The sequence below is a fragment of the Pholis gunnellus genome (genome assembly GCF_910591455.1).
Source record: "Pholis gunnellus genome assembly, chromosome: 6".
Taxonomy (NCBI): Eukaryota; Metazoa; Chordata; class Actinopteri; order Perciformes; family Pholidae; genus Pholis; species Pholis gunnellus.
The window spans coordinates 5,461,619-5,605,797 of NC_136532.1; the positions used below are offsets into that span (position 1 = coordinate 5,461,619).

Here is a 144,179-nt window from a genome sequence, read left to right on the forward strand (position 1 = left end):
CTTGATTATATTGTGTTATTATTTATTTATTCAGTTTAGTTGATGTTTTTTAGGTGTGTGGTCAGGGGGAAAAAAAAGACCCAGAGAGGAAAAACAGATTAGATCATGTAAACTGTAGGTGATCCTGATTCTCCCGTTGATTCGCTCAAAACCATCTCCGTCAGAGGACCGAGACTCTCCGTCTCCCCCTGCCCGTCTGCGAGTGAGACAACTCACACACATGTCGCATGTCCTCCCTTGCACCCTCGTTAAAACCACAGACTTGGCAGCAGTACCCGCTGCTTGTGTGCGCGCTAAAAGATATCCTTTACGCACAGAACATTGTGCTCTGTCCTCGACATGCGATCAGTTCTTTCACCTGAAGAACAGCCTCAGGATATAGAAAACCTTCCCTCGCTGTAAAAGGACTCGATGTGGGTTTGCAACCTATATGTTGTAACACTGGCAATAATGATAGCTACTGCCGGTGGAAGGATTCATGACTAAATGGTCGATACTTTGTTGCTGAATAGATAAATAAAGTGTGACTTTTTTGTTTGAAATATGACGCAGATCTTCCCTGGCCACATAACGTTCTTACTCACCCTCCACAGGTGGTAGACATGCAGATGGCTACTCGAATGTGACATCCGATAGACCACTTGCTTTTGGCCACTAACCAGTTCATAAGTTCTCTCGGTGTGGAGCACGTAGGTAGTTAAGTAATGCCTCGCATCACTTAATGCGAACCCTGCTCAACTTATGGAGTTCGGCACATGCTGAATCTTGCCTGCCCTCTTTGCATTTTTGATATATAGTGCATTTACGTGATCCAAAATGCAATTAGGGCTCCCTAACAATTGTTGGCACACGATCTGGCAGTTATGATCAAAAGAGGTCATTTATCCAAATTGAGGCCTTTAAGAGGATTTATCTCGAGTCTCGCACAATGACAGGCGGCATATTTGTCACGTTTTGGTAACCGTGGAATTGCATGAATTGTTCAACCTCGTTCAAGCTCTCTTATAAATCCATTAAAAGGGTTCGCTTAATTTAAAGCCTACTTTAATCCGCTAAGTTCACTTATCCATAAACAGTTAATAACACCGTCTTATAAGATGTCAGAGAAATGAATCCTTACAAATTGATCTGCTCTTTAAAGAGTTTGAAAGGGAAGAGTACAGTAAATACATATGTGTCTAACATTGGATTCCTCCTGTATTTATTTTGTGTCAGTCACTTGATATTGTGCAAAGATAACTTTTGATCAAACTGTGTTGGGAACAGTCCAAGACGGAAGCAGCGAGTCAACCACTGTCCTCTGTCACATTTTGCACACGGTGAACTTGCAGGTCTTGGCACACATTGGGTGGTGGCTGTGCCCAGTGACTCATGTGGCGCCCGGTGTCTGAAACTTTCGTCAAACGTCTGGCACATGGTGTGTGTGTGTGTGTGTGTGTGTGTCATTGTAGCCGGTGACGCTGGTGGCTCTAAATTCCCCAGTGGCTGCTGATTGGTTGTGCGGAAGATGAGGCACAGGTAAGGGCCAATCAATGGACCTTGAGAAGGAAACAGCACAGTGTGAGCAACTCCGTTACCAACTAACTTGTTAAGATCACCCTTACAATGCCTTGCACTTGCGTCATTGCTGAGTGGAAGTGTCTTATTATTGCCAGCTCATTTAGAATAATCAACAGGATGAAGGTTGGACGTCAGAAAATAAGAATGTTAAAGGTATATTTAGTTTTGGGAGTTTTTTAAGTATTTTTTGAAAAAAAAATTAAATTTAATCAGGGGATCTGATTGAGGTCTAGAAGAAATAAAGAGAGTTTAGAGACAACAAAACTCATCCACTCACACACAAGCAGCATCGAAAACAACAACAGGCATCAATTAAACGGTCCAATGTTAAAAGTTCTCATTTAAAGACCTGCTGCAGTAAAATGTTAGATCATTCACTTTAATTCAGCCATGGCTAAGTTTTGCCCCTTGAAGGCAGACTGGCCAATCATAGCGGAGCATCAGTGTCTGATAACTGTACGGCTCTGCTCCATAGACTGTCATGCAATCATGTCAGATCGTCCTCGTTTTCAGGCTGGTTTTGTATAAGTTTCTAAAACTAGATCAACATTAACTAGCGTTAGCACTGTGCTATGCTATGCTATGCTAGCTACTGAATGTATACTGAATGTATACACATGCTGCTTTACCTTTTTAATGATTGTAACAGTGAGTAAAGACCTATCTGGCTTGACAGGACCAGTGTTGTTTCTTAATCTTCTTCTGGGGGTTCACTGTTACATTGTGATCTGTAGCTTTAGCTTCTACCAAATCTTTTTAACCTGTTTTCCCCAAATCTGATTTATTTGTTGTAAATTCTTCTGTCTGCTTCTCTCTGAAATCCCTTTTTTGTATTTCAAAAAGAAAGTATTTACTCATGGAGTGCAGTTAGTGACAGTGTGGGCTCCACGGTAGCTCTGGGGGCGGGGCTTAGCGATAGGGTCAATTGCAGTAGAATCATGTCTTGATCACTTCGCATGTTCACATTAAATGTTCTCTATTAAAAGTGGAATCGGGTCTTTGCTGGTCATTTCTGAAAGGGGACCGGTCAAATAATGAGATAGAATGACTTGGTGTGAACAATGAGCAAAAAAGATAAATAAATTCAAAAAGATTGTCAGTGTCTCACCAGAATTGTTGTTTTCACACAACTCTGACAGCTACCTATGATAAGATATCAGCACAGCCCTTTTGAAAAGGAAAATTCTGATCCAGTCATGAGTGCGTCATGTCAGATGTCTGCCGATTGACCGTCTTCATCACGACAAGTCGTGACGGGTGTGTTCTGCCCCCCCCCCTCCCCCTCTTCCTTGTTTTTAATTGTCGCAGGCTGATTTCTTTTTTTAGGAGAGGAAGGACTGCTGAAGGCCCGGAGGGGGGCATGTTAGCCGGTCCAACACTGAACACTGATGCTCACGACAATAGTGATGCTCTGCCCAACGCTGCACAGCATGTCCCTGTTGCGTTGGCTTGCCCTTTCTTTGTTATTTTCACATACCTCATCGCCGGAAAAAGCTCCGGTCAGTGCTTAATCATCATCAGGACAGTCTGTGAGCTATAACCTCTCTTAGTCCTCTCATCTAGATTTAATCATCAGTAGTAAGCATCCAGACCATCGGTAAAGGCTTGCTGCAGCCCTGTCAAATGATTCAGCAGATGTCCGCATCCCTCATCGCTCCCTTTCGCCTTAAGAGAGTTAAGTAATGTTGCAAAAGTAGAAGTGAGCCAATATAATCTTTCTTCTTCTCTCTGCAGAATAATAATTAAGAGAGCCAGTCTTGTAAAGATGAGATCATTGTGCACTGTCAAATATATATATATATTTATATATTTTTTTGATTTTTCAGCTAGACTGCCAAAGATCGGGACTAATGAAAACTGCAAATTGAGTGCAGTCAGCATTTTAAAATGAACGTTCTCCTAATTTCCCATCGAAACCTTTTATTGGGGATGCCAAATGTGGATGAATGTGCTCCAAACTGTTGAGGTCCAGCTGCTGCATACATTTTTCTGGTGCAGAGTGTAGACACCGCACCAGCAGAGAGACCGCTGTAGGAAATGTCGATTCATAGATTTGATGATTGAATCTATTTTATGGGAGAGAGAGAGGGGGGGGGGGGACATTCAGGTGTTCATATGCAGCCGGGAGGATCTTTGTAACTATTTGTGCTGATGAAAAGGAGAAAAGGACCACGTAAAGGGAGAAATAGTTTAAAACAAAAAAAGAACATTTGTGTGATCACGGATCAGATTCTCTCTCCCCTCGTGTGCTGAGTGAGCAGGGCGAGACGGATGGAAGGTACCGAGGGGGAGGACGGGACCAACAGCAGGAAAGCAGACAGGCGGAGAGGGGGGGAGGGAGGGGGGGGGGGGGGGGGGGGGGTCAGGTGGCGTGACTTTTTACTCCGCGGCTCACTGACCTTGACAATGGAGCCACAGCCAGCGACTCGGATAGATCTCTCCGATAGCGTCTCTCCCTCTCTCTCTCCATCTCTCTCTCTGCTGGCTGTGGCAGCCGAAATGCACCACCACCACCACCACTCTCTCTCTGCTGCAGCTCCTCTCCCCCCCCCACCCCCACACACACCCTCTTACCTCACGTCTGCTCTTTTTCCAGACAAGCGGGTTTAAAAAGTCAACTGCGTATTGAGCCGTCTAGACTGAAGCCGGTCAGCAACCGGCCCTCCCCGACCCCCCCGACTCATGAATTGCCTACTACGGTGGAAAAAAAAGAAATTGATGAGGAGCAGGTGACCTTGCTGAGCTCGGTCCCTCCTTGTTTTTATCGTTTATATCATGAGTCCAAAAGCACTCATGATATAAACGCCATTGACAGTGTGAGCGAGTCATTTAATAGGAAATATTCACTGTTCACTGACATGTTTAGTGTTCATCTCTGATGTGTTGCGTTTAACGTTTTTAGGCACATGTAAAAAAAGAACTCTTATGAGTCTTCCTATGTAACAAAGATAAAGCAGTGCAGCGCCTCTTTTTTCTTTACAAGGTGTCAGCCGTCTATACGAGGAACAAACTCTCTCCAGATAAACGCCGATGCCCGCCTGTTATTCTTTTGATGTTCGCTTTTTAGGAGTACATTTTTTTAACTTCCTGCTTTGGACGCCAGCAGCGACTCACTGACCGACTCCACGCGAGCTCCTCACAACTGCAAACCGTGTGATCACACGGTGCATCATTCGATCGATTAGCATTCATTCATTCATTCGTGCTAGTGTATGATTTTCTAAGCTGTTTGTAGTGAAGAAGATTCTGTATTTCTATTACACCACACTAAATTAAGGATTATATCTTTTTGCATTGTTACTACGTCTGTAGAGTACTGGCGTGTGTGTGTGTGTGTGTGTGTGTGTGTGTGTGTGTGTGTGTGTGTGTGTGTGTGTGTGTGTGTGTGTGTGTGTGTGTACGCATGTAACGTCTATGATTTGTGTGTCAACAGTTGGGTTGAATTGTTTTGACATGTTTTTAATGTGGACTTTTGGAAGATTAGGCAATGAGCTAAAATAGATCCCACCATCCACAGAGATACTTCCCCAACACTTTACACAAACTGCAGACGATGCGATGTAGTCCTCGGAGCGCGTTTTCTCACCTCCCTCCTGTCAGCTGACGAGGTTTACTGTATGGTTGCCCCGACGTGTGACATTCCATGTAAAGCAGCGGCAGTGATACTTGTTTTTTTTAAGAGGTGTCTCCAGTCAGCCAGTGGCCCCGCCATGTGCAGCGAGATGATCCGATCTTCACAGCATTAACGGCTTCGTTTTCCAAACAGAACATTAAACTGTCGAAAGTTAAATTGAGCCGTCTTTAAATGCCAGTCTGCCTTTCAGTCTTGTGTTACTCTTCACCTTGTGATTGCTCTCCATCGTGGGATTTAATCGTTTGATAACGTAACCTAATGAGGAGACGTGGGAAACCCGCTTCATCCCGACACGTTTGCAGTTCCGGAATCATTTCTGTAACCTCGGGGTAATGCGCGCGGTGCCTTCTCGTATCACCAGTGCGGTATTTGTTGCTGGTGTGAAGGTAATAAGTAGGGTTAGTTCGAGCAGAGTCTGTGATCTCTGTGAAACGCGTTCTGTTTCTTAACAAGCAGGGCGACCAAAAGAAATGTCCCTCCGCGGTGGCTGGAAAGTGAGCAACACCTTTGCATTATGCATGTGGAACAAAGTGCCTGACTCCTGGGCGGGTTATGGTATCTTCTTACAGTCCGTGGAAGGAAATGAAGTCGCATGAGGGTTGTCACTTCTACTCGCTGTGACACGGAAAGTGCTCCGCTACTGTCGGTTGCCAATTATTACACTTGAAAACAGGAGTCAAAGTGCGGGGCGACATATCTGGCAGAGAAATCTCGAACTGCTGTCCCCCGCTTGGTGGCCTCACGTCAGACTGCACCGCTAAGAAAAGAGTTGTGAATCCAGATGTTTGGAGCTAGTAAATAGATCTGACGCTTTTGTAAATGGCAAGCCACTTTTGGAGCCTACCTGCATTATTACACGGACCCTCAGCGTCAAGAGAGATCTCACAGACTTGTCCCCGACGCTTCATCCGTCCCACCTTGGGAGGCAAGGGGTGGAAAACCAGTCAAGCGGCACATATTGATTACCCTCTGGAGAATGCGCGTTTGACCTTCGAAGCGCAATATGTGAAGCTACTTAGAGACTTCTCGTTTCTTTGATGGTTTATCTCCCTCACATCTTTGTCCATCCCGCCTGTGCGGGCCCTCCCGCCCACCTTCATCTCCCTGCTTTCTTTCTCTTTTCCCACCCATGCAGCCTTTCTCATCCTGTCATCCCCCGGGAGCCGGTGGTCCCGTCCCTTTGGGAGGTTAAGGGGCACCGTGGGTGAGAGGGCATTTCGGCAGGTTTCGTGGGCACCTTTTCCCACAAATGCTGCTGAACCCTGACCCCATCAGGTCCTCACCCTCAAAATTGGTGTGGAGTGTTATTCAGCCGGCCAGACCCTATTCAGGACTGGACTTTCCATTGGAGGAGAAAAGAGAATCCCCCCCCCCCCCCCCCCCCCCCATTCCAATTGTGGTCAGTGCTGTCCCTTTGTCCGCTGGTCAAGCAGGGTCGGGCGACCGGCCGCCACTAGCTGGGACAAGACTTCCGAAAAGCCTATTCAGCATGTAATTTGACCCCCAGGTTCCATTGCTGACTCACAGGGATCAAACGCTGGGAATCTCTCGGGGGTTCTCCTCCATGGAGGTTTTCATCCATTGAAACTCACCCTTTGGACAAAACTCGAAATGACTAATGATTTTTTTTGCATAGCAATGTTTTACAAATGCGGGACTCCCGGAAAAGTTTGATCCAGGACTCACTTTTTAAGTATCTCCCTCCTGATGGTCGTTATTGAGTTTAAGTAAAAATCAACTGGAAAAGAAGGAGCACATGGGACACCTTTCATCCTCTACTGTTGTGGTATGGAAATGTTTGCTGGTGCTGTGGCTGGGCCAAGTCATTGGCTGTGCACTCTTGATTTCCTGGAAGTGGTTAAAAAACAGCCAGAAGCAGTTCTGTCACAGAAGGAACTAATAGTGCATAAAAGTAAACACATTTCCTAAAGTACATCAAATCTCACTTTTGATGCTGACCTCGTGGGGGTTGCAACCATGCATTTACACAGATACACCACTGACGTGTGGATTCAACACATTTCAGTTGGGCGGGGTGATGTGCGCCATGATTAGTCAAAGTCAGAGACGGCTGCAAAGAAGGTGCTTTGGAATGCGAGTTGTGTGTGTTTTCAACAAATATGCCTTGGTTTGATTACACCCTTTGTTTTATGATTACTCTTCAGTCCCATCTTTCTGTACCCCAGAAACAATGTGATGATGTGGTCATGATTACAAAATAGGTATGCGAGGCTGAGAAGGTGAGAAAACCCAGGAACCTTGAATTTCAGATATGATGGCATATGACAGTGTTTGTCCCATGTGAGAGAGGGCGAATGTGTGTGCGTTTGTGTGTGTGTGTGTGCAGACTCCAACTTGACGCATGGTTTAAATCTTCTGCAGAAGGGGAGCACTTTGATTGTAATGCCGCGTGCTGTGTACTAAAGCGGGGGCCTGCAGCAGCTTTCAAGCTGGTCAACTGTCAGGACTGGAGCGTGAAAGGGGGGCCCCTGAGTGAAAGGGGTGGAGGGTCCCACTAGGGGGGTCCTGGAGGAGGAGGAGGAGGAGGAGGAGGAGGAGGAGGAGGAGGAGGAGGAGGAGGAGGAGGAGGAGGAGGGGTGGCTTGTAATGGACCTCCTGGGCTTTGAGGGCCCTCTGTGTGGGCCGCTACAGCGCGGCGGCGCTCTTCACAAGAAGAAGAAGAAAAGAGGGAGAGCGGGCTCCAGGGGAAGGTGCCGGTCCCTGCAGCAGGGAGCGTGGGCAGGACGCCAGCTCACCCGCCGAAGTCCCACATACCAGATGTTCCTTGTCAGGGAGCTCTTGGCCTTTAATAAATTGAGTTACTGTAAATCTGTAATAAAGCAAGGCAAACAAGGGTACCCCCCCCCCCCCCCGACAGACTTTTCCTAGTGTCCCACAGGTCAACCCCTGGTGAAGGGGCCGTGTCCCAGCTGCCGAACCTGCCAATTATTTCCCAGCCTACACAAGGGGACGGATGTTTTCCTTCCCCTTTACCCCCGACCCGCACTCTTTAACTATAGAACATGTCATTCATCCTTCTGGACTGTAACATCTCCAGGTTCCTAACCTTCAGTCCTTGATCTCCTTCAGGGGCCCGACCCAAAAGACTAAATGTATTTTAAGATGTTATGGTTTAACAGAAAACCGTGGCATTGGGTTTAATAACCCTGTTTGGGCAATCCGGGTTTGCCTCTTTTGATGTGACCAAAACTCTTATCACAGTACTGGTAATGTTTGCCAATTTCAATATATATATACAATCAAATAATCAAACTGATGTTCTAAGCAGTAAGCTGTGTTTTGCCTCATTAAAACAGAACTTTCCATGTCTGAAACAATAATATGTTGGGCTTGCTCTGACTTTTTTAGATGGAAACAAATATTATGTAGAAAGATAATATAATAGCAGTACGATGCTGCTGAAAGTAGATAATCATTATTGAATCATCACCCATCCCTTATCCCTTATGTTTAGGCATGTTTGAATGTGTGCTACTACGCAAACACACACCGCATCTGTTGTTGCCACTACTAGACCCGAGGCACGGGTCATTCACCCCGGTAACGGCAGCCAAGTGTTTGTGGAAGTCATCTGAGAAAACTAAAAAGAATAAATGCCACCGGGCTACTGAAAGGGTCGGGAAGAATGTCCTCTGTGCGGTCTCTCGCTTAGATTTACAGCCCCTCGGAGGACGTCTGTGATCTGGCAGTGGTCAGTCGGCTTTGAAGAGAAGTGCACCGCAAGTGAATCACTTTGAACCTGCACCGAGCCGAGCCTGAGGGAGGCCCGTGGTCCCACCTGAGTGGAGCAGGACGGTAAATCTAAAGGCAGCTTGGTTTTTCTTGTACTATGACATAGGGACTTGAGTCTTAATTTGTTGCCTGTCGAAAATCCCCAGGTCCAACAGTTCTACAACTGTGGCCTGGTTCCTGTGGCTTTTACGCGCTGGCTCGGCCTGGATCGTTTCCACAGCAAATGAAAATACTAAAGTGAAAGTCCACATCTTTCTGTCTTTCCTCCACTCCCTCTGTCCATGCTCAGGCTTGTGGTTTAAGGTCCTTGTATTCTATTTTTTTTGTCGTCGTTGGTTCTTGTAAACCTGTACATTCATTCCTTTTCTGAATATGCTCGTAAGCCCGGCTGCGAGGTTCTGCATTGGCACCCACAACCCACGGCAATTACACAATTGTGGCCAATACCGCAATTGCAAAATTTGAAACAACTGCTTTGCGACAACCATGCACCACTCCGCATTGAGGATTGGCTCATTGGTCAGAGGCGATTGATCCCTCTTCTGCCTTCCTCCAAAAACACACCGGCCACCAGATAGCCAGTGCATTTTTAAAGGCAAGAAGTGCGAGGAAGCAAGTAGAAAACAAGAACACATGCTGTAACGGCAACATGCAGCCATTGTGAGGCATCTCGGGCAGCTTTTGATGAGCGCAGGAGCAGCCTTCCTTTGTGCTTGCTGTAGATTTGTCTACAGAGCCCACTAAAGTTTCGGGAAAGCAAGGATCAGAGTGTGAGTATGCACATGAATTGTTGCGGTCTTGAGATCGGCCGGGGTTCGCCACGGGGACCATGCAATATCTTTTGCACTCATGTACTGCGCCACCTGTTAGCTGTCCCAACGAAATGGAAGTCCTTACTTCATGTAATGTGGAAACAAAGGTGGTAGTGTGATGTGCCCCACCCTACTTAATACTTTCACTCAAGCCATGACCAGGTCTTTATCTACCTTGGGTAAGATACAAAACCTTGGGTCCATTGCCTAAAGTGTTAAAGCCTTACTTGAATAGGCTTTAGGCTTTACTCCATTTGACACCTCCCACAGTTTGTGGTGCAATGTTTGTTTTTTTCACAGGCTTCCCAAAATGTTCCTCTCTTGGGGGACCTCTGGGATTTTGCATATCTTTAAGGCTCTTTAGCTAAGCCGGAAAAGCAAACAAAGGCATATCTATTGTATGGTAAGTGGATCTCACATTACCCACCCATTTCAGTGCAGTCGCCAGCACGGGCCACTTTCCAAGTGACTGATATTTTCACAGGGGCCAACATGTCAAGGGATGGTGTAATTGATTGTCTTGGATATTTGAGTATGCCACTTTCCCGAGTTCAGAGACCCCCCTAATGCTTCCTTCTCCAGTTATATGGCTTACCGTGTGGTGAGGCTTTGACACATGACAGTGAAGCAGGATAGACGTGTTGTCATGGTACACATTAGAACAAGGTCATCGGAGGCCATATGTTCTACTTTATGAGGCACATTTATTTTAAAGCTAATACTAAATTAATAATTCCCTTCTAAGAGGCGTCCCGTAGGTCACTTTATACACACATGCTCTTAAGCCTTTGAACAAAGCCCCTGCTGAAGTTTATCCAAATGAAAACCTCAAGCCTAAGATTGTTGGTTCGCCAATGGGTTTATTAAGTAAAGCTCTCTTGTTCCACAGAGTTTTGACAGATGCCTGCAGGACAGAAGTGTTTGAAGGATCACTTATCTGTTTGAGTTATTTGTCCTTTTTATCAGCTTCTCTTTCTGTTTTTGCTTTTCTTTTCTTTTTTTTTATATATATATGGCCGAAAGGCAAAATCTTCTCAAGTGAACGTTTCCTGTTCTTCCCTTTATGATCTTATTACTTAAACAGGAAGAGATTATTAGCATTATTTGATATTATTGAATTTAGTTTTGATATCTTTCTCAGACTTTTGGATCCTGAGGCAACTGCGAGAGCCAGACTCAACAAAAAGAAACTTGCCCGAGATGAGAAAATTGCGAGTTGACAGCGCAGGTCATTTTAACTTTCCTTTACGATACCGATCTGCTGTAGGAGTGTGTCCAACAAACCTGCGTCTGTCACATCTGGCTTTGCTGTCAACCTCTGCAAGAATGCTACAACTGACTTTAGATTTTCCCAAATCCGTGTACATAGCGCAGCACCATTGAACCACAGCAAGTCTTTCTATCAGAAAGATCCTGAACATGGCATGGAAACCGAGTGCAATCTGTTGCCTTGGACCTCTGCCATCGCACCCTTGAGAACAGCAGTTAACCTGAATTACTCGGCACAAGTGAGAACTCACAAACACGACAGAGGTGGTCCAGTTACTGGTATTTGTCAGCTGACTGTGTACTGTTGGTGTCTGTGACATTGTTTGCACAAAGGCAGTTTGGCACAAAGTTAGTTTCTCTTAAAAATGTTAGTGTATTTATTTGCTTTAAAGATATGTGTACACTGTTAGAATAGATTAGATGGTTGATAATGTTTTTTTTTTTTTTTTTCCCTATGCTCCCGTGATACTGGTGGTATGACATTCAACAGATTATATCTTAAACTTTACCATGAATCATTTTGACATTGTGTTCATCTAATAGCTGGATGGCTGGGCACCTTCTGGACTGCCTGAAGGTGTGAGTGGGAGTATGAGCTTGTTAGATTTGGTCTGAGCGTTGCTCTAACTATGCTTTTTATCCTCATACAACGGTTCATATAAAATAGTTACTACTCAGTTTTCATGCGTTTTCCTATGAAAGTCCTGCAACACATTTGTTATATGCATACAGTCTTTGCAGAAAACTACTTAGTTAGGTTTAGGAGAAGATTTTGGTTTGGGTTGAATTAACTATGGAAGTGGTGTTACTTAAGTACTGAAGTTACGGGACAAATAAATCAACATTGACTTTTCGTTTCACACGGTGGTATGAACAGCGGTCTTTTGGCTGAAAATCATGGTGTTTTTTTTCACCCATCCACCTGTGTCTTTATACTTCCTGGTTCATGATTACATACGACTTGATTAAGTGGGATTATGTACGAATTACAGCGTATTCATTTTCGTAGGTATAGCTACGAACGCTGCATGAGAACAGCCTGAACTATGAGTGTGTGTGGATAGAAGTGAAGTGGCAGTTAATTTTAGCTTGATTTGCTATTGTACTGATTTAAGAGAGATTTTTCTCTTTTTTTTTTCAGTGCATCCTATAATTTAAGAAGCGTTTGAGAACAATACCTCCTGCTTTCTAGTTTGAATGCTCAGTTTTATTTTCAAACCAAACACCACAGGGCTCTGCTGCCAGAGAGACAGCCGACCAAAGCTCTTTTTATTCTGTCAGGATCTCCTCTTGACATGACACGGTGCCAACAGTGACCAATCACATGCAGTAATCTTGGCAGGGCTCAGGGAGCAGCTGGATGCACGTGCCATCCATGCCCATCCGCTGCCTTAAGGAGCCTGAAGTAGGCTTACCAGGGTAGGAGCTTACGTTTAGCTGACGAGCCGTTCAGCCAACTTGTCCCTCACCTCTCCCTCATTCAGTGCTTAAAGCAGTTGCATACTTCAACACTGATTTTTCATCATCATCATCAATTTCTTATCCAATCGTACTTGCATATTTCTGAATGTAGTAAATGTTGAAAACAACCGTAGCCGTTATTTGTGAATTTGTCAGATGTTGGTGCAGCCGGACAGTGTTCATAAATATATATATTTTTTTAAATGCATAAACCTTTTCAAAAAGTTGGCCAATTTTAAGGCCTTTAAACATGATACAGTATGCTTTGTAGGAAAAATGTACCACTCTACCACCTTGCAAAAATTGGATACAAATGTCATGTTAATCTGTTATTCTTGATGCTGAATACAACTGAATGTATCATCAATCATGTCATGAGAATTAAAAATAAAATCCAGCCCAATGCGTTCTCAACTACAGGCTCAGAGGGCACTGTAACAATTCAGGCCTGTTGCCAAAGAGTTTCATAACAGAATACCCAGGTGGCTAACCCGGCTGCAGCAGGAATACAGTCGAAACAGACACAGGTGATTAAAGACACCCATTTATGACACCCTTATGCATGCATAAGCCGCTTTCTCCTGTGCACAAGGCGAGGCCCCCGCTCTGTATGACCTAGAAGAAGCTAGACTAGATGACCCAGTGGTCAACTTAGGAGCCATCTGGCAACCGGCGTCTTGTGTGGCTTACCCTTCCCAATGCCTCACGCAATTCCTTAAGCAAGCATAAGTGCGCTTAGGAGGACTTAATCTCAGGGAAACTGGTTTGGGCCACACTGTTTGACTGCCGGTGTGGGTGCGCCCGGCTGTAAGGTCACGGGGTTCCTTCAGCAGTGTAACACTGAGACAGTGTTTTGCCGACGCGTCACCCGTCCGCCTGTTGTGGGATTGAAATCTCCGGACCGTTCAAAGGTGTTCATACCAACTGGACAGGAGGATTCTTTCGGTATCTCAGACTACTCGTGTTTTTATGAAGGCGCAACTGTAAAGCTGCACTCAAAGCGCAAATGAGCCATCTGGTTAGATCAGTTGTCCGATCATACCGAGGATAGAAGGCATGTGTCGCGCTGCGAGATGCCCCCCGGGCGTGTTCCGTTGGCCTCCGAGGCAAGAAGGGGAAGTGAGAGAAGCTTGAGCCTGTCTGCACTTGCACAGAGGTCACTGCTGGCCCTTTGACAGTCTGCCAGTGCAGGGGCCAGAGTCTTCCAGAAGAGGGCCTTGGCTACAGGCGGACAAGTGAGCCAGCCAGCCAGACAGGCAGCCAGCCGCATCGTCTGCAGTCTAGGTCTGAGGCTAGGGCCCCGGACTAGGGCGGCTCAAGTTACCCAGACAGATTTGTTAACACTGTTTGGGTCCGCTCGGCTTTCTAGCCAGGCCTCCGAGCCAAACGCGGTTGAGGTGACTTAATCTGTCATTAAACTCACATTACACCCGGACAGAGACTCTGCTCAGGGGCAGGGACAGCGCTCCCTCTCCCACTCACTGGCATGGCTGGCTGGATTTGAGTAGACACAAAGAATACCCCCCTCCCCCTTCTCCCTCTCCTCCTCCTCCTCCTCCTCCTCCTCCCTATCCTCTTCATGCCACACACCATGGCACAGCTAGACAGCCCAGCACGGTCTAGACAAAAGCAATTTCACTTGAAGTTGAAAAGTAATTTGACTGTGTGACGGGCACCTGCATGGATTGGGTGCAGTCTGCAGGGTGCACAAGCGTATTTGTCTTCTGGTATTGGGGGGAAAAAAAGACCAATTGAGAACACTGAGGTTATCTTCAAGAAATGTTACGTTCAAGAAATTGATCAATAATCAATCTTTGTTTTTATATTTGCAGAAATATGTAGAAGTACTATCTGAGCACTCAACATATCGCGATTAAAGACATAATGGACATGTAATGTTTTAAATAGCTTCACAGAATAAATGTTATATGATTGATGAAGCCTGTGTGCTTGAATTATGTGAATACCAGATTACAATAATTAGTACAAGAAACCAACAGAAAGAGTCTACTTTATAGTATGTGTGTAGTCACGCTCTTCACATTTAACCAATTAAAGATAACTGGTGAAAAAGAACCCATACGACTTTAATGAAGTTCTGAATCCTTCATCCCTACACTGTGAGGGACAATGCGTGACTATTCCAGCGTTTGTTCATGTTGTAACTTGATCAGTGTGAGAGACGCATCTTTTAAACCTTTACAGACGAACAAAAAAACTGTCCAACTGAACATGAAACTGACCAAATAAGTAAACACGGGGGGAGATGTAGTTTCATCGCATCAGCGACATGTTTTTCTCCGAGCTGCAGACGGCACACATTTGTCTTTGTACTTCCTCCACTGGCGATCAGACAAACAGGAGGAGATGGCTGAACTTGGTTCTCATCGGGCAAACAAAATTGCTTCCATTACTCTAAGCTTGGAAATGTCAGAAACCCTAACAACCTGCAGTGTCTCGAGTGGAGGTCTAAGACATCGTTTCCCTCTGATGAGATTTGTTTTTACGTAGCAGCTGGTTCTGGTTCTCCCCCCCCCCTCCCCACACCCACCCACCCACCCACCCACCCACCCGCATTGTCATGAGCAGCCAAAAGCCAACATATGAACTTTATAACCAACGGTTCCAAAGAGCAGAGCCAAAGCCAACAAGCCACACATTTCCCAGAGAAGTGAAAACGTTTATTTCATTTAATTTCATGTTTGTTTTATTGTATTATAGTTTTTATTCCATTTATTTGTCAGCTTTGGTTGCATTGTGGACGCAGAGTCGTGTTCGGGCCGGTTTCATGGCTGCGTCTTCGCGTAGTTGTGAGCGATCGTGAGAAGAAAACACACACATGTGCATGGAAAACGATTTGAACTGTGGACAGGAATGACACAAAGAGCTCCCGCTGCTTTCCTTTTTAATGTTCTTGGCCGTTAATGCAACAGTGAAACCATGGCTCTTTTTAACACCTTGGTGGAAATGGAATGAAAAATAGAAATGATAACGCTGGTCCTCCCTTCCACACACCGGTCTAAAACAATCCCAGATCTTTACCGTGGAGGTTTTCAGACCCCACGAAAGCATCACATTGGCTACTTTCCTCCAACGTGTTTGAATGTGTTTGTTTGAAAGGACAACCTGCAGACTATTGACCTTCAGTGATGAATGGTTTCAGGCTAGTAGTAGCTGTTCATTCAAACATTTATAAAATGATCACAATTCATCTAAATTTGTATGGAGAATTGCTCAGATTTCAAAGAATTTTCTCGGTGATTATATGAATTAAACAGGACTACCACTGAATGTCTTGACTGACCACATTCTCCGCTTTTCCGCCGGCAGGTCAAGAAGTACTTTGAGCTGGAGCCGCTGGCCAGGGGGAAGCGCTGGATCCTGGAGGGAAGCACCACCGACAACCTGGAGGCCGTGAAGGAGAGCTTCGGTCAGTTCATTGGCCTGCTGGAGGACAAAGACACGGAGCCCGCGAGGATATGATGCTAGCACCGCCAAATGCTAAGAGACGTTAGCGGCCAACGCCGAAAGAAACATCCCGCCGGTGCCCATGCACACACAAGCTCTCATGCACGAACACAAAACATGCACACACGAGTAAAATCACGGCGGATGTCGGCCTTGCCCCCTGAGAAGTGTATTTCGTGTCATCCTCCCGTCACTACGCTCTCGTTTTTGTACAAATTGGAAGAGTGTGTGTGTGTGTGTGTGTGTGTGTGCGTGCGCACAGGTCAGCCACAGTTTTGTCAAGAAAAGTCATTGAACTTTGGCAGAAATTAAAATCTTGTCTACTACTGTCTGTGGCCTTGTGATTAAACCAATGGCATGTGGGACACAGTCATCTGTGACACTAATGCACACATCACTCACTCTGACACACACACACACACACGCACACACACACCAAGCGGAGCCCAGGTTGTCTGTAGATATGTTTAACATCTCCAGTGATTACTTTCCAGGATGTTTGGGTGGGGCTCGGCCATGTTCCCTCCTCTGAGAAGTGCTGTATGGGCTGTCCAGCTGTGCTTCTCCTCCTTTTTCACTCGGTAACATCCGACGTCGTCGTGCGATCGGAGTCAGTAGCCTAGTGTTATGTACGGTAGCTACATATCGGTGCACCGCACCGCGTCTGAATATCTAATCTGAGTAGCGTAGTCCGAGTATCTCATGGAGTATTGTGTACATGCAAACGAGCGTACTGCTGCGCAGCCATACGCAAGTACTGCTAATCACGTGACGAAGTGCTAGGTGACTCTACGGAGACCATTTAGAGGAAGGGGAAACAAGTCTGAATGCTTTTTTATAAATGTGAAACTTAGGGTATATTTTATAGCTCCGTATGTTAACCACGTAGAGCTACGTTCAGATTTTTTATATCTCATACCACACTTATGAATTCTTTCAAATCAAAGACCAAAAAACACAGAAAGATAACCACCACGATGATTGACGTGGGCTGAAGTAGCCACAAGATGGAGAAATGTGATAGTTTCTTTGCAGTGTTCAGCAAAATGTCATGTTTTGTCTTTCTCAAATTTTACTGTAAAGTTTTTTTTGTTGTTTTTTGTTGTAATTTGACATAAACCCTCTCAACACTGGCGAGCGACTCCGGTCTCCCATCGGGGTGGAATACAAACTCTATCAATCAGTCACAGCAACAGCTGCATCTGACAAGTCCCTGTCCGACACCCTAATGCCTTCCAACTGTCCACGAGGACCCCTCCCTGTCTGCTGGTTGTTTTTTTTTGTCCCAGACGCCATCGTTCAGTCCGGCTGCCCTCGTGTGGACTCCACACCTCTGAAATGAGTCTTAGTCGTTGTGCCACAGGTGTGTGCTCGTCCCAGAGAGGCGCTTCAGTAATGGATAACACTCACGCCTGCTCCCGTGCCTGCTTCATGTTTCTCTTGTTGTTTTGTTCAGTATTTGTCAGGTTTTAGAGAGAGATCCGATCACTTTTTGTACCTGACGCAAGGTAGTCTTTGTTTTAGTTTTTTACAATCTGGATGGATCGGTGCATTTGATTGCTTGAATGCAAAATAAATCATTGAACTTTGCATATCATCTGCCCACAAGTAGGTTTTTAAACACTCACTGCAGTCTTTTTTTTTTTTTTTGTATTTTTCTTCAATCATGTTTTGTCAAAAATGGCAATTAAAGTTTTAAAAATGTAATCATTGTCCTCGTTGTTATTAACATTTACATTACTTCTGTTTGTTGAAATATTGTAGAATTAATATATTTGATAATTTTCATCTGAGTGCCACACTGAATGCCGTAATGTCTCCATTTTTAATGTGTGATCTTATTATGGGAGCACGAATGACAGTTTCTCAGTTTGATGAACACTAAAAGATATTCTATAGAATAACTACTGAACTGTGTAGCTCATGTTTGTAGCGTTTTATCTGTTTGTGAAACACTCAGTTTGAATTCATAGACTGGATTCTTACTTTTAGTAGATATTACATACAATGTAACGTTCATACTTCATGTATGGGGAGGAAATGTGTGATGAGCTGTGCATCCGTTTTCTGGAAGCACTTTCTTCACCGTGTCTCTGATTTGTGATTTAAGGTGACCTGCGGAAACCCGAGACCCTGGAAGATAATCGGGGAAAACGCAGATGAGCCAGATGAGGTCGAGCCAAAGTAACAACCAAAAAAAGCACTCAAAGTCAAAGTGGAGCAGCTGAAGAAAGTTTTGAGTGGAAAGTTAACCGAGTGAGACAGGAGCTCCTAATAAATATACTGGACTCCGTGCTACCTCTGCCTCCCCTTTTCTTCTCCTCTTGCCCCCTCTCTTTCAAATTAACCGTGTGGCTTTAATACAATGTGTGTCATGCAGGTTGCCCCGGCGACTCTTTGATCCTGTTTTCCAGTCTCTGCCTCTGGGGCAGACGTGCTTCTCTTCAGTCTGCTGCACAGCAGCTCTGGAAGCTGCCGCAGCCCTGAGACAAACCATGGGCCGGTGCGCTCGTCTCCCCCCCCCCTTCCATTCTCTCTTCCTGTCGCTCTCACTTTCTCCCTGTCTTTCTGAGTCCTCTTTATCTCTCCTCACCGTTTTTTGTTTTCATTCAGGTTCTCTCCATCTCTCCGTCTCTCTCTTACTCGCTCTGCTTCCCTTTGGTCACGCCGAAGCAGCAGCCCCTCCCTCAGCACGGGCATCCAGGATGCCCGGGGGGAAGCGAGGAGGCCAGGACCTCAGCGAAGCAGCCCTCCCGGGAGAAACTCTCTCTCCTCCACCCCTCCACGCTCTCTCTTTCTGCCTGTCCAGATTTTATTCCCCCGGTGAAAAAGAGATGCAGCCGACGCTCTCCTCCACACTGAGCCTGTACCTGTTTAATTGCTGGCTGTTCTGATCAGAGAGTGCTCGTTGGCAGCAGACCCTCAGTGAGGCTTACGGATAACTTTCTGCAAAGTTCTGTTATTGTTTTAATCAATCTGTGCATCACCGAGCAAAACGTGATGTTTGCTGTGATGGATACAGTATCTCTTCCAGAGAAACAATTCAAGTCTCTGCAAGTTTCTTTCTTTTTTTTTTATGATTCCCTAAAATGAATGATAATTAATGGCTGCCTGGAAGGGAGGAAAAACACTTTGAGAAACCTAACAAACTATGGCAAGCCTAATTGTTGGCAGTAATTTAAAGTGAAGGTGTGATTTGTCACCAAAGGGCGAAAAACAGGCAGGGATGCCAGAGGGGAAGATTGTGCATGGAAAGAAGGAGACACCACACAAAAGGGAACTGAACTCACCACAAAACAATTCTCCTCCGACGTGCAAAGCCGCAGCCTCCAGCGCAGGTTATTCACCGTTTGTCTTCTCGGTTTTGATTTTCTCACATAAAGAGCGCCGCGTTGACGTCATTGCTAGTCTTTTTTGCATTAACAACCTGGTTACAGAGTGTGTACAGTACACACACACACACACACACACACACATCACAAGGAATCTTGTGTGGATTGGATTTGAACACCGGCTGAAAGTCAACAGAGGTGATCCGACAGTGACGGAAGTAGACCGACTGCAGGGTGAACGAAGCCATGCGGGGTTTTTAACAAAATATTATCCTCACACTTTAACCACCTTTTATCTTTTCCAGCACACACTCCTCAAACAGTGAAGTAGCTGCACGAGTGTTTTCACTGCTGCTCACTTTTCTTTACCCCAATAACAACAAATGTTTTTTTCCTTTTTAAATGGATAAAGCTTTGGATAAATCCATATCTGCCTATATGAACACGTTACACAGAGGTCCAATATCAACAAAAACAACTGTCAGCACTATCAAATTCAATATGTTATATGAAACATTTCTAAAGTAAATATTAGTGCATTCAAACTGCTGCAGTTTTACAAATGAGTGAAATATTCTACATTTGCCAATATTCTTTAATGTGTTTCCATTTTTTTTTTTCATCTGACAAAAGGTTGAATCTAACCTCGTGACAGAATCGGTGGTTATAGAAAGCAAAGTTATACACGTTTAAGGGACAGACTTTAAAATTGCATTTGCCCCTTTGGTTGGGACGCATTTGAAGGATTGGATTTTGAATATTTTTGGTACGTATACACTAGTATATAACTCTAAGGAGAAAAGTGTGCCACATGCAGTATAAAGACCCAACAGAAGGAACCCTGCGAGCTCTGTGAAATGCAAACCCGCGACCTGACAGGGAACCTAACTTTCGTTTACAAGACAAACATAATGCATGTTTTCTTAAACCCTGCAAAGAATGCCCTTTTCGCTCTCTCATCGGAGTGTGTGTGTGTGTGTGTCTGTGTGTGTGTGTGTGGCAAAGCATTTCTGCTGATAAGACCCTGCCAGGAGGTGGAACAGATGTTTGCCCTGACATCCATCTGGGCCTCGTACCCCTGCTCTGCCTCCCACAGCCGATGCTCCACCAGGGACACCCCCACATTCTCCCCCCCACACACACACACACACAGCGAGGGGGCTTCAGCGGTGACACAGCACAGACATCATGCCTCGGTGCTGCTTTCATTCACGGTACATGTGTGCGTGTCTGTTATCAGACAGGACCTCCGGGTTCAACGGAGGTGTTTCCTCCTTCGTTTCAACACTCTTCTGCCTTCACACACACACACACACACACACACACACACACACACACACACACACACACACACACACACACCCCTTTGAAAAACAAACACAAGTGACGGAAATCCTTCGATATGATGTAAGCTAGTGAGGAAATGTTCCCTGGACCGAATAATCATTTCCAGATTTGTGAGATGATTATTTCCAAAGAGTCTCTGCTTGATGTGCAGCACTTTGACATTCTGACTAGATTTTTTTTAATTTATGCTGAAGGTGTGAGAGCCAAGCTGTGCAGTTTGTGTCGACCTCGTATGTCAACTTTAGAAGCTGTGGATAAATAGCTGCATTTGTAGTGGCAACGGTGAAGGAGGACAACATGCCGAGGTTTCCTCCCAAACCAAAAGGATGACTTCTATTAATCTATTTTTGTAAACTCTTATTATTAGACAATAATACATAAAAACACTAACTCATAAAAGCTCATTACTCATATGGTGCTCTAGGTCAGCAGAACAAATCTAATAAAATAGCTGTGAAATGTATTGAAACCTGGCCTGATGTTGAAACGAACAGGTGTGTCTTTCTGTTTGAGCAGCTTTGTGTTGTCAGATGTGATATACCTGCAGGTCTGTGGTGGAGCTGTTAAATGAATGAGCGGTTTAAAGCTGACAGAATCTTAACGAGTTACACCCCCGCCAAGCAGCAACACGCCACAATCATTATCACGGCTAATTAATATTCAGCTGGATCCCCCCCCCCCCCCCCCTCCGTGGTGCTTTGTGAGTCATACTTTTTCAGTTTTTATTATATCTCCTGTAAAGATCACGATTAAATGAAATGACTTAAATACCTGCAGACTAATCAGAAGTGGATATTGGACAAAATGTCAAAGTCATTTGTTCCAAAGTTGTTCCTCTTTGGATGAGAAAGGCCTCGTTCTCTCTAGAGGACGACCGGTAGCTCAGACCTTCTCGTCCTCACACAAACCCTCACAGTGAGTCTACTTGTGGAGCAGATTTGACCTGCTGTGTCTCTGCCTTACCAAACTTCATCCGCACCATCTTCACGGATTCAGGTCTCCGGTCCACAGCAGGTGAACCTTGGTGGACGGGGAGTCTTTTTATGTTCTGCAGAACTTCTTTTTTTCCCGTCCTACATTTGAGCAATGAAAACGTGAAAACTATAAATTTAACGATAACGCATAGTTTTCCACATGCAAGTAATCACTGCTGTAAAACAAAGTATGCTGGGCTTGGATTGATTTATTTTGATCCCAGATTTCAACAGCGCTGGAAGAAGTACTAACTAAAGGTAGCAACACCTGAAGTTAAAATGACTCAACTACAAGTAAAAGTCATCAAAATCATGAGTACTAGTAGTAAATATGATTAGATTCTTTTTATTTTGGATGAACTAATGTGTGTGTGCTGTATTTGATGATGTAGCTGCTTTAAGTAGCTCATTTAAACTACTTGATGATCTGTTGGGTAGTTTAATCTATAACAATGCATCATATCATATATGTTGTATGTATAACATTTATCTTTAAATGAACTACTAACTATAGCTCTTAAATGAAATGAAGTGGACTAGTAGGTACAATAATTGCCTCTTAATTGCCGTGATATTTTTTGTCATAAAACAGAAATAAAACTTTTTGTTAGTATGAGATGAAATGAATATTCAAGCCTGTAGGTTTCCCGCATATGTTCGGCCATTAAAGGACTTCAACTTTTGTCCTCGAAAAGTTGAGGAAACCACGCTGGGCAATTCTACTCCGGGGCCTTTGTGGCCACCTAAACGCCTCTTGTTTTTCCTGCGTGTTTGAATGCCTCGTCTGTTGGGTGACTTCCGTGGGATTCCAGCGGGCTTGTCACTCAGATTGTTTGTCCTGAGGACGAGATCTGTGTGAGTCCTGTTTCTCTTCCCCTCTCCTCGGGCCCGGAGTGCTGATGGAGACCCCGCATCCCAGGTGGCCCACACATCAAAACAAGAGGGATCGCGGCTCTTGGTTTTCAGACAAACATCACTCACTTTCTTTGTTGTCTGAGGGACAGGGGGGCATGGCGGTTTATCTCCAGAGGATCTCCCCCTGCTATCGCCTTCCACCGGCCCACCGCCCCATCCCACAGGAGCCGCTAAAAGCAAATGTCAGTCAAGGAGAAGGCGTTGCATTCCTTCGAGAGGTCAATTAGTGGTGGCCACTGGGAGCATCTGTTGCATCTTTAAGAATTTGATGATTTTAGGATCAATTCTTCTTCTATGTTTTAAATCCCCTCAACACAAATGCACCTCTGTAGCCTTGTGTTTTGAAGATAGCGGCCCTGTTCTCCCAGCATTCCAACCCCTCACAGCCCGGGTCAGTCTGCTGTGAGTTATTTGACGCTTGAGCCTGATTCACGACGTGCCACATATGAAACCTCTTGCTCTCTCTGGCTGTGTGATGGGCTTCCAGCAGCAGCTCGCAGTGGAGCAGCTCCCCGACCCATCTGTGCAGGTGATTCCCTCTCCGGCTCGCCGTCCCCTCCAGGCCTGAAAGGAACGTGGTGTCTAGGGTCTTTTATGAGCGCGACCTTAACACGCCCGTCTCGAGCCGGTCTAGACTCAGCGCTCCGTTTACTAGAGTCCCGTCCCACTGGTGTCAATCACATTTTTCACATTTTCTTTTTGTTACCAGTGATTATGTCCTTTGTCGTTACTCTTTAAAGACCTCCACCGTTTTTTTTGTGCACTCTGTAGAATTTACTGTCCTGGCTGCGAAAAGCAGGGAATAACAAAAAGGGGGAGGACTCTGACATGCACTGCCTCGCTCTGTGTGAGTGAGATGAACATGTGCAGAGTACAGCTGTGCTTTGGCTGCACTCTGAGAAGGTGGCGAGGCGTTCAGGTAGCGCAGGCGCCAGCTTCAAATTCACATCAACGTCAAGCACGAGGAAAAGTTGTTGAAGGGAATGTTTTCTGTGAAATGAGCTGAGTGAAATTATATTTTACACAAACACAGCATTACTTTATTCACTGTCTTTAATCACAGTTTTTATGGGACTCGGCCTTTGATGACTCCCAAAACGACTACTTACGAAACGTAAGTAGCCACTGGTGATTATTCAGTCGCTAATATGTCGTATATACTTAATTGTCGCTCATAAATTCGGCCTTTTATACACTATGGTCTGTTATGGTGTGCTGCGTGGCACCGAGCCAAACACCGTAGGTGGATTAGGTCATTGAAATCCAAACAGTTTACGGGGAGAGCAGCTCCAGTGACGACACTATGTGGGCAGCTTGCAGCTCTCAAAATACAAACGTTCCGTGTGAAAGTGGAAAAAAAAGGAGAAAAAGTGAGTCTTTCACAGGAACAATCTAGTAAACACGGGGCGGTGCACAGAGAGCGAACACCTGTGTTTTACCAAAGTTTTTTGGCACGGAGCAGCTCGATCACTGCCGGGAGCCATATTTGGTCGAGTGCAATATTCAACGTCTTCCAGCGATGACAAAACTCACCCTGAGTCAGGCAGGAAACTGCAGAGTCAGTCACAAATGAGATCCGAGTGAACAACAGAAACAGGAGAAGGTGCACAGCGTGGGGCCGAGATGATTCAGCTCTGCTGGCCACAGACACAAACACTGGGTCACATAGTGGGAATAAGCTCAGAGCCGAAGCCAGGAATAGAGTTTAAGGTGTTGAGAATTAGGGTTAAATGTCAGAAAGGTCACGCAAGAGACCAGTTTAGATTGGCTTAGAGAGGTTATCTGTAAGGAGCTTTCTGAACAATTGGTCAACTGGCAGCTAGAGTTCTGAGACTTTCTATTCTTTCACAGTCACCAATGGTATACATGGTATACTTTTAGGACATGTACTTTTATACTTACCAATGACGAAACTGACCCCGGCCTTCAGTAAACGTTCTTGGACAAGTAGAGACAATTCATGAATCTGAAACAATATGATTTGACTCGGTCTAAAGAGAAATCCACACCAATAAAGTCCAAAGACTTATACTAAACATATTAGATATTTTAACAGCCACATAATAAGATGAAGTACAGGACAACATCAAGCCCAGGCTCAAAAGCAAAACATATAGTAATAACACTTTCCACATCAGTTCTTAAATGTTTTTTTGGGGCAATTTGAGAATGATGAAATGTCTCCGGATCAGTGTTTTGGGATCACATGACACAACTTCCACTCTGTTTACTTTTGTTCTGAGCATTGAGCCTAAACATCCTCTCATGGGATTAGCCAATAGGAGAGACCCAGAAGACGAAAATATACCGGCTCTCTTTACTCACTGACCAACAGCTATTATAGTTTAGCCCCAAATACTATTCACTTGTTTTTAAAGCATTGTTCACAATAAGATATCTTAATTTCATTTAATCGTTAATTCAATTTATTTTGTAAAGAATAATACATAGGTAAGTTAAATTTCAATCAATTTGATTTTACTTTAATTTAAAATGTAAGTAACCTTTTTTTAAATTGAAAAATTTGCTCTAATAATTACAAATGCCCCTGAGAAGCATTGTTAAACGTTACACTTAATGACCCAGGCGGTCAAATGCTCTGAACAGTTGGCTTTAAATCTTTCTTTAAAATTAAATATGCAATGGTACATATGCAAAGTAAATAAAACATCTTTAGGTTTTATTAAGAGTTTAACATCATCGGGGCTGTGTGTGTGGGGATTGATCAGGTTTGATCAGACAGTGACCACTGTCATCAGAATTAGATTTTAAGAATTGATTAATCTTAATTGCCTCACAGGCATTTGTGACAATTTTCCTTCTTTTAGTTCCGCCCACTTCAGACCAATGAAAAAAGGACAGACAGAAAAAAAGAAGACAAATCTCTCCTGTGAAATAACCATAAAAACTGTACTATTTATTTTACACTGTAAACCCAAATTTATTTCAAATTAAACTTTTGAGTGGTCATTACTTATACTTTCATGTTTTGTAAAACAACTGTATCATTACTAAATCTAATTAGTTGTTTGCACTAATCAGCTGAAATATTGAGCTGTAATGATCATGTTTAGCAGAGATAACTTAGTAGGTTACGTTTCTGTAAGGGGGGGGGGGGGCGTTTGAATTTCAATCGATTAAGCATTAGTGCCGTGTGCAGCGCAGTGACGAGTCCACAGGAGTCAGCTCGTCCTGCGTCCGACCGCGTGACCTGACCTGACTTTGACGGAGCTGCGGGATTTCGGAAACAACTTTACACCAGGTGGAATGGTGAGTGTGTAACTCTCACCATATTGTCTGTAACGTGAGATATCATTCTGGGAGCATTTATTTCAACAAGTAAGCTAAACGCTAACGTTAGCCAAGTGTTAGCATGCTGACGATTTTCTGTGGGGTCCAGTTTATAACTTTAACACGTGTGTTTGCATGTGCTGTGTTTTAAGCTAGCTGAGATAACGCTAAATTAGCTTTTCAAAATGGTGTTTGGTTAGGTTGCACAGGAGTCATTTATTGCATTTATAGCAGTAACTTAGCTAGCTTCTCAGGACACGAGGTCATTAGTTGGATATTAGCAAAGGCTGGGTAACGTTTTGCAGTGGAGTTCATGTTACTGGGACTGAAAGTTGAGCTAACAGTTTTCTTCTTCTTGTTTTTACAGGTTCTTGTGAAGATGCAGTGGAAGTGTACATATTGTGAGTTCATAACGGGGATAAGGTACATAATGTTTAGGTCTTATATGCAGAGACACCTCAACCGTGGGGTCTTGCTAGCTGCTAACCAAGCCTCGCGTGGTTTTAATCCCCTTTTGTCACCAGAGACTCTCAGGAAATGTTTAACTACTGAGGTACTTATTTTGAATTGTGTTAGAAGTTTATGTTGAATGAGAAGTAGGAATGTTCCACCACTTGTGTTTTACAGTGTATGCTCAGGACTGCATGTTTGTGTTCAGTTGTTTCGATATGTTTAACCCAGTTCCTCTGTCCTGATCCAGTCAAGCTGAAGTGTCTGTATGTGAATAGTCATTCACACGGCACAGTTACTGTGTAATGCTGCATTTCTTCTCTCGACAAGTTGGAATTTCTTTCAGTTTTAACAGATACAATGCAATGTTTTGAAAAAATAAAACACATCGGAACTTTAAAATGTATTGTTGAATTTCTTTCCTTCTGTATAATTTTTTTTAAACAATGCATTAAATCTCAAACTCAAATAGTAGAATTAATTGTATTAAAAGTAGACATTACTTAAATAAACTAATGATTTTAAGGAGCAATAAATAATGTTATATTAGTGATTTGTTTATATATACTTATGTATGTTGAACTTAAAATAGTTATTTCATTAAACTTAGATAATGATTTTTAGTAAAGATTACTAATGTGGACTTACATGTGTACTGCATTCATTTAAGGTTCTATGTAAACACAACTTGACCTGTTTAGTTCCTCCATTTGTAAAAACTTAAATGGTTTGAGGCAAAGGGTTTCCATGCAATTCTCTAGTAAAGTCAACTAGTTTGGGATAACAGTGTATGTTTGTTCATTATTTCAAAGCCCAGTAAGAAAAACTGTTGAAAGTAATCTTATTCCACTATGTCTGACCCTATCGTGTGTGTGTGTGTGTGTGTGACCGGAGGAATGACTGATACTGACAGATGTCTGTGTTTTTTATTCTGTATAAGCTTTATTCAGGAATGTTACTTATTTTATGGACATTTTAGATTTGTTTCCGGTGAGATAATAATGAATTTATGTAGTGATTTCAGTGTTGTAAACATAACTGTTGCTGCTCTAGAAACAATATTTAGTTCTATATAAATTATGAACAAATTCTTATTCTGTTCTGAATTTGTTTTCAAAATGATACAAAAGTATTTTAAAAGCAATTATTTAGTCATGAAAACGGACTGAATGTTGAAAAAAGTAGCTCCTAGAAGCAATAAAATCCTAAAGATACCTATCCGTACCTGAAGGCCACCGTAGTTCTACCGAAAGGAAGGGGTGAGCAGAGGAGTATTTTGTTGGTTGCAATCTGCAACTCACCACTAGATGTCACTAAATCTCACATACTGTTCCTTTAAGATGTACAATGTTTATCTTATCCCAGGTCAAACACCGCCGCTTTGTCCCGCCCCTTGGCGTACCGAGGCTCGAGACATTGGGCACTTTTTAACGTCAAACACAACGTCTTGGGCTGCATTCACTCAAAATCCAGCACCTTCCCGCAGGCTGGTGAGGAGGTGTGATGTGTTCATTTGTGCTTTAGAACCTAACCGCCATGAAACAATGAAAAACAATCCGAGAATTACAGTAATAAACATTCGTTGAGCCGAAAAGGAGGGAATTTGTGAATTTTGAACTTTGTGTTTATGAACAGCGATCGACAGTGTGACGACACACTATACCTTTAACTTTTACCGTATTAATGTTTTACATGCAGCACTTTTACTTGTAATGGAGTCATTTTAATGATCGCTACCTTTGCTCGTGTAAAGGATCTGAATATTTCCACTGCTGATTAGCAAACAAGAAAAGTGAATACAGTGTATAGTGTGCATTATATTTGAGTCAATAAAGATCAATCATTTAGTTCCATAGATTCTTTGGTTATTTATATAACTAATCTAATTTATTCATATGTTAAACAGTCATTAACAACCTGTTGGCCATGTCAGCAACAAAATTAAATAAGAAACTAAAACTCAACGAAGAATCAAACATTTTTAATTTAAATTAAATACTTTTATGGTGTTTATATATTCTTGCATTCTCCTCGGTCTGACACGTGTTCTTGCCCAGCGGACCCCCCCAACTGCCCCTCTGAATCTGCCTGGTTCACATACACAAGATTAAGTAGCAAAAGTGACATCCAAGACCAATCGGGCCACCCAAGAGAACCACAACCAGCGGAGAGGCTGTCAGAGCCCCCTTTTGCAACATTAATCTTCAAGCCTCTCCTCCACTGCCAACTCACATCTCCTTCAAACAGGACAGGGAGGTAGAGAAACTGAACTTTTTCCCTCCCTGAAGGTTTTACTCCTCTCCATCAATTAACTCTTTGGGGGACAATTCATCGTCACCCGCCATGTGCCAGACAACTTCAAACACTGGCAAAAAAAATGAATTACTTTTCCAGACATTTAAAAAAAAACAAAAAAAACTTGCCTTTAATTTGGCAACCAGGAGATTAGTGTGGACATAAGTTCAACTCGTAATCGACCCTGAAGGCCTCCGCAAAGACATGTGAGGCTGAAATCACAAGAATGCTGCTTTAAAGTGATTTATGCCCTGAGAAAACTACATTGAACTTGTCTGTCGAGACATTTCTCTGGTGTGTTCCACCCTTTAACAAGATGTTAACATCCAGCAATGGAATTTATCTTAAGCGTCAGGACGGCTGCTGAAATAGACATCGAGGGATCAGCACGCTAACTGAGCTACTTCGACTACCTCAGCTAAGCGTTTTGTCTTCTTTGCTGACGAATAGCATCTTTGATCTCTTTCAGCACGGTGTGATTGTGTGTGGTGGGGGTTATCCTGACCTTCTGGGGAGGGGGGGTCACGTTCAACCTGATAGCGGTGTGAATGGGGAAAACCAAAAAAAGATGAATACAACAATTGATAAATAGCGGAACATGGGTGTGTTATGCTGTGGATGCCTTCGGTCCCAGGAGAGGGCCGTCATAACCCCAACCTTTCCTCTGCCCGAGACCTGAGAAGCAAAGGGGGACGTCGCGCCACCTAATAGTTCTCCTTTGAAGAGAGCGACGCTGAAACGAAGCAGCATGCCTCAACTTTCTGCTAGTTTTCAGTGAGACTCTTGGCACATGGCTGGAAACCTAATCTATTGATCTACTTTAAAGGAGAAGTCTGATGATATTTCTTATTGTCTACCAATTCCATAAAAAGCCCAAACCCACAATGAATTGTGTTGCCGTGGCAGCTGAAGTCTATAATGTCGTCATCTTTCGTCCTATAGACGCATCAGTGTGCCACACTGTTAAATGTTCCCTTATTGCGCTGCAGTTTGTTTTCATTAGATCCCACAAATACTCATTAGACCACCAAATGTGTAAAAAGTCCCCAACAAATGCATTATTTAGTCCTGTGTGATATAAACTATAGAGCCCAGCTGTTTTATTAAATTAATAAGCCTGTTTTTAAAATGAAAGTATAGATCAGTTACCCCATTTTAAAGATATTTGTCATCAGTTGGAACCATTGGCTGTAACAAGTAACTATACTATGACTTTTCATGGCATGCTATACTATGACCTTTTACCATTTTACAATGACCTTTTTAATGACTATAGCAGCTATCACTGATTTATTGAATACTGTCATTTATCGATGCTAATTTAATGGCATAGTATACTATGACTCTTTATTACTTTTTGTTATATTTTTGAATATATGAATTTTTTAATTTATGACTTATTTATTGCAGTATACAATTACGTTTTGTGAGAATTCAACCTATATGATGACTTATTTATGGCATATTATAATTTATGCTATTTGCTTTTTGACATATTTATGTCATATTACTATTACTTTTGTATTGCATAATACTGTATACTATGGCTATTTCATATATTTTTTGATGGAATATGATACTTACATTTTTTGTGATCTATTATATTTTGAGTTGTTTATTACATAGTTTACTATGACATACTATCTCAATTTATGACATACTATCATTTACAATGACATTTGTTATAGCTTACTATACTATGACTTTTTTATTGCATACAATACTAAAACTTTTTTTGATGACATGTTTTAATGGCATTGTAAACTGTGTCTGTTTCACATTGCATACTGCACTATACTATGGCTTCTATATGACCTTTTTGACATGCAATACTGTGGCGTCTTTCAACATACTATGCTATGACTTTTGATAGCTTTTTTAAATACTAATCATATATTATTACTTTTTAAAAACTTTTTTCTCTTGATACTATACTATAACCTTTTTTTGACAGAATATACTATGACTTTTTTTTGACTTACTGTACAATGACCTTTTTTGACATGCTATGATTAGTTTTTTATCTTTTTTATATATACTATGACTTTTTTCAACATACAATACTATGACTCTTTCAACATGCTACACTATGACTTTTTTAACTTTTCGACACACTACACAATGACTTTTTTCTTCTATACTTTCACCAACAATGGTCACAAATACATGACAGTCAGCTCATTAAGGATCACAGGCTGCATGTGGTCCTGGCAGCGACAGCACTAGATTGAATATGGCAGCGTTATATAGCCTGCCACTGACGAGGACCTCAACCCCACTACAATATACTGTAGGTAACTATGCCCCTCACTTGACAACACAATTACCTAAACTATAACAAATACATTCAAATGGATTCCTAACATCCTGATGTCAATCATCTGTATGATCTCTATTGTGGTTATATACATCACAATAGAGAATATATAAAGCCCGAACAGGAAGTTCAATTTTACTACCACCCCTCTCTAATTAATAAATGGTACCTCCCGGAACCATATATTATCATCTTTTAGTTTTTCCAACATACTATACAATTACTTTTCTTCGACATGTGATATTATGACTTTTTTTTTTACATACTATACTACTTTTTTTTAACAAACTATACTTTGAACCTCCTCAGCTGACATTCTTTTTGAGGAAGAACTTCTTGACTTGTCATATACTCTCATGTGAATGTATGGGGAGTGGAGGAGAATCCCTGTTTCAGGTGAAGAAGATGCATCTCTAAGTAGGACTCGCAGTGAGCCAGCTCCAGCCCTAAAGCCATTGCTGGGAACTCTCTTGACCCTGGGAGGTCCTAGTAGCCTCCAGCCTGCTTCCCAGTCAGAGAGGGAGGCTTGGGCCTTGAAGACGTCGATCTGCCAAACTGTTCAGCAACCTCTGCTGTCCAGCTACATGGCTTGTGTCTCTCCCGTTTCTGTGTCAGGGGTGACAAGCCCATTCCTGTTTCGTTGATCCCATCCAGCCCTTTGTTGTTTCAAGGTTCCCTGTCAACGCCAAGCCAGTTCCTTTGTCCGAGGTCCTTGCTGATATCGAGCCAGCTCCTAGTGTTCTGTTGCTGGTCCGACAGATTCCTTCTCGTTGTGTCCTGCCGGTGGTCCGGTCGACTTCAGCTCCTTGTATCCTGTCGGCGGTCTGACAGACACCTGCTGGGCAACAGCGATTTCCCTTCTGTCTTGATGCAGGCCTCGAGAGGAGTTCTGCCTTCGATGCCGGCCTGCAGAGGAGTTCCCCTTCGACGCCGGCCTCCAGAAGGGTTCTGCTCTTCAGTACTGCCTTCTGGTCATCCACCAGAGCAGCTCCGCCCGTCTGGTCGTCCTCATGCACGTCCTCCAGAGCTTCCAGAGGTTCTGACTGTCTGTCCGGCCCTGATGCAGCCAGCCTGACATCTGTTGCCCTGTCTAACCCCCGGCCACCTCTAATCCCTGCATCCCTGATTAGTTTCACCGGCCTCTTGTCTGCCCTGTAGTCACCAGACCTACTGCTCACCTGTTCCCACATTTGTCAGACCCTGATTAAAACTCCTCTGTTCGTTGATTCTTTGTTGGTTCATTCTACTACCTTCCTGTAAACAAACAGCTTTTGGACTTTCTGTGCAAATCTACCTGGTCTGCATTTGGGTCCTTCCTTTGCTGCCTGCACTCGAATCGTATGCTGTGCTGTCTATTCATGACTTTGGCGTACTATACTACACTGTTTACAACTAACTATTTTATCACTTTTAATGACTTTGCGACATGATATACTATACCTTTTCGACGAAAACTATACATTTTCTATGCCTTTCTTCAGCTTTGACTTGCATTACATTACATTTACTTTTTTAATGAAATACTATACCATGACTTTTTGACATTTTTTTTCTTATCACTTTATTAATGACTTGTTCATGACTTTTCAATGCACTGTACTGTCTACTATATTACTTTTTAATGCCGTACCTTTTTAGTTTTTTTTACAGCATATTACTTTTTAGGACTGTTTTTGACTGACTATACTCTCATGTAGTCAGACAAAAAGACCTGATCTGATGAGGAGAGACGGCATTCATCTCACTTTGGAGGGAGTGAATCTCATATCTAAAAATAGATTGATAAAGAAAGAATTTATTAGAGGACTGAATCCATGACATTGAGACCAGGAAGCAGAGTTGTGGTCTTATTCCCTTCTCTGCACTTCCATTAGAGCAGTTACTCGCCCAAAACCCCAAAGAGACTGTGTCTGCCCCTCAGACACTTCAATTAATAAAATCTAAATTAAATAAAAGAGGAGATATTCATACTAATCTTAATAGCCTTAATAACCTGAATATAAATGTGCATAGCAACTGCAACAGTGCAACTATAGGAGAATTATATGTCGACTCTTATATTAAAAATTAAATATCAAATATCTGTCATCTAAAGCCGTACTTGTAAATGATTTAATATCAGATAATCATATTGATTTATTTTTGTCTTACTCAAATGTGGCTGTGTCATGAATAAATGAATCCACTACAGCCCCATTAATACTCACATTACTCAAGGCACCTGCAGACGAGGTGGCGCTGCAGCCATCTTTGGCTGAAGCCTTTTAATTAACCCGTAACCTAAACTAAACTATAAATCATCTGAAAGACTTTTTCTTAGTCTTTCACACCCAACCTGGAAAACACAACAGACAATTATATTTGCTGTAGTGAACCGCACCTCAGGTCCGTGTTCTGAATTTCTATCTGAATTCTCAGATGTTGATCAAATTGTGTCCTTAAAACAGAAAGTAATTATTGTAAGTGATTTTGATATTTCTGTAGTCATTGATAATGATAGCTTTAGTACTGCATTCATCTCATTAGATTCAATTGGCTTCTTTCAGAGTGTACAGGAAACTCACTGTTTTAACCACACACCTTCTTCAGCAATGTAACCAGGCTGACAGAGAGTCACAGCTCCTTTGATTCTAACTATTAGGGACTAAATTAATCAACTCGTACTAATGTATCCTCATACACAGGAACTTTAGTAACAGCTGTAAAAGCTGATATATGTTTAGACTGCTTTTCTTCTATCGACCTTCATTAATTTACTTCAATTTTCTTTAACTTAGCCCTCTATCTCTCAGACAGCATCCCAGCTTGGCTGCTCAAAGAAGTTTTACCCTTAGTTAGCACCTCATAACTATATATGATCAATCATACTTTACAAACAGGCCATGTACCACAGTCCTTTAAAGTAGCTGTAATTACACCTCTTCTTAAAAAGACCTATCCTTGATCCAGAAGGTTTTAGCCAAGCATAGACCTATATCTAACCTTCCCGTCTCTCTAAGATCCTTGAGAAAGCCGTCGCCAATCAGTTGTGTGACTTTCTACATAATAGTTTGTTTCAGGATTTTCAGTCAGGATTTAGAGTGCATTATAGCACAGAGACAGCACATACTAAAGACCTAATTACATGAGACAAAAGACTTTATACTTTGTAGTGCTGCATTCACATTATTGACCATCACATCCTATTACAGAGACTTGAACATTTGATTTGCATTAAAGGAACTGAGCTGGTTTAAATCCTATTCATCAGATCGATCCCAGTTTGTACATATAAACAAAGAATCCTCCATGCACGCCAAAGTTTGTCACAGAGTTCCACAAGGTTCTGTGCTTGGACCAATTCTTTTTATCTTATATATGCTTCCTTTAGGCAATATTATCAGACAAAATGAGTTAGCTAAACTCCAAGTAAGTCCTGAGGAAATAAAAACCTGGATGACCTGCAACTTCCTGATGTTAAAAATAAAGTATTGTACTTGGCACTGGACACCTTCGAAATAAATTATCTCATGATATAGATACTTTAGATGACATAGTCCTGGCCACCAACAACACCATAACGAATCTATTTGATTAGTGTATGTGCTTTAACTCGCACATAAAGCAAACTTCAAGGACCTACATTAACAAAAATCGACATACGATGCAGAAAAATAAGTCCATGCATTAATTACCTTTAGACTAGATAATTGCAATTTGTTAATGTCATGCTGCTCTAATAAGTCGCTCGAGACTCTCCAGTTGATACAGAATGCTACAGCACATGTACTGACAGACCATAGGTGTATTGTTGTCCTTTAGAACAAAAAGCTCCAATTTACTGAAATAGTTCACAACCACCATCCCACCTGAATTTCGGGCCATGCTTAATGGGCAAGGACAGTGGCGGCTGGTGGAAAATGTTCTAGGTAGGGCTGTGCCACATCCAATCAACTTCAGCAAACATCCCAGTATGATTTAATGCAAAAAAACTAAGGTATCAAACACGCATTACTACTTATGCAGTTAAATATTTAACATTTATTCCAACATGAAAAAAAGCAGTAAATAACACTCTGATAAACACGTCAGGACATCTTATTTTTGTCACCCTCACAGGCAATTCAGTATAATATAAAAATATATATATCATATAATAATATTCAGTATAATATAAAACACACACACACATATATATATATATATATATATATATATAATATAATATAATATAATAGAACATGTTTATTTATTGAAATGCCCCTATGGACCTTGTTTGTTGGGGAAACCAATAGGGAGGTAAAGATCAGGAGAAGTAAACATGAAGTGTAATTAGGAATAATGGTGTTAAATTAAGCTATGATGAGTTTTCATTGTTGATTTACCATCTCAATTAAATGTTGATGCCTCCATGACCAAGTTAAGCAAATGAGATAGAGAACAGCTATGTACAATAAAAGATGTTCACTTTGCTTAATATGTAGCTTGACAGAGTTCTCCATGTGCCCTGGTGTTCACATGTTTCCTTACCTCCTCATCCCTCACTCCCGTAACTGTCCGTGCTGGATCTGTCCCCGTTGTTTTAAAAAGCTAAATAAATTATGCATCCATGACTGCATCCAGCTAGCCAAACCTTTTGGTACCAGCTACTAGAGAAGCTTCTCATGTACTTCCCTTATCCGCTAGTCTGCTGTCTGATTGTGAGGTCAGGCTGATCTGGGATCAGCTCTGTCACCTGTAGTTTCTCCTCCAAAGTTCTCCTCTTAAACGGGTCTTGGAGGAATAGTGCTCAATTTGGGGCAAAACCGATTCTGCCCATGGCAGCCTCCTCTATTGAGGAGGCTGATTGGCTAAATTGTATGTCACACATTTATATCTTCAGCAATTGGCTAAACTGCTTCATAGACCCGCCTCCTATGGGCAATTTCTCATGGACATGACTCCAAACCTCCTTGGAACTGTTGGCCCCAACGCCACCTTCAGGATCTTCAGGAAAGTCTTCATTCTCCCCAAATGACTCTGACTCTGGAACAGCCAGAACAACCAACTGGTAGTTGAATCTTCCATACTTTGAAGGGAAGATCCTGGTATAACACTCCTTGCTGTGATTGATAGTGAATGCGGCTGAGTGTGGGCTGGCAAATGGTTTGACCAAGCTCTTGGCATTAGGTGTGTCTTCTTAGCCTCCTCAAAGTGTCCACTCCACTGTCCATAAAACTGCCAGGCATTCCTTTTCTGAGGTGGAATACCTTAGATAAGCACCATGGAGAGCTCTTTAAGTAAAAGCGATGACTCTTTTCCTATCCCTCACTGGTCTGCATCAGGACAGCTCCGAGACCCACATCGCTAGAGTCACAGTAAACTTGAAAACCAAGGTGTGAGTCAGCGCAGGTGGTGACTGCAACATGCCCTTAATGTTCAAAAGCACCCTGACAGTACACAGACCCCTTCCATCATACCCTTTTTTCTATAAGGTTATTGAGGAGTGGGGCCACAATGTCTGCCAGCCCAGGAATGAACTTGTGGTACCAGCCCAGAAAACCAAGGGGACCTCTGGAGACGTGTCTAATCTGTGAGTGCTGGGTAGGCTGTGATGGCATCAATCTTTGCAGGGATGAATCATAGAATCATCTATGACACCATTGCTGAGCATTTTCTTAAGTTATTTCTCAATAACAACTTGCTTTTGTGGTGACACTCGATAACCTCTCCTTTGCACTGGCAGCTCATCTGTAGTCAACATCTTGTGACTTTATGACAGCGGTGGTGCCAGAGGACTCCTTCCAAAGAGTAGTCCACTTCTTCAGCAGTGGCATGACCATCTCAGGTAGGGCTTCCAAGAGTGGAATTGCAAGCTGTTTCACAATGGAGTCTTCCTTTACAGCCATGTAAAATGTGACTGCCGGCCCTGCATGACCCCACTAAAGTGCATCACAAGCCTTTGTTAAGAATGTATATTCTTTACCCCCTGGCATAACATATTTCCTCAGGTGTGGCTTTGAGATGATTTGGCTTGCACAGATGAAGTCAAGGCCAAGCAGTATTGGTCATCACAGAGTAAATGTAGGCTGATCGTTATGGGGGCATCGGGGTGGGTGAGGAGCAAGGTAGACTTATCTATTGTCTCGCTCTCTTGCCCATTGGCCATAATAAACTTGAAGAGCTCACTTGCACTCAGTGACTCACCTGCCTTCCTTATGTTACTCCACAGGGTTCTACTTATCAAGGAATATGTGCACCTTAAATCAAGAACAGCATCACTCTTTGAGCTTTGGATCCCTATTAGCACCACCAGGAGAGTTGGAACATCCAGCACAGAGGTCACATCTGTGCCATGCCCACATTTATTTTGCTTTTTGGAAGAGAAATCTAGAGGGTTGGTGTGTTATATGCAATTCCAATAATCTTTGGAGTTACTCCAGTCATTTTCTATCAGGAAACCCACATGGACTACCTGATCCACAGTGGTCACAATCGCATGAAGGCCACTGGCCAAACTTGGATTACATGCACTGAGGATGCGCCGCAGCATTTCTTCACCCGACATATCTGCTCTCCACTTCAGGCAGAGGCAACGGTGGTCATATGTGAAGTCCCTCAGGCACTGCTTGGGTGCCCATCTTCAGCAGCAGCTCAAGTAGGGAGAGGGAAATAAAGATCAAAGTGAAAAAGGAAACCTTCAAGTTTACCATGGGGCCCTGAGAGATGGCACAGAGCAGACAGGATGGAAGCCATAGCGCAAACGAAAAACTCACAGCCCCACAGAAGAGGTTTTATACATCTTTTGAGCGCTAGAAGGCCAGAAAGTTCTGCTCAAAGTCAGTAAAGTAGTGCTGAGAGATGGAGACAGATCCATGGATGCCTATCCTGAATGATGGGTCATAACATACTATTCTTCTCTATCCAGCAGCCCACCAGGTGAACCTCAAGGGGGAACCAGAAGACCTCCATTTAGGAATGATGAGACAAGAGCTGCAGATGCTTCATGATAACATGATCTCCTCAGCCTAGTTGAGCACACACATTTAGTGGAGGCCCTCCAGAAGAAGTATTGGCACCTGAGATATCTACCCCTGCAGTCAATGCACCCTGTCTGCCCAGTTCTACTCAATGGCCCTAATCTTCCCCATTCAATCAGGCCATCTGCCTCACAACAGATCAAGTTTAACCCGCCAATAGCTCCACATTTTGGAGGCTGTTCGGAGAGGGAAATAAGGTCACTCTAACAAGCTCTATAAGTCATCATCGGGACACAGTCCATCACCGAAGAGGTCCTTTAGACTGTGCTTGTAGAAATTGAGGGCATCCTTAATTCCAAGCGGTTGGGTTACACCTCCTCAGATGAGGGATCCTGTCACCCCTAACAGCCTGCTGATGGGACTGGGGATCGATCACTGCCTCGGATAGTGAATCGGAGCTCCTCAGTAGATGTCGTTGGAGCCATATCTAACTGCTGGCAACCACTTTTGGGGGAGTTTCATCTGATTCTTCTTGCCTGGTCTTCAGATGTGACAGAAATGGCATTGTGACTCCACAAACCTTCAAGAACGGGACCCAATGATGATGATCGACTCCCAGCTACAACAAGCTTATGACTGATCACTCAGACTGTTTCTGCACCTGATGGTAGAGTAAGTAGTCTGGAAGTAAAAGTAGGTGATCGCTCTTACACCCGGCCAGTATCCTGCATCTTCAGTCTTCCTAAACTGCCAGACTGTTAAAGACTTGAGTATTGACTACAATTCCTTGTCATTGTGCAGATTTACTACAGAAATCTGGGGGAAGCTGTTACAAAGGCCAGCACGACTTGTCCACCTCCTCTCTTGGAGTGGTATGCTCCGCCTCCCTCCATGGAGTGGTAAGTTCTGTCTCCCTAATGTAGTTCACGAAGACCACAGGAGAGTTTTTCTTAGTTCCAGTAGTTAGTTTGATTAAGCCCAAAACTAGTGTTACTGTCTTTGTTTGACTGTTGCGTGCATCCATTGAACTTTAAGTACATTAAGTTACAAATTACTATGGTTTACGTACAGTATATTTATCCCTTTTTAGGTAATGCTTGTTCTGTTTCATTTTGGCTACTGTCTGCTAATTCGGCCCACTTAAAAGCAATTGAGTGTCTGCTGTGTTAACTTCCTACTCAATAAACCGTGCTTAATGTCAATATATTCAATGTGCGTCTGTTCTGTCACTACTCATTTGTAAACTCGTTGTATTGCTCTATTCATATTTAGTCTGTGAGTTCAGTCATAAGTTAGTATTTGTTGTATTCACAGTCGGAATTTATGGTTGTGGGTTATATAACTAAATATTTTCATTGTTAGTTGCTGCCTAGCTGTTAGCTATGTGTAGGTAGCTGGCACCATTGTGGCCTCATGGTTCCACCTTGTGGCAAGCGTACGTCCATGAGGGAGTGAGTGAGTGTGCGCCTCTGTGTCTGTCCATCAGTCTTGCATTCTGCTGCAGCAAACTGCATTACATTTTTGGTGCCCAGTTACGGCTGCATGCTCAAGGACCTCTCATGGTTGCAGTGATTCACACTTTCAAAACACCCTTCATTGCCTACTGACATTGACTGCTCACTCACTACTCTTAACCGGCCCCCGCTACTGATAACAAAGCTGAGTGCAACTCTGAACCCCCATCTGAATCCACATCGGGGGAACAACAATTTGCTAACAGCTACTTAGCTAGATAGCTTTCGTGGGTTTAATTTTGCCAAGATTGTATGAAGTGTATTATATGATGTCACCGTTCGATTGCTTGCATTCATTGCTGCTTGTTTTTGAGTTTGACGTGTGTTTTACAACCCTTTTCACCCCATTGGTTGGGTTCATCACCGGTTGTTAGTTGGCTCACTTTTATTGTTTGTATTGTGTTGGCCAACCGCTAACTTTTCCTAGCTTCTCAAAGTCCAATGCGACATCCTCAGACGTCTCGTTTTGTCAGTCCAAACCAAAGATACTCAGCTCAATGGAGAAAAGCAGGAAAACTTTCCCTCGGAGAGAGGGAAAACACCATCCTCCTACATTCTTACATGAAAAACTATAAATTGACTATCAAAATAGTTTTTTTTTCTGGTGATGGACTGACAGACTAGTCGACCAATCGTTGCAGCTCTATAAATAACCAACATTAAAATACAACTCTTTATCCAAAATAATGCTGTGCAAGACGGGAATCGTGCGAGGACAGTTTTGCCTGAAGCATCTTAATACATTATATTCTAAAGAAAATGGGTCCACATTATAATTGAGTTGTGAACCACATGATTTAGTTTGTGATTCTTCAGGCTCACAGTAGTGATGCCTGGAGAGACAGGAAGGCAAGGTTGTTATTCCATGGTTGCCCATAGAGGTTCTTCTTTGCCTGCAGATCCCGAATATGACTTGAGAAAGGTTTGTTGATCAATAATGAATAGGCTTGCTTTTCTAATCTGAGGGGTAGATTTATTCCAAATCAAGCTAGAGATAAGTTTGTCCAACTGTTTAAAGAAATATTTTGGTATGAATATGGGGATCATCTGAAATGTGTTTGAAAACTTAGGCAGTATTGTGAGCACAGCAAGACAGAGAGATTTGTCCAGCGTTCCAGGTCCCCTCTGGTACGCTCTAAAAGTACTTTGAAATTGTATTTAAACAGTGCTTTAAATGAACTTGTGACACAGATTGGCTAAGACAAAGGTTTCAATTGCTGTATCAAACAAACAATGACATTTTTATGGCATGCTCTACTATATTTTGATATTTTCAAGGCATACCGTCAGTTGTTTTGTACATTGTTATGACATACTATCACTTTTTATGGCACACCATACTTTCATCACATTTGTATCACTTAGCCTACTATACGATGACTGTATAATGACATTTTATGACTAACTATACTTTGACTTATTGACGATTTGTATGACATACTTTATGGCATACTATTACTTTACGAAATATTACTTTTTTATGTCTAACTATACTATGACTTTTTATGACATTTTGTATGGTATACTATATTATGAATTTCTTTTTTATTAGTATATTATACTATGACATTGTTTTAATGGCATACTATATTATGAATGTTTTATTCATTTTATGACATACTATCACTTTTTGCAACATTTGTATAACATTTGTAACATTATGACATTTTTTGCCATGCTATATTATGATTATTTATTTCTAAAAATGTTTACAGTATACTATAACTTTTATTTAATAACATTTGCTTGATATACTCTTGTGACATTTGTATTACATATTTATTGATTTGTATTGTCAGCAAAGGCCTCATACATTCAGAGATATTAAAGTAAAAGGTATATAACATTTATAAATCTTCATATTGACTATAATTCACATTTTAACAAAGTTGGAAAGCTTGCTGTGATTACTTTTGGAGAAACCTAAAAAAAAAAGAAAGTAAACATATAATATGGCTTAGCTGTTTTTATTTGTCTCACTGCAGAGAGGATATTAAATTAATAAAATAAAAGGATAATAAACAGTACACTCTAGATAAACAGGTTGTTTTTTGCGCTTCTTGCTATGAGCTTTTGTTTAAATAACTAGAAGTCATCATCAATCTGCGATCCGTGCCCTTTAAAACAAGCTCCGGTCCACACAGCTTGCGCACACGCACACACACACACACACACACACAAGCAGGTCTTTGGCTGCAGACGAGCAAGGTTGCGTGCCTCATTGCCTGGGTTGGGGAGTTCACAGTAGTGAGCGGCCACAGACAGCAGTGATCATTAGGTCATCGCGGGCCAGAGAGCGGTTTGCGTGAGTGAAGGTGTGTGTGTTATTTAGAGAAGCTCCATTAACAAATAACATATTGGCACACGTTCAAACTAAAACTTTCACATCAGGTCTCTTGTCCAGCTGCTGAGTCAAAGCAGGACGCACGGCTCGATAATGGCCTGTATATCTTTCCAAAAGAGCTTTGAGGGTTTTTTTTTTTTTACAGGAGGCTGACCTCCGTTAAGAACAGGAAATACAAACAATTCATGACTGATTGAGATTTCGTCCCCAATGGAAAACGCCATTTGTAGACACAGAAGTGCTACATGAATTCCTTAACTTACGTTTTCTTGCAGAAACATTTAGTTTCTGTGAGCCACATTTCCCGGTCGGCACTATAAAATGTGAACGCATGATGCATGATGATGATGAATGAAGTATAATAGTGTGTGGTTTGCTCCAGCATCACCCGCTGCAGAGTTTTTGTTATTGTATCATCCAGCTGGCGAGGCCAATTATTACTTAACCCATAAAACAATAAAACACTATGACACTGTTAGTGGCTGAAAACACTATAAAACACGGCTTTAATGAGCAGGTCTCATGACAGTGTATGCTGCAGTGCAAGTTGCACTCAGCACATATGCAACCAATGTGCTATGTGTAAATATATTACATGTGCTGAATACATCATGGATTAATTACACATAAGTGAACCGTCTTCATTGCTACGTGTTGATTAGCTGGCAGGCTACTTAAAACCACCACCTCGCTTCAGTGGAAGTAAATGGTATTTTGTTGGTGGTGCTCACAGCATTGGAAAATTACATAACGTCTCTTTTCAGAATCACTGTCACAAAGTACAAATTCATTGAGCTTTTTCCTGTGAACAGAGCAGCTTTGCCAGCCATAGTCCAACACAATCCTTCCAATGGAATTCTGTCATTGACGTACACAGGCAGTGGTTATGATGGCGGTGACAATGTAACTGTGCAGAACTCTGAATTCACCCCACTGAGCTGCTTTGTAGCCTTGTGTTGCATTCTACTTCCGCAGATGTTAGCTCTCGTGCTTGTGGTGTGAAACTGCAGTTTTCTAGGGATAATCCACTGTGAACAGTTTTGTATTGTTTGGAAGACAACTGAAGACTCATTGTGAGGTCTGTGGATTATCCAAAGTAACAGACACTGATTGTGAATAGAGACGTGTTGCTGTCTCTCTTTTTTTCAACGCTGCTGTGTGCACCGCGGACATAATGACATCCATCTTCGATGTACTGGGACAGCAGCAGTAATGTCAGAGACGGACAACTCTGGGCAAATACGTAAAAATATGGCATCATACCACCGATGCATTTGTCATTTATGTGAACCGACCGTTTACATGTGGTGATGAATTCATTACAATTAGACATGAGCGCTTCTCTAATTCCCTGCCAACAGCATAACATTGTTTCTATGGCTGTTAAATAGGACTGTGTGTGTTAATACTAAACACTTTGAGCCAATATTTATGTCCTGGCTGATCAGAGCAGTTGTGTCGCCGACGTTTGCGTCGTAATGATGACTTTGAACAATGCCACCGCGCCGCCATTCTCATCCGCACATACATTATTGTGCTTATAGGCCAAGACGTGCGGAATGCTTTCAACTTTTATGATGCAAAGTTGTGCCAAGAGTGTTTTTCCCCCGCCGCTTGTCTCCGCGAGGATTTCAAAGGGGAAAGCAACACATGCTGTCATTCATGTCCTGCCGTTCAGATGGACCATTACACTCAGATCAGGTCGGCGCGTCTGATGTGCCGAGTGACGGAACAAAATAAATAGCGAGCGCAAGTCTGTGAAAGATTTGCAATGCAGTGCGTTAATTGACGAAGGGCTATACCAATTAGGCGCCCATGATTGCTGTGTGAATATCAGTGCAGTCACGCAGTTCGGGACTCGGCGCAGAGTAACACCACTGTTTACTGAACACAAAGAGCGTAAACAAGAGCTGGCAGCAAGGACACTGCCAAGTGTAAATAGCTGGGCATTCCAGAGTATTTAAAGGTTCTCCAAAGATTTCAACCAAATCTTAATAGGGAGAGAAATAGTTAACTGTTTTATTAATATATTTTAATTATCTTTGTAGGCAAATAACATGGATAAAAGGGCTTTTTTTTGTTGCACCAAGAATGGAAATCAGTATGTGTTTCATATAAAAGCAAACTGCTTATCCAGCATTACAGGGCTTACTATTTTCTGAACTATTTGGAATTTGGCAATAAACTTGAAATATGTGGAAAAGATGGTCGGGCTTTTGAACCGGCTAAAATGAACTGTGCTTTTTAATATCGTGGTTTAATGTAGAACTCCAGAAAAGCTTCAGTTGAATGGCAGGAAATTAATTGGCAAACATTTCGAAAAATGGATTCAAACATTTTAAGTTATTTTACAAGCTAAATGCCAAACATTCCTTGTTTTTTTTATTGTTCTGAATGATAGTAAACAGATAAATTTTTGGGGTTTTGGACTGTTGGTTGACAATAACAATAAATGTGAAGATGTGCCATTGGGCTTTATGAATTCCTGACATGTTATAGAAAGTTATCGTTAGTCGCAGCTCAAGTATTAGTAGTTCCACATAAACGATACCAAAGAAATCAGAATCAAGTTAATGTTGCAGGTCTTACGAAAAAGGTAGTGACGGTTAATTTCAGGTTAATGCTCATAAAACATAATCTACAGTTTTTTTTGTTGCTGTTTCAAAATTCCAGTAATGCAGCTCTGGAAACACTGAACCAATTCAGGTAACAGGATAGAGACAAGCATGCAGGGAAGATGTCAGTGGTTTTGGCCTCCAGATACGTTGATCCCTGTGTTTAATCTGCTGCTAATTGTAATAATATGTTCCCTCTTTTTTTTGTTTGTTGCTGTTGCACAACTTGACTCAGAGAACAAACACTTCATTAATCAGGTAGACTGTGGTAAGTAGTCAGTAATGAGGTGAATGTTTGAAGAATAAAGCGATAAGAACCCAAATGTTTGGTTCACACACGTAATTATGCATTTATTGACAAAGATGACTCAGGTCGGCTGCGGGACAAACTGATGTCCATCCAACCAACAGATGGCTGTCTTCAGTTTACTTAGCAGACCTCCTGGTCCTCTTATCCCAGGAGAAGTTTGCTCCGTAGGACTTCACCCGGGGCTTTGCGGTCCTCTTCTCTGTTATATCGTAGCTCCAACCTGAAGTAGAAACATCAGGGTAAGTGATGGGGGCGAGAGCGTCACGTATATTCACTTTGGATGCGTTCCAAACACAACGAGGTGTTTTGTAGACATCAACAGGCTGCGTGTAGTCAGAACTTCACTAATCATTTTCATGGTGCAATAAACAGAGTAAGCCAGTTTCCTTTACTTAGTTTCAACAAACTTTCCCAGATGGTTCAGTTCTCAGAGTCAAAGTGAACCTTCTGTTGAGATTTGCTGGACAGTAAACCGCCCCACCTGTGTTTACCTTCACTGACGCAGCCCTGTTCGATCCCGTTAGTCCATCAAAAGTTAATGTTTTAGTACTTGATTTGTTGAGACCCAAACATTCTCATGAGACGTTTTTATTGCCATAAATGTCTTTAAAAGGTGCCTTTACTACTCATTATCACCTGATGTCCATCCTGGTTTGAAAGGTTTAATAAGGTGTGAACATTTGAGGCACATTTTGCACACCGTGGCGTTTTTTTTTGTGTGCCATTCATTTTTTTTTTTATTTACGTTGTTTTAGTCATGAGTGCTTTCACACAGAACACAAATATAACACAGCTAACCAGCAGAGTCCCTTTTTTCTGGAACGAGGTCGATTTTTGGGAACAAACTTCCATGTCCCTTTTTTCCTCACTTTAAATGTTTTCCTCTCAAATTTAAGAAAATTGTTGAATTACCATTTTTCTCAGCGAAAGCGACGGCGTCTTCCTTGGAGGAGAAGGAGAGCGTCATGTTGGATAAGGGATCAGCCCTGAAAGGCAAGAAAGAGCCGTTAGCCACACAAAAGTCAAAGAATAGGGGGAAATATCTTAAGGAATGTTTTTATGATCCAAAATGCAAAAAACTTTACACAATAAAGATAGAAGGTGTCGTATGTTGAAAAGAATGTAAAACCCTTTTTCAGGTTGATTTGAGATGTTTTGCTATATAACTAAACTTGACTCGATACCAAAAATAATTTGCTAAAAGTATAATGAAAAAAGTCACAACACAGAGAAGCAAAACAGTCTCATTCATGTATGTACTGTAGAAATACAGGTAGGAGGCTCTTACGTTGAGGCCCAGCCCATCAGCGGGTTCTCCCAGCGCTCTCTGGTATCGAAGTCCAGCTTCCACTTTTTGGTGCTGTTGGCTCCTGACTGCATGGCTGTTTTGGCCGGCACAAAGATGTGAACCTTGCGTGTTTTGATGTGCTCCTCTGGGACTCCAGTCACACTGCTGATGTCCTGAGGGACAGACGGAAATAAAGCCCTACTGTAAGAAACTGTTGATTTCAGGCTGAAAAACACCAGGAATTTAAACAGGAATTAAAACGGGTGTTTTATTTTTTCATTTAAAGGTCTAACAATCAAGTGGGACCTCATTTGATCACACTGAATAACAATCGAACTTTACAAACACGTTTGTGCTGACGCGCTGTGAATCTTCACCTTTGCACCAGCACCTGATTTGAAAACATGAACACATTAATAATGAAATAATTTAAAATGTGGATCAAGTAAATGATTAATGGAGAATTAATCAGCTTTAGTGTTTGTAAGCTACAAAAGAAAAGACAAATGCATTAAAATTAGGGGTGGGCGATATGAACTTAAAATGACATGTTTTTTTGTTTTTTTTGCAGTGACGGTATTATATCACTGTATCACAAAAATAATATTTGGGGAAAAAAACCTGGATGCGTTTCTAAGCTCCAGATAAGAATGAAAATGAGGTAGAGACCTCCATGTGCTCTGGGACCAGCAGCGTGCCCCACAATGTAAAAGTCATTCAGAGTTTGTAGCATTAATAACGGAGCCTTTGGTTTGATTTGTGAGTGACCTGTATTGCCGAGCAACCTGGATCTCAGCAATAAAGAACACTTGGAAAAATAACTTTCAAATAATAAAACAGTAAAAATGTGAGGAAAGTTTTTTTCACTGAAGCCAAATGGGAATTCCATTACACTTAAAATAATTTACGTCTTTGAAGAAACCAAAAGCTGACGTAACCTTTTACATCTTAACACGCATGAAGAAAGACTTTGAATAAACACCGCGTAGCATAAATAGACGGCGGAAGATCTTTTGAGGGCTGAACGTAGCAACACAGCAGCGATGCCGTCTGAGGGGACGCTACATGCGTACGAGCCGCATCCGCGCTGCTCACATGGACCGACAAGAAAGAGGTTCCTCGCCCAGAAACAGTGTAAACTGTGTGGGAGTAGTTCATCGGGTGTTGTATCTCCCTCGTCCTTTGGTGTGTTTGCTAAAACTCAATTGCGCGTTTGTTTTTCACGGTCATGAACGTGGTGACGGTGATGAAATCCCTTGTGCTAAGAAAATCATGTGTACGAGAATAACAAACCGTTATGTTTTGTTCCACAACCATTCTGACTTTCATTTGACTTTGTGACTGATGTATTTTTCCTTCCCTGCAAAGAAGGAGAGGTCATGCAAAGATATATGTGCGCGTTTGTCGAGAGAGGTCGTCTGACAGTTAGTTTGCAGGTGTTGTTAAAATAAAACATGAAGCTCTGACAAAACGTCTCGGAGCTCGGAAAATGATCAGTGGCTGTAAAAAGTACATATTTTTTGTAATCCACATCAATCTGTAGAGATTTATTTCCACTTTTAAATATCGCGGTCAAAATAGCTCAAATACATCTTCAGTGTCAGAAAAACAATAAAACATACTATTTGTAGGTACTGTAAGATAAGAGTTTGGATTGTATTTTTATTGTTTTTGTCTGGAATCTTTGCCTCTTCCAGCACAACTGTTGCTACTAACTACAAATAAACTTTCCTGGGCTGTAACCTGTCAGTGTGATATTTCACTTTATGTGTGTTCAATGGGCTTCTCTGAGGCAAGGGTTCAGTCTTCACAGTTTGGGGTTTTAGACTTTAAATGTGTGTACAATATTATTATAATGGATTAACAGCATTATACAAACAGAAAGAAACTATAGCTGGATTCAAAGGATAAATATAATAGAATAGCCATCTTTATGCTGTTATTCACACTTTTGCATTGAGGTTGATGACATTAAAGGCTAATACTTGAGATGATTTATTCCAGACCATCAGAAAGTAGGCCAGCGCGACAATGGGAGGAGGAGGGGCCTATGGGTGCACTAAATGCATATTCCTGAGCAACTGGAGCCCCTTCAAGCTCCTATCAAGGATCTGGTCCGATTCTTCAGGGAATTAGCAAACAAGCAATGGGAAGTCGGCGACAAAACACAGACGAACCTCCCAGCACGCAGGCACCAGCCACCCAAGACTGAGGGCTTTCCAGGGCGCTCTCCTTTCAATACCAGATTTTTACACATTTCAATGGCCATTACAACTTCAAAGAATCAAATTTTCATCATTGTCTGTCATCTGTTGATTTGTAGAGAGGAGGTCGTTTTGCGTGAACTCCACACAAAGGCCTGCCTATCCTTTGGCAAAGGAGCTTCCAACGGTATTTAAGCGCAGTAATTTACGGGTCCAATTGCTAAAGTCCTGCTCGTTTCGGTGAAACATCTTGTGCCATGCTCAGAGGCAAGACCCCGGCTGAATTTAATCATAAACAAGATCTGCACTTTGAAAAGATTGTTAAAATGAAAGGGAAAAGACGAACAAAGGGGGGGGGATGGGGGGACTTCACAAGTGCCTGGTAATTATTTCCGGCTGCCCTATCTACTTAACCTTAACAATTCCTTCTTGTCACAGAGAGGAGGAAAACATGTTCTCTTCACCCAAAAGGGGTAATGGTAGACAGTTCATGACACAATATAACACACAGTGTGAGAGAGCAGCAGAACGAGATGACAGCTTTTAAAACATTGCTTTCTGGAGGATATACGTGTTGTTGTTTTCTATTTTAATGGGACACGATTAAACGAGGTTAGAAAAACTTCCTGAGAGTTTTGGACGAAAGGCAAGAACCATTAAAATACTTTGCGCACATTGAACCGCAACACATTTAGAGTAGTGAATCAAGTACAAAAAGTACCTTCCGAGTTGAGGTAAATCAAATCTGCGGTCAGAAACGTTTAGCGGCTCTGATGTCTGGTGTCTTCTGGGGGGATGGATGCATGGAAATCCCTCTCCGAGACGCATTGAAAATCATACCCTCTTGGGATTAGCAGGCCAGACTATGGTTACGGGTATGTACGTTACATAAACCATAACTGACACATGAGGCCCATGTATGGTAAACTGGCGCAATAATTTGTCCAGATGTAGCAGGCCTTAAATCACATCTTAGGCGTGGATGAGCACAAAAGGTCATTCATGAATGAGGGAGGATGTGTCAAAACAAAAGCTCTGCCAAATCACTGAAAACACTCTGCTCATTATCTGGCATTGTTTGCAAAAAATTCGAGTCTAGACTTCTATGATACTTGCATGCATAACACTGAAAGCCAGGAGGGTTATCGGCATAACAGACTCACCCACAATACCCGGATTCACAAAGAGAATGATTGTGACTGGAATGTGGTGTGTTCCCAGGAAGACTAGAGAAGGCCATCACAAAAGGAAAACCCACACGGTGGGCACTTTTTCTTCTGCCATGTACAGGAAGCAAAATGAGAACTATCAAGTTTGACACTATTCACAGGGCCTTCACGGGGCCCTACAATACCTGGCTGGGCAGGCAGAATGCCGGGCTTAAGAAAGGGGGGAAAAGGGCTGGCAAAGTCCCCGTCACGTGAAAGCGTGTCGATATTTCTGACACCTCCAGGCTGCGTGCCAAATAAAGAGCATAGGGACTTGCTGTGGGGCCGCTGGGCCCACCAGAATGCTGAGAGCCGGTACCCCTAATACTCCAACACAGACCTGAGATGGAAGATTTCCATGTAAACAACATTCAAAGATCTCGATGTGCTTCGGTGGTGAAAAATGAAGGAAATAACTATATATCAGATATCAAAAAGCACAAAGCACAAAGACTAGCTGTCTCGAAATCAAAACATTTATGGAACAAACGGGATTAAGATTGTGAATAAAACCAACTATTTCCATTTTAGGATTAATTTCTCCATTTACAGAAGTGTCCTAAATATTAATAAATAAACTGTGGTGTAGATTATGAAAATCAATTATACAATTTTTTTTTTTTGTTGACAAGATGTGACGTCCAATTTATTCAACTTGGTGGAATCCATTTTAAATCTTTCGCAAACAATATGCATTATTGTGGTAATCATGGTGAATTAAAACATGGTTCTATTCATGTTAGCGCTGTTCGTTCACCCTAGCCAATAAGGAATGGATGACACATTGTTTCCCATCACATCAGCCAAAGAAATATACTTATTTAAATAGTCTAACATTTTGTGAAATGCGCTTATTGGCGTCAGATGAGAAGATCAACACCACTGATATCTGTCCATCAAGTGTGAAACAGCAGCCAGGACACGGTTAGCTGAGCTTAGCATGAAGAATGGAAACAGCTCTATCCAAAAGCTAAAACCAGACGAGGTAGAGACAGAGCACATGGCTGGATATGGTCAAAATGCTAAACTGTGGGCAAATTGTTTCAGGGATAGGCAGCGGTGTCTATAATGTGAATTCCTGGATGTTAAATGTTAAATGTAGTGCTCCCATTAAAAGCTTATTTGTTCTCAAAGTGTACTGAAATAAGACAAGATACGTTCGGGACAAATAATTCAGCACTCCTTTATTTTAATATAGTCAACAATATGAAGAAAGTGTTCCTCTGGATTACCCGTCTAAAGTGTCATTGTGTAAAGACCGAAGTTATATCCCATGACAATTATGAACATGCCAGACTCCAGTGTTGGTCTAAAGGAAAACGGAGCAAGATAAGCTTCCTGCTTCAGCTTCCAGACCGTGGTTCGGGAAGCACCTGGGGTGTGTGTGTGTGTGTGTGTGTGTGTGTGTGTGTGTGTGTGTGTGTGTGTGTGTGTGTGTGTGTGTGTGTGTGTGTGTGTGTGTGTGTGTGTGTGTGTGTGTGTGTGTGTGTGTGTGTGTGTGTGTGTGTGTGTGTGGGGGGGGGGGGGGGGGACTTGGTTTGGCCTCCAGGGCTGAAGTTTTGCAGCGTTTATTCATGCACAAACTGAAACCTACACTCTACACATTTGCTACCACTTGACAGCTTTACGGTTAATTTCTTCTCTGCTCCGACCGCCACCAGCTGTCTGCTCTGAGCGCATCCGCCGTCACTCTCTCTCTCTCTCTCTCTCTCGCTAGGCCACACACTCGCAACGCCCACTCTACTCTTATAACATATGCATCGGACTGTGTCAGCGGCCGGCAAATATAGGATTGAAACTGTAAACGTTTTTTAAATATACATAGAAAAAAAAAAAAACTGTGGCTCCAAAAAGAGCTCCCTCTTAATTTCTCAAACGAGGCGTTTCTGTTGTTTGATGGCGGAGCCAAAGGCATCATCAGCTGGAACGCTGTCGCGCTGATTCATTTTGAAAGAGCGGCGGCCAATGTGGAAACACTAACTCGACTCTGTCTCAGACGTTGCTTTCGAAGGGCTGGCCTCCACCACTACTGTCCCCAAAATGGTTTGAACACTTCTTGTCAGTTTCAGATGATTTGCGGATGAACGTCCACATTCCCTGCTGTTAAAAGAGTTTTTTTGCCGGTAAGAAGATAGTCATATATACTGAAAACCAGACATCACTTTTGGATGTTGAGAAAATGGTGAAGTAAAGCAACACAAATCACTGGAATGTTTTTAACCAGATACATTTTGATGAAGATATTAATTGCATAGGAGAGGTCTGAGAAGCGGTTCCCCCTGGTGTATGTGGAGCGTCCGGGGGTTTTGTTAGAAGAACTTCAAAAACAGGTGAGGATGGGGACCTGGTCTTCTGAACACCTTTCTGCTCTTTCACTTAGTGAACTGAATAGCCCCATCTGCTCCACACAACATCACCCGATACGCCCTTTGTGTGTATTTAGAGGATCATTTCAAACCTAAAACAAACCCTTAAAAAGGAAATTCACATCTGTTCTTGCAATGATCCCAACCTCAATTCTGATTAACTCCTCAATGAACCCGAGAAGTGAGGCTGTGTGAGCCAGACATGAAGTTAATATATTGACTTATATTGTTTGAGCCATTTAATGAAGGAAAAACACCAAACATACTCTGGTTACAGCTCCTTTAATGTAAGGATTTGCTTTAGAAACTGAATGTGTTTGGGTTTTGGACAGTTGGTTTGACAGAACCAGACATTTTAAAGATGTCACCATGGGTCATGGGACGTGCGTCACTATTTTCAGGTGTTTTATTGACGAACCAAATACTTGATTAATTGAAAACCTAATCAACAGATTAATCAATAATGAAAATAATCATTTGCTGCAGACATATGTGCCTTCTAATCCTAGAAGTCCTTGAGGTCCTGAGAACACGTTGGTGCTGGTGGTCTTATTTTTAAGACTTGAGGCACAGAGTGTATTCCTGTTAGTGCAGCTACTAAACAGACAAACAAATAAAGGATGTTTGTGCATGACAGGCTCAGACAAAATCAAGCGTCACTAGACGGGTGACGGTGGACACCGTGACACAAGTACAGTCCAGCCCATCTTAGCACGAACCCCCCCCCCGCATGCCAAGAATTGCGCCTTGGCAGCCAGGAGGGGTCACGAGGTCAGCCGAGCTGAATCATGTTGAGTCAGCATGTGGTGAAAGCCCAAACACATCACCCTTAACCCCCCACTGTCCAGCCCACACCCAGGCCGAGAGCCTCACTCATCAGCCTCGGCCGGTTCCCACCTTCAGACCTCTTTGAAGTGGAGAAAGCGTGCCAATTACTGATTGGACATAGGGGGGGGCGTCTCTAATAGAAACAAATATTATGTTGCTTCCTCATGTGTGGGAGTGGTTCAGCACAGGAGAACGAGAAGCAGCTGGCACGAGGGTCATCTCGAATCTCACATTACACATACCGGTGAGGATCGGAAGGGGAGGACGGGGGGGGGGGGAGGACGGGGGGGCATTTATGAACGCCGCCCATTCAAATGTGTTTTCATAGGTATTCTTCATGAATTATGAAACTATCATAATTTATCAAGCAGAAATGGCTCAGGGTTCAGTTTGTCTGATACATCTCATCGTAAACTGAATATCTTTGAGGCTTGGACTGTTAGACGGACAGCCGAGTAATACGGAGATGTCCCCTTGAGCTATGGCACTTGTCCAAATTTTTTTGGGACATTTTGTTATCTAAATAATGAATCAAAAGAAATGGTCCATATTTAGTAGTGCACATTGAAGTTCGAACCACCGATTCATTTATTTTCATTGACCGTTAATCAATCGATTTTTCTACCGGTCGCTTCATCGTTCGGCCTATAGAACGTCCTGGAGCCCACGCTGACGTCTTGTTTCGTCTGACCAACAGTGCAAAGATACATTCAGTGTGCTGTCATAGACGACTGAGACAAACTAAGAACCAGAGAATTACAGATAACTTTAACGATCCATCCATAAATGAAGTTGAAGTTACGTTCTGTGAAAATTGAATTACAACTAATCGTTTAATAGACTAACCGTAAGATGCTCGTTCGATTTTTGTTATAACCTACAATAAACAGGTAACATTAAACATTAGAAACCACTTCTGATCGTGTTAAGACACCAAAACTAGTTTGTTAAATCAGAAAAAGAGCTATCGGCTCACGACCGGCGCGAATAAATGGAAGTGTAGGCAAACAGAAGTAGCGAGCCTGTTTTCATCCGCTCTGCAAACACAACACTTAGCGGCGAGACACTTCCTAAAAGCACCCAGCGCTGACGGGGTCTGAGGAGTCCTCTTAAGAGGCTTAGCCTCTATGGAAGAGAGTGTTAACGAATGAAATACTATTTAGTAGATGATACATAATAAAGCCTCTTGTCTGGCACTCTTCAAAGACCAACATCCTCTGACCCGCTACTCCAAACTTGAGCCGAGAGAGATTTTGCATAAGCGCGCCGTATGAGAGGGCGGCCAGACAAAACAGACACTTAAGTTGTCTATGTGCGACGGAGGGAGGGTGGGAGAGAGGGTGAGAGAGGGGGGGGGATGCGGGTGGGTGAATGTGGTCTGCTCCACTGTAGGTCACTCTGTGTCTGAGGACAGGCTTAGAGAATATACACCGCACTACTGCAGACTTAAACGGCTTGTGCTCGCTATATCCTCATAGTTGGGTTCTTTGTATTGTCTTTGTTGTCCTGCACGCTTATTTTCTCGCAGTTGCAATTTTCTCAAAATGCATTTAATTCAGCGGAAATGGGAGTTCTCAAGCAAACCGCCACGTCCTGTTGAATAGGTCTGACTGAGATGATCTTGTGTGAAGCCGGCTTCCTTTGGGTAATTCTGCATCAGGGGATTTTCTGATATCTTTGCGTGATACATCTTGACCGACAAGACTCGGGCGCTTTCAATCTGATTTCAATTTAGGCCTTTAAAAACAACCAACAACCTGCCTTTAGACTCAACAGCGTTACTGCAATCAAACCCCACATCTTTTGTCCAGATGGGATGTTTTCCTGCCTAAGCAAGCACTGTGTTCCGAACACACGAGAAACCAAAGACTTCTGATCAGCAAATGTAACATGCCGAGCGCTGGATGGTCCTACCAATTTAATACTCTCTTCCTCTCCCGGTCCACCTCCCTCCTCCGTTTCCCCCGCTCTCTAATAACTGTCCTCCTCTGTCTCGTAAAAACCCTAGTGCCTTTAGAGAACTCTATAACAAGGCTTCACGAGCGCTTTAAGATTACGGGGTCGTCTTTATGTGGAGAGAGGGAGCACACTTGGCCGCGGCTGAAGCGGCGGTAGAGGCTCAGTGGAAGATATTGTACTGTGGCACATTGAAGCAGCTGCTGAGCTTAGAACCGCAGTGGTTTCTGCAGAAGGGCCGGAGAGCAGAGTGAAAGGCCTGACTCTAATTAAAGGAGGTCACAGACATTTCGTGTAAAGCCGTGTATCACTGGCCAGCCAGCCGGACCCTGGGAGCTGCCCAGCATGCTTAATCAAACAGTAATTATAAACAAAGGCAGGTCGGCATGGGCACTGTGGGGAACAGCTTTGGGCACAGGAGCTCCATCACGCAGGTCTTTCTATTTGGCATTATTACTGAAAGTCAGACAATGCCTTCAAAGTTTGTGCTCACACAAATCTCAAAGTTAACGTGGGTATGTGATTTTTGTGAGCTTTTAGATGTGGGGACAGAATATGAAAACAGTCCGCAGTAGGGCTGCGATAACATGCGATTGTTTTCAATATTTAATCTGCCGTCTCAATTATTGATCATTTGTTCTGTTAATAAAAAGGTCTGCCATCACTATTTACTATTCAAGGCTATGGTGACTTCATCAAGTTCTGTCCAGGTCAAAACTCAAAGATATTAAATTTACGATCACGTGAGACAAACGAAAGCAGCACATCCTCACAATTTAGAAGCACAAAAAAATATGGATTTAAAACACTACTCTAAAACTGAAATAATATTTCTTTCTGATATGGAGAATGGTAGTCCAATAATCCCTCTCTTTTTAGCTCTGGATTTTGTCTCCACTAACTTCTGAGGGAATTATCAGGCTCTTAAGCGGCTAAATGCTCCACACTGTTGACCACCTGGTTGCTGACTTTGTCTATCTGCTGTGTGCTGTTGGACAGGAAGTGTGCGATGGGTTTAGTAGAACTTTACTGACAAAACAATGAGCTGAGAAACTAAAAAGCTCAGAAATAGGTGTTACTTCTTAGTGGGTATATCACTACGAGTCATTGGATCCATCGTTATAAAAATAAAACATTGATTAAAGCCACTTTAATGACTAATCATATAGTTGCCCATTATTTCTTTTTGTCCGCAACCTCCTGCTAAATTGTTCACAAATCCTCTTCACTGGATTAGTTCACATTTTTGAAGCCACAAGAGGATTGTTGCCCTTCATCGCCTAAATGTGTCCGTAATGGAGAGGGCCTACCAAACTGCAGAGACGCAGGTTCCTGCGAGGTGTGCATTTTTTGGGTCAGACGAGAACTAAGGACAAGATAATGGGTGTCAGACAGATTTTTGTTTTTGGGAGCGAGGCCAAAATGCAACCTCATCTAAATGAGGTTATTCAGAAATGTGCCCTATAGTATACAATAAAAGGCGCACAAGGTTCTCCTCGGGAGAGAGGGAGAGAGAGACAGAGACAGAGACAGCGTGCAAACCCAGCATAACCTCTCAGCGGATCGAGACCTTTGTTTGATTGGTCTAACCAGAAAGCAATTCGCACTTATTGACGGCCTGATGAGTGACTAGTGTGCTGACATACGCTGAATGCCCAAAAGGGAGAGAGTGCTCTCATTGCCCTCTTCCATGTGAGACGGAGACCACTGTACTGTAAACAGCTGAGGGCCTCTCTTTTTTGGCCCCGTCTGGGTGAGCATTAGAGTACTTCCCGCCGTCGCCAGCAACCGGCAAGCCACAAAGGGACCTCTGTGGCCGACAACACTGAAGTGGCCACTGTCTTTTTTCGCGAGTCTCAGGGTGTCTCACACACTTTTTTCCATGCAAGCTTCTTTTCTTTCAACCCCCTCCTCGTTTTTTTTAGAGGCCCTATTTTTTTTCTTCCTCCTCCTCCCCTCCGCTGTTCCTCTCAGTGGCCCCTACTGAGAGGACAGAGACAGACACTCCGCTCAGCCAAAGGTTTGTCTGCCAGTATGGTCAGCTTTGGTCTGGAACAAAAGCGTACTGACGCTGCCCACACACAGCAACCCCCCCCCCCCCCCCCCCACCCCCACCTTACCCCCCCAAAACAAGTCCACAACAGACTCCCACATTCTCCCCAAACTCCCTCTTTCCCCGTTATCTCCTATCTCCTTCATTCTTTCAATGACAAGGCATTCACTTCAAAAGATCATTCTTTGTTTTCAGCGGTTGGTAACCTTGACCACTTCAGATGATGTTTAGGCTGTGCTTTATCACAGACCCTGTCTGATGAAATATAAAGCTATCTACAGCTGGACCACATCAGTCATAGAAAAGGGTAATTCTGAATTCATCCGTGAGCTGACTTTGATTACACATTATAAACTAAAACCCGCTCTTCAAGTTCTTTTGGCTCAAGCCACACCTGTTGACGAGTGTAAGACTGTTCATAGAAGGTCATGAAACAAAGCCACAGACGTAGTCTCCAACTGCTAAAGGTAAATGGACCAAAATACAGCACGTTAGCTTCATCTGGATTATATCATTCCGCTCAGTCACCGGCAAAATGATCGGGGAGCTCGCCGTTTATTTGCACACAGCACCCACACTGCAACGATACACAGCCGGGGGAACATCGGCAGAGTTTCCCTTTAAGTATTCGGGTCACAGTCGGCTTTCCCCCGCTGCTTTCAGCAACAAATGTACGTAGGGATTAGAGAAACTACTTTTTTTTTTACAGCAAGATTTTCCAGGAGAAAGACGCTTTCTTGGCCACGCATACACATAATGTTTAGGGTTGCCATGTATTCGTTTTACCAGTAGAGTCGTTAATCCTGCCGATTGTATTATGGATTAGTCGTTTAATGCATAAAATGAATAACAAATATTCAAATATTACCATCACATCATCTAAATGGAAGAGCAGGGACCAGTGAATGTTTGGCATTGTTGTTTGAAAAATTATTTTGAGATGATTTATTTATCAAAAATTTGGCGGATTAATTTCTGTCCATCGACCAACTGATTTATCGACTGATCATCAGCATCGACGGAACGTGTTGCAGCAGCAGCACAGGGGCAGAACGAAAGTAGGACAAAGTAGCCTGTGGAGGTCTCAGTAAACTGCTTTCATTAAACATGTGGCCGTACGGACACAGAATCATAGTAACCAGGTTACTGAATGTGAACGTGCTACAGGACTCAAGCTAAATCACAACGACAAGTCAAAGCATTCTGTCAGATCACATGTGAATAAAGTCATGTAAAGCCGCTAATATCTCATTGACCTCATTGATGTAGACGGGTTGGTTTGAGAAAATACCTATAAAATGTACAATATGGGTACGGATTCATTAAAGCTGTTATTTTGGCCCATGAATGATGTTCCTTTTTTAACTTAGCCTGAACTGAAGCAGTTCATTGTCGTATTAAACTATAATTTTTCACCTAAATTCCGTTTAGTAAACTACTATTCAGTAGCTGGAGTCTTTAATAACTTTTCTTCAAAGGTTGATCGGAGGATTAATGGAAGAACCACCAATATTAACTTTTTCCATCATATTGTTACAAAAGCCTACTGTCTAATACGAGCTCAATTTGGCAATGGATTAAGTAGAGTTTTTGCTAACTATTTTTCCAGGAGGGTAATTGGAAGACAGTGGATCAGACAAACATCAATCTGTGTCACGTCGACCTCAGAGGGATACTCACCAATTTCTCATCAACAGTAATAAGTTGCGTGTCTTGTCCCGGTTTCCCTGCCAGCCTTGATGTTGATGTGCTTGCAGACCTGAAAGCCATTAGATAGACATTACACGCCAAGCACAAACTGCCAAAGGCGGACAAGAAACAAAGAAGTAAATTACACAAACAAATTGCACTCTGCAATCCCTGAGTATCTTGGAGGCAGCGGCGGGACGAGGATACGGTGAACATAAGAGACAAGGAGGAACCCCCCCCCCCCCCCCCCCCCCCGCCCCGCCACCACCTATTAGTTCTGTCTGGTGGGTCTCTGGCAGACTGTCGCTCTCATCCTAATGACAGGACGTGCTTAACGTTGGCCGTGGTCAACTGTCAGGCGAGGACTGTGCGGCTCTTTGTGAATGTGCAGTCGTGTCCCGTCACTAAACGGCCATCATGGCTCAGCGAGGGAAGGGCCACTCCAGAGAAACACCTTCCAGATAAAAACGCTGATAATCGCAACTATAGATTTATTTAGACTGTTTGATTTTTACATCAGCAATTTCCCCCCACAATTATCTCAGATTTGAATTTAAATATAAAGAATAAAATGAAGGCGACCATTGTGACCCTGGTTTCTGGTGTGAAAATTCCACATAGATGCATTTTTTTTAATTATATATTCGGCTCCTTAAGTCATTGCTTGAATGAATCTCTGTTTTCTGCACTCACTTACAGAACAATGTTTAATAGACACAACTGTATCTGGTGACCAAAATGTACAATCAATTTCTTGCTGAAACAATTTATTCATCAACCGATTAATGAATGGATTGAAATGACTAGATTCCACTTCTGACAACTGATCATTAGTTCCATTTAAAAATTCCAAATGTTTGTTGGTTTGAGATTTTTAAACGAGAGTGGTTATCTACGACTTCATGGTATTATGAGTTAAATGCATCAGTTTACAAGGCTATTCATTATAGTTGACAAGGCAACAGTTTACTAAAAGAAGAATTGATTGATCAATTAATAATGAAAGTTGTTTGTTTTGTTACTCCATGGTCAACAGTTTGTCAAACTATTTGTTCACTTATTGATTTTCCTTTTCCCTTGCTTTGCCAAAGACAGTCTTAAAAGCAAACCTTAAAGCCAACAAACTGTCATATAAAAAATCAATTTCTTAACATTGCTATATTTATGGGCTCACATTTATAATGACCTCATCGCACGATGTTGCAAATGTCTAAACATAAAAGCTGAGGAGGCCTTGTGGTGTGTAATGTGTGTCTCACATTGTTCAATTCTGTAAGGCAAAACAAAATCAGCAAGTAAAACAAAACCGTTCTTCACTTCATAGATGCCTTTCTGCACCATGCACTGGACCACACACACCTTGGTGAAGGGAGTATGAAGAACTGCCTGTCTTAATGGTCACTATTTCAGGAACCCGTCTACCTGACGAAGAGCCACTTTGCGCTTGAAATGTTTTATAGTTTTTTTTAAAAAAGGGACCAACAGTGGCAGGCGGGCTCTATATCTATGCAGGTTTATGTTAGCTGACACCAACTGATGTCTGCCAGGCCAAATGCTTAGTTAAAGCTAAGAAATGGTGACAAAATAAAATAGTCATATTCTTAAGTCAGTACCTCAATAAAATATAATATCGTGGCTAATATTATCTTTAGCCCTTACTGTCAGGAAAACACTACATTGGGGTATCAGAGTAATTATTTCTCAGTCAGACAGTATATCCTGTCAAATCATTGCATCAAAAGATATACTGTAGGTTGTGTCTCCCAAGGCCATGACAACCCCACAGTATAGATCTCTTGTTACCAACTCATTTACTGCAGCAGATATCTGGATAGATTAGAAAAGATTAGATAAGAGTTATTTTTATTACTGTGGGTGAATGTTTTAGAGCAGCACAGGACAAATGTGTGCGAGAAAGAAAAGGCATAAAGTAACATTACAGATGTAACTTTAAGAGGTATAACGGCATTACCATTTGTGCAATAGTGTTTAGTTCACAAAATAGTAAGTGTACTTTGCTTACTATGAATAACATAGAAAAGAATAGAATATGTCCAGTGAAGTATCATCTTATACAAGACTAACTGTAACCCACAGTGCAGAGGCGTATCTGTTACTACAATAAATACATTGAGTCTGAACATAAAACTCGTAGACTGACGTCTTCTTTTGACAGTAGCTGTTAGCTTCCTTACAACAATCACTGAGCTCCCTACATTGACTGTAGGTTAGCTGTTAGGTTGGAGTTAGCTGTGACTTAACTAGTCAGAAAGTGACCTTTCCGGGGAGGACTGTCATAAAGTAAAGTCCCCGTCTCGCCGAACATTGGTCATGATAACGTTTTGCAGCACACGTGTGGTGCAGTGAGCAGCGTTGAATTGCGTTAGGTCTTAAACTGATGTCTAACAAGACCAGCTGAACCTAGCATTAGCTCATTAGCTGACTAGCCAAGTGCCGTAAGGACACGGGGATAACATTGAGAATAGGAAACAGCCAAGTCACTTTAAAGACGTAATATGCAAGCAAGGGCGTAGCTAAGTGTGTAAACTCTCATATTGAGCCCAATAAAGAGCGACAGCCTTTAACATGATGTATTTAAGTACTTTAACGCTGGCTAGCTTATAATCACTTACTAGCCTGTGACCTGCCACACACACGGCCTGCTTGCTTCGTCTTTAGTCGACATGTTTCAAACAAAATGACTCACAGTAACACGCCCGAATACAAAGTTAATAAATAATTCATATGGAATTACCTGATAGGATTCAGGGCCAATTTATACGCTGCATTGAACACAGATAAACGTCCCAAGCCGAGAAGTGACATTGAGGACGCCATGATTGTTGTCAACAGTGACGTACGGAGACCGCGAAGGAACAAACCGTGCGAGCGGGTGGCGGAGACAGCTGGCTGAGAGGTGGAGGACTGGTGCCAGCAGCTAAGATTACTTTACATGGATGCCTTACATGCTGCGAGACATGTCCAGACATATCTACCGTCTATTTATGCCGTGGATGTTTGTTTCATAGCACAAATAACGACTAGGATGGTGTTAATGGAAAGAAACAGCACATCCAGAGGAATTAACCTTTAATTCATAGGCTACTAGAAGCATATTCCCTTCCTTTTTTGCTTAATTATCAATCAGACTGTGGTTCAAATATGACTCATGGGTTTATAAAAAATAGTTGATCTTTTTTTAGGAATATGAGCTTTCCCATATTGTTGTGCTTCATCAAATGGTTTTAGTGAGTTTAATTTATTTTAAGGGTTCTTCCACCTGATTTTGTAACTGGTGTATTGATTTTAAGATATTTATTCACAGTTTATGGAGTGAGTGTAGGGCCATTATTAACTGTATTAAACATTTTACTGTTGGCCTACAACATATACAGGTAATTATGTATTTAGGATTCAGGGTTTTATTGGAACATACTGTATTAGAGGTGGCAATATGAGTACAATCCTTTATCAGGGCCAAAGTAATTTTCTGTAACAATAATGATATGTATCATGACAGAGTTAAGTTCCTGGCATATCAGTTCAGAAACTGTTCATGGATAAAAACACTGAATTGAGAGCAGTATTTGTTTTTGGCTCATCCAAATGAATTAAATACATTATCATATTGATGCAAAAATCGTATAAAAACTAATTCCCACAATGGCTTAATACACCCAGATACACCCAAGTTTCACATTATTCATAATGAAATAATACAGCAGTCAGAAAAGGTATAAGGAAATTTTTTTTTATTGTTTCACTCTTCATATCTGTACAAATACCATCAAACTTTGTATGTACATATGACATTTACATAAAAAATACAAAACTATATATTCATAACAGAATTTTGTATTTCTCTTGTGATGTTTGAAAATAAAAATGCATTCTGGAAAAAAAACGAACAAAAACAAAAAGAAACAAAGTGATGACGTCTGATATAGCGAAAGAGTACTGCAGTACGTTAGTCCTATTTTAGCTCTGCGAGAGCAAAATGGAGCACATTGGCAAGAAGACAGCACACAAATGTTAATGGCACATTGTTTCCAAAATAATCAAGTATTGTCCAAAACTTACCTCTGCTCTAATGTGGTCAGACAAATAAAATGCTATTGAATAATGTCTTAAGTCGTCGTCTCCATGCGGAAACAAATCTAAAGGGCTAAAACTAAGAAGTAATCAATGAAATAAGAAAAGAAATACAAATGGCTCGTTACTTTTCTCTTCCATTTCCTCACTGCTGTGTTGCAACCTTTACAATGCTCTTTTTGCGAAAACCATTGAGATAATCCCTTTGGTCAGTTCTTATGAGTTGTAAACAAACCAGAAACACTTCTGTACATAAAATGATTGATATATTCCCAATAAATAAACACACAGCCTAAACATGCATTTACGTATGTGTGACATAAACATCTGTGATAGAGATTTGACAGGAACAAGCAGATTTTTTACAGCTTCAGGGAATGCAATTTACAGCTTGTAGAGGACTTATACTTACACGGTAACATGACAAATAAATAACACTGCTTCTCTTTGGACAAATATATTTCTTCATGATAAAAAAAAAAGAGAAAAGAAAGTAAAAAGGGACAACAACAAATAGGGGGAAATGAGTGGTAACACAATATATCATGGTAGATAGTAAGCCTGACATTGTAAATGTATAAATTATAAAACACACACAAAAAAGTATAAATAAACATCTAGCAGACTGAACTATATGTATACTTCCTTTTTCTTTAAAAAATAAATAAGCATACACATAATGTACAGTATGGACATGATTCCTTGCCCTAGGACTGTTCCCCTAGTGACGGGGGCCTATCCATCCAGTATAGAAGATATATGGACATAGGCCATGTAGTCTGAGTCCTCATCATCCTCATCCTCCTCCTGGTCTTCTGTAATGGCTATATGGGAGAATATATGGTAGCTGTTGTATGAATATGGACCACGACAGCGCAGAATATCACTGAATGTTATTTTTTTTCTATCACAGCAAAGCCATTGGCATACAGCTTCCCTTTTGTTTCTTTATATGTGTGTGTGTGTGTGTGTGTATGTTTGTGTTTTTCTCTCTCTGTGTGTGAGGAAGAGTCTGTGTGACTAGGCATCAACAAATATTGTGGCATCCTCAATCATATAACTTCCACTTATATGATGTAGCAAGTCAGGGCTGCAACGAGAGAAGAAATTGGGGCGATAGAAAAGAAGGGTGCAAGGGAGGCTTTGGAGGGGAGGGGGGGTTTAGGGAGTCACAAGGTGGGTTTCGGGGGCACCGGATGGGTTCCAGTGGCTCGGGTCTCTTTTGGGCATGATTCCCTGAAAGCAGACACACACACGTGACACAAAAGAAAAAGGTGCTCTTGTGTTCTTGTATTTGCTAGTTTTTCTTTGCTCCGATTGTTATTTTCTGGCTCAAACGTACAAGGAGGGAGGACTCTGTGTCACAGCCTGGCCTTAGCAAGCGGGTCAGAGATCCGCAACACAGTTCTGAGGTATTTTCTTTTCTTTTTACAGAAGAGATTTACATCGGACACAAAAAAAAAGAAGGAAAAAAAAAGCACAAAAGCGAGAGCAAATGACAATACGAAAAAGAAAAAAAAAAACAGGCAGTCCCTCATCAATCCAAATAGATTTGTCATTTCTGATACATGTTCTGGTAGACAATACATTCACTGGAAACAGCACGCACAATAAAAAGTTAGCAGGTGAGTGTCTTTTTCTAAAGATGAGATGAGAAGCAGAGAGTGGTTCTACGAGCTTATCCTGTAAAAGCATTACATTTATATTTAGCTCATGAGGTGATCATAAAGTTGGTCCCTTGGATTCCGTTGCATACCTTAGGCGCATCACATTAAGGTACTCAGTTGGGGAGAGAGAGAGGAAACTAACAAGGGGACACTCTTCTACATAGCAACTCGGAATGTAACATTTCCATGCTCTCTTGAGGCTATTGTTCGATTTCTGATGGTTTGGCCCCCAGAACGGCTCTGGTTCTACGGTCGACTTAAGTTCAAATCCTTCGTCTTCGTCGCTAACATGGCACCAATGTTACAATCACCTTATGCACATCGTATGAGTATATTCAAAAGCGATCTGTTCTTACTGACATGTTGGCAGTGTGGTGACAAGAGGCAGTGCATTTTGAATTGATTGATTACAGCCGAAAGCAACAAAAAGGAAAAAAATTATAATAATGATACAAAAAACACAAATACACCATTACCCATGAGATTAGGAAATGCAACCATGGAATTTACAAGCTGTAAAGATATGACCACTATCATAAAAATGAATAAAAAAAAAAAAGAATAATGATATTTAAAAGTGCTTGAGATTGCAGGTTGGCCTGCAATCTCAAGCACTTTTAAATATCCGGATTGTTCCACTGCAAACAAAATCAGTCTCCTTTATTATTTGCGTTGATGGAGTTAGCTTTTCCCAAGACAAATTCTTTCATTTACCTCTCTGTTGTTTTGTTTTGCAGAAGAATTGGGAAAAAAAAGAAGTGAAATCTAAAAAAAACAACAACAAGAACACAAGAACAAAAGCTAGCGACAAAGACAACGTCATGCAAGTTCTTCTCTTCTCAAGTCCTTTTCTGCTTGCTTAAGCTGTGCTTGGTGGTGAGGCTGGGGTGGGATTTTGATGGGGGGGGAGTTTGGAGGGGTGGGAGGGGGGTAGGTAGGGCCACTCTCACTGGAGGTTCGTTTTGATGGGGAAGCAACATGGAATATTGTATTTTTGCTTGGAGAAGGAGGAGGGCGTTTTTTTTTCTTTTTCGTGTGTTCATTTTCTTTCATATTTTTTTTTGCTTTTCTTATCTACTTACAGTTGCAAGATCCCGAGTGCTTGACCTCCAGCAGCGCCCCCATAGAGCAAGCGGACTGCTTCATGGCACACTCGCTGGGATACGTGGTGTTGTCGCTGGCGCACACCGCCTCGTCTGTCCTGCTCTCCGGACAGGTCTCGTCGCACAGCGAGCAGCGTCCCCGGCTCATCCGAGCGTCCCACAGACACTTCTTGCCCGCGCTACACTGGATGTCCTCACACGACTTGGCCTCTAGAGCGAGAGAGACAGGGAGAGAGAGAGAGGAAGGGGGAAATCTTAGATTAGATGGATTATCATGCATGAAAGCAGGATCAGATGACAGCTGAGTTTTTTTGGACAGCTAAACTCGGAATAAAAAACAAATCATGGTGTTGGGGATAAAGTTATGATTTAGTTTGCATTCAAGGCTGCTTTCTGGATAACAATCCATCTGTCTCAAATATTAACTTGAAGCATGTATTCATGGCCCCCAGCACTCCCCTGTTTTGCTCTCCCTTTCTCCCTCCCCCCTCTACTTCCCTCTCTCCCATATGGGATAGTGCTGCCAACATCAGGAAATAATAAGATGTCTATCATTTCTTGAGCAAACACAAGCAACTACCAAACACTCACTTTCTCTCTCTCTCTCTCTCTCTCTCTCTCTCTCTCTCTCTCTAAGACCCCCCTCCTCAGTGGAATGTTGGCACACACAAAAAAAACGAAAAACAACGTTCAAAGTCAGTGGCTGGAGGCGCGCTCCCGAACGCCTCGCACTCTCGCGTTTCCATGTTGCGGACTTACTGATGCATTTCCCCTCGTACGCCACTCCAATGGACCTGCCGAGGAGACAGGTCGCTCGTCTCAGGTGGCACGCGCTGGCGTAGACGATCCCGTCGTTTCCGCACAGGTACTGCTCGGGTGATGTCACCTCAGGGCAAATCCGATTACACGTCACGCAGTACGCGTTGTTCGTCTGGTCCACGACGCACGTGGAGCTGCCGGGGCACAAGACGTCGCGGCACGTTTCTGTCGAGACAAAAAAAAAGAAGTTTAGACGTGACACAAAGTATAAAAAGTGGTGAGAGATTACACATAACATGTAGGCCTACTTACTCTTGCACTTTCCCTGGTACTGCACGTCCAGGTCGGGGTGGCCTTTGCATTTCGCTTTGAGCAGTGCGCATTCATCTTTGTAGGTCTTTCCGTCTGAGCCGCAGACCGGTCCCTTCCAGGTGATGTTGGTACAGTCCGGTGCGCACACGCAGCGGGGCTTGCTCCTTCTGTTCATCTTGCACCTCTTCCCAGGTCCGCAGTCAACATTATCGCAGGTTTCTAAAAAAAGGAAAGTCCGCATTAGGTGACGTTGGTGAAGATTCATGGCTATGTGCGTAAAGATTACTCTGGCGCATAAAGTGCGGAATCATTTACGCACTTCGGAGCGCGTAAAGATCATCGCTTTTGGGATCTGTTTAACAAAAATGACTTGAGGGTGTGTATTATGAAGATAACGAAGGGAAATGAGTGCACCTCCACCTTTGCAAGGTATGCAATTGGGAGCTCCGCCATTGAAGATCATCCACCTAAAGAGCGTGCTGTTGGGGACGTCCTCTTCGGTCCAGGACGTCCCCAGTCTTCCGCTCCGACAGCACTCCTCCCTGCTCATCCCGGGCATGTATAGCACCTGGCACCTCCCGTTCTTCCCCTGCTGCAGCCAGCAGTTCCCAGCTGTAAACAGAAAAAAAGAAGAAAGAAATAAAACTCGAATGTCGCGCGTCTGAAACCGCCGACCCAGAACGACTAGACACACACGCAGCCCGTATTATCCGAGACCCTCCCTCCTTCCCTTTCGCCCTCCCGGCTGTATTTTGTCGGATTTTTTTTTTCTTCTTTTTTTTTCTGCGAGACAGTTAACACTTGCCTTTCCCATCTGTGACAGACAGTCATTACAATGCAACCACACCCCCCCCCCCCCAAAAAAGTAAGAAGAATCTATGCTGGGGGGTGGGGGGCTCCTTTATTCCTCGACCCTCCTTTTTATCAGCGGACAGAAAGTGGAGCGTCTAGACAGCGTTAAATAGCAGCCAATCTCCTTCAGAAAACCACGGTTCTTAGAGCACACCGCCGTCTCCAACGCCTCCGAACAATATCCCAGACATGTACCAGACAACGCCTTGCTTATGAACAAACCAGTGTAAAGTTCATTTAAATATTTAAAAAAAAAAAGAATAGTTATCCCATTTATTGTGGTGCAAAAATATCCTTTGATCCAGACAACAGCAGGATGTCTGAACACACACACGCGCGCGCATGCCATGAAGTGTTCACGAGCTGGTGTGCTGCTTAAATCCAGGACAGATTTCTATTCTATCTATTTTAATTACAAGCTCCCGAACGAAATGCTATGGGTACAAAAGTCTCCCGTTTTTTGTCCTAAAGATGTAAAACTGCAACCCCCCCAGACACACACACACACAAAATGTTTTGCACACACACTGTTGGGTGGATTTGTGCGGTGGAAAATATATATATCACGCCCTAAATACAACTCATAGTGGATATTTCTAAAGTTTCTTACAAGGTTTGAAGACAACACCGTATCACTATATGCTCAGGTGGGTAATACGGAGAGCTGGCGCTGCCACCAGCACGGCGTGGCGGCTTCCAAGTGTGTGCCGCGTAACTTGCCTATAGTCTCACTTTGAAGTGTCCCATATGGCACCTGTTTTATGGACGCTTTATACGCGCACGCACCGTCTGATGCAGAGAGAGTTTAATCAGCGAGGAGAGATAAAGAAATAAGAAGGAAACTTTGAAAAGTTTCTCGGTTGCAACAAGAACGCGTTTTTGTGTGAGTGGCTGACAGCACGTCGGAAGTTGTTTTTTTCCAAAACGGGAAAAAAAGAATAAAAGGAAATAGCTGAAGAGAGCTTACCTTGAACTTTTTGATGTTCCATGAGGTGACAAAGCCATACGAACAAGAGAAAAAAGCCCGGGTGAAGGTGGTGTTTCAGCATCCTGAACATGATGGAGAGAAGCGAAGTGAGCTACGTGTTTGACACAGGCAGCGCAAAAAAGTAATCTGCTTAAGGTGGCAGTGTTGAATAAGTGTCAGTCTGAGAATGCAGCCTCTCTTTTTAAATCTATAAGGGGTCTCGGGTTGACTGTCTCTGGTGGGCGGTCTCCTCTTCTGTTGGGGGTGGGGAGATTTTTCTTTTCTTTTTTTTCTTCTTTTTTTTCTTTACTAAAGTTCTTTCAATCCTCATCAGGTGACATCGTTATACGAGCAACTTTCTCTTTGCCACATTAATCGGAGGATATTGAAAGCGATATATGACTGAATGTGTTGTATAGATGCCGCACTTCGGAATTAGGCGGCTTTTGCGGTGAAACAAAAGCGCAAACACGGCAGGTCAGACACAATGTGTCAGTTGATATGGATTTGTGTTTTGATGGAGAATGCTATTATTAATGTTTCATTTTTAATTGTTTTGGTTTTGTATCATCTTGATATATCAGTGCGACGCAGATAGCTCGCTTTTACGCACTTGCGCCTTTAAGCTGTAATACATATTAAAAAATATGAATATTAATGATAATAATAATAGTGATAGTGAAGGTCATTTTTACTCATATATCAGGGGCTTTATTACTGTATGATCAAACGGGCCCACAGCCAACATGCCTATCCGGACATACCGTCAGTCCTTCACATTAAGGGGCACTAGCCTACTTGTCGGTAACTGATATTTATTTTCCACCAACTGCAGACAAAAGTGTAAATCTTTTGATAAGAGTTGCCTTTTTGGTATACATCCGCGCCCCCAGACAATAATAGAAATCATAATAGTCCCGCAGCCGCGCGGCTAATATTAGAGCAGACAGTTGTTTGGGTTTCTCTCCCGGGTCAAGCTTTTAAATATAATCAAACCTGTTTCCGAAGAGGCTTCAGACAGAAGAGCGGGGTGTTGCATTTCATTGAATGAAACACACACACACGCGCGCACTCGAACGCGCCCACACACACACACACAGCTCTCCACTCACTGACGCACAGACTGAACTCCGTCAGAAGTCCTTGCGCGACCTCTTCAGCGGAACTCTGGTTACAGCTCTCCAGAGCAAAAGAGCAAAGTGTGAATCAGACACCAGGGAGTTCATTATCTGTCGGCCAGGAAGAAGACACTGTGATCCCCTGCGTTCTCTTTTTCCCCCGGGCGAAATACCACTGATGTCGTTAATCTACAAAATATATGCAATGAAAACTCTGTGTACTGAAACAGATCATAAAAAAAAATGTCTTTCTCATATAATGCAAGTGTTGCATCCAACAAACTTGTATTCTTCTTGTTAGAACTTTTCTTGCAATAACTTTATTTGCATTGATTTGTATTACAAACGATTATTAACACAAACAGAAAACAAAGGGGTTTTCCAATTTAAAAAAAATCTACAGAAACACACAAAGTTTACAAAACAGATCATCATAAAGTACAATACACATTGCAATCATATTTCCCCTGTTACATATGATTCAGTATATGACCCACCGTCTCTCATCTAACACTAAAGGGAGAAGGTTTGATTTGTGTTGATGCACTACTACAAGCACAACCAACAGGTCACATACAACACGTACAAATCAAGGGTGCAATCCATTTTTCTTTCTTCACAAATTGTCCTAAATACCCAGAAAATGAAACATGAATAACGTAGATTCTCTCCGGCACTTATGAGCTTCTTTTATCTAAATATTTGCACATTTGGCACCTCCATACATGCACTTTCTACTGCAGAACATGCCTATCAACATGCTTTCTGAAGACTGTAGATTGTACAGTGTTTTGACGCAATGAGTCAGTGAAAATGATCTGTCCCAGAGCACATATTGAATGCCACACTTGAGGAGGTCTATTCTTTTTACTCTATTTCTAATCATATCAAGCAGAGCGAACATGTGGTTATTTTTTATTCCATGTTGCCCCATGCGTCCCCCGTCGTGAACTAAGAATTGTAAACAATAGAAAGTCTGTCAAAGGATTGAACATGAACATTCATGAGCAGACCGACAGCTGTATGTATAAAACTTTGCAGTTTGCATGTTTGGGAATCATCACGCTGTTAAAACTGTCGCAGAAGCCACAAGTCAGTATTTGCGACAAATTCCCCCAAAAAATGTTACCTTGAAGTTGAGTTATGTTTGGCAAACGACGCAGCGTGTATGTGTGTGTGTGTGTGTGTGTGTGTGTGTGTGTGTGTGTGTGTGTGTGTGTATGTGTGTGTGTGTGTGTGTGTGTGTGTGTGTGTGTGTGTGTGTGATTTATGGCATCAGTCTTTGTAGAGTCGGAGCTTCCAAAAAACACTCCCTGACATGCGAGTCCATTTCTGCCTCCGCTGTATCAAGTTTAAAGGGCTGGCTGCGCTCCTTTTTGGAGCCATTAATGGCATCAGCAGAGGGGACAGTCCCATGTCCCCGGCTCCGCAGCTGAATTTGGATCAGAAGGGCCCACGCGGCGAACGTTTGCCGCTGATTGGAACTGTTTTGAGTAAACTGTCGCAGATTATAATACAGCACAGATAGGTTGATGCTATGGGGGATATCATATATATATATATATATATATATATATATATATATATATATATATATATATATATATATATATATATATTTATTTATTTATTTTTTTTGGCGTTAAAAAGCCCAGAACTCCAATCTACTCAGAACGTGCAACATATTTTGTCAACTTAATGATAAATCCTCTTTTAAATTGATATTTGTTGAAAAGAGGCTACAATGAAACCCTTTGAGGACCACAGTCAAATTCACGCCAAAGGTCTTACCAAACATTTGCTATGACATCAGTTTTTTTTGTAATTGCAACATTGCAGCAATTTGTGAGCAATCAACCCATTGTGCCATTGGGTCAAGTTAGTTTGGCTGCTATCTGCCAATCATCTGCAGGGAAAACCCCTGCAGGGATGAAAGGTGTTTCACACACTTCCCCACCTGTATCACATTTCATCAACTATGGAATAGAATCGAGCCCAGGCTTTCCCGGAACAAAACAAAATATGCTCCTTATTAGAGACAAATAGCATATTCCCATCTCGCCAGATTCCGGAGAAGTGAAAGCTGCAAGACACTGCTGGTGCTGCTGGGAGCGTCAAGAAAAACTAAAACAAACAGCAATCATTCACATCCGACACTGTCCGGGGGACAGACGAACAGACGAACGCGATCCAAAAAAACGCGAGAGGAAATTAATCAACTTTGAGGGGGAACTTGAATTGTACTTGTATGTTTTTTTATAGTAGAAGTGGTCCGAGGAGGGTTTTTCTCGCAGGGGTGAGGTTCTCTAAAAGGTGTTCCAGTGAGAAGGGAAGGGGGGGGGACGAGGGACGAGAGAAACACAAGCCGAAAATGGGTCTTGAATTCTTAATTTATATGGAGGGGGGGGGGGGGGGGGGGGGGGGGGGGGGGGTATGGAGTGTTCGCGTCATCACCAGAGCAGTGAGAACCAACTCGCCATCTGTATCATGCCGCCACCTTGTGGCGAAGCTCCGCCAATACATATGTAGATCCTGCAGGATTGGTTTACATCAGATTAAAGCTCTCTCACAGACTTCCCACTGTAAATTATAAAAAACAATGGTACAGAATGGGTTTAATTCAACAGTGAATTAACGTGGTTGGGAACAGGCATCATCTCAGGAACAGAGGGGCGTTTGTGTCCCTTTGCCCTCCAGATAAACGATATTAAAGCTGGAACAACTAGTCAACTTATCAATCAGCTTATTAACAGGAGAAATTGTATCTGAAAATATTTTGATAGATAATCACTTTGAGCTACAAAAAACTAACAAAAAGCCAACTTTGCTGGTTCAAACTGCTTTTTTTTGGTCTTACGTGACAGCAGCGTGGGTTTTTGGAATGTAAGTTACACAAAACAACAAATTTGAAAACATCACCTTGGAACCAGGAAAGTAAAAAAAAATAATGAATGAATTAAAGAGACCATTAATGGAGAAAAGATTACACAGATAATGAAAACACAATATTCTTAACAACAACAACAACAACAAGTAACTACTCCATTGACCCATATTGCCTCTAATCTTTCCATAATATAAAACCCAATATAAATGATAATCATTTTATCTTACAGTATGTACAATACAAACACAGCGACAGATTTCACTCCTCACACGATAGCTATTGTTTCAGCAAGAAAAGCCCTGAGTGCACAGAGGACACAGCGGATCTCAAAGCAGTTTGTGCTACGGATTTGACAGCGTGTGATTCAAATTGGGACCAAATGTTTCGATTTTCCTTATTAAAATGTTTTATTTCTCCACCATGTTGCCCTGAAGTTGGCAAAAGGCTGTGGATAAATTAGATGCCTTTACAGTGTACAACTCCAAATCAACTTCATCTAAAAAATAATTGTTCTTTCACGATTGGAAAAATACAGTTCTTACAAAATCAGTGCATAACAGCAACTAGTCAATGTACAGTGCACAAAGCTAAAAAAATCACTAATTATATCAATCCTCTGTTAAAAAAAAAATAAAAATTGGACAGAGGATCGAATCCCAATTATTCACAAACTGAACAGCCTCCATTTCATTAAAAAGAAATGCCCGACTTCCAGTGTTTGACCCGCAGTCCGATTGCACTTTACGAGAACCTGATGCGTTGACAGTGTTTCACGATGGATACGATCCAGTGAGGAGAGAAGGCAGATGGGGGGGGGGGGGGGTTCTCCTCAGCTCACAGCACCTCGTCTACATGCGGGCGGCTCTGTTCGTCTTCATCGGCCTCCTGCTGAAGCTGCTGGTACTTTCTTTTGAAAAACCCAAACTAGAAGGTAAAAGGATTTCAGTTTAGACACAGTTCTAGTTCAGAAAACAACAACAAAAAAGAGATTCCAGTATATTATCAGTTTCCTGTACATATACATCCATAATGCCCCTTACACAGCTTATTTTTCTTGTCTCTTATTCATGCTAAACATGCTGGTTGTGAGCAAGTCCAGTTTTCTTTTGAATCTATAGACATAAAGCTGCGCATTTCTATAAAAGGTCTATTCTCTTTTCCCACCATGGCAGAGATGAAATATTCATTTGTTATATAGCTTATATAACAAATAATCTACTGATGTTCCTCTGTGTGTGGTTATCATTGAGGGTCACCTTCCACAGCAGCCCAACAGCCAGAGCCAACAGCAGCAGTCCGCCGATGGCGCTGCCGACTATCACTCCCACTGGAACGTCGCCTTTCTCTCCGGGTTTACTGATCATCACCACCACCTGTGCAGCAGGAGGACAGGAGACACGGTCTGTCTCACATCTAATACGACATGAGACTATACGGCCACTGAAAAAACAGAGCCAACAGAAATCTCAAACATCTTACCGGTAGCCGTTTGAGGCCGATGACGAGCAGATCGGGGTTCGAGGTCTCGATGTCGACCTCGGAGGTCAGCTCGATGGTCTGATAGGTGGCCTATCGCGACAAGTTTTACAAGTGAGAGTGCCATTAAAACTACAAGCGAGAATTTGTTTAATCAGTCATCTGAGAAATGGAGGTAAAAGCAGACAAAACAACCAGCAGTAAGTTATGGAACACATCTACCGAAATAAACGTGCCACTCCAGATCCTTGTTTTGACTTTCACAAAGTAGTCGCTTTTAATTTCCATGTCCTTGAGGATGCATTTTATGTTCTCGCACTTTGCACTCTTGCAGTCCTGTCAGTTAAAAGACAAACAAAAGAAAACATTAACAAAAGGAAATCAGTAAACAACACTTAATTTCAGTGCAAGCTAAAATTTCATAAAAACAATTGGAATCTGCATCTGGGTTATTTAAAACCTATAGATGTTAGTTTAAACTATACGAGTTGAGCTGATTTAGAGGTATAAAAAACAATATGAATTGAAATAAAGTAAAGTATTATTTAAAGAATATTCAACACATAAAACATGAAGACAAATAATATCCTTTTATGCAGTTTGTAACTTAATAATGAATTTACTTTCATAGAAAATATATAAAGCGACAGGAATTATACATCAAATCACATATACAGAAGAATAGTATAAGTCGCTTGTGTAAAAAATATTTCAATACGTTTTTAAATCACGTATTGAGAAATGTGCTTTAGGTGCACGTGCACGGATTTAGAAGTGTGCCTCGCTAGCGTCTCTAAGTGAAAACACAAGGTGAGAAGAAGAGTTGACATATGCGTACAAAGATGAGAACATGCCGAGGAATAAGGGACTGACCAGTGTCTCCGTCCCTCGGAGACTCTCCTCGGAGAAGGACACTTTGTGGCTCTTCACTCCGATCTTCAGAGGATCCACCAGGCTGCCGGAGTCACAGCTGACAGCACCTCCCTGCAGGCAGAGAACGTATTCTATCAATAAATGACACAGTCCAAATCCCACAGTAAAAAGCCAAAGATGTTTTTACTAAACTTGGCTTTAAAGTTTTAAATTACAGATACCACATTGCATATTGGGTGTCAACCACGGCATTTATTAATGTATTTAAAGTCTTTAAAAAGCTGCTGGTATTTGGGAACTGAGTACTCACTCTTTGCGTGTCCACACTGGTGACATAGAGGAGCTGATTTCCTCCTTTAGTGGCCACTGGCAGAGCGATGGTCAGATACAGGAGGCTGACAGGGAAGGTACTTGTTGAAACCTTGAAATACAATTTGTTTTAATTCATATATTAATATAACAAATACGTGACAAATTGATGAATGATGAATTAGAGGAGGACATTTTAAGACACGGATTCAGTAATCGCACCTTCACTGTGAAGTTAAACTCTGGGCCGATGTCATCAAGACTCTTCACCGTTGTTACCACGGGAACGGCAGCATCTGCCACGTAGAAATTGATATTTGACTTCCTGGGACAAAGAGAGCACAACATTTTGTTTTTTGTTTCCAGCGTCAACTGTCAACTTCAGGGTGCGATTAAAAATAGAAAATCATTAAAAGTGACAAAAAGCGGAATCACCTGGATAAAACAATCCCTGCATCATATCGCACAGGGATGGATATGTCCACCGTGTTGTCTGCAGGTCTTTCCTCTTTACCATCGCTGTAAAGATATTTTATTTTTAAAAAAGGTACAGAACATTATCACAGGTTCAACCATTTTGATTCAGAGTCACAATCTTTTATTGAGGTTCTAGCTGTTCCAGTGTACCTCTTGGCCTCAAATTTCACCTCGGCTCGGTTTTGCAGCTGGTCAAGATTGTAATCGAAATTCATCTGAAATTTCACCTGTAATTGAATAACAATGAAATACATTTGCACAGCTGATCAAAAATCTGATCAAAATAGTTCATAATAGTAAAGAAATATTTGAGTTGTTCTTGCACTTGCTTCTTGGTCTGTCTTTAGTGCTGGGTATCCCACTTGGCAGGTGACGGTTTGTGTTTGTGTTGAGGTGCATTTGACTCCGTCCGTCTGTGAATTCATAGATCTGAATAGTAAATAACTTCTATGTTGTTGTGTTACACTAACAATACATTACAATGAGGCTTTTAATGTTGTTCAAATAACTTCAGCAGCACAGACAGAAAAGTGCAAAATATACACTTCTCGTCAACTATTTCTGTAAATGTTGAAAAATGGGTTCAATTAATGGGGAAAAAAAGTGTTCAAGGATTTGATGATCCTACGTTTATTTCGTGTAATGTGCCCTTTTTCACTCACAGGAGGAAAGACGGAGGAGTAGAAGAGGTTGCCGGAGTAGGTCGCCAAGACCTGAGTGTTGTACGCGTTCTCCTTTTTGTTCTTCACAACGACTTCAAACGACAGCTCCCGGTTGTTGGCGCTGACCAGGACGGGAGCTGAGCTATAACACAAGAGCTCAGATTACTCCGCAGTTTAGAAATGAGAAGGAATCTCACCGTGAGCTGTGGGTGACTTATTCGTATTCTTTTAAAGATGAAGTCAACTGGATGAACCCTAAATTGCACAATACAGCATTTATGTAGGAATGAATCACGGGGCCGTCGCTTCCATCGTGAAGCACAAAACGCAGCACACAACCAAATCTACAAACGTGAAAAATCCACAGCAGCTGCAAAACCACATGCGATCAAATGTGTGTGAAAGTGTCTCCAAGGTCTCTGTAAAGTCCTTGTTCCTGTCCTTTCGTCTGAGATAATTCACTCGGCACATATCTCCCAAACTTTGTGCGGTTTTTTTTCCAAGCACACGAGTCTGACTCGACCATTTAATGGGCTATGACGTTGCTTTGTACACTGGGAAACTCTCATTTCTGCAGCTCTATTGGCAATTAAGACGGACTCATGAAACAGAGAAAATAGAAGTTGGCGTAATGGTTGTTAAGAGTTACCAGGGAATAACAATAAATAGGTATATTTTTTTCCAAACGAAGTCTTCACACCATCTGCTGTATAAATGTGTGCACTAGTCGGTAAATTATAAAAAAACAGGGCTTTGAAGACGGTGCTGTAATATCAGCTGGTCAGAATGTGAGCTCAGTACATCCTCCAGGAGCTGCTAGACGGGCATTCCACATAGTCCTGTTTACAAATTTGAACTTTGAATATGTACCATGAAGTACAATATCAGAACAAATATGTGTCGTTGAGAATCAATATAGCAGCTGACTCTGACGTAAAAAAAAAAAATGGTTTCACTTTATCCACATTAAAGCATTCAAGCCCATAGTGAGACTTTTGGAGGAGTGGCTTTGAAAGGAAGGCCTGAAGGGACAGGCTGTCAGTGTAGCCGACTTGGTGACTTTCCCTGCTAGACTTAGCAACTTTCAGAGCTAGCGCTGCTAGCTTCTGTAATTGGAAAAGTATTGGCAACCCTGGGCTGGGTTTTTCTGTTGGATAGTGTTTAAAAACCCCTAGCTTGAAGATAATCGCCAATCCTCGCCTCACAAGTGACTCATAGTAAAGAAGGACAAAGCCTGGTCCGGGCAAGTTCCATCACACACAGCATTATTTCTACTCTCCACTTCAACGCTAAATGAACAACAACGAAATCCTTTATCCTGAGGAAACCGTCACTCAGAGTATTATCTTGTGTTTACATTTAAACTGTATATTGTACATAATAATGGTCAGCAAGTATGACATGTTACTTCTTGCACAAACAAGGTCAGTGATTCTCACCTGGAAGCTTTTGTGTCTGTCTTCACACTCAGCACCAGATCACTGACACACACGTCATCAGAGCCGCAGTCTTTTGTGAATGGGACCTGAAACGACAACAGAGCAGCAAACTCACATAACAATAAGGGAATCTATTGTATATCTACTGCATTGGATGAACTTTAATCCTGTTGCTGAAACACAAAGTGTGTTAATATGAGAGCTTGCGTGACTTTAGTGAATCACTTTAACAGTTTTAAAAAGCCAGTAATCACACACCATGTCATCTTAAATAACCGGGCAGACGACTCTGCAACATAACAACTATATTTAAAGTCTTTGTCACCTGATCTGTTTCCTGTAGACCTTTTTGAAGACCCAAAGGCTAAACAAAAAAAAACGATTTAACAGAGACTCGTGTAATCGTGTACTGTACAAGTCACTTACAAAGAACTCCCAGGCACTTGGAGACGACGTATCGAGGACCGGGTTCACATCTGCATTCTGCTGCTCGATCTCTACTTTCAGACTGAGGGAATTGACAAAGTCTGGCGCCTCCTGTTGAAGAAACCGCATAGGGACAAATCAGCAGATTATTATTTTCAGAATACTTGATTTGGAAAAAAAAAAGAAAAGAAATATGAAGTAATATCTCTACAAGCCTAACCCTATATAATAAAAGGTGTCAATTATGCTCTTCGGTGACTGCAAAACAGAGGATTTTCCTCCATTACCTGAACATAAACCTGGTAGTCCAGACACAGGGGCGCAGAATATATTTTAGCTTTTTCTGTGAGTAAGCGGTCATTGTTTTTAGTGAACAGTCCTCTTGACGTCACTCGTGAAGCCTGCAGGTCAGCGTCCAGAGTCAAAGTGTAGGATATATCTGAAAGAAGAAGAGTGCGACATTTTTGTCTTGAAAATGATCCATGAACATCTTCGGAGTTCGACATTTTGGGAAATTCTTGTATTCACTTTCTTGCCCGAGAGTTAGACGAGAAGAATGACAGCACTCTCATGTCTGTACACTAGATATAAGGCTATAGCAGGCAGCCCGTTAGCTTAGCTTAGCATAAAGACTGAAAACACGGGCAACCAGCCAGCCTGCCTCTCCGAAAGTAACAAATCCACCTCCTAGTAAACTGCAACTTATCAATTTTGACAAGGTGCGCGTAGCTGGATTGTTCTTTTACCTTCAGACAGCTAGCTGTTTCACCTGCTTTCAGTCTTTGTGTTAAGCTAAGCTAACTAGCTTGTGGCTCTAGCTTCATATTTATTGTACAGACATGAGAGTGCTTTTGATCTTCACATTGACTCTCAGCAAGAACGTAAACAAGGCAAAGTGTATTTCACAAAACTATAATTTAAAGACTATAAATTCCAAATTCAGGGCGATGGGATCAGGACGCCGCTATTGGTGCTAACCGCTGTATGAGCGCAGTGCAAAGTGGTGCCGATTAGTTAGCCAGTGGGGCGCGCGCACTGGTAGTCACATGCACTAACATGCACGCACGGCCAGACCAGCTACGTAAACAAAGAAGCTTGGATTACAACACACACAGAGGGAGAATGACTTCATTCTCTGCTCAGGACGCCATTACTTATACATCTTTACATAACAAATAGTTGTTTGCTGCTATATTAAAGCTCTGAATTCTAAATGTAGCACCTTTAAGTAACAGGAATCTACTTATTCTTGAGAAGAGGATTTACCAATGGGTCCAACGGGTTTCTTAGGCCTGAATGCAGCAGTGAAACAGAGTTTGGTGTTGAAACACGTAAGCTTGCGTCCATTAATGTCACAGGGTTTGTTGAAAATGTTGATTTTATCGGGGTTGAAAGAAGATTTAGCCGAGACGGACGCCACACCTCTGGACCTGAAAACCAAATGCAGCTTTAAATGATCGTGAACAGCCTTGCTGATTCTATAATATAATGTGGCAAATCATGACATTATTTACCCAGTTTCTAATCACTCACAGTTTATTACAGGTTGCCAAACTTACCAGAGCTGCACCACTTTGCCATATGCGCCAATGGAGATGTCAGGGAGAGTATCATCATTCAGGTCTTTGTCGCTATCTAGGGACCTTCCAAAATACTGCAACTGAGGATCCAGTTTGGAGCCAAAGATTCTCTGGAACAGATTGTCAACAATGATGAGACTAATTATTACAGAGAAACTAAATGGTGTGTTTGTTTAGCTTCAACTAAAACTAAAAAACGTCCATAACAGACAGCCTCCTCTGTCAGTCTGATACGAATGTCTCTCCGTACCTGTGAGAACTGTTTGTTTATTGCCTTCTTCTCCCCGTTGAAGATGTAGACGACACCTTTCCCTTTGTCCTCTAGCGGAGCTCCAACCACAACGTCGTTGTAACCGTCGAGGTCCAGGTCAGGAACGGCAGAGATGGCCATCCCAAAGCGTGCGTTCTCAGTCGGGGGCGGACCACTGAGGAATCCTTGCTCGTTCAGTATACCCTTCAGATCATTACAACAGAAAATATGATGTATATGGTGCTACAGTTCCTTTCAATTTCAAGAAAACTACAAATGAAATCCAGCTTTGAGAATATATTATTTCCTACAGTGCACCCACCAAGTGACATGTCCCCCATATTTTACCTTGGTGACAGAGAAGAGGTAGACCCTGCCTTCCTCTCTCTTCAGATCGCTCATGAACATGGGCGCACCGACCAGCAGGAGGTCCGTCACCCCGTCTCTGTCCACGTCCAGGGGGCACAGGACGCTTCCAAAGTACGACCCAATCTAGGACAACAAGTGCCATCTAATTGGTTTCTACGTGTACACAGTTGGTTCCTGGGGCACAAAACGTGAATACCACATCCCTCCATTATCGGTACCTGTTTCCCTCGCTCTGAGTCGACGATAGCAGTCTGCTTCTGGGCGTTGACGGTGTAGACGATAACTTGTCCGGAGTGGTTGGAGCGAGGTGCGCCAGCCACAAAGTATTCTGTAAGTCTGTCGCTCAGCGTGGTGACAGAATAACCTGGAAATTACCGTAAATAACACATTTAAATAGCCAACATCTGAACTTTGGACAACTTCTGACTTAAACGGTGGCAAATGTAACACTTACTCGAGTTCTGTACTCTATTTGGTATTTCCATTTGTTTATGCTACTTGAAGCTACTATTTGAAAGGTATAATTACTAGTTACTTTGCAAATGAAGGGCTCTACACACCTACACACAGGTGTTGAAAATGGTAATACAAAAAGCAGTGTTTGTCCAGGGCCACACAAACATAAACTCACTCACGCACACATTACTCTGGCTGGTTAGACCTCTAGGCAGGCGTGGGCTGGGTGGAGCTATTCTGGGAAGTAAGTGATTTCACTAAACTCTATGACAAGAAAGATTACAGGGGAAGTACAATGAGGCCAACAACAGCGAGAGGGAGACGTCAACCAAGAAGAGCGGTTTGAACACACCAACACTGTCCGAAGCAGAAGCCCAAACAAGCGACATAAGTGATAATACCTCTAATAATGCATTGTTATATAATAACAATGCATTATTATTATTTATAACACCACTAAACTATAAAAGGTAGTTCTAATCTGATCTTCCTCTGCAAACTACAGCATTAAAAATGCTGCTTATACTTAAATGCATCAAATAAATAATAATAATAATAATAATAATAATAATAATAACTAACCCCGACAGCCTCCACTCTACATAATTATTACTTTTAATACTCTTTGACATTTTCTGACATACTTGTGTATTTTTACATACTTTTACCCAATGGTTACTTTAACTTAAGTAATATTTGGAATGCAGGATTTTTAATCGTTACATACATTGTGCACTATTTACATTTACGTATATAATTAGTGCAGAATCTGAATATTTCTTTCACCCCTCTACTTAGACCAGCATTGTAACACAGTGTCACTGCAGTAATATACATGCAAACACACAACACATGTATTTATAAGTTAGTTTAAATGTATTAAATGAGTATGCAACATAATTATCCTAACAATCCAAACAAGGTGCCATCATGGCACCAATATTCAAATATGTGAGTATAGAAGAGGGAGACACTCTATGGTGTTAGTAATGTTAGAAGTACTGTAGAAGTACACCATGTAATATATGGTGGCTCTAACCCTGTAGCTTCTACTGAATGTTTCTATACTCATTACAGATGATGCAAAAAGAATGTCACGATGTTCCGCTTCTCAGAAAAAAGGTGGTAAGCTGACACATGCAGTGGCGAGAAGCTTGCGATTTTACAAATCCGTTCACACTCAAAAACACCACAGATATTCAGAAACTAGAGTTTTGTTGTTTAAAAACACTATAACTGCCAAAGCAGGGCAGCTGCAGTAATTACGCTTGTATTTCCCGCTTAGCGAAAAACAGCCTCCACTCCCAATCCTGCATTGTTTCATGCAAAGATGTTCAAAGAAACAGGATCAAAACGTAAATGCAGAGGACAGCTGTAAATGCCTACCCAGTAATGAGCTGTGGTTTCTGTCTTGAAGTGTTCCCGCAAAGGCTGAGAAGGGGAGAATGTCTGCTTTGGACCCCTTCTGATGGACGACAGTCCCGCTCCAGGCGTAGGCCCCCACTGCTCCCAGCATCATCACATCCTTAAACAGCACAGGTCAAAGACCAGTCAGCAGATAACATACAAATAACACTGTGGATCACAGCATTCGTATTTTTGGTCGTGGTTGAAACCACCATTTTTCTTTTTTTCCGTATCAAAGGTTTTGAAATGTATCAAAGGGATTTTTTTTTCTGTAAAAACAAAGAAAAATGATGAAAACCACAAATGGTGCGCAGTGTGAGAACAGAACATTTTCTAAATGCCAATTAAAAAAAGGCAGCTCCTTAAGTTGCTGTGGGAAAAAAAATGTTCGGCTTCCTCTTTTCTTTCAGTGAGAACGCTGCGTTGTTGCAGCAGGAGGGCTGTTGTGAAAGGGGTCGTCGGTCAGACTCTGTGACCAGCTTTGTTGTCACGTCAAACCACCGCCAAATAAGGTATTTTGATAGCTGCAGTAAATGAGGGTTACTTTACTCTATTTAATCAGTATCATGTATTTTCATAGCTTTGATAGCATAAACTCGTGGCTGGTGTACACGTCTACATGTGGAACATGTCATTTTGTTCCCACTGTTGACCCTGTAGTGTCAGAATCACTGTATGTGATGTGTGGCAGATTATACAGGAACGGACAAACATTGTACGTGCTGGCAAATCTTTCGTTTTCATCCATCAACACACTGCTTTGGCCAAATCCATGCGAGTGCATAAAGCATGACTTGGCATCTAATAATCCTTCAAACTGGACTTCCTTTATCAGGTTACACACCGCCTCAGGCAAGAAACTCCCGTTAGGTTTTCTTCTGCAGTGTTTCTGCACGTTTGAGTGTTAAAAAAAAAAAAAAAAACTTGCTTCGTCACAACAAACACAAACGTTTTAGAGCCGTTCAAGGCGGTGCTCTGTACCTGTTTGCTAGAGTAGTGAGCGCTGAATCCGACCTGGGACATCTCCATCTCGAAGTTGTCGCCCCCTTTCCCAGTGCCTTGTGGGAACAGAGAATCGTGTTAACGCCAGAATCAAAAGCAGTGGGCAGATCCAGAATCAGACAAAGTGCAGGATGAGCATAAGAAGAAGAAGAAAAAAGAAATACGTTTTCTTTTGATCTCTCTTGGGATCTTTGGCTTGGATGAGTAGTAGAGTGTTTGAATGAGCATGCAGTGTAAAGTAGATTACACATGCAGCGCCTGCAACAACAAGAGGGGGAACATTTAGATCATGCACCTTCTATGTTGAAGATGCGGCTCCCCAGTGTTCCAGTGATGGTGGAGAGGGCCGCCTCCTCCGACACGTTGAAGAAGTACTTCTCTGTGGGTATGCTGGCGATGGACTTGATTTCTGCTATCAGGTTGTCTGTGTTGATGTTTTGTCTGGAGTAATAACCCAGGACCTAAGGAGAAAATAAAATGAGGAAACACCGCAAAATCAGGATTGCAAAGAGGGAAAAAAAAGAGGTCCAGGTAATAACATTGGCACATCAACATCAGACCAATCAGAAATGTATGCAAATGTAAGCTATATAAGAATTATTAGCATGTAGATTAACAGTAAACTACTGGCAGCAGTGTTTACTTTACAGTAGTCCCACTGTAATCTACTTTACATTATATTACTTTAATAATACAATGTGCAGAATTACAGTAATTTGCTGTATTTTCTTGATTTTACCGTAGACTACTGGCAGCAAAGTTGCCCGTACATTACTGTTTTTCTACAGTTTATTTGCTGTAAATGTAATGTTACTGTTATACTACCGTCTACTAAGACACGGCAAAGTGCTGTATTTTATTGAATTAAGTGGCAGCAGGGTAGTCAGTACAAGATTGTTTTTTATTACATTAACAATGTAATTTCTCCATCATTTCAAATACAATACCATGTAGTCATTTTTTGTAAATATGTCAGTATTTATGACAGCAATTACTATGGGTTAAGCACTGCCTAACCTTGATCAGAAACTTTAATGTGATATCCAATGCTATGCAGTCAGCATGCAGGCATCATTCACATATACTGAGATAAATATAAACTAACTATAAATATACTGTATATAATTGGCAGTAGATGGCAGGCCATTACTTACAGCGATACCAAAGCGGGTGATGCCTTGCTTCTCGCAGTCGGCAATGACATTTTCTCTGAAAGCCTTGTCGTGAGACTCTCCATCGGTGACGACCACCATCACCTTGGCGGCGCCTGGTCGACCGCCGTTACTTTCGTGGAAACCCCACTGACTGAAAGGAGAAGACACAGTGGGCACTTTTCTTTTGTAACTGTTTGTGGATTTATCATAAAACCTTTTTTTTTTAAATAAAATTATGGACCAGCATCAAAATGATAATTCATCCTGATCGGGTAATAGTAAAACAGACAAGACAGACGGACCAGCATACAAATTATAAGGAAGAACAATAAACAGATGAAACACATAAGTAAACAAATAAACAGATATGCAGCACCAACCTGGCAAATTGGATGGCATGGAAGGTGTTGGTAGAAGAACCGTACATTTGTTTGATTTCGGACGCCGCAGCCATTATCTCATCTTTGGTTTTATACTCGTTGAGTCGGAGTTCAAACTTGGACTCAACGCCGTACTGAATGACGCTGACCTGGCGTGATAAAGCACAGAGAGCTGTGAGCACACTGACCACAACATCATCCCCTGCTTGATCTCTGCTTGAATTTCCCCGTCGATGAAATGTGAAGTTACCTGTGTGGTTTTGGGCCCGATGTCGAGTGCAGGTATCAATTTCCGGAGGAACTCGTTCATTGGAGCCCACGGGTAAATGCTGTTGGAGCCGTCCAGAACAATCACAATGTCCATCGGCCCTCCGCATGCTAGAGAGACACATAGTGACACATTTGAGCAGCGCTGATGAATGGAACCGACGCTGACCAGCTTATTTTATACCTTCCATGCAGCACAAAAATAAATTCTTATAATTTTGCAGACCCTTGAATTAGGTACAAATATATCAGTTGTCTGTTAGTTGCCCTTTTTTTTCATTTGTTAAAATAACATTATTCAGGAACTGAGAGAAGTTGATGAAAGACATTGACTATATGTCGTAAAAAAAAAAATGTAAATCAAACCCAGCAGACAAATAATAACTAAAAATGAAAAGTATAATTCAAACTTGGCCATGTCTCGTATTAAAAATGTTGCTGTTTGTAAGCCAACTCTAAAATATATGATGTTTCAGTCTCCCATAAGCAAAATAGTCCATAATCAACATATATATATATACACTACCGTTCAAAAGTTTGGGGTCACTTAGAAATGTCCTTATTTCTCAAAGAAAAGCACTGTTTCTTTCAATGAAGATAACATTAAATTAATCAGAAATACACTCTATACATTGTTAGTATGGTTAATGACTATTCTAGGTGGAAACGTCTGGTTTTTAATGAAATATCTACATCGGTGTATAGAGGCCCATTTCCAGCAACTATCACTCCAGTGTTCTAATCGCCTTAGAAGACTAATTGATGATTAGAAAACCCTTGAAAACAGTTATGCTGGTGAGAGAAGCTATAAAACTGGCCTTCCTTTGAGCTAGTTGAGTGTCTGGAGTATCACATTTGTGGGTTCGATTATACTCAACATGGCCAGAAAAAGAGAACTTTCATGTGAAACTCGCCGTCTATTCTTGTTCTTAGAAATGAAGCTACTCCATGCGAGAAATTGCGAAGAAACTGAAAATTGACACGAAATTGTCTGGGTGACCCCAAACTTTTGAACGGTAGTGTATATATATACATATATATATATATATATATATATAAAAAGTCAGATCTTACTCTGGATGGCAGGAGAGAAGGCGGGTTGAGGTTGAAAGAGGGGGCTCATTTTTGTACATATTCCTGGGTAGAAGATCTGATCACCACAGCTTTGTCCCCAAAGAGGTCCGCACAACTGTATCAGACGAGAGGAGACTTTTCAGAGATCCCAACACCCTCTCACGTCTGGGTTTAACAGTGAATTGAATGGTTGTTGATTGCAAGTTGGACTTCAGTCACATCAAAGTGTTCTGATGTTAAAGAACTGCTATTTAACGGTCTTAAATAGCAGTCGTGCAGTGGCTGATGTCTTTATTTAACAACACTGCTTGCTGCTGCAGCTATTCACCTCAGCCACCGACACACTTCCTTCCTCGAGAAACGGAAAGGCAGTCATGACTTCACCGGTTCTTGGTGAAGTCATGACAAATTGTTGATGCTAAACATGCATCAACAATTTGAATGTTCCATCGAAGCCGGTATCATAATAAATTGCTAAACACAAAGACAGGAAGTAGATCCACAAGAAAGAATTTCTATTTTAGGTTGAACAGAAGAGAATAAAACTGCCAATCTCTGGAACAGCATGATTTCCCTTCTGTCCTGGGTGTGAAAAAGCACACAGGTGAACACACGTACCATCAAACCATCGGGCATCCGGGTAAGAGTCAAACCCAGGCACATCTGGTCGTTGACGTTTTTAACATCAGGCATACTCACAGAATCTGTGGATGAAGTGGCAAGGACAACAAATTAGCTCACATATTAAAGTTCAGATTGTTAAATCTGGAATTTATTTCATTATTAGCTCAAAGTGTGAACAAAATACAGGCGTTGCTGCAAATCAGAGAGAAAGCCAAATATCTGGAGACCTCCTGAATTTGTTTTCAGGCACTGCTCTGTTTAGGCATTTTAAGTGCACGGACAATGTTTGGTGGGAGAGGTCAGAGGTTAAACAACAAAACACCAGACCGTACCTTGAAGATTGAGCTTGTCACAGCTGTTTCTGGAGCCCGAGACTTGACACTTGTAAACATCCCCCTTTCTGTCTGGGCTGGAACCACTCCACGGGGCGCTGACCAGGAGCCTGCAAAAAAAATAATAAATCATTTTAAATAATCGTACTACTTTCAAACTTCCCCGCAGTGGGCCAATTGTAAGACCAAAGCGATACGAAATAAGCTTAAACATCACTCTGTAACAGTAAGCGTGTGCCGACAAGTCTGCCATGTCATTCTTTTAATGTTTTAACAAACAGCAAACAAGTTACTGCAAGTTCACACAGAAAGTATAAACTTCAAACATTTTTATCCCCCCCCCCCCCCTCCCCCCCACACACACGCACACACACACACGCACACACTTTCCCACAGTGTCATCACGGCACGCATAGCGGGACTTATCGTTCTTCTATATTAGTCCAGGTTGCTTTCTCATCGTGTGGATTATACAGTCAGAGACCCACGATCAGATAACGGGGCACCTATGCAAACGGGACACTCCTCCAGACAGTGAGCTACTCTGCGAGACCGTGACTCAGAGTGCACAACATCCAGACATCACTGAGAGGCTCGGTTACTGTTTAACTAGAACGTTACGACTGCGTGGGGGCGAAATATAAGTGGCTCCAGACGGGGCAGGATTGTTTTTTACATGTTATTACAATGTTGCATGACTTGGAATCTTTGTTATGATTCAGCAGTGTAACAACAGCAGTAGAGCTTGTCCAATACATTTTTTTTAACTCCCAAATATTGGTATCTGCCTCTAAAATCTAGTCGTGACTGTGCTGTATATAAAATAATCCTTTTATTAATCCCACAGCGGGAACATTTTTGCAGGATTACAGCAGCAGAGTGGATAGTGCAAACTAACAAGTAGTAAATAACTAAAAGAAAAACAAGATCAAAACAAGTATAATAAACAAGTAATCGCAAAGTAAAAGGTATAATAAATAAGTAAAAAATGTCAAACTAAAATATGATATAATCAGACTGAATGGTTGTTTGTATTGCACAGTGGATTGCACAGATTATTTATATTGCACATGAATGAATAAATATTACTAATCAACTGCAAAGTGACAAAATCAATTTCCTGGGAAAAAAAAACTAACAGCCGAGTCAGCATATTTGTGAGGCTGTGCACGGCCACATTTGGTGCTCTGACGTAAATGTAAAAGCTGATGTCGGTATGCTAAAATGTCTCATTCCAGTAAAAAAGAAACACAAATGTAAAACCTCATGGTGGTGCTGGAGGGAAGGTCAGGGGTGAACATTGGTACGATAGCAATCCATTTATTTCAAACATTTCAGTCTGAACAAAAGCTAAAAACAAGTGGAGGCACATTGGTATTGAATTATTGAATGGAAGTTTTTTTTCCATTCCCCTTTAGTTAAAATGCAAAATGAGAAAGCCGAGCTGGCCTCACATGAACTGAGCCGTTTGTCTTTTTTAAACCAAGGTGTCCGTTGCAACAAACCCGTGAATAGGTGACGATTAAGAGAAGCAATCCTCTGCTTCAGTGTATCGTCACCAGTACTGGCTTAGTGGTGCTTTAGCATATCGGTGTGGACGGTTGTTTACAGAATACCTAGACGCTGCTGATAACCAGGTGCATCTCTGCACGGCGACAGGCCTTTCATTTGCTAAAATGCATACTTCTAGCAGGAAGAAATCCTCCGTGGCGTGACACAAAACGCACGAATCAGTTCAAAGATCCAGAAACGTGACGACCAACAACTTGCACAGCCTTGAGGTTTCAACCCTGCAGAGTATCTTTGGGATCAGGTACATGTTTTATGTTTTGTCATGCAGTCAGCAGTTTGAAACTCAGTCAGTATAGACCAAGACTGATCCCCGTGAGGCATGTCTCCACCTTGTTTTACCTGGAATTCAGCCCGTCCTGGTGCAGAGGCTTGTATTGACGGGTTGGCCCACTGAACGTGTATCTGCACCTTGTTTGCTCAAGAATAAAACTTCTCTCCGCGTAATATTCACATACCCTGCGGATGTTATTATCTTCTCCACCTTTATTGCTCTTTCAAAGAAATATTAACTAAATTAATGATTCACTGGACCACCACTTGAAAGCTATACACAGCACCGTGGACAAGACGCATGTTTGTGATGGAAATTAAAAAAGCACGGCAGTCTTAAGAGAATAAAAACGCTTGAATCAATACCATTTGCCTTCGTGGTTTGTCGCTTGTTGGACTGCGTAGCCAAACTCCTCCGCAGCCGGGCCGCTGAAAATCTTGGCGCCTGCGGTGCCGACGTTGAAGGACTGCGAGGGCCGGATTCTGTCAGCTGGTGGAGGAGAAAGATGGGGTCGCATGACAGTGACAATGATCAACATAAAAAAAAAAATATATATATATATATATATATATATATATATATATATATATATATATATATGTATGTGAATATACATATACATATATATATGTATATATACGTACATATATGTATATATCCATATAGCCTACATACAGTATATATACATATACCCACATATATATATATATATATATATATATATATATATATATATACATATACATAAACAGAAATAGGCCCACAAAAAATACTGATAAATGTAATACTGATACACATCTCACTATTTTGCATGTTTGTAGGCCTATTTGTTATGAGGACTCTGGTTGTTTATGGGGGACAAGTTTCACGTTTTACCTTTCAGCAACATCAGACATACTGACTTCCTCTTTTTGAGTGGTGTGGGTGGTTTTAGTGGCTGAATCATGTACTTTAAAAAAAAAAAACACCATCAGCTTGACTCACGAATGGCATGGCAGCCCACTAAAATAGCTGGAAGGTCGTACTACTCATGTAGTGTTGCAGATTGCCTGCCTGCCTGCCGGCCTGCCCCCCCACCCCCCACCCCCACCCAGGATATGTGATTGTTTGAGTCAGTCTTTCTGCAGAATCAGACCCACAAGCCCGTACAGGCAGAGCTCAGCTATCAGCCCTCCCTCCCACTACCCCACCTCAGTCGGCAGGCAGAGGAATGTGGATGGGTTCTGGACTCGAGAGACCTTCACTTGCACACCCAGGATCATGCCACGCCTGTTTACCTGCAGCGCAAAGTAACACTTTGCCTCCTTCTGGGGCTCCGCCAAAATAGCCCAGAACACAACATGTCCTTTCATTTTCAGAAATAAATGTGCAAAACAAGAGAATCATTTCAAACGTCCAGCTGCTGCTATACAGAGCAGACATCGAGCAACGCATCACATGGGACTTATTTGTCTCTACTATATACGCCATGTGATGCACAGTGAGACATGAACCGATCCGGTTTGATTTTAATCCGTGTGGGTTAATTTTGGATCATGAGTTTGTAAGGAGAGGGAGAAACTTCGCTTGGTCGATGGGAAATACATTTCAAAACAAAAGCACCTCCAGGCAGATTCTTTCAGTAGAAGACTGCATACTGAGTCTATGCTCCTGTGCTGCTCTTCACATGCCTTTAAAGTGTATACACCTATTTAATAATCACATTAAATACACTAATAAAACCGATCTTATGAAAACTACATAAAAAAGCTTCGCTTTTCGTGGCGAAAATATTTGTATCTTTTTTCCTCTTCGGGTGAGGGAATGGTGGAGATAACAGGTTGAAAGTGTAAAAAAACAAACTCAGTACTCACTAATGACTATCACAGTGAAGAAGACTCGCCCCCAGCAGAACTCCATCGTCGTCCTTTATTCCATTTGTGTGAAGCGATTGAATGGAGCCGCACGCACTTGTTGTCAAAGTCGTGGCTGCGCAGCGCGCCGGGAGTCAGCAGCGGTGACGCGCCGGACGCGTTCTCTAAATAAGGGCAGGCTGTCTGCCCTCTTACCTGTCGAAAGCCAAACTTTGGACTTTGCAGGTGTGGCCGAAGGGTGTGAAGTGAAGTCTGTGACTAAAGTCGAAGGAAATCCAGTTGAGATCAGGCGAAGAGCTGAAGAGGAGCCTCAGACGGGTAAATGTCATGACGAAGTTTAAAGGTAAAAAGTAAAATAAAGAATAAAAAATCGAATCTAAATTCAAAGGGAAGCAAAAGGGGTAAAAACTATGTTCAAAACAAGTCCACACCCATGAGGCTTAATTTCAATCTCTTCGTTATTCCACAGCCACAACACCAGTGGACAAACAACACTTAAATCAACAGATGTCAAATTAAATAAATCCACATGAGACTTGTCTCATCCTGCTGAACCCTATAGTTTATTCATTTACAGCTCCTGGCAGAGGGTTGAGAGACAAGAAAAATAAAAATAAACATTTTGAATATGAAGAAACAAAAGCCCAAACCATAGAAGGTCTATTATGAGATATTTAAGAAGAATGACCAAAGTTGTTGTGGTTTTTTTTCCATCACTGGAAGACAATGATGTAAGATACTTTTTAATTGGACCATATGTATTATAGAGAGGACGTGGGCGCGGTGGTGAGCGAGTTGAAGGCCATTTAATTTGCAATCAGTGGTTTTATTCCAAAATGCTACTTTGGAAAGAATGTTTTGTTGCCAACCAGACAGATTATTACAACCTCTGATGTCATACTGTTTGGTGTGCAAGTAACTCCAGATCACAGCAAGTAACAATTTCAATGTCAACATCAGAGGGACAATACACATACAGTGGTCATTGGAGATACTGTGAAAAACTGTTATGTGTGATGTCCTCTGTGGCTCTGGAGGAAGTCTGACCCTGATGACATCATCTCAGCTACAGATATTACTTAACAGAAAGCCTGCATTGTGTAATGGGGTTGTGGAATTTTGAAAGATGGTGGGCATTTACCGGGCAGGGACGGGGGCAAACGAAAAGATGCTTTTGGTTGCATTGTGGGAAATAGACGATTTGCGCTTTTCCAGCTTGACACATCATACTGAAGTAAAAGTCCGGATAGCTCGGCCTCAGCTGCAACTATTTTGACCAGTTTTTTTCTAATAAAACCTTCATTTGTTTTACTACTATGCAGAAATCTTTATTGCATATCTATATATGACAACGTTTCCAAAGAAACTAAGAAATGATTCCTTTAATTGACATCCTTCATTCAATTTTGTGATGGATTGCTACTGACTGTTTTACGTTATGGGGAGGATGCAAATAGAAGTCTGGTTGTATAGAAGTCTGTGAGAAAATGACTCTACTTCTCACTTGATTTATTACCTCAGTAAACATTGTAAACATGAGTTTATGGTCTCAATCTCTAGTTTCAAGTCTTCTTCAATACAGCATGATGTTCATTTAGTAAATTATGATCCATTTAGAGTCAAATAGACCATAAAGCAGGGTATGCTTTAGGGCGGGCTTACTGTGATTATCAGGGCGCTAGCTGCAGAACCATATACTGCGTCTCTACGTCACTCCTCTGCGGTCCAACTATGGTAAGTTCTGTTCACTGGTTGCAAAAAAGCCAAGATGGCGACAGCCATAATCCAAGATGGCGACGGACAAAATGAAGGCTTCAAAACGTCAGTCCACAAACCAATGGGTGACGTCACGGTGACCACATCCACTTCTTATATACAGTCTCTCAGTACGATTGTTCATTAACCAATAAAAAATTCCACCCAACACTATGTCCTGCCTGCCAGTCCTGTTTCACTGGGAAAGACGTTGCTATTCAGAACCTTGAAATGCCCGTTTCATCTTCAAAACCCCCACAAAGCAGCCAGACCAGACTCTGTCTCCCCCTCCACCGAGCAAGAAAGATTGTAGCCGACCTCTCTCACCCTGGACAAAAACAGTTTATGCCCCTTCCATCGGGCAGGAGGCTGAGGTCCATCTTGCACTTGCACTGATTGTTGTTGATTGTTAAATGTTATGCACCTCCCGTCATGTCAAATTCCTTGTATGTTCAACATACTATGGCAATAAACGGTTCTGATTCTGATTCTGATTCTGATTCTTTAATATGTGTTCTACTCTCCGATCCCAGCAATCTGATTCACATTGCATGTGCCTGTTCTCTCAAAGTCCCCCCATCCCACAGGCCCCAGTGCAACCACAGCGCCTGCACTGTCTATATCTACGCCCCTGATTACCTCCCCTTAATTGAGACAGTCTGTCGGAAAAGTGACGACTGTCTGAGCAAAGAAGCAGCGTCAGTTTGTGGTGTCAAATCTGGACATTACTGAATTATTTTGTCTAATTAGATGAAATGTATTCCCAACAGTATGGTAACAGTACACCTATGACGCTGACTTGATGCTTCCGTGTTGCCGTCCTTGCTTTAGACCAATGAACCTATACTCTCTAATAACAAAGACGAGTCGAACAGCATCAGCTATATCTCCACCCTTCAAAGTGGGTCATCTTAAATCACAGTTATGAACTTAGGCGTGCCCGATAAGTTGTCAAACGTTACACTTTCACATCAGCGACCACAAACATTCATTAAAAGCCAGATCTTCAAAGCCCGCCTGCGAACCTCCCTTTTTCACACGAGCCCTGGTGGAGAGTTAGTAGTGAGGCAGATGAAAACATTATTCTGATGTTACACACAGATACACCGAGGACCCAACACCCTCTGCTGTGTGATTCAGCTAATGGGTTCGTGTGCAACAACACACAACCTTATTCAGCAGCAGAACCCCCCCCACCACACACACACACCCCACCCCACGCCCCCACTGCTGTTTGTGCAGACATGATTCGTGTGCAAGTCATCCGGTGACCCGGAGCACCTTAAGAATTCCAAATGAACCGGTAACAAGCATTTGTGTGGTGCGGTGATGCGGTTCGGTTCCTGGAAGAGGCTGATCTTCTTTTCTGACAATTGCGTTGGCACGACTCGCTTGTGATGCTACTTCGCCAGAACTACAATCCCCTCTCCCTTTAAGAGAACGCTGCATTCCTTCATCTGTACACATTCTTTCCCTCAGAGTTTCAGGCAGCTCACTCTGTTGAATTATCTTGCACAATCTAAGGACGGCTCTTGAAGGAGCAAAGTCTGTGCCCTAGGTTTCCTGTCGGGTCAGTGACGTAACGGAGCAGTGTGTCATTAAAAATCCCCACAGAGGAGGACGACCGTGAATCATTTGATGTTGACCTGGATGTCTGGACACCATTCATAATCACAGGACAGGCCTTTGTATTTTTTTTAGAAAGGATTTTCCCACTTGCTTCTGTTGAGTAGTTTTTCTCCAGGTTTGGACTTGATTTCTTTGGAAAATGACATTCAACCAGGTGTTTATCATTACAGAACTATACTACAGATCCTCAGCACCTCTCTGATTAAAGGGAAACATTGTCAAACCTCAGCCTTGGACTTCATCTCAACAACATTAAATCATTTGACGGTGATTTAGAGTCACAGACTTTTTTTTTTGTCCCTCGAGCTTTCATACAATTATGCTCGCAGGTAGAAAAACATTGCTGCTTTACTGCTTTTGTCTTATCAATTCATGTGTGGTTTATTAAAACCACACTATGCAATATATCCAGAGACGCAGGTGTAGATACAGAAACGCACACACACACACACACACACACACACACAGAGGCCTGGGTGACTGGACTGTAGCACAGAGCTAATCCCTTTTTAGCACCCATCTGCTGACCAATGGGAATCTAAGGCCCCTGGTCTTCCCTGTTGCTTTGTGAGCCAGACCGGCGGGATAAGAGAGGGCTCACGAGTCACTGACTGCACACAGACACGGTGGTGGACTTGTGGGTGAAGCTACCGTCCTGTCACATGACCCCTCAACCCCCCCACCCCTCCAAAAAAAAAAACATGTTCGATTTGTATGTGCATTTCCAACAATCCCCAAGAGAAGCACAAAAATTGGAGCATGACGATGCTTTCTTTTTTTACGCAAGTCATGAGCAGGCAGCCAGTGGTTTGCAGATTAAGATATCAGCCCTGTGCTGTGTGCCTCCTCAACATCCTTTATGGACGACACACACTCACTCTCACGCGCAAATCATTTCTGTTCTCCCAGATAATGAGAAGAGAGGCTGCGGTGTACATTTACGGTAAAACAGTACGCAGAGATCAGTCTTTAGGCTCGTTGGCAATAATAATGCAGTAGGAGCAACTGGCAGATGCTAACAATTTACACGTTGAAAAATGAAAGTAGAGTGAAACAGTATGCTAAAAAACATGACAACCACACTAAAGTATGCCACCTAGCTTTGAGACTTTGGTTTTTGACCCCCCGGTGTGAGACGGGGTGACACGCAACAACCAAAAAGGTCCCGAGCGAGGCTGGAACCAGGGTTGATGAGGTTATTATGTTACGCAGCTTAAATAACTGGGTGGCTCAGTACTTGGGAAGTGCAAACCTGCACTAAACAGCTACAGTATTTCATTGTAGCGAGGAAAATAGCTGTGGTGCGTTGGAGGATAAGGCAATGTCATGGTATGTCTGTTTGACATTTTCCTCTGAGCTCAGGCAACCGCTAAGAATTTTTCGAGGCCATTCTAAGCAACACTTGACAAATTTGCGCCATGGCGACTTAGACGGCACACTACATCCCAAGTCTCTTCATTGTCATTTCCTCGCTCCAACCGGAAGTTGTTCTGCACCGCCATGTTGACATCCACCCCAAAGCTCTTGGCCCAATCCCAATGTCCTCCCTAAAGCCTCAAACCCTGAACCCTCAAGGACTTACTGACGTCACCTGGTAAGTGGTGAGTGTGAGAGGCTGTGAGGGCTTGAAATGGTGTAAATACGAATGGGACAGCACTTTGCTGCAACACATCACGTTACCATGGAAACGAGAAAAAATACTTTGTACTCCCTGATTTGAACGTCTTCAGGCTCTCTCCTCACAAGATGAGAGCTAACTTCATATAATCTATTTACAAATTTTTGTCAAAACAGCTTAAATGACAAAATCAAATATTTGATGAATAAATAAATAAATATTCTCTGATTTCATGTTTATTGTTTGTTCCATCTTTAATGTTAATGTTTCTGAGTAAATGTAATACTCCAGGCTGAACGCACGTGAGCCGTCCTCTTTGTTTACCTTTTTTTTTTACGTCTCCATGCGTCCACTGGTTACTCCGTGTTTAACGTCACATTGCAATGATTTGTGGGTAATTCCCTTAGGCTAAGTCATGCTGACTTACGTAAAGGGTTCATAAAGGGCTAAAAAATGTCTGCTAGAGAGCCCGCAAAGACTTGATGATATGACAGTGGGACATCCCTAAACCCTCACGAACTTCGCGGGAGCGCGCCTCAAAGTCCGTAAGGGGGGACATTGGGATTGGGCCTAGCAGGTCTTCATCTTAAATGTTTGGACTCTTCACCATCTTCTTTTCTTGCTGCAACTGATCTGCACGATGCGACTGTAAATTAATTAACCCTTTACTCAATTAGCAACATCACAATGGGTAAAGAAATGCTCTTTTTAAAGTCAGTTATTAAGATTTTTGCTCAGTACCAAGAGTTAAATCATTTATTAATACAAAATTGTATTTCTCCTTTATTCTATTTCATCTTCTGTCATTTGGTTTTTATTTGTTTTAATTTTTTACAGTTATGCTTATTTTAATTATTTTACAAAGCTCATGCCTTTAACAAAATTACGTTATTGTGAAAAAAATAATAAAAATGTCATTAGCAAAAATAAATATTACTCAACTTGACCACCAGGTGGAGGCAAAGGCTTTAAAATAATGTGCTCACTTTGACAGGATCTTTCTTCTTTTCTTTTTTTAAACAATCCTTTATTAGTCCCACAGTGGGGACATGTGTTCTCTACATCTGACCCATCCATGTATATACAGGGAGCAGTGGGCTGCCCATGACATGTGCCCAGGGAGCAGTTAGGGGTTCAGTGTCTTGCTCAGGGACACTTCGACACAGGACACGTAGCAACCAAGGATCGAACCGCCGACCTTGCCTCATTCTGTAGCTTGAACCTTTTTTTTTTTACCCTCGTTTGGTGGAATGAGTTGTTGAAAACTTGAAGCACTTTCAAATATAGTTTAAACACTCTTGATGTTCACTCACTAGATGTACTCAACACATCTGAAAGGCTGGCGTTAAGTAAAACACTAAATAGAAAATATTGTATTCAGTTATTAAAAAATGACTTAAAGTACTGTATCTACATATGCTATGTTCCCTTCCACGCTTGTGTTAAGAAACCAGAGACTTTACACCTTATTCTCAGTCGTAAGACTAGAGGGACAGTTTATAGGAAACATCTATACAGCAGGTAACGGCACCAACAGTCAATTAGATTAAAGAGCAAACAGTAAGTTTGGGTTTGATTAAATACTATATGGTCTTCTTTCATTGACAGAAAACTGATGGTGTCAAAAAAAGAAGACCATTATAAGTCTAACAATAGTTAGAATTACTATTCTAGAGTATGAAGTAGTTGTGATGTACCTAATGAACTGGTAACTCAGTGTAACTCTGCCTGTGATCGCTTCACATCTCTGGCCGTTCCAAAGTCACAATGGACCTCGGCTTCAACCTCCAGAAGGCTCGAAGACAAATCGGGCAAATCAAATCTCACATTATAAAGAATTTATTGCAGGCAAACAATACCATAAATAATATTTACAAACTATTAAACATTCCTTTGTATGGGCTTCATGGATTGCTAGTAAACAGTCTTTCAGTTGATCCGTTATGCCAATTCTCTGAATTCTGGACATTTTATTGAATACTTTTTAAAATGTTGACTTTAGCCCCATAAAGATGTGTGTGTGTGTGTGTGTGTGTGTATATATATATATAAAAAGAGTTTTATCCAATATTCACTTCCCAGTTTGTGACTAAACTTAAGCATTTCTTTTTAAATCATTTTCCAAACCGAGCAGCTTTTCGCAGAGTTCCTGACCACTTCAATGAACTGCAGCCAGATTAACATGTGAACAGCCTTGAATATAGTGTTAAATATTGGCCATCAGACACGAGACACCATTACCTCATCAGTGTAGATGAAGGCTGTTTATGCATCGTATGTGTAATAAAGCAACCACCCCCCTACAGTGCATTTCACATGAAGATGAAGCGTCTCTGACAATGACTTGAGTTCTTTGACCGGTACTCTATGTGAGGCGCATTCATTAGTATTTCACAAATTATGCACACGTTTGATGAATCTGCCTTTCAGAAAAGATCCCCCCCCCCCCCCCCCCCCCCCCCCCCCACAAAAAAAAAAACACAGCACACCATTTCCCTCTTGGCATTTAGTTTAGGCGTTAAAGAAATATGTTTCTGAAATAATTAGAGAACTTTCATGTCAGAAAAAAGAAATTCGTCAATACCTTGAATATTTCGAACAATTCAACCTGCTGATTGTCCCCCATTCCCTAATCCACGCCGACTGAGAAAATTGTGTCAGAAGTGACACTACGAACATCTCTCTTTTCCGTTAAAAATGCTTGTTTACAATAAAAATGAAAGTTTGAACCTATCGGATGCTAGCTTCCTTTGCTTTTTCAACATTCCAGCAAGTTGAGTGGGAAAAGTACAGTGTGCACCCGTCGGGCGTCACAGATTCTCACTCTTGGCGTCATTGTTGCCGTTTCCTCTCCGTTTCTAAACAAAAGCTCTCAAAGGCTTCTTCCATCTCGGGCTCCATCTCGTCTTCGGAGTCGTATCTGTGAACACAGCAGAGCAACGGGAGTTACTTCTTTAGGCCAACGTGCTAATATTAACACAACCTACAACATGTGTACGTAGTTGACGATCTCACGGACCTACAGGTCTGAGAGACAGAGGACGGGAGCGAGCTAAGCCCTCTTTCACGCCCAACTGCTGACTAGACTGAATCTGAGGCAATGAGCTGAATCTGTTGCATTGTGGGCCGCTCAAAACGCATTCACCAAGCCCAGGGGCCCCCCCAGGTGAAGTCGCTATGCAGTCACATGACTGGAGGTGCACCAGCATGGGGGGTACGGGTTGAACTTTTACAGGTTTGGGTCCAATAGCAACCCACAGAAGTACTGCAATATCAGATAATATCATCTTTAAAGTGCAGTATAAGCAGTAAAGTGGGTGTCTGTGACCTAATGAAAAATGTAAACGGCACACATGACCCATCTATGAGGTGTCAACCCCATTATATGTTCTTACATTTCACTTTCATTTCCATTTTCTCCATCGAGATCGTGGAAATAGTCCTGCCGGTCCAGAATCTCTTGGTACTTCTCAGCATAGTCTGTAAAAAGCAACACAACGACGTTTCTTTTCTCATTTCAAAGTAGCAGAGGACTTTCTGACAATCTAAAGGACTTATTCAACGCCTGAGGAGAGTAGCGAAGGGCGAGTCAAGCCACGATGTGAATTTATAGCAAACATTTGTATCTAAAATGATAATGTTGAGTGTTAATGTGGAAACGTTCACGACTAACGACAGCATTCTCCTCCATTTCTCTACCAGCAGCCTTTACTTGTGTTTAAAAGAAATAGTTGTGTAATAATAAACATATTAATGCATTTAAGAAAAACAGTTTACTTGACTGACCAACTGTCTTTTATATTTATATTCTCAGAAAACTGTCTAATATCAAGGTGAACGCTCCATTTATAAAACAGATTCATTACTTTACGTACAAAAGCATTGTTTCATATAGTTACTTGTAATAACACAGTTAGATATGAGAAGCAATTGCAAGAGGAAGAAGAGTTACACTTTCAGACATTTCATTTTGGTCGTCTAGCCATTTCATGTGCGCGCATAAACTAAAACAGACATGACTTCACATTAATCCGGAGTGGATTTTTTTACATTTATTACCGACATCACGATAAACTTGCATGTCCACGGTTGACAACACGGTAGACTCACCGGGGTCTGCTGCTGTAAAAGGAGTCCCATCTTCTGTGTAGAACGTCGGTTCATTCTGAGAAGAGGAAAAAACGAATTCCATGAACCACAGGTAATGTAGAGGGCGGGAGGTATAAAGAAGAAACGTAGAGTTGGATTACGGTACGGTCGACACTCACCATGAAGTAGTTGGGGTCGTTGTCTGGCGTGGCGTTGCTGGCCGCTGCGGCGGCGCGGACTCGGCCCCAGTCGCTCGATCTCAACTCCACCAGCTTCAGAAGCATCTGTCTCACATCCCTGATGACAAAAACGGCCACATCAAGAAGTCTCAGCCAGGCTGTCGATGAGGGTTGAACTCTGAACCGTATGGCTTTTGGGCACTTCAGCCAGTTTATGGCAAACTTTTGAATGACGATGCAAGGTCCGTGTGTGTATGTGTGTTGGAAAGCTAAAACTCTACAGTACACATTGGTTTCATCTCTCAAATGTAACAACATTACACACTTGATTGTTTTTGTCAAAGAATATCTGTTCTTCCAAAGTGCTTTGATGTATGATTGTCTTCAACACTGGACAGCATCTCGGGTGCAACAGCATGTTTCAAACCTTTTTTTTTTTTTTAAATCTAAAGTTACCTTTATCATAAGCCTTAAGTAGCCGCTGCACACTAAAGAGCACATTGGTATACACACCGGCTGCAGGTGGCGTCCAGTAGAATAGTTTCTATTCTATGGATCAGCTCCTCCATGTGCGGTTTTCCCCTCTCTTTCCACGCGTCATCCAGGATGGAGCCCGTCAGCTGGGAATTAAAAACACATTCTCAGTACCTGCCTGAAAAGTGGAGCTACCCACAAGTCTGTAAAATGATCTACATGAGATGTGAAACCTTTAGCAGCTTGACGGCGCAGATGAGATTTGCATCCACAGGCTTGGAGAACAGACTGTTCATCAGGTCTTTCAGAGCACCGAGGAGGATATCTGCTCGGTTTGGAGGTCCTTTTACGCTCTTTACCTAAAAGAAAATGGCATAAAAATCAAATGAGAAGGTTGAAGGCGCGCCGAGTAGTATTCTGGTGTTGCAGCAGTACCAGACATCCTAATGGTAGGCAGCAATTCTAGAAGGTGTATATAGTTTGGTTTGTTTTGTCTTTTGAGGGGCTGGACTGAAGCGGGGACAACTCTATAAACACCAACGTCTGTCCTTGACTCACTGAGTGATGACGATTTGGAGTGATGAAGTTTCCCCGATTGCCGTCGCTCTTTCAAAATGAATAGACGCGAAAAAGTCCTCAACTACGTCCTCTGGAGGCTTTTACAGCGAAGCACGGACAGTCGTCAATTATTGACTCAAACGTAGCTTAACCACTTCATGTTATGCGCTACTTCCCTACACTTTAAGAGAACATTGCAGATGAACATATAATAACCAGGAATTCACAATATAGACACCACAACTGCACACCTACCGTCAGCTGTCTGCCGAACTAGCAAGCTAAAAACCCAGCTACGTGTTTCCCTCAGTGCCACCAGGGCAGCATGTAGCCCCCTCAACAACAGAAGTCAATTTTTTTTTTTTATAACCGTAGGAACGCGGCCTCAAAGAGAACAGCTTACCTCCAGGTTTAGGTAGAGCTCTCCCAGAAAGAGCACATAGGAGTGGAATTTCTTCTGAGTCTCCGGGTTTCCTCCAACCGCTGCGTCCCTCTGTTGAAATTCTGTTTGACATCTACGGCAGACAACAGTAATCTTATTTAATGGAGCTTAAAACAGATTTCTACTTCTACTACTGCTCGTGTGATACCAACATTTTCTACTGCTTTTAACCTTTTTGAACAATGTAATTATAGGAAAATTGTGTTACCATGAAAAGCAGAGGGGGATTCATGGTCGTGCCCCTAAACATCAATTTAAACCAGACAGAAATAAATCACCTTTTCAGGAGCAGCTGGCGGAAGTTGCCGCTCGGCGGGCTGACATGGAGATGATGGGACAGGTAGTTACACAGCCTGGCCCCAGTGTAAGCGAAGTTAGGAATGGCAGTAGACTGCAATGAAAAAGTTGTGTGTTTTATCAGAAACATGCATCTTCACATTTAACGTGCATGTCATGTTTGGAAAGGTTTGGTTTCTGATACACAAATAGTTAAATGAGGACTGAACGCGTCTCCCCATACCTGTGTGTAGATCAGTTCCACCAGCTCGTTCAGCAGTTCTTCAGTGGTAACCCAGGAGTTGAGCATGCCAGTTATGTGTTCCACATCCAACTCAAAGGACCCCGGTGAGGAGCTCAGGTGGCCAAGGAAGTCTGCGACCGTTTCAGCCAAGGTCGGTTCACCGTAATAGCTTTCGTCGTCGTCATAAAACGAGGGGTCCTATTAAATAAATACACAAATAACTAAATAGAAAACACAGAGCCACTTTCTCTTTCTAATAGAAAATAATTGATCATTTCAATTGTATTTTTGATGGAATGCGCTACGGACACATTTCCTAAATTCTCCTTGGAAACTAACATCAGAAGTGAAGAGAACAATTACAATATAATGTTTAAAAATGGCTTCTGTAAATTCTTCTTACTTCGTACGGGTTCACTGCAGAGGGGACGAACTCTGCTGCACTGGCAGAAAGCTTCGATGACTTGACCACGGAGTCCACTTCGTTTAAACCTCTGGAGGCAGGTGTACTGTTGGCGTTAGCACTTTGTTGGGGTTTGCTCTGTCTTTTAAAACCTGAACAAAAAAAAAGAAGAAGAAAGGCGTTGTCAGTCTTTGTTGTGTGTGACACCACTCATCCAACATGGGCCAATTCTCTCTAAGGAAAGGCTGGCGGGAATTCAAAGATATTGTCTGCCTGTGGCATAGAGCCACGACAAACAGAACAAAATACAATACAATACAGCACTGTCCTGCAATGCTTATAAAGTACAATAATTCAATAGGAGAAGCTGATGTTTGTAGAGTGCAAAGACACAATACAGTACAGAATAATACACAGTACGTAGTTGCACATAAACCTAGTGGTGCAATATCTGTGGTTGGTTGGCAGTCATCACATAAATTAGTACTGGATCGTGCTGGCTATGGACTGTGGTGATGGAGTGATATGGTGTTATTTTTTTCAGAAGGAAATACCAAAACGTTTTGGTTGATACCAGAAGTATGCAGTTTAACACAGGTTGTGCATTTCTAACCTGCCTATGCAATCACGTGGTTTTGACCACGACCATGCAGAGACAAGGGGTCCTTTAGAAAAAGATCACAATAGGGCCTCCAATTGTCAAAACATCAGACTCGTTCTGATAAAGCGTTTTACAAATGATACGCACAGAATATGGTATTGTTTTAACTTATACGCCATCTCACTTTACTTCCTTATTTCTTAGCGCCAGCCACAATAACAGAAGGGAAACTAATGATTCTACGTTCATATTGTTAGGTTAGCTATAGCCAACGTTATCTCTCTAAAGTTGTAGCTGGGTAAGACAGCTTTAAGTGACGAACGTAACGAATCAACTATGTGACATCTGAGCGGGAGCTTTATTTAGAAGCTGCGTTACCTCACATGAAACAACAATCCCAACAGGTGCATGTCGCAACGCCAACATGCTAAGGCTAGCTAACATTAATGGTATTTAGCAGCTAGCAAGCTAATTAAATATTTAGAACAGGTTAAACGAGTATCGTATAATCCTGACACTTATCAGAAGAAGTGTCAGGAGGAACTGTGTGGCGACTATTCAATTCAGCCAAACACAGTTTGGGCCCTAAGTGACCGTGCCAGCGCGTGACATTTAACGGGAAATGAAATCGAATCTGAAAGTAGCGTTAGCTAGTAAATTAGCAGTTAGCTCGGGTGTCGTTAGCTAGCTAGTTGACGGCTCCTTACTTCCACCAGCCATGACGTCAGCCGTGCTAATGTTGTTGTCGCCAAAAGGCGGGGAAGTTCGCGGCTGCCTCAACGGCTCCCTTTGGTTGAACAGCGTGCCTTTGGTGTCACCACCACCAGCGGTGTTATTGGGGTCCGCGAGGACATTTCGGGTTCTTCCCGCTCCGGGAGCTCGGTCAAAACTCTCGTCCATGACTGCTCGCTTCACTCTCAAAGCAGCATCAGAAAGAAAGATGGAGAAATGTTGTTCACTGCTTTTTTGTTTTGCGTAGCAGTCGTTGCTTGTGTTTTATCACAACAAAGCACGCCCTATCTCTCTTTCATGATGGCTTTTATCTCTAACGGCAAGTGCCACAGTATATACACAACTTCTCTTTGGCCACTTCCTTTAACAACAAACTCACTGTAGCTGATTATCCGCGACAGTGTGGGATATCAAAATTAAACTCTCGCCCTCTAGTGGCGTGGAGTGGAAACTAAGCTATAAACGGTGCATGGTGCAGACTGGAATATAGAGATCATCAGTGGTGGTAAGAAAATGCCTAAATACCACAAATATATTTGCATACATATTACTTTATACTTAAAAGTTCTGCATTCATAACTTTACTTGAATACTGTACACAAATTATTGTTTTTCTTCTTCTTACTGTCTTCTTCTTTTTCTGATGAGGGTCTTTTAATTTTTTCTCCTCCCAGATCAATTCTTCCCTTTAGAGAAATAAGTGTCCAATAAAACCAACACTGACTATGGTTTTGCTTTTTAGAATTGTATTATTATTATGTTTTTATTTTTATGAAAAGAGAAATATAGGATTCTGCCTCCCCTCTCCACCCTAATCATTTTCGTACTGTCCCTAAAAGTACAGAAGTATTACTAGAAAGATTAAAATGAAAGCACTGATCATAAAGAAAAAAATCCCCATGTTAATGTTTTATTATTATTGTATCTATGTGAGTATGCATTTAATTGTTATAGTTGTTCTAGGAAGTAGTTTATAAGATTATTTCATTCAGGATGCAGTGGAATGAAAATTATAACATTTCTACCTGAATTGTAGTAGAAGTATAAAGTAGCATAAAATGGGAATACTCAAGTACTTTAGGTATTTTTTGTAAAGATCTGGTTCCTGACCATCATTCAATATAACCACTGTCTCAAAGATACTGAGATTGTGATTTCATCTCCCCAAGCCCCCCTTGAACATCTGTAAATCAAATCTGATCACATCATTTTTTATTAATTCACTTGTTCAAGTTGCATTGAAACATTTTATATGGTACATCTCTCTTAATGCTGTTTTCTTTTCTTTTTTATCTCACACTGCCAGGAATTCTGGTGGAGAAATAACAAACCTCTTGATTTCTATCTTAGTTTCACAGTCACATTAATTGAAAACAATTGTTTGCCTTTAAAAATAAATAAATAACTATGCCGAATAGTTTGATTTTATGGAACTCCTGCTTAGGGTGTGAACATTTCCAGAAAAGGAATAAAGACAACATGACTTGAGTGTCTGCAGAGTGTCTGTGGGTTTTGGCAGTGGTTGTTAGAAGACATAATACTGATCTAAAATATGCTTTGACATATTTAAGATCCTGGACCTGTGCGACCCCTTTAGAAGTGCCCGTCTATCCCCGCGCGCTCTCAGTAGCTGCCCACTATAAAACATGTGTTGCACCAGAGCTCTCAGTCTAAGTATTCATTAGTTGTTCCAGCCTCCAGTCATTTTCCACTTGTTTCCCAAAGCTGGCTCACATTATGCCACGGAGAATTTCTTTTGCCAGAAGTGCGTAGAACCCACTCTGATTACTGCCCCTATTCGAGGTTATTATGTCTTATGCCAGTGTCTTGAAAGGGAGTTCAAACATTCACAAATGTCAGGAATGCACAAGGTGACAAATGATTGGTGTTTGCTCATCAGCAAAGGTTTTAAATGCCTCCCAAAAAAAGTTAAATTTCAGGTTTCCTGGTAATCTTTTTAACTGTTATAAACAAATCTAGGAAAACACAGTGCTACTGTATGTTTTGTATATTTTTTTTTATACTATACTATACTTGTTTTCGCCCTTTTAGTTTAGAAATATAAGTGCAGGAAAAACACAAAAATCAAAACACATTTGAGTTTTTAAGGTTTATCCACAGGACGCTGTAGTGAATGTGGCCTCGGAGCATCGGTGCAAGCAGCCCCGCCACATTGCAAATGCAGCGGACAGTGCTGTGCACGGGAATATTATTCCATATGTTGCCACTAGCCCTGACTGTCATGAGGGAATAATGCACCGCGGCATTCCTCCGCGTTAATCATTCGTCGCGGCGATTCCTTGAGCGGCCATTAAAGAGCAGCACCATGCTTTCTGGACTCCCGCTGTTCACGCGGGCGCTTTTTCTCGTTTCCAATCTGAAGTCGCTGGAGGCCGACTTGGATGAATTTGGGAATCGTCTCTCGACCTCCCCCTGTCTTCCGCCGGCTCTCCCCATCAACTTTTTCCGCGTCTCTGCCCGCGTGACGCGAAGTTCAGAGGGGCGGGGTTATAGAGGAGAACATGAGGCCCGGAAGGAAGCCTGTGGTGTTAATGTTCTCCCCACGTCTCTTTTGATCTGGCATCGAGGCAGCTGTCATTGATTAGTGTGTTTGCAGATGATTACTAAGGGGAAGTGGGTGGTCAGACACAGGTCATATCTCTCGTTCACATTTTATGCCTCCACACACACACACACACACACACACTCGGATACTCCCCTTTAAAAGGCCCTCTGGAAGCTTATTTGGCAGCAGTGATGCAGACCAACATGACTGAATTTGCTTGTGCTATCAGCATCTGTGCTGCTGCAGCTCCGCAGTAATGGGCCGATATTAGGAAATTATGTCAGCATCTACTATAGGCCATACCACGGAAGTTTCCTCCCTCCCATTTTGTTGCGGTGGGTCTGCGTGTTTGGGAACTAATCATTAGTGCAATGGTTGCCACATGGAATATCTGGCTAGTTGCCTTTTCCGTCCCGTCCTACCGCAGAGATAAGACTCACCGTGACCTGAGCGTTCGCCAGCGTTCCCCCACCGCTTGTGAGAAAAACGTTCTCCTTCAGTGAAGTCAGTATTCTGTTGGATGTTTTAGAGGAAGTGAGACGAGCGCGTTGCGGAGGAGAAAACTGTATTTTATTTCCACGTGACAGAGTTCCTATAAAAAGTAAGAGAATGCAAAAGGAATGCTTGCCTTGTAAGTGTTCCCCGCCAGTTAAATATTTCACAAAAATAAATTAATCATTACAATACAGTCAAAACGCAGTGGTTAAGTATCAAACATTTGCTTTAAATGTGTCGCGTCCGCTAGTGTTTAATGCTGTCGTGACAGACCGACCGATCGTTTCAATCAAAGTTTTCTATCTCTGTCGCAGATTATCTGGGGTCTCACGGGGAGAATGCGGACTATAAATAACATCTCCTGCATTTCTAGCACAGTACGTGAGCCGGGACAGGATTCTCTGCGTCGTCCACGTCACACACATATACTCCAGTTGCAAACTGTTTGGCACAGGAAAAAAAAAAAAGGATAAATATTGCATCCCCGTGCCACAGAAAACACAGATATCATTATCTCCCACCAAAATAAAGTCTCAACCAGCAGCAGAGACCGTCATTCTTTTTTCTTTTTCCGCATAACAGTGTTAGTGCCTTGTTTCCAAACGAGAGATTTCTCAGCGAATGTCTTTTTATTTAACAGCTTTTTCTTTTCTTCCAGTATTGAAAAGTCTCTGTCCAGTGCTGCATGTCCTCCTCCTCCTCCTCCTCCTCCTCCTCCTCCTCCTCTTCCTACTCTTCCTCCTCCTCCTCCTCCAGTCGGAGTCCTCAAAGTTTCACGCCATAATCGGGAGGAAGTGGGTGGCCGTATTCTTCCTGCGCGTTTTCTTCCCCCTCAGCGGCTTCCCGTGGACGTTCAGGCCCACGAACATCTGCCGCTTCTTGTTCCTCCACTCGGCCGACGCATACGTGTTGTAGCCGTTCTCCTCGATCCGCTCCTTCAGGGTGCAGTCGACGCCGAACTCCCTCTGGAAGCAGAAAAGGTTTAGAGTTATAACCCCGTCGTGTCAGCTTAAGGCCAAGCACAGGTCATTTGATTTTGCAAATCTATTGTAGTTGCTCGTGGTAGCTCGCTTGTTCCCTAAACTTTCATCGACATCGCATGTTCGGAGTTGACCCGGCAGCCAGACGAGTAAAGATAAGGCCTCCTTTGATAAGGACAGGAGAGTCCATCTCTCTCTCTCTCGTCCAGATTGACCCCTTGACCCGGATACTAACCGCTCCGTACAGCTCTCCCTTCCTGCTGATGGCCAGATAGAAGTTGCTGTTCAGCCCTTTGATGGCCACCACTCCCACGTCCACCGATGTGATTTCCAGAATACCTAGGGAGTCAGCAGAAGGACAAGTCACATCAACACGTGTCGACGTCCAGACTGAGCTGGCGTGTCATTATGAACAAGTTTGAGCTGAACCGACTGAGAGAAAAAAACAAACAGAGGAAGGGCAGATGGTGATAAAACGTTTTTTTGGCTCGACTCGTCGATGCTAAGATTATAGAGGAATCATCACCCTGTGACAAATCCATTACGTTTTCTTTACAAACATAGGCGAGGGTAACTAATGTATACAGGCAACATATTGCATGCTCATTATGGGAAGTCTGCATATCCCCAGAGCGCGTTTATCATTCTCGGTGATATTATAAAGCTACTTTTAGAGCTTACACCTGTGCAACAGATCCCAGCTGCGCAGGCCGCTTAGTTTGAGAATTAATAGGTGGATGTCGCAGAGATTCTCAGGTTGTTTATGCCCCGTTCGGTATTTAGCCCCTCCAAGTCCCTATGCGAGCGATCCAGGCTATTAGAGGGACTAATTTATACCCCAGTTAACGAGAGCATTCTTGGGCCGCAGACAGCTGTGGTTGTTTGTGTGGTCTCCCTATCAGAGGTCAGAGAGATATAACTTCCTAATGTGTCCTTTGACCACAGAACCCACTCGTCTCGTCCTGTGTATGTGTGTGTGTGCGTGTGTGTGTGTGTGTAGTTAACCTCCCCTGTTCCCATGGCATGTTTGATTTCATGCCCCTCCCTCCCCGACTTCCTCTCCCCCACTTCCGTCGTTATTTCATCCTGATAAGCACACATGTGCACACACACACACACTTCAGCGTGGGGTGTGAAGTCCAGAGAGTCGATGACATCCTTTGATCAGATCAGCCCCCCCCCCCCCCCCCCCCTCTGTCTGATGACTGTTTGTGTGGCGGGGCCCGCTTTGCTGTCAGACCCACTCTCCGGTGGCACCGGGGGGGGGGGGGGGACGGACTCTGAGGCCGCACAGCCCGGTATGTGAGTGGACAGCGGTGGGCGTGCAGGTGTGCTCCCCGTTGAGGAACAACCCCCCACCCCTTCACCCCCTCCCCTCTTAAAGACACAGCAGCAGGGGTCTCGACCGTATCAGTTTCCCAGTTCAAACGGTGGCACCTCGGGGCGGCGAGGAGGTCTAAAGCGTCCAAAGATGGGCGCAGGTTTTTTCGGGGGACTGTGACACGACGGCCATTGAAGATCTGAGAGGGCTGGCGGTTTCTTTTATGGGATCGGGTGTCGGTGTACGGAGCGCGGATGTAAGACAATCCACGGCGGTCCTCTGGCTGCTCTGTAAACATGGGAGGGATGAAAGGCGGGAGAACAGAGGAAGGACAGAGGAGCCATGACAGTGAGACCGGGGGTGGGGCGAGGATTAGTAAGGCTGTAATGATCACTGATCAAAGTCAGCCACCGGAGGCAGGGGCGAGACGGGGGTCGTATGTACACACACACACACACACACACACACACATACATGCACAGAGCTGATATTGTGGCAGGTGAGCGTGCACGCAAACTCAACCTGGCTGCGAAACTATACAAAATATCCATTCACCGTTCTTCGCTTCAAGAGTTTTGTCTTTTTGCACGCTGGTTGCTTTGTTTTGCGCGCTCTGTTTGGAGTTACCACAGCAAATGGTTGTGCGTAATGGAGGTGCTCAACGCCAGTGAGAATTAAAGGTGTCCCCCCCACAGTGGGATGCCAAAAAAACATGTGCTTTGCAGCTTTTATTGTTTCTCACTCTTACTTTGGCTCCTTTAAAACTAAAATGTTCAGTAGCTGCACAAAATACACATTTTGACAGATAAATAAGGATGTACATTTTTCAATGGGTTGCCATTCCCATGCAGAAAAAACCCGGAGTGGGGTGTAAGTCAGGATAGTAATAACACTCGATAAGGGACCACACTGAGTGTATTTACACAGACGCAGGATTTACATCCACCCTCTCTTACCTCCCCTCCTCAGAGGGGAAGCTATACATCTCTTTTCCTCAAACCTCCATAAAAGCACCATCTGTTGTTGTTTTTTGTGATGTTGTTGCTCCCACTCAAAAGGCCACTGCTTTTATTAAAGGAGATGAACTTTGAACACAAAGAAACACACTTACACACACATTCACATATACATTAATATCCAGAAGCATCTCGCACACACGGCCCGGCCTTCTGCAGCACAGAAAACACAACCCCGGTTTCCCCAACACACACACACACACACACACACATATCCACACACATCGTGTTGCCAAGGGCTCGCCCTCTCACACCATCACAGCTGCGGTTTAACCACCCGAACCCCTTTTTTTACCGTCAATCCTTTGCCTTAGGTAGCAATATTGCACCCTGAGCTGCAAAGTTCACGCAGATATAGCTACTTCGCTGACATTAACACAACCTCCCTCCCCTTCCTCCCCCCCCCCCCCTCTGTAACCTCAGCACTGGCTCCCACCGGCTTGGAAAGCCATGTGGGACAGTTTTGCGCTGGCATCCCCATAAAATCTGTGGGAGGCATGGATGCTGGCTCTTTAACAGACAGTGAGCCCAGGGTCCTCGCAGGGGCCACAGACAGCACCCAAAAGGAAAACCCTCCACGTCCCACACACCTCCTAGACACAACATGGGGAATATATGCTTTTTATTTTTTTAAATGTGTCTTTTCCTTTCAACTTCTGGCTTTAGGAAAAGGCGAGTCGCCCCCCACTCATCGCAAAAAAATAAAAATTGATATTTTCTCACTTCAATGGACCATCGAAGGTTCTACAAAGGACGTCAGCCCTGGGATCATGTCCAGCCCCAGGGGGACAGAGCAAAGACCGGAGCTGCCGTTGTGTAGTATCCTTTACCGTGAGAACCTGATACGGGGGGCATATAATCCACACACAGTGTCCTCAGACCCCCCCTCGGGACACGGCTTTTTGATGGCACCAACCATTGATACTGAAGACGCACGGGCTTTGATGTGGCCACAATGATGCTCAGCCGGTGTCATTCATGAACTTGTGCCTCTAGAGAGAGTCCACTATGTGCGCTCCTTTTCCCACTCCCTCCCCCAACGCTCAGTCGGCAGTGACTCAAAAAAAAAGGGCAACACGCTCTTCAAAATGAGATGTTTCAGGAGGTCAAACAAAGAAGACAGAAGGGGTAAATCTTCTCCCAAACGAAGATAAAGTTTAGGGCGAATTCACACGCCACTAATACGACAAACCGAGTCAGACTTCCTTGTTTCACAACTTAAAAGAAACTACGCACAGAAAAAGAATGGTTCTTAACCATCACCAACTAAAGAACCGTTTTATCTACTGGATGGTTCTACAAGTTTGTCATGTGGTTCTTTTAGATATTAAATGGTTCTTAATTCATGTTTGAGTTATTGGATGGTGGGGGATGGTATAAATTAGCAGAACATTTAAAAAAAAGCTTCTTTGAGTTATACAAAGAACCAAAAATGGTGCCTCAAGGCACCATTTTTTGATGGCTCTTTGAGGCAACTATTCCAGTTCTTTAAAGTTCTCTTTAGAGTTTCTTAAACGTTGTTTTTAAAGAACCATTCAATAAAACAGTTACTTACAGAACCTCGGTCTGAAATGTTCTTTGTGGAACCAGAAATGGTTCTTCTACGGCATCACTCTAAAGAACCATTTTCGGTTCCAGATGGCACCTTTATCTTTCTCTGTGTACCTCTGCTACCAGCGTATGAGCGGCAGTAAAGGCATCGAGATGTCATACGCTCAGTAAATAAAGTCGCCTCTGTCGTGACCTTGTCAAAACAAACATATCCTCCTGACATTCTGCCATTTCCCCCCTAAAAGTCACTTTGATTGAACGTGTGGTTTTAGCTCTCCCAAGAGGAACATTAAAGGGTTCCGTATACACTGACAGGGGGGGATAGGGGGGAGACAAAAGAAGCTGTGAGAGATGTGTATATATATATATATATATATATATACATATGTGTGTGTGTGTGTGTGTGTGTGTGTTTGTGTGTGTCGGAAATAAGCGAGCACATGTGTTGTTGTATGTGATCACACACCCGCTGGAGCATGTGAGTGCCCGCTGGCTGATATAGACACACACACGTAGGTCGGTTGGGAAATGCTGGGAGAGACACAGAGAGAGAGAGAGAGAGAGAGAGAGAGAGAGAGAGAGAGAGAGAGAGAGAGAGGGGCAGAAAGAGTCTAAAAGCATCAATGAGACTGAGCATATCCTTCATCCCCCACCTCCAAGCCCTGTTTTCTATGTGGTTATCAGTGCTGTTTACCCAGGGCTGTGAAGACTGCCTGATAATGGCCGGGTTATCTGCCCCTGCTCCTTTTTTTTAAGCCATCTGAGAGCTACCATCATTGTGTGTGAGTGTTTGGACAGGAGAGATATCGGCGGGATGTCTGCTTTAAAACAAAACCCCCCAAAAAAAGACGACTCTAATCGGGGATTGCTTCATCCGAGCTGTACCAGGGTGGCGGTCTTTAAAAATGAACAGAGAGCTCTGTTTTTTTTTTTATTGAAATTCAATATTTGCGTCAAGTTTTGTGTTTGTGTATCCAATTTATGTATTTGTGTTGGTGTTTTTTTTTTTTTGTTCAAAGAATGAACATTAAAAATAACTGAACATTTGACAGACACCTGACATGAAGCGATCAACAGGTGCTTTTTTTCATAGGTGTAACACACCAAGGCCTTGAAATGCTGTCTTGAAAGGTATGAACTGATGTTTTAAAGCTCAGAGGGTTCATGTCACATCTAACTTAAGCTACAGCAGAGATCATCGATGAGGTCTCACTCCTTTTCTTTCGTCTATTTTTCTACATTCATCCACACCGTTAGAGCTACTCACTGAGGGGGTCATCCTTGCTCTTGGTTCCGTTGACCTTTCCGTTCCTGTCGATCCTCAGGAAAAACTTCTGAAAGGAGAACAGCTTCCTCCTCCGCATGTCCCCTTGGAGGTGATTGTAGCTGCGCACGTGCCTACCCTGCGGCCCCCCGGTCCGACCCAGGGGACCCCCGGTGGCCCTGGGCCTGGAGACGACCTCGGCCTCAGAAATGTTCAGCGGAACCCTGAGAGTCCGTGGGCCCGTGAGCCTCAGTCTGTCTCTGCGGAGCTGGTGACATGTCGCGCCGGGCGGTGAGAAGGACAAAAACAGCAGCGCAGCCAGGAGAGGCAGAAACAGGGGGGAGAGCAGCGTTGAAGATGACCTCAGTCTGGAGCTGGTCCAGTGACCAGAACGAGCCCCTAGCCCGACCCCGGAGCAGGACGAGGCGGAGGCGGCCTTACTCCCTCCAGCAGCCCATCTGATCATGGTAGTGTGCTGTGTGGAGGACTAGAGGCAGCCTCGGAGCCTGGGACATGCTGCTGGGGGCGAGGTGAGGCTTGGAGGGCAGGCAGGGGAGCCCTCCACGGTCCAGACCGGGCGAGATGATCCCCCTGCAGAGTCCGGATTACTAAGCACCTGGATGGAATCCTTTATCGTGCCAATGTTAGATTGTATACTAGACTGTTCAACAAGTCACTGTGTTTCGAGCTGATATTCCACTGAGTTCTCTTCTCCACTGTTCAAGGTTAAAGTCTTGAAAGTTTTGGGGAAAAAATCTGGCTAAATGAAGAAAGATTACATTAAAAAAAAAGAATAAACAACACACCGATTACTGTTTGTGTGTATTCCAGTAACAAACCTGCTTCTCCTCCTCCCTTCGTTGTCTAATTCGTTCCAAATTGTTGCGGCTGTTCTTGGCTGCTCCAGTGTGAACTTTGTATTTCCAGGCCGAACAAAAAAAAAGGAAAAGATATTCATATGAAGTTCGCTGACCATACAGGCAGAGAGTTTGCCAAGTGTAAAACTCCTTAGTTCCAGTGGAATCCCCCCCCAAAAAATAAGCTGCACCACACAATCTACCTGTGCTGTGCTCCACGTGTGCAGGAAAGCATTTTTCAGATTTCACTCTGAGGAGGAAAAACAGGGGTCGAGACTTAAAGAGCGACGCTGGTCAATCCAGGCCCACGTCAAGTTATCCATCTGTCCACTTCTGTTGCACCGCTGCTCTCTCCTCATCTCCCTTTCTCTCTCTCTCTCTCTCTCTCTCTCTCTCTCTCTCTCTCTCTCTCTCTCTCTCTCTCTACCCCCCAAATGACTCCACCTTCATGCAGCATCGAGGTAACGGTCCTGGGAGGTCTCTCTCTTTCTCTCTCTCTTGTCTCAGGGGTGGGTGGGTAGGTGGGGGTGGTTGAGTCAGAGTTTATTCGCCTCCTGTTCGTCAGCTCCTCTCACGTAAGGACTCCCGGTGCGATCTCCTCACCTGAAGGCCGATCACAGAGAAATGACTGGTGTGTCGCGTTGTGTGCGGCTGTGCATACTCTGTTAGTTATTTGATCCCTCCCTCCTTTACTCAACTCCCCCCCTCTCTCTCACATATGGGAGCAAGTACTGCTCTGCACGTGTGTGTGTGTGTGTGTGTGTGTGTGTGTGTGTGTGTGTGTGTGTGTATGTGTGTGTGTGTGCATGCCATACAAGCAGATCTACACTTATGAGAGAAAAATTTAAATAGACCCACTTATTCCTCATTTGGGATAATCCTGACAAGTGTCCGTCCTCCTCGATCCCTTCAGATAAAAAGCATATTAAGTTACTGTTTGCCGGTTCCAGTCTGGAAGCCGGGCTTATCATCGCCATCGCTTATCTCTTTCCCCTCAAGGCACTTTATCGTGGCGCGTTATCTGGTTCCTGCAGCGCCGTAACGCAATGAAGCTCTCCCGTTTCACTCGGGAAGGATTCTGCCTTCCTCGGGGGAGTCAGGTGTCCCCGAGTGGCCCTCGGCCAATGAGACTCTCTTTTTTTACGAGTTGCTCCTCGAGCCGAGGTGGACGCAAGATATTTAGGGTACGGTCGCGAAGTACACGGACGAGGCAGAGCCAGAACTTTATCTCTCATTGGTTGACTTGATTTTCCCTATTGAATCAACAACACACACGTTTGGACGTAACCTTTCAGACATGGATTGTGCAAAGAGAGCTGCAACACAACAACCAGCAAGACATTCTGGGGCTTATTGAGAGGATAGATGATCAAGGGCCATATAGTGACATTTTGAACAATCTGCCGTGATAAAGAAAACTTGTGCTGGCAGTCTTATCTACTCCCCCTGATCCTTGAGTCTTTAATGTCGGGGCCTGTGCTGTTCCTCACTCTCCTTCCCCTAAGTCAGAGTTTTTTTTTAGTGCCTGCTTTAATGTCTGTCAACGATCTACGGCCAGAGCGGCAGTCTGGTCTTAACTCTGGTCTGGGCATGGCTTTATCTGGGGATACAAACAAAGCTATCTTATCACCGTTTCCTTTGTGGTGTCCCTTCCCGCTGTGATAATCATGAATCAGTGCAGAGGAAACAGAGCTGGGAGGAGCAGGCATCATTCATATGGATTATTGTTGCAGCAATAATAGTGGAGTAATTTTTTTTCTTTATGGATTTATTTGCAATTACTTCAAATAACCTAAATGCTATTAGTCCATTATTATTTCATCTAAATTTAAAATGTACATTTCTTCAAGGTTTATAACGTCTTATTTAACGTCTTGTGGTTACAATATGTGTTTCTATAAATGTTATACATTAACTCTCTACATATTGTGAAAATAAAGAAAAATAAGATAAAGAACACATTTGTACGGAATTCTAAATTGTCTATTTTAAGTAATTGAATCTTGTCGAGTGATTGTATTTTATTTGTCTTCTTAAAAAATCTCCCACTGAGGTTAAATACTTCAGCTAATTTCCTCGGCAGATTTGACTTTTTAAACTAAAACAAATACGTAAAGATAGTGAGCCCTTGGTAAAGAAATACAAAATCATGAAACATGTTTAAGAAAAATACCATTTTGGGATAAACACGAGAATAAATACCTTGTTATGGAGGACATTTTGCAATTGGGACTCTTATGGTGTATCCTTTGCTCACTGGACAATCACGCGCTATGCTTCCCATAAGCAGCGTGAGAGTTCAAATACTGTGACATGGCTCGACTGACTGCATCGGGATTGCAGATTAAATGATTTCGCATTGACGGCAGATTCTCAGATCGGGGGGTTCAGAGACTGAGGAGCCTAAAACTGTGCAGATAAACTCAGTTCTTAGTGTTCTTTCCACTAAGACAGTAATGTCCTCCGTAGCCGCCTCCAAGGAATGTAGGCCTGCAATGATGCTGACAGACTCGCAAGATTTGCGGGATTTCTTGAGAGGCCAAGGAGCAAATTCTTTATAGACGTAACCGTGCCCGTGTTTTTTCTCCTAAATGCAATATAAGTGAGATTTGCCGGGGTCTGGATGTGATTTCATCTCCCTCCCTGCTCCACAGCTTTAGCATGTAGTGTATCTTTATAGATCCATCCCTGAATTGCATATTAAAGTTCAAAACAATAGGCAATAGAAGAGACAAATGTGCTTCTGATCCCTCCCTACAGGCTGTGGCTCTAGCCAGGTTCTTACGCTACTCTCAAAAGCGTAATCACAATAACGGCAATGAAAAGTCAAATACCGGAAATTCATACGCATCATCTGAGATTTGATTTCACACAGTACCAATTGCCAAAAACAAAAACGAATCAAGGCGAAACACATGGAAGGATTCCCTTTATTCCTTTTAGCGTGTAATGTAGGTGAACTTCACAAAAGCAAACAGTTTTTTCCCCCATTTGTCTTCGACAGAGTGAAATCATCTGGTGTAGCTTTTGTTGTATTGTTTAAGCGATCACATTTACATTTTTATTTGAGTCACATTCAAGCGCAGCAACAAGTTAGGAAGCTGAAACAAACAGTTACTTGTTAATCATTTGGTAAAAAGTCTGCGTATTTGAATATGAATTTAAAAGACTGCCTGCAAAGTTCACAATTTTGGACAGTTACAACATTCTCTAAAATGTTTGTTGAGTTTTATGGTATTGTATTTTTTGTACGTATTTGAGGCACCTTGTAATCACAGCTCTAAAAGTGACTTTAGAGATACAATTAACTGACTTATTGTCAAGATTGTTAAACGACGTCAGAACCAAATATTATTTTGAGTCTGCTTAAAAGTCCTTAGTGAGGTCCCCCTGTTTTTATTTTGAATACATTATTTGGTCGTTACAGAACCTGATCAACTAATTCCTCAACGAAGTTTGAGGCCACGTCCACACTACTCCGTTTCCATTTGAAAACGCATACGTTTTGCTGCGTTTACACTGAGCATCCACAATACGCCGGCGTTTTCGAGCGCCGAAAACGGATACGTTTGAAAACGCTCCCGAGGACGGATAAGTTTGAAAACGCCGGGGTTGCGTATTCGTGTGGACGGGCGAAAACGGATATGTTTGGAAACGATGACGCCCACACCCGCATTCACTACTTGATTGGTTCTTAGCAGTCACAACGTGTCCTTCTCTGATTTGTCACATCACTATCACGTGACCGTTTCCTGGAAATCATAAACAACAACATTGATTACCGATCGACTACCAGGTTAATTTAACATGGAGAACTGATTACAGGCGTTGCTGACCTTGTTGTCTTTACTAGCAGCTGTTGTGTTGTTAAAGTCTGCGTTATTACGGAGGAAGCAGCTGTTATTGGAGCGATTAGCGAGCAGCGTGACCAGCGGCGTTATCAGCCCTACGGAGCGGACGTCTGAAGTCACGGTAAGTGGCTTTAGGGAGGGTGATGGACACAAAACGGAGGACTTTCCTGTCCTTATTAATGCTTATTTTGTTCTGCACAACTATTGGGAAGTCCGCAGATAAAATGTAAAGGAACAAAAGCAGTAATTGCTCTCCAGTTGGACAGCAGAGCTACGAGTGAGAACAACGAAACCGAGAGGAAACGAGTGAGAGATGTGTGTTGACCACATTTATGGACCCAAAATCTAGTACACTATTATGTGTAAGTGTTGATTTTAAAGTAAATTTGATGTGTGAGAGAGAGATAGAGCAAGACCTGCAGCGCTGTAACTAACGTTAAGTCTAAAAAATAAAACTTCTAAAACTTTCCACGAAATGTGTCTGTTTGAGTTCATAGAGGAAGATTTTAGAGAAGATCTTAAGTATCAAGCACTGACTTTCATTATTAAAGACTACTTTATTACTCTGTCTTATTTTTTTTAACTAAGCAACCAATCTACTTCCTGTTTACATCGGCACCCACCCGCATGCCCAGTGTACGTCACGTGATATTCGTTTTCAGGCATTTTAGTCTGGACGGAGATCATTTCGAAAACGATGTTGAAACGCCATGTGGACGGAGATCGTTTTCGAAAACGGAGTAGTGTGGACATGGCCTGAGTTTCTTTGGCTGGCATTTCTTTGCTTTCCTGTAAAAAGCCATGATGGCATTGTTGCTCATGCAAACTACACTGTTTGATCTTTTTGAACTGCTGCTGCCCACCAACATAAAATGTATCACTTCCTGTGTGTCATGATTTTATTTTCTTGATCAGGACCTGCTGGACCCCAAATATTTATAGTAGCAAATAATTACTCAAACTGGGGCTAGTTTGAAGCAGTCAATACATTAACCAAAGCTCTAACTAGAGAGCTGCACTCAGTAGAGTGCAGATCCAGGTGTGTCTGCTACGACCACCGGTGTATTGTGTCATTCAATGAATAGAAACCCACAATAACAACCCCCCCAGTCTTGACACTAATTGGCTGAAAGGTGTTGTAAAACACTCATCATTCAAACTCTAAAACCAACGGCGATGTATGCATCAAAGTCAACGCAAAGGACATCTCACCAAGCTGTCTGCCAAAGAAGCGGCTGAGCGGCGGCGATGTACTCAGTATTGCATGTACTGGTAGCTCCGTTAGCTGTTATTTGTTTGTCGTTAGCTGAACACACCATCCAAAACAATAAAAGTGAGCCAACTGTTTTCCCCGCACTGTGTCCCTGGTCACAGAACAGTGACGTGAGGTACTCAGCAACGTGTACACTGGTAGTTCCGTTAGCCGTTAATTCAATTCAATTCAATTCAATTCAATATATTTTCTACAGCCCAAAATCACAAATTTGCCTCAGAGGGCTTTACAATCTGTAAACATACGACATCGTCTGTCCCGGGACCCTCACATCAGAACAGAAAAATCCCCCCCCAAAAAAACCTTTAACAGGGAGAAAAAAAAGGAAGAAACCTTTATCAGGGTGGACGGAAGTGCAATAGATGTCATGTATACAGAATGAACAACATAACAGAGTTACAACACATTAAATGCACATGACAGAAATGAGTCATGTAATGATAGTAATCAGAATAATGATGGAACAATTACCATTACTAATAATAACAGCAGAAGTGAATAAAGTAGAATTACAATGATAACAAAAGCAGTTATGGTATCGGCAATAGCAAGCAATGCGACTACAAATAATAGTGATAGTAGCAGTTGGTGTCAGGCAGGACCACGGCAGGAGGCAAGACCAGGGTCCAGATAGAACCACGATCCACGGAAACCTGCGAGGCGAGAAAGCACAAAGACTCCAGGGAAGAATCAAAGTTAGGAATGTGCATTAATGGGACATTAATTCATACAGAAGAAGGGAGAGAAGAGGAGAGAGGAGCTCAGTGTTTCCCAGGAATTCCCCCCCTCCCATTAGCCAAATACATGGCCTAAAACACCAAAAGTGAGCAAACTGTTTACCCCCACTGTGTCTCTGGTGTGGGTTGAGCATGCAGCCACAAGTGCACTCAAAATATTCTACAGTTCTGCAGCAGAATGTGAAAGCCATGGACAGACACCGAGGTGCACACTCACTCCTGGACGCACCCACACGCGAGCAAGCGCATAATCCTCCCGGCTGAGACAGTCAGATCGTTACTGAAAATTTGCGTTTATTAGCAATTGCTTATTCCTGATCCTTGTGGCAGCAGGTGGATCCAGCACAGAGTACCATGCAATCGTTTGTTCTGTCTGCCCAACATACTGTGTCGCATTAGCAAGCTGAGCCTTGGAAATTCAGCTCATTCATGTCATATGTCTCTGATTTTGCTTGGCCTCATCTTAAGTATATTGGCCCTTCCCTTTTGGTGCACTATCATTAATAAGCAGATGTTTTACAAAGAAAAGCACCTCACTTTGAGTTAGTTAAACTCAAATCCATATGTGGCCTACGAGCAAGTCAAACGCACAACTCACAAACAACCATACTGACCTATGGGAACCATGTGTGTGTCTGTCTGCGTTCCCTGGGGGCCGCTCTGTGTGTGCTGGGTCAGAGGAGGCCGAGGCTTTAATAAAAGGTACAGGCCTGGTACAGGGATGCCAGTCTGACTGCCTGGGGACATGCAACCTGATGGGGTCCAGATGAGAGTCACCAGACCGGACTTCTCACTCCAAACCAAAAGCCAGTTGGTGCACGGACTACGAACCACTGCCATCTTCCCCGAGCCTCTCTCTGGGTTTATACTGGGATTTGAGGGGTAAACCGCCAGATTAAAGTAACATTCTTCTTTGATGGTACTTCAAAGCTTATCAGTGATCACAGGAAAATGTGTAACCTCATGGTCCAAAGACATGACATGCAAACACATGCTCGGCTCGCACTGGAGGCCTCTTTTTTTCTGTTGGTCATCAAATCTAAATATTTAATATGTTCCTGGCCAATGTGTTGGCGGGTGTCTGGTAACCTACAAGATGAGATTGCCGTTTCCTGCATTACGGGGATCAATAGATGTTTTTGTCATGTTATCTTCCCCCTCCTGAACAGGCACTTGCATCATCTTCAGTGTCAGTTTCAGCAGGGCAGAGGAATTTACTTATTGGTCAGTCGCTGGATCAACTGATGCGCTCGGACTGTCTTTCTCGGGCAAACATGAGGTGACATTATACTATACTACTGTTTATAATGTAGCAACTGCCTGCCTTTTAATATCTCTGGGTGTATTAGGCGTTGCAGGCAGAGTTGCAAATCAATGAGCAGGACCGCTTTATGGAATTAGTGGATTTCTAACAGTTGTACATAAATTTGGTGAGGCTCTTTACGCTTATATGTATTGCCCCTGTACGGCTTTTTAACACAGCGCAGCTGAGTAGGCGGCTCGCAGCTAACGGTGCTAGCAGCGCTAACAGTGCAAACAACGGCAACAGTGCTTACCTGAGGGCGAACCGGAGGGCGAGTGCTTCCGCAACAATTGCGAGAGTCAAGACGGCGTCATAACGTATGAGCGCAGTGCAGAGTGGCGGCCATGAGCTAGCCATTGGGGCTCAACAGACAGACTCGCATGCACTGAAATGAATGCGTGACACGTCTGACTTTGCCAACATAATACAGACAAACTTGAAAAAACAAACGCACAGAGGAAGGACTTCATTCTCTGCTCAGGTAAAAATTACTCCACTATATCTTTACCTAGCAATTATTAGTTTGCTGCTATATTGATGCTCTGAATCCCATTGAACCCTGAAGTATCTTATGTTGTCAGGTATTTCATTTGCTGGGTTAGCCAAAGCAGCCATTCCTGTATGCTTATTTTATCCATTTTGTATTGATATAGAGTAACACAGTGTGATAGAGGACACCCAACAATGGAACAATGTGCTAGAGAAAAATGGTTTGTGTCATGCATTTTAGAAAGCAGATCAAACTATATAAGATAATGTATTTTTCAAATAGCGCAGTTGTCGACAAATGAGAATGTTTTGTGCCCTGAAGCCTAACAATTCATCTCAGCATTGAAATTTGCATCCAATGTTCAAAAAGTCAATAAATAATGTTTAAAAGTCCAATATTTACTGAACATTTTCTCCATGTTCACAGAGCCCAAATTGCACTGCAGCAATCTGGTGGTCTTGAAAGTCAAAATTGTAAATGAAAATTCTGAGTACCGAATAACAAACACTCAATCAAGGGCAACTTTTATAATACTCGTTTTGTGGAACACACATACTCAGTGCTGCATCAACAGAATACACACCTGAAAGCTTAACAGTTTGGTTTTGCTTTTTGTATTCACCACTTACATGCCAATCGGGCACGCTCTAACCATTATGCCCTAAATCTTTGGAGGCAACATCTGTTTGCTACTGTTGGCATTGTGCAGAGAAAGTCTGGAAATACCACACACTTGAAGTAAACTCTGGACTATTGAATCCAAACCCACAATTGTTTGGCTTTAGAACACTTGCACATTGTTTTGCACAAGCTGTTAAAAGTAATTTTATGGCCATATGGCAGAAATTAAGGTCACATCCACATTTCACTGATGTTTTAGTGAGTAAAGGTGACAGTATTTTTAAATTTGAATTTTTATCATCCACATGACTTGCTCATTGACTTTCAGTCGGGATGTGTATAAAAATATGTCTCGAACACCGAGGGAAATATTAAAACCTTTAAGAGCTATAAAATAAATTTGCTAAGAAGGCTAACGGCACCGTGAAGTCAGAATCAGATATTTTCAGGCGTTTCCTGTTTTTCAATTTCAATCACTTCTTTCCATTGTCTAACTCTGCAAATGAAGCAACACGCGGTGACGTAACACAATGAGAGATGCGGTTCGGTAATACAACTGGATGGTGTTTGCCCTGTCATGATAATGCACAAACACACATACACACATACACACACACTGCTGGTTGTAAGGACATCAGGCTCCACGTTGTACCCGTATTGTGTTACTCCTTCCATTACTGCTGACTAACTCTTGGTCTCTGGCTTGAATGATAGCAGCGTGGCACCAGAGTGAGGGCAGCGTCCGTCCGTGTCAAGATATCTGGCACAAGAGAGGGACTGGGAAATCAGACTGGGCCGGCTGAACCCGATCCCTGAAACAGAGACTGGTGCTGCCGATTCTGGTGTTACACATCCAGCAGCATGTGGGGCCCTCGGGCGAGAATGACCTTGCTGACATGAAAGGTCATAAAGCAGCTACGCAAAGAAGGGTTTTTACTGTGCACATTACATCAATTCCATTTTTTTTTTAAATGTTAGGATGGATGGATAGAAATAATGGCATCATACCAACACATTAAAAACAATCAAATCTTTTTTTTAATTTCATGTCTCAGTTACAAATCAGTTCAGTCACAAACATCTTTTATCGTCACATTTTGTCATTGGAGACGTGAAGTACAATGACTGGTAATGGTAATGCCTGTACAACATGATACAAATGCAGCAGCCATCTTTAAAAAAAGGACCTGAGAGGGATGACCTGCAACACCTCTTATTTATTGGTGAATCTCACACCAGAGGAGGAGCACCACAGGTTCGACCACAGAGCTTTGCAGCTCCTGCGGCCAATTTGAATTCAAATTTTCGACAATCGTGACAAAAATGACTAAAGCAGGAACTTGTACCCGGGAGAATGTAAACACACAATGCCAGCCCCGAGGATAAAAAAATACAATGAAGCAGGAAAAAAAGCACCGATTTTCATTACTATTAACAATTTAATAGAGGTCTCAATTTCTTTTTTTAATTTACATTCGGTTTTTACCAGCTCACTTTGATATAAAAACATAACTGGTGAGTTGACTGTGAATCCTCAGCAACACAAATATAAAAAGGACCAGAGAGATATGTACTGTAGGTTTTCTATTGAATAGAGAAGCTGCACACTGTACCTCGTGTTCTTTATTTCATCAAAACAGTGTAGTTAGTTGTGCTTTCTGGTTATTATTTTAATTAGTAATTTAACTTTCTTTTATGTTTTTGTTCAGTATGTTTCTACTGAATTATTTTACCTTGCACTAGTTGAATCACATTCATTTTATGACACATTTTGCGCACTGTCCTTAAACTTGCTAATTAATATATATATGAATTATTATTTTTTTGATTCTCTCAACTCGATGAACATTAAGCGCTGACATTTGTAACGGTCTGAATGTCTATTCATCATCAGTGTTTTGACTGTAATCTTACTTACTTCTTATTTATTTATTTAATATTTTTATGAAACCTAGCAAAATCTTCACTGGGAAATGTTACAAAGAACCTAAATAGGTACAAAATAAAATAATAATGATAATAATAATATAGTGTTACCTATATTTTACTTTACTATATATATATATATATATATATATATATATATAACTTCTTTTTTTATAAATACTGATGATGAATAGACATGCAGACCGTTAGAGGTTAATGGTCAACAAGCCATGTTTTATATATATATATATATATATATAAATGTATATATTTCATCTTAGTGTTTGTGCTGTGCTGCTGCATGTAGCACTTTGGTTTTTGAGGTCTCAGTCTGTAGAGGGCATAGCTTTACATCAGCAAGAGGATACAGTAAGTATTACTGTGGTTGGGATGTGTCCATAGTGTAATATACGTGGTTGTGCAACCCTGGCTATGACTCACAGGTGACACAACACTGTCTTTGGACCGACCTGAGAGAGCAGCGACCCAGCAGCTTCAGCTTGTCACAGAAGCGAGATGACATGGTGTTCTTCCTGCAAACTGGACCTGCATGAGAAGGAATAGGACACAGAGGTCACGTGCCATGAAACACTGCATTACAGATCATATTTAGTGTATTTAGAGTGATTGTAACCAAGAGGTCTGTCACAATAAAACTATTGTGTTGATAGTGAACCTGCAAGGCCAGACAGGCAGGCAGACAGGACACATTGAGCCTTGCGTACAAACCTGTGTTGATCTTGCATTCCTGCATATTGCACTTCCTGAGTGTTTCTGGTTTGGAAATCTTCTCACAGAGGCTGTTTGGCATCAGGGAAAACTCTTGCTCACTCACACAGTTGACTTCCCGCTGCTGCTGACCCCCACCACAACTCACAGAGCACTGAAAATTCACACGCAAACAGAGTGATCATTTTAGTCCACTGCTGCCAGCCTAGTTTATTTTCATTCCGAATGACATTTTGAAATGCCCTCAATGCCTCGAGGTACTCTCGCTCCTGTGTGACTGACCTCCTCCCAGGCCTCAGCTGTCCAGTGAGCGCAGGGCTTGAGACTGCACGTCTCCGTGCTGTTGGGCCTCAGTGTGGCGCTGCAGCGATGGGGCTCGGGGCAGTACACCAGCCGCTCCCTGACGCCTTCGCCACAGCTGCCAGAGCACTGAGTAAAAACACAAGGATTCAACGGAGGTATCTGGTTGGAACAGAAATCCAATCCTCCTACATGTGCAACTGTATACTATGGGAATATGGGGATCTGGGTACGGCCTAAATTTCCTAAATCCTCAATGTTAGAGGCTACGTCTTGCGACAGAGCAGCAATAATTGATGTCCTTGGTGGAAACGGTTACTAGAAAATGGGATGATATCCATAAGAATAACTTTAAACAGAACACTAATCATTCACATATAAAGCAGATTTGTTTTGAAAAGGTAAAAAAAAAAGAAGCAATTTACGTTTCGGTCCCCCAAATTACAAAAATATTGGTGGCAGATATAGCTTTAAGCCAGGGTTGGTAAATTTGAGATACTAGGAAGCATACGCTAGATAAAAACAATTATGCAACCAAAAAAACAAAGTGTTACCAACTCTCTTCCAACAAAAGTAGCTAGCAGCACTCCAAAGGTTACTAATCTAGCGTCAGCAACGCCCATCAAAAGCCACTCCCCCAAAATGATGATAATGAACATAAACAACGACTGTGGCTATTGTAAGCACTCACAGCTGTCAAGCTAACAGCTCTTTCTTCAAAGTTATTTTATTGGACTGTATATATTGTGCATTTTCATACGTAATATTTTATATTTTATTTTACTCTGTAAATTGCTGCTGCTACAAACTAATTTCCCCCTGGGCATGAATAAAGTTTATATCTATCTATCTATCTAATTATTTGGACGAGCTCACAGCAACAACCACAGATACCAGATTTCTTTTTCTCTTTTTTTTGTCAGAGCATTTGATTTATTGGTTTCTGTCGGAAGGTAAAGAGAATATCAACAAATATAACAATACTTTTTTTGAAAGATAAGATGACCATCTCAAGCTTTAAGGCTGGATCTAAAATCAAAATTGAAGCAAATAAAACCCAAACCCTCTGCATGCTTAGATACCACTTGAGTTAAGACAGACAGTATATTTACAAAAACATGTATAACTCTTTAAAGCTATACCAAAACAAAATAAATATTTTACGATTTGATGAGTATAATATTCTTACTGGTCCCCAGGGTGATGTACTCCAGGTCATACAGGGCTTGTGGGGGCAAGTCAAGGTGCTAAGGGGTCTGCTGGACACGGCCTGGCAGTGGAACGGTCTGAGGGGACGTTTACTCTGGGAATCGACACACTGGACTTCCCGGTACCGCCTGCCCACCACCGCACAGGAATCCGGACACTGTGGACGACATCTGGATAAATGGCTCAGAAATACATGGCAAGTGAGAACTGAAGTGACAGACGCAAACCCATTCCGTCGTCATATGGAAAAGTAACGGATAATAAGCGGAATTGTAATTAAGTATTAAGTGTAGCTGTCGGATTCGGTGACCGGAGGAAATCTAACGTTACTCACCTTGCTCCAGCTGCCACTGTGCCAGGTGGCACAGGGCTGCAGGTGACATGTGCGTGCAGGCTCAGGTCTCTTCATGCTGGCACAATCCTCGTCCTTCTGGGAGCTGCACACTACTGTCCTCCATATCGCTCCAATCCCACATGTTGTCGAACACTGGGGAGGGAGGGGGGGGGGGGGGATTTATGAGTGGGTTTATGTGTATGCTGATTTAAAGTGACATGCGAGGCAATAATATTGTAAAGTACATCAGTTATGGAATGTTACAAACAACCAGAAATTCTTAAAGAACTGTACCTGAGGTTTTACATGTTTTAGCCGGATAAAAGCAGATCACTTTTCACGATGAACCACGAACGTTTAAGTGCAGCTTTTATGCAGTTGCAGGCATCAACCGTATTTAAAAAATGTTTTGCTGCCAAACAGCTGACTGATTAATTCCCTACGTTTTCCTTATTATACTTTGCTCATTGTTGGTCTCATGCGTTTTCTGGTAACATAATGCTTTTTCGACAACTCTAAATTGACGCTCAATACCTGCGTAACAAAAATGAATTGAAGCATACAAAGACAGTTTTAATCCCCTCTAGCAACTTTAGCTACAAGCAAAAAAAAAAGAGAACTTAAACAACTAAAGAACAATGCTTTGATAGATTCCAAAAATGTCAGGTGTCAGACAGACTGTATATAGGAAGTGGACTTTGGTTAGAGGACGTTTTGAAGCCTCGAGCTTTGCATTTTGGTTGTCGTCATCTTGGTTTCTTTGCAACCAGAAATGAAACGAGAGGGTGGAGCAAAGTATAACCGACCGCTCAAGATATTTTCAGGCAACCAAAATGTTACAATTAACTTCCATGAACTGAAAACACACTGTGAAAGGGTTAACGTTGTAACCATGCTGTGGTAGAGACCTGTCAATCACAGTAAGCCCGCCCTAAAGCATACCCTGCTTTATAGTCTATTTTACTCTAAATGGACCATCATTAACTAAATGAACATCATGTTGTATTGAAGAAGACTTGAAACTAGAGATTGAGACCATAAACTCATGTTTACAATATTTACTAAGGTAATAAATCAAGTGAGTAATTTTCTCATAGACTTCTATACAATCAGACTTATTTTTGCAACCAGAGGAGTCGCCCCCTGCTGGCCATTAGAAAGAACGTAAGTTTAAGGTACTTCCGTATTAACTTCACTTCTCTCAAGCGGAGGTTGCCACCTGATCTGAAGGTCAATTTTTAAAGCTTTAATTTCCTAGCAGTGAAAGCATGTCTGGAAGGGAACATCTTTCAAAGTCATGTTTGTTGGCTACGTGCACATTTACTGGAATGGTTCTTCACAGAGCAGGATAATATGGTCATAAAATGTCTGTACCCACCTCACTCCAGTTTCCTACAACCCAGAATACATCCATGCTGACTGGCTCTCTGGCCCTCAGGTTGCTTTGGTCACTGACGGAGCTGCTCATGGGACTTTCCGGTCGCTGGTTTTGACCTTTGGACTGACTGCCTTTGGACCAGGAAGAGGGCTTTTTGGCACGAGAGGCAGGGCTAGTTTTCTTGGGTGTCACCGTGGGCTTCTTCAGTTTAACGATCGTCACCGTGGACTGGGGTGAAGCCCCAGTGGTGAACGGTTTCCACGCAGTTGTGGAAGGAGGAGCTTGTGACGTGTGGATGCCAGCTGTCGACGGGACTGAGCGGTACATGGGAGTGGTGAAGGGAACCCTGTGTGTCCGGGGGCTGTATGGATTGATACGAGGGGTGGTGTGGGAGTTGGAGGAGGGATAGCGGTGAGTAGACCTTGCCCATGTTTTAGTACTGGTGTTCGGGTTGGGGTAGGCGGTGGTGGGCGCTTTGGTTGTTGGCATGGTATGTGGACTTGTTTGCAAAGTGGCCGTGACGACTATTTGTGGCGTCGGTGTGGTTGATTTAAGAGGATTTCTGAGGGAGGTAGATGTGGTAATGTCTAGGTCAATAATCCCCTCCTCCTCTGTTGTCCTCTCCTCAACAACGTAATCGTACCCGGGAGTGTACATCTCTACATTTGGCGTACTTCCCTCCTCTCCTTCCTCCCTCTCTTCTACCTTTTCCACGTCCGTTGCTTTTCTGTCCTTTCCCGCAGAGTTGACTTTAGATGGGAAAACTCTCTCATCCCCATTTATCCTCACAACATTGAGGTCATAATCGTCCGTGTCTACGATTTCAGGGATTGTAGGTGTTGAAAGGGACACGGCGGTCGGGGTGGAAGCGGTTGTAGTTTCTTTGGTGGTGGTTTTCTTCCTCACAGTGATAGCAGCGGTGGGTGCCGCTGTGGGAGCAGCTGTGGCCACGGCGCTTGTGGCGGGAGCCCAGGTAGCTTCGGGATCCTTGGTGGGGTGGCTCTTCGGCGGGTAGATGCGCCGGTATTTAGGAGCAGACCCGGGTCGTCTACGAAGACTTGAGTTGGGGCAGCTCTGCAGGGCGCACAGCGATCTGGACCGAGGCTTGGACGAGACGTCACAGGTCTTCTTGGGCGTCAGCGCACACGTGACCGTGCGTGAGCGAACACTTCCGCCACATGTGACGGGGCACTGCGAAAGGAGGAAGAAGACGATGGTTGCGTTAACTCAGAAAAGGCGGTGATCTGTAAGGCCGAAGTCAGAAAGACTATAGCTGCACGTACCTCCTCCCAGTTGCCGACAGCCCAGTCTTTTCCACAGGGTACATCCCTGTTGCACGGCACCACAGGTTTGGGTTTGAGGAGATGCTTGCACTCGACCGGGTGAAGCACCCTTTCCTCCCCCGAGACCGTACGGACACAGAGCACCGTTCGTTTGCGAACCCCATCTGATCCACAGGTGACTGTACACTGCTGCCAGCCGCCCACCCACCACCTGGGCAGAGAGAGGAAGAGACTGCTGGTAAAAGTGATTTGATGGCATTCAGAGATCTTAACAGGGACCACATGGGAATTGTTCGAAAAATGTTTAATACTATATTGCCAATGCATTAACGGATGTTAATGATTTTTTAAATACCCTGTTTGAAGGAAAACAAAACCCTTTTTTTCATTTTACCAAAAGAACCTAAAGTTCTAAACTGTTATATGTTCTCAAAAACACAAGCAAATATGGAAGAACTTTGCCAAAGTCTATAACTGGCAAAATATTGATTGAAATCAGGAAGTATGTCATCAAAGAAGAAGCAAACAAGACTATTAATCTAACCGGGCCATTGATATAAACTCTTGGTACTTGACAGCTTTTAATATGTTCTATGAACACATTTAAGTGGTTACCAAAAGAGTATTGAAGTTCTATAACCGGCCCAAAAGATGAAAATATCAGTGATTTCAATAATTGGTTTCATTGGTCAAATTCTGTCATTACAACCCTGGGCCAAGGGGAGAGAACGCAATATCACTATTGCGACTAACTGAAAAAACTTATAATAAAGCAGTGAAATTACTGCCTTGTTCTTAAACCAGATGTAATATTTCATGGGTATCTACAGTAGCTAGTTAGATAGATCCAATTTTACACTGGCTATAATCATCAAGAAATATTTATAGAGCTAAAATCATAGTCATCAGGACAGTTACAGAAAAAACACCCAGTTGAAAGCGTTTGAGAGAAAGCACCTTGCAGGACAATCCATATTCTTGCACTTTCGGTGTCGGTCTTCCGGACGCCCGGCCGGGTCACACAGAGACTCGTCCACTACCCCCACATCCACCTCAAAACACCGCACAGGCTGGTGCTGTCCACCTAAAATGGCCAGGGAGACAGAAAGCAAATGGGAAAGCAGAGAATTTCGGTGACTAAAATGTCCCCGAAATCCTCCAACTACCACAAATTTACGGAACGGGGAATTCTCTTTCTCGTCAAACGCAACACCGACCTAAGCCGCACGTGGTGCTGCAGTACGTCCACGCCCCGTGCCTCCACCTGTAAAGGGGTTCGATGATGTCATTTCCTCTCTCCTTGGTCTTCTTGATGGTGTACTCGTACGTAATACCCGGGTTCCTCTCCTGAAACAGCAACTGGCATGCCACATGAATTATTATGGAGAGAATTGTTTCATCGTTGAATGTTTGACTCTTTACTTTGATTCCAGCATCTGCGTCTTTGAAATGTTTGAGAAAGCAACTACAGACATTTTATTATCATATTACGTTTGCATGCTCTGATTGGTTGGTTTTTCCTTGAAGTCACTTTTCTCGAACCATGATTGGTTGAAATCCCCATTATGGATTACTTCTATAGATCTCAGTACACTGAAACATTTCAAAACTGTCAAAAATACCCTGCCCTCCCTTCAACCACATTAAAACCTGGCCTACCTGCAGCATGACCGGCCATCTGGTGGGTCCAGGAGCGGTGAGGTTCTCCATGTTCCCGCTGCGCTCATAGTAGAACGTCGTGCCGCCGGCCTCGTACTCCCCGTTCCACTGGATGATGAAGTTGCCGTTGAGTAAGTACTCCTCCGACGTCATGTTTCTCAGAGCCAGGAAGTTACCCGCCTCCTCCACTTCCTTCACCAGGATGTCCCGCGCCCCCTCGGGTATCACACCTACGTCCACGTACCCTGGGAGAGTGGAGAGGGGAATCAGAGTCACGGCGAGGTAATGGATGGCCCACCATGGCTGCTGCTGCCACGCTCTTACCTCCAGACTACCAGACAGTTTCCTCTCTGATCTTTAATGGAGGGTGGGCTCGGTGTGTGGGGGTGGGTGGCATGTGTGTGTGTGTGTGTGTGTGTATTCGGCGTGGGGGGCACTGCCCTGTCTCTGTCTGTTTTTTATTGTGTGTGGATGGGGGAGGACGAAAGCAGCTAGAGTCGGTCTCTGGAGTTTAATGATGTTTGTGGGAAGGTGTGTGTGTTTCTGTGTTTGTGCAGAGGAGGGGGGGAGGGTTGCCCTTGCTCCAAGCCTTTTGAAGTCCTACACATCTGGGCCGGTTATCTGGAAAGGATGCTGTGCGGGGCGAACGCACACAGACAAAGAGAAGGAGAGAGGCAAAGGAGGAAGGATTTTTATAAAAAAATCTGTTTTAAAGCCTTTTTCTCTTTCTGTCTTTGCCGTGTGCCGATTGTGCACTGGAGTTGTACTTTTCCCAAGCATAGTAAAGCCAGCCACGTACAGCAGGACAAACAGGGCTGCCATGACAACAAAGGAACAACACAATGGCGTAACGCTAATGAACTGTCCTGAAATGTCTCCCCCCACCTGTGGAATTTAAGATTTCCGCGCCTTTTCACACTCTTCAAAGCCTCTCCTCATTAACAAGTTGCCTGTTTTGAGTTTTCCTAATTGGATCAATTCTTTCGTCCGGGTGATTCAATTGGTTTCCAGCTGCTCAAGTGTCCCTTTTGCGTTAGAACTCACCGAAGCCCTCTCCGCTGTCAAACGACTTATACACCATCTCGCAGCTTGTGCCGTCGCCCAGGCAGACTCCGCAGCGGTCCTCCTCGGCGTTTGAGTCAATGCCGTAGTCGCAGCCCACCGCCTACGGACACAACACATGTTCAAGCGCATAGCGACAGACAACCAAAAACTCCTCCTCGTGATCCTTACACTGCAGCTTGTCTCATATCCTGCTCCTCTATAACCTCCCCCCCCCCCCCCCCCCCCCCCCTCCTCCTGCCCTTCTTCTAGTCTCTTACCCAGCCACACTACCTTGCACACTCCGTTGACACAGATGTTTCTGGACACGTTGTTCATGAAGCACGGCGTCCCATCCGTCACGGCGTCGAGCATCCTCTCCGAAAAGAACTCCACGACTGGTCGACAGTGCAGCTCGCAGGGGTTCACTGAAGGTTGGGGAGAAGAGGAGTATTATAATGCTGCCTTGTGAGTCCGGTCTACTTTTTATCGATGACATTTTTAAAATCTTTTCTGACAGACAAACCACTCGTGAGCCTGATTAAAAAAAAGTTAATTGTGGAAACAGCTATTTGAATTTGGGTAAATGACACAAAGCACAAAAAAGAATGTGTGCAGGCATTACTGCAGTTAACTGTTGCATGCCCCTGCTGAGATACAGCAGCAGCAGCATCGCCGAGGGGGCTTTCTAGTGCAAATGCTGCCCCCTGCTGGGTGACACACACAATCGCATGTCTGAGGCTTCGATCACTCACACGGGTTAGCCACAGGAATCCACTGGTAGAGCTCATTGTGGTAGGGCACGGTGTCAAACTCGCTGCACAGCATCTCTCGGAAGGTCGGCTTATTAATCTGGCAGGGTTTGGTGTTGCAGGTCCGGTAACGCTTCCTCTCCCCCGTGCAGTACTTGCCCCCGAACTCCGGTCTGCGGATAACACAGTAGCAGGCGCTTTGATTCAACCCTCAGTTCCCCTGGTGTCATCAGTTTGTGGTAGACATGGAGATGAATAGACAAACTCTAGATCTAGAGTCAGCTCTCTTACTTGGGGTTGTTACATTCCCGCTCTGCTGACTGAACTCCAGTTCCACAGGTCCTGGAGCAGTGAGACCAGGTGCTCCACGGGCCCCAGCCTCCATTGACCGTCTCTGGGAGTTTACCCACAATCACGCACTCTCCCGAGATACACCACTGTAGCGAGAGAAAAAACAAAAAATGATACACATTAGTAATATGACACATATTATAGTGGCGGCCTTGTATCCGTAGCGCTAACCACCTCCATCCCCGGGGGCAATGTAATCCACACCCTAGCGAGACAAAGCAACCCGGGCACCACCCACCTTCTCCGGTCCGCAGCGGGTGCCGTCTATGGGCGAGTCCAGTTTAGAGCGACAGGAGCCGTTCACCGAACACCAAAGAATCTGGCACATGTTCTGAGAGAGAAAAGACACATGTCCACGAGCAATGAGAAAAGGGACTCTCTTCTTAAGAGGATTTCTGACATTTTCCGTTGGCGCAGACACTCACGTCGACCTCGTGGCAGAAGGTGGCATTGGGGCCGTACTGGAGCTGGCACTGGTGGTGCGTGGTGTAGCGGACGCCGAGGCGAGCCAGCGGGGTGGTTAGGTCCCTCTTGGAGGGACGGTCATCCAGACAGAAACCCCAGCCGCGGCTAGGACAGAGAAACGAAGGTGTGGTATTGAATGAGTGACCTTTTGAAAGACAGACGAAGAAGAAAAAGGGGCGCAGGGTTCGAGGTACTTGTTTGCTTTGAACATTCAGCAGAAAATGTAAATATATTTATATACTGCCATGACATGTCAAGGAACATGCTTACCATTTGCTTTTATACCATACTGCAGTCTCCCAGCACAGTTTTAAATTAAAAAAAGGTGACGGGAAAACACTGAGAAAATGACTTGCGAAACGGTGATTTACAAAGTTTGGTGGGACGGAGTGAACTCCGACCTCTGACTTTGCTCCAGGCAAAACCGGTGTTGTCGGACAGGAATTCTAGAGTTCATCATTGTGACGGTTTTCAAGAAGAAATAATGAAGAGTCAAAGCAAACATTTAAGGATATTTGTGCGACTCCCTCTAACGTTCCCTTGGGCTCTGTTTGCTTTTTCTGTCATGTGCCGGATTTTCTAGCTTCGAATGAATTGCGCTCGCTCAGCACATTTTGCACCCTCGTCATGGTTTGCTACACATGAACGTCTTCAGAACTTTTTGTTCCAACACACAACACACCCATTGCGTTTTTTTTCGAATACTTTTCACCACCTCCAGTCAAATCCACACCAGCATATCCACTTCATCTTCACAACCCTGGCGATTCATACAGTTTTGCAGACCACTTGCGTGCTACCCCACAAAGACAGAAAAATTGCATTAAAAACCGAGTGAACCATGTCAGATTTTTTATGAAACAAAGCCTTACTCGAGGAAGCGCGTGATGTATTCTTTGGAGCAGGAGGACCAGGTGAGCGGCGAGCTGTCGTACATCAGCTGTCTGGACATGATGAACGGGTGCCTCCCCGCCAGCTCGCAGTCATTCCCCTGACCGTCGTGATGGATTCCAAAGCTGCGCACAAACATCAAGCAACACGACCATTAGTTATGATGATTCCCTCCCCACACACAAAGGAGTTATGATAGACGGCCCTCGGCTGTCGGCCCTGCCGCCGAACACAAACTGCCTGCTGACCTCAACAGAACTCTACAACGATAACTGCAAGTAACACATTTCTTTCCTCGTTTGCACATTTCCTGTAAGTACAAAGCAGAAAAGTACAGTGATTTTTCTCCCAAACAGCATACTATGAAAGATTTTGTACATGATGTATACATTATATTAGTAGCATATAGTGTGGGATTGGATCTCAGGTGTTTAGAGAAAGTTCCATCGCTTCATGCATTACTCTTTCTAAACAAAGGCTCAACTCTTCCCTTCATCCAACTCAGTCATACAGTCCTCATAATCAGATATGGATTTAAAAACTGTTGTCTTGTGATTGAACTGACAATGAAAATAAGGTTTACTGTCTCCCAGTAATCCAAATCAAATCTTTCTGTCACTTCCACCATTATTAAAGCACCCACATCACATCAATCCCATGAAGCAATCTTTTTTCTTTACCTGACGCTAATGCTAGGAGATTTACTGAAGCAACCGTATTTTTCTCTATAGCGACTTATCACGGGAGCGAGACGCTTTCTTTGTCACATGGCCAATTGTTTTTACGATATTTCATTATTGGGGGCATTTTATCACACAGTCCACACACAGACAGACCTGTGGCCCAGTTCATGAGCGACGGTGAAGGAGACCGGCAGTCCCGAGTCCTCGTTGATGTTGCAGCTGCGGTGCGGTTGACACATCCCAGACAGATGGGACAGACCCAGGGTCTCACAGGGCTGGTTCATCCCAGCACAGATGTCTTTCCTGGGGGAAGCAAACACAGGCTCACCATGTGTCGTATAGGTCCCATTTCCACCATGAGAGGGCCGCCGAGCATCAGGGCGTATCGTTTCATTTATCTATGGATGAAGCTGACCTAAGAACACATGCGCGTGCGTGGTGTGTCACTTGCCTCGTGATCAACACAGCAACGTCATGGTGAGCTGGGTGCGTGTCACTCTGTGGATTGAGGTTCTTCTGCCAAGCACAGAAACTGGACAACGTGGTGTCCGCATGGTGAACGACCTTTAACCCTTTCTGCAACAGACAGTAGAATTAGAAAAGACATTCTGTACATTTTTGGCATTATTTAGATTTGTGTTTATTTATTTATATATATTTTCTTACATTCAGTGATTTGACAGAATCTCAAAATAATGAAGAAAAATGTTTGTTTTCATTCTTTCAAGGGGAATTTAGAAGGCAATGTCCATGTGAGCGCCGTTCCAGCAAGGCAACCATTTAACTTTCACTGACTTTCGTTTCAAAACAGGTGTTTTTATACACAAGTTATGACCGTTTTTTTCCTTTTAAGCCAAGAAAGTTTTGCAAATATGGTGACATTTTATCGGGACAAACAATGTTGTTTTCATCGCCAGTCCTACAGGTTGTTGTTGCACTTTGTGTCTATTTATTTTCCAGTTTGTCACACTGGTTAGCTTATTTTTTCTTCCAATTTCTGCATCAACAGATGCAAATTAGTGTCAATTGTGCGCTCTCCATGCACGAATAAAACACAAATCAAAGGAGTCTCCTGCTTTACTTCACCTCCTAACTTCCCCCCAGAGGAATGCTTTTCTTGCAATAGCCTTAACACATGCATCGTCAAAGAAAGACATCCCGACACCAACTTCTTCGGGAAAGTGTTACCTCTTCTCCCTGCAGTAGAATGAGGCGAACCAAGATGACGTGGATGGCGTTCCCGATACTTGCATCATGAAAGATCCCAGCCACCTGTCAACACCGAAAACATTCACCAATAAAACTATATCTTTTTTAAACTTAACATAAGATGTGAAGAGTTAAATCTGATTCTAACTCCTCACCATGTTCATGATGGTGAAGATGTAGGACTCCACGTTATCGCTGCCGTGGTATTCTATGAGCTTGGCGTCGACCACCACCATGGTCTCCACCCAGCGTTCTCTGCTGACCGAGCGCGGCCAGCGAGGCTGAGCCCAGTCCTCCCCCATCTGCTCCCTCTCCCACTCCTCCCTCTCCCTCTCCACCTGGACAGAGTCGCTTGGAGCATCTAGAGCGCGGACGAAGGAAGACATCACTTACGATACACTCAGGGCTTATCCTCGCTTGACACAGGCGGAGACGGAGTAAAAAAGAAATGCTCACGAACATCTGCAGTTCCACACACATTGAGGTACACACCTTGAACCCCGCAGGGGCTGGGCGTCTTTTTGGACTCAACGCTGCGTTTGTTTCTCTGACGTCCTGTTAGAACTCTTGGATAGACGATATGGGGCTCAGGAGTCCCCGCAGGATCATCGGGGGTCTTTTGGACAGGTTCGATAAAGTAGTGTCCCTCCGGCAGCGAGAAGAAGCCTCTCTGAGGAAGATAAAAATGAACATGCATCAAGTAGAAACGAGTGAGTCTGGCTCAATCCCTTCCATTGCACTGAAAAATCTAAAAAGGGCAAAGATATTGACACGAGGCTCTGCTCAGTCACAGCTACAGATTGTTAATAACGATTAAAAAGATGATTCATTTCATCCCAAAATCATGCCTAATGCAGCTTCAAGTAGCATTCTTTTGTGTTAAAGCATTTACGACAACAAATGTCCCACAATTCAATATTTCCCACACTTCAAAAGATGGACTTTCTCTACTGAAAAAAGTCCATTCCTCAGTAATTTCCATCTGGGTGGAATCCATCATTAGTCAACAGATCTGAATATATGTTGTGCTTTCTCGTTCCCCGAGGCACATTCTCTGTCTGCCGCTGCTGCAGCAGCAACACAAAGACGTTTTCCTAAGTATGCCGTGCGTGTTCTTACTGGTGCTGACTGTTCACTCGCCAACCGGTGAGCTCAGCTGGCAAAACGCACACATGTAGGAGTACTTGGGTAGGGCGCCCTCGCACACAGACGCACCCACATAAACACACAGACGCACGCAAACGCACAAAAAAAAACCTTTTGACTTTTCCTTCTAAACCAAGCACAATGTGAATGTCTCAAGTCAAGCTCAGTGTTTGCAAGTTCTCATCATTTAGTTGAGTGTGTGTCTGTGTGTCTGTGAGAGAGAGAGTGAGACCAAACAAGCCCAAACTGTTCCCAGATGAACCCCTCCCTCTCCGCTTAAACAAACTTGCAAGAAACAGAATGAGAGAGAGAAGCGTACTCATTTTGACAGCCAAACAGATGGAAAAAGCACAACTGAGTAAAGAATTTTAATTTATTTTCCTCAGCAGGAATTTTTCATGTGCAAGAAAAAATGCATCCAAGGATATTTCATTTCAAAACGCAATTAGGTATTGAATCGAACAAGAACAACGGCAAGTATTTCCGAGAATATGATGTAGATAGCACCTGATTCTTGGATCTCTTGTCAGTGTTTTTGGAGCCAGAGGCAGATGTGAAAAACCAGGCCATGCAGTGCTTACAGTTGTGGTTCCCCAGGGTCGACCCCGCTGTTTACTGCTGTAACTCACTCTTCAGCTTTCACGTTTCTTGTGTTTCAGCTACATTCATTCAGCAGGCTGCAGAGCTCTGGCTGAGTATCAAGTGTCTCCATTCAGGGAGTTCAGAAAGTGCAAATCTGGAACAGCACTCCCTTTGGAAAAACTATATTACTCCACCCGTTAAACCGAACCTTGTAAAATAAGATGGAGTGTCAACAATCTGGAGCAGAAACTTTCGATACAAACAAGCTCTTCAGGCTTCTTATCGGTGTTGTAGTCAAGACAACCTAAACCGAGACCAAAATCAGAGTGTATCGAGACAAGACAGACTTTGATGAGTTGGGACCAAGTCAAGACCAAGACCAGAGTCTATCGAGACAAGACCAAGACTTTAAGGGGTTGAGACCAAGACAAGACCAGACTGTATCGAGACAAGACAGAGACTTTGATGGGTTGAGACCATGACCATGCCAATGACGAGATGAGGCAGAGACCTTCAAATAGTGGTCTTGAGACTGGTTTCAAGTACTACAACGTTGCTTGTTATTTCATTCAAATATCACCAGAACAACAACAGCAATAACCATGAACAAAAGTCGTCCATATATATATATAAAAAAACTCTGATTAAATGTAGCAATGTTTAAGAGGTTTTCCACTGACTCAGAGCATGGCCTTCAGCCAGGGGTCCCTGAGTTGCCGTGGACTCATACTCAAAGCATGCAGGCCGATATGCCTGCTGGGAACGCTTCCCACCGGCCCTGTGCAGAAAAATACTCTGTATCTCATCCGCACGCTCTTCTTTGCCAGGGTCAACATGATTTAACCGCAATAAGATTTGTTATTTGTTTATTTGTGATCCACATAAGGGCAGATACTCTGTCATCACGGTGTCTCCGATATGTTGGACTTCCAAGTGAGTCCCGGCAGCGAGAAGCAGGTGGTGGGGTGCAGATCAACCAGGAAGGAATGCTACAGAGAGGCCCATCCAAACACTCAGGCCATAGCTCTGCTTGATCTGTATGATCTGCATACCAAAGGCAGCGCGGCACTGCACGGCTTCGCTTGTACAGTGCTGTTACGGTGATCCTTAAATCACCACGTACAGATCTTGTGTGATGTCTGCGCTCAACCAACAAAGACAAGGATACCAACTAAGACTTCCATCTGAGCAAAAATAGGGACGCAACCGTTTTTTTGTTGTTGTTTTTTGCTCGGAATCCCGAATACTCATCGTTGCACTTGAATTCACTTTTGCCACCTCTCCTTCCTCTGCCGCCCCTTCTCCTCCTTTTCCTCTGACCCAGAGGAAACGTGTTTGGGTGCGAGGTGCCAGAGCCAGGGGAGGTTACCATGACACAGGTCTGTGTTCTAAATACATCGGCCATGTGGAACTGCTTTACTTCTGTTTCCTGCTTCTGTGGGTTTTTGTAGTGCTGGCCAACTGGGTCTGGAATAAAAGTCCCCGCTGTTACGCAGCCTGCGGCCCAAAGGAGAGGTGGGAGCGGATGGTGCTCGTTACTGCAATGTGATCAATCCTAACAAATATTCTTACACAACTGGTTCTTGATAATTCCAGATTTCACAAGCCTTAAGTTTGTTTTTACTTCACAAGATAGTTCTGCCTGTGAGCTTATTTAACTCCTCGGGAGGTCAGAAGACATTATCTTTTCTCTTCTTGCACAGTGCCAAGAAACAGGCAGGAAAATGCAGACATAATGGGTCTGAACTTGCATGATCTTTCTTTGTGCTGTGCCTCGAGGACTACTGAAGATTGCACTGAGAGAGCTTCGGCTTCGCTTGATTTGAAAGGTTTAGCCCGGGGAAATTGGAGGGGGTGGGGGGGGGGGGCTGACAGCAACCTCCATCTAATTACTGCGGTCCTCACGTTTTCACATGTACAGTAAAAAGCAAAGGGCTTTATAAAGAGACGTAATCATGTGTAAAGTAAATATTTCTCACTGCCGCACATTCGTTGAAGCAAGTGTGACTTCATTTTGTCAACCAGAAGTGTGAGTTTAACTGGTGCTAATGAAGTGGCAGAAGCGACCACATTGTGGCTTTTACGGCCTTTAAAATTCTTCATCCTGCTCTGAATTCGCAAAGTGATTTACTTCACCGGCACAGACATCATATGATCAACACGAGAGGCGAGTTACCAGAGTTATAGGCTCTTTAATAAGAGCCGAAATGATTAGTCGATAAATCTATAAGTATATCGACAAAAAAAAAAGAAGAGAGAGTAGTCGTTTCAAATACTTTTCAGGCAAAATTCCCCCCAAAACAATGCAGCTTCTGAGATCATCTGATCACGCTGATATTGTTATAGACAAACGAAAATCCATTGATTATTATGATGATTACACAGTTTTCATCAAATAATCAGGAATCGCTGATGGATCCCTTTTTGAAAAACTGCCACCCTAACTTTTATAAACCAATGGTAAATGATGTCTTTGTCATATTTGTTGTTTTTGCTGCATCCTGTTAGTTCCTTTGGTAACTCCTGTCTACATAAACAAAGGATTATCATGCATCTATATTTCGAAGCAGTCCATCTCTATCTGTCTCCTGAGGGTGAATGATCTCCGCTGCAGCTGGGAGGGTTTTCCCTCCCACATCTGTCTGGCTGAGTCTTGCCGTTTGGTGTTCTGTCTCTGTGGTTTTAGCTGTTGTAGACCACCTTCCACAGAACAGAAAAAAAATCTGTGGTTCCCCTGGTAGGTCGGAGAAAAGGGACACACTGGAGCGTTCGGGATCACAGAAAGAAAGAAAAAACATCTTCTGAGGGCAGTAGGTTGTAGATATTTGCATTTACGAGATTTGGCAGGAAGAGTGCAGCGCAACCCACGCAATCATAACAAGGCAAGACCCTGCAAGGAGAGGCATTCCTGCTGTGACACAATGAGACACGAACTCCGAAGCATTCTTGGGGACTGGAAAACGGACCCATCGCAGAGTTCCTTTCATTTGTCTCAAAAGAATATTGGCGTGAATTGTAATTGCTCAGTAATTATGTCAAAACGTGATGGAGGGTGTCTTTTGAGCAGCTCTTATTTTGGTGAAAATAAAGCTTAAAAACTCAACCATGAATTTCTGCAGAAATGTTCATGTGGCGCTTCTCGTGATCAGAACTCTTCATATGTGGAGCTGCTTTCTGGGGCCCAGCTGTCTTCTCTCCTCTGTAGTTGTGAACTGCTTCTATGATTAGAAACATTTCAGCTGCATTTAGAGATAAAAACAGTTTTCTGAACATAAAACGTACGGTTTGGCCCTATTTCCTGTCTCTCCATCTGTCAAACCTTATAGTTCCAGACTGTAAAAAAAAGAAAAAGAAAGTTACAAAATATATTACTGTCTGAGTGAAGAACAAAGTAACGCCGCACGTCCAAGGATGGGGGGTTTGCAGGGAGAGTCTCTGCAGGAAACGGACAGCGACGTGAATGAATGAGGATGAAAGAACAGAGGATGAAAGGACAGAGGGAAAACCTCTGAGAGACAAAAAAGACAGACGGGGTCTCTAAAGTTGGCCGAGGAGCAGAACCCGTCGGCGGGTCTGCAGCGCGGCCACTCTGCAAAAGGTGTCAGGAAGTCTTTTGAAGGGCAAACCAACACATGGAGCACTGTCAGATGGAAGGGTTCGCTGAACAGCCAGTGACTACCTCCTGGAACTACATACCAGCTTCCTCTTTTTCTCCTGTGTGTTAAGAAAAAAACCTACCTGCCAAAAGGGCGAAAAGGAGAAAAGCTTCATGTGGACGAGAGGATGAATGAGAGAGAGTTTTGTTTTTTAATCGGCCTGCTACGCACGTGAGACGATGCGATTCCTTACCAGGCCCTCACAGGTGCTGATGGCAGCAGTTCCTCGCACGTCGGGGGCCTCCACCGTCCCGAGGAGGTGACAGGAGCTCCCCCCGGGGCGGCGATGCTCGGTACCGCCGGCGGTGCCGTTCCTCCTCTCCAGGACGTAGTCGCTCGAAAGCAGACGATCGTTGGCGGTCAGGTTGAACATCAAAGAGCGACCCCCGAGGTCGACCTTGTAGTAGACTCGTCCCCCCAAACTGAGGGGTCGGAGGTCACGCCTGGCTCGCCCACCATCAAAGTGGTGAGCCAGGGAGTGAGAGATGAACTCCCCATCACCGGTGGTCTTCACTGGGTGGACAGTGGACACATCTGACTGGGACAGCTGACCTGCAGAGTGAAACACAACAGAAGGGCCCTTGTAATTGTGATGCACTGATTGCACGGGCTTTTACTGCACACTGACATTAACATGCACTATATAACTTCTAGCAGTCATTCAACTCACGCATGCACAGTGCAGCTTCCCATTGGAGCTGCACCACACTGACCTTGTTCTGCAAAGAGGGGGAAGACTCCGCCGGAGTAGGAGAGCTCTCCGTGGCCGGCTGCCAACGTGAAAACAAAGTGCAGCAGAAAGAGAACCGGGCGCTCGCGCGACCATCGCATTTTTCACGTAGCCAAACTCAAACTGCTGCAGAAAGAGTGCCGGGCATCGGGGTTCCCGGTGGCGTTAGAGGCGACCACTTCGACCGTGCGCTGCACCGTGACATGACATGACATGAACGCGCTCCGATGAGGGACCGGGAAGCCCGCGTGAGCGTGGTTTAAAAGAGGGAGAAAAGCTCCGCCGGCTCTGCAGAGGGAAGGAGAGGAGGAGAGGAGGAGAGGAGGAGTGTTCTCTGGGCTACAGCGTCTGCCTTTTTTTCTTTGCGGGAGGAGCGGCAGGGGGAGCAGGCTTCGTTGATGAGAACGAGGCGCTGTCTGTTATGTGTCCAGACTTGCACCAAAACCCTGCACCAGCGGCGCGTCATTAGCGCGAGGCAATTTGCTGCCTCTCCAAAAAAAAAAGAACGCTTGAGGAAATTAGGTGGAACATTTTAGGGAAAAAAACTTGATGGTTCCTGAGAGGAATTATAGATCCGCCCACAATATTACAACTGTAAAACTACAACAATCTAAAGTGGTGTTTATTAGTCCATCAGAGTTGATCCAGTTTTCAAATAGGCCTTATTCCCTATCTCCGTGGCTAATATGACTAACTTTATGGCAGCTGTATCAGTTATGATAAGATTAAATACCTGTCAACACTTCAACACAAACGGTAGGCCTGCTATAAAAATGCATCAACATATAAAGTTATGTAAAGCTTGTACAATTGATCTCCCTGCTACTGCTCCAGATTCTGATACAGATGCTTATGGGAAGATTTGGGGAAATTAGCTACATTTTGTTTTTGCATACTTGGAAACGTATTTTTGCATCCCATGAATAAGAAACTGGTCTTAAAAGTCAAACAACAGGCCAACCCTATGCAAACACATGCATTCTTTAGTTTTATTTGAGGCAAAGGAAAGAAATATTAGCTCATTCCATGTCAGACAATGATTTCCATACGGTTTAGCTCTAGCTCTGCCTGTTATGCCAGTAGAATTAGATTTTAGTGTGCAGGACTGTGGTGGATTCAGGGAAACTGGACCCCAAGAATACCTTCACACTTCAATATATTGTACTTCCAGCCTCCACTGTCAAAGTAGACAAGCGTGTCTGACGTTAACGGTGCACTGTGGAATAACAGGCCACTGCAAGACATTGTTTATTATTTCCAGAGAACATTAAAATCCCCCGTGAACCACGGCACACTGTGGCTCGAGGTAAAGGCCCTTTTTCTGAGGTGGATCCTCTCAGTAAATACTGCTGTGGTTCAGTTATTTCTCCCTGGAGCAGAAGGCTGAGACAAGACACATTCCCTCCTTCACTGTCCTGCGAGACACAGAGGCAGTGAACTCATTAAAATCATTGGCATCTGAGATTTATTCTTTTTTGTTCATTTTTAAACAAAGCACTTGAGTGTCTGAGACTGCTGAATAATTTCTAACACTAATGGGCCCCCCCCCAACTGAACCCAATAAAAGCAGCAGTGTTGCATGCTGTTCTATAAGCTGTTTGTGTTGAGGTTTAAAGATAAAAAAACACAGCTAGTTTAGAACCAACAAGCTCTGCCTTACTGGAGCTAACACGCCCTGACATTAAAGAGCACATTGTGTGTTGGCGGGTGTTTTACTACACATCTCGAATGTCTGCTGCAGAATTGCAGGCCTGGGCCATCAGCCTGATTTAACAACAAATCAGCGAATACATAATGCTTAATCACAGCTGTCGTATATGAAAAAGATTTATTTTAGACATGAATTGCATCATCATATACTCTAGCATGTTACTATGGCAGGCAGAGTTTTCTTTTAAAAATGGATCTTGGCCAAATATCCAAGTATTTGCCTTCTTATTGTTACCCTGACTGACCCCCTGAAGTCCTCTTATAATAATGTGCAACAGACTGTGAAATGTCTGAACCTGGAACATGATCAGGACCTTTTGTTAGGTGGGAGAACGGGAGGGGGGGGGGGGGGGGGGGGAGAGAGAGAGAGAGAGAGATCGTGGCCTCATTCCTCATCAAGGGTTTCACCATGTCATGTATAGCAACATGAGGTTTGACATTTCATTACAGTGGTATCACTGTTTCCCCGCACGCATCAGTTTCAGGTCAGCATATTTAGCAGCTGGGTTAGTGACCTCTGCTCTCAAACGACAAGAAAAGCCGAAGACCATTATATCACTTATCTATATATATATGTGTATGCACACTATGTATATATATGTATACATATATCATTTTT

General features: G+C 42.9%; 7 protein-coding genes across 9 annotated transcripts in view; 1 reads left to right on the forward strand and 6 right to left on the reverse strand.

Annotated features, from left to right (window-relative positions):
• Positions 1-17,580, forward strand: part of LOC306697201 (ADP-ribosylation factor-like protein 15) — a 98,828-nt gene extending 81,248 nt beyond the window's left edge. For both annotated transcript variants that reach the window (XM_079160973.1, XM_079160974.1), the window contains exon 5: positions 15,820-17,580. In XM_079160973.1, coding sequence (XP_079017099.1) covers positions 15,820-15,972 — 153 coding nt within the window. In that variant the 3' untranslated portion in view covers positions 15,973-17,580. The remainder of the gene's footprint in view (positions 1-15,819) is intronic.
• A 24,545-nt stretch (positions 17,581-42,125) lies between these two features.
• ndufs4 (NADH:ubiquinone oxidoreductase subunit S4) lies at positions 42,126-61,064 on the reverse strand. The gene is made up of 5 exons (XM_079162037.1): positions 60,947-61,064; positions 58,183-58,261; positions 45,888-46,060; positions 45,512-45,585; positions 42,126-44,819 (listed from the first exon to the last, which is right to left on the reverse strand). The coding sequence occupies exons 1-5, from the start codon at positions 61,027-61,029 to the stop codon at positions 44,716-44,718; spliced, it is 513 nt and encodes a 170-aa protein (XP_079018163.1). The 5' UTR covers positions 61,030-61,064; the 3' UTR covers positions 42,126-44,715.
• Positions 61,065-61,968: 904 nt separating this feature from the next.
• fsta (follistatin a) lies at positions 61,969-68,042 on the reverse strand. Of its 2 annotated transcripts, XM_079160732.1 has the most exons (6): positions 67,944-68,042; positions 66,545-66,736; positions 66,125-66,343; positions 65,813-66,037; positions 65,033-65,263; positions 61,969-63,107 (listed from the first exon to the last, which is right to left on the reverse strand). In XM_079160732.1, exons 1-6 carry the CDS (start codon positions 68,032-68,034, stop codon positions 63,019-63,021), a joined length of 1,047 nt encoding a protein of 348 aa, XP_079016858.1. In that variant the 5' UTR covers positions 68,035-68,042; the 3' UTR covers positions 61,969-63,018. The 2 variants fall into 2 exon arrangements, with proteins under 2 accessions (XP_079016858.1, XP_079016859.1); XM_079160733.1 differs by lacking the exon at positions 61,969-63,107 and having other exon boundaries at positions 64,680-65,263; positions 66,539-66,736.
• Positions 68,043-71,528: 3,486 nt separating this feature from the next.
• itga2.2 (integrin, alpha 2 (CD49B, alpha 2 subunit of VLA-2 receptor), tandem duplicate 2) lies at positions 71,529-90,267 on the reverse strand. Its single transcript, XM_079160928.1, has 30 exons — positions 90,202-90,267; positions 88,714-88,837; positions 86,506-86,615; positions 86,168-86,253; positions 85,550-85,664; positions 84,459-84,586; positions 84,209-84,357; positions 83,829-83,979; positions 82,970-83,135; positions 82,654-82,730; positions 81,652-81,790; positions 80,028-80,173; positions 79,789-79,932; positions 79,441-79,644; positions 79,170-79,300; positions 78,877-79,040; positions 77,898-78,049; positions 77,611-77,721; positions 77,185-77,270; positions 75,746-75,887; positions 75,413-75,496; positions 75,234-75,310; positions 75,042-75,125; positions 74,829-74,931; positions 74,608-74,718; positions 74,298-74,408; positions 73,647-73,760; positions 73,428-73,517; positions 73,205-73,321; positions 71,529-72,872 (listed from the first exon to the last, which is right to left on the reverse strand). The coding sequence occupies exons 1-30, from the start codon at positions 90,245-90,247 to the stop codon at positions 72,783-72,785; spliced, it is 3,552 nt and encodes a 1,183-aa protein (XP_079017054.1). The 5' UTR covers positions 90,248-90,267; the 3' UTR covers positions 71,529-72,782.
• Positions 90,268-97,678: 7,411 nt separating this feature from the next.
• paip1 (poly(A) binding protein interacting protein 1) lies at positions 97,679-103,556 on the reverse strand. The gene is made up of 11 exons (XM_079160583.1): positions 103,177-103,556; positions 101,869-102,020; positions 101,466-101,663; positions 101,224-101,336; positions 100,907-101,018; positions 100,179-100,304; positions 99,985-100,091; positions 99,472-99,589; positions 99,314-99,368; positions 98,599-98,683; positions 97,679-98,123 (listed from the first exon to the last, which is right to left on the reverse strand). Exons 1-11 carry the CDS (start codon positions 103,367-103,369, stop codon positions 98,036-98,038), a joined length of 1,347 nt encoding a protein of 448 aa, XP_079016709.1. The 5' UTR covers positions 103,370-103,556; the 3' UTR covers positions 97,679-98,035.
• Positions 103,557-107,035: 3,479 nt separating this feature from the next.
• On the reverse strand, positions 107,036-112,860 carry fgf10b (fibroblast growth factor 10b; the record flags this gene model as incomplete). Its single annotated transcript, XM_079162130.1, has 3 exons — positions 107,036-107,227; positions 107,478-107,581; positions 112,398-112,860. The coding sequence occupies 3 exons, from the start codon at positions 112,858-112,860 to the stop codon at positions 107,036-107,038; spliced, it is 759 nt and encodes a 252-aa protein (XP_079018256.1).
• Positions 112,861-122,546: 9,686 nt separating this feature from the next.
• Positions 122,547-142,091, reverse strand: LOC306697117 (A disintegrin and metalloproteinase with thrombospondin motifs 12-like). The gene is made up of 24 exons (XM_079160865.1): positions 141,834-142,091; positions 141,314-141,672; positions 136,229-136,406; positions 135,892-136,097; positions 135,716-135,799; positions 134,979-135,103; positions 134,681-134,830; positions 133,826-133,969; positions 132,914-133,058; positions 132,727-132,819; positions 132,429-132,574; positions 132,141-132,310; positions 131,680-131,813; positions 131,389-131,509; positions 130,345-130,589; positions 129,903-130,044; positions 129,643-129,769; positions 128,686-128,896; positions 127,403-128,593; positions 126,025-126,177; positions 125,671-125,847; positions 124,464-124,610; positions 124,182-124,335; positions 122,547-123,998 (listed from the first exon to the last, which is right to left on the reverse strand). The coding sequence occupies exons 1-24, from the start codon at positions 141,949-141,951 to the stop codon at positions 123,883-123,885; spliced, it is 4,836 nt and encodes a 1,611-aa protein (XP_079016991.1). The 5' UTR covers positions 141,952-142,091; the 3' UTR covers positions 122,547-123,882.
• Between the last annotated feature and the right edge of the window lie 2,088 nt (positions 142,092-144,179).

Coding starts and splice junctions, on each gene's coding strand:
- ndufs4 (XM_079162037.1), bottom strand. CDS start 61,029: ATGGCGTCCTCAATGTCACTTCTCGGCTTGGGACGTTTATCTGTGTTC. Junction 46,061..58,182: donor TTACTGTTGATGAGAAATTG/GTGAGTATCCCT, acceptor TCTGTCCCTCAG/GACATCAGCAGTGTGACTGG. Junction 44,820..45,511: donor CGCTTTCGCTGAGAAAAATG/GTAATTCAACAA, acceptor TTTCTACTTCAG/GTTGGAGCTACGATATAACA.
- fsta (XM_079160732.1), bottom strand. CDS start 68,034: ATGTTCAGGATGCTGAAACACCACCTTCACCCGGGCTTTTTTCTCTTG. Junction 66,344..66,544: donor CAATTGCATACCTTGCAAAG/GTGGAGGTGCAC, acceptor TCCTTTTTTTAG/AAACCTGCGATAATGTTGAC. Junction 66,038..66,124: donor GTACCAGGGAAAGTGCAAGA/GTAAGTAGGCCT, acceptor TTGTCTCGACAG/AAACGTGCCGCGACGTCTTG.
- itga2.2 (XM_079160928.1), bottom strand. CDS start 90,247: ATGGAGTTCTGCTGGGGGCGAGTCTTCTTCACTGTGATAGTCATTA. Junction 84,358..84,458: donor TCGGGCCCAAAACCACACAG/GTAACTTCACAT, acceptor TTATCACGCCAG/GTCAGCGTCATTCAGTACGG. Junction 78,050..78,876: donor GAAACCCGTTGGACCCATTG/GTAAATCCTCTT, acceptor TTCTTCTTTCAG/ATATATCCTACACTTTGACT.
- paip1 (XM_079160583.1), bottom strand. CDS start 103,369: ATGGACGAGAGTTTTGACCGAGCTCCCGGAGCGGGAAGAACCCGAAAT. Junction 101,664..101,868: donor CTGCAGTGAACCCGTACGAA/GTAAGAAGAATT, acceptor TTTATTTAATAG/GACCCCTCGTTTTATGACGA. Junction 98,124..98,598: donor AATGGAAATGAAAGTGAAAT/GTAAGAACATAT, acceptor CTGTGTTCACAG/ATACGACTCCGAAGACGAGA.
- LOC306697117 (XM_079160865.1), bottom strand. CDS start 141,951: ATGCGATGGTCGCGCGAGCGCCCGGTTCTCTTTCTGCTGCACTTTGTT. Junction 136,407..141,313: donor TCAGCACCTGTGAGGGCCTG/GTAAGGAATCGC, acceptor TATCTTCCTCAG/AGAGGCTTCTTCTCGCTGCC. Junction 132,575..132,726: donor CCCGCTGCGGACCGGAGAAG/GTGGGTGGTGCC, acceptor CTCTCGCTACAG/TGGTGTATCTCGGGAGAGTG.